Genomic DNA, 115,432 nt, shown 5'->3' with positions numbered 1-115,432 from the left:
CTCTCTATTTGAAAGGAAGTCTGAGGTGTAGACCTTTCCTGACATTGTTCCAGTCTGTTATACGCAATCAGGACAGACCTTGTACTGACGTTACATCATTGAAAAGAACCATCACATCCAGACTGAAAAATGAAAGAATTGTATAAACATTAGGCCACACCAGTAAAATGATATATTACATGAAATCTCCAATTGAAAAAAGTTTATATATCCTCTGTGTGGTTCAAATTTATAGCCATAGTCTATCTGCAGACTTTAACATACAATTAGTATTGACATTTTTTAGATCATTACACACACACACACAAGCTGAAACGTGTCCCATACGGGGTCGCGGGGAGCCGGAACCTAACCCGGCAACACAGGGCGAAGGGCTGGAGGGGGAGGGGACACACCCAGGACATTTTAGTTCATGCTTGCAGAACCTTTCAAGCTTAGAAATAAATGTTCTTAGTTCTTTATGCATGTTATGCATGTTTGAGATCTACCCACAGATTTTCAATAACATTGAAACCTGGTGATTGTGAAGTCCATTCCAAAACCTATTTTTTGAAAATCTTTAATTACTTCAGTGTTGATTCTGATATATATTTTGTTTTGTTGAAACCTGAAGGCACTTTTAACTTTCAGTTTCTTCACAGCCTTCATACACACTGTAGGATTTGTTATTACATGAAATTTTTCACTACAGCCACAAAATATTTCCTATCACAACTTGCAAAGTAGCCACAAAGCATAACAGAGCCATTCCCATAATTAATGGTTGGCAAGGTGTTCTATCTCCAAATGCTTCACCTGTTTTTCTCCAAACATGCCTTTTCTGGTTGTTCTCTGAAAATTTTCCTCCCTAAAATATCTTTGGATGAGCACTCCAAAAAAATTTTCTCCAGCAAGAATCTAGCAGAGTGTCACATTTGCCATGAAGAGTAATGAAAATCAACACCAGAGGTCTGGGTCCAGATCACCTGGCAGAATGTGGCACAGCTGTTCCCAAAGATACAACTGGAGATGCTATAAAAGGCAAACAAGAAACCTGTGGAGTTGTAAATCCTTGATAAGCAATCTACTGTTTTTGCCTGCGAGTCTGTAATGGGCCTTGCTTCCTGTTTACTTGTGCGTTTCCAAAGTTAACAGCATGTTTCTGTTCCAATCCAGTTTCTGTCCTGTCTGTGTATGACTACTGTACCCCTGTCATAGTCCGGTGTCTCAGCCTTGTTTAAGCCATGTTTTAGTGTGCTTGTCTTGTTCCACTTATGGTCCTTGTTTAAAATGCCTTGTTTCAGTTTGCTCTATTTTTCCTGTCACACCTGCACTTTGGCTTCTAATTTACTTTTTACACATATTTTCACTCTGCATGTGAGGTTCACACCCCTATGTCCATTATAGGGATGTTACAGTAATACAGGTCCATGTCTGTGTGACCTTGACATAATGGCTTTCTTTAATGCATTAAACATTGTTTTACATTTATTTAGCAGTTTCATGATGAGGTCATGAGAAAGGTTTGAATTAAACCACTACATTGTGAACAGGTCCTTTGCTGGTCCTTTGCTGTGGATGATGTCCAACTGCCATGATGAACGAGACGTTCCATGCTGAGCTGGGGATCCAAGATGCCATTTACCAACAATATCATTATTACTTGTTACACACTGGTTTACAGATTCTTAATTTCTAGAATGCCCAGGAGGGGTGGGCAACCACTGACCTGTGGACCCCCAGAGGTTTTTTCTCCCTCAACCTTCAGTTGGGAGTTTTTGTTCCTTCCCCTGGTGCCCAGTAGGCATACTTATAGCTCTATAAAAGTACTTTATTATGATAGCCATTAGTCGACTGTCTCCTTTGTTTGTATCTGTTTTTCTTGCCTTATGCCTGTGTTAAAGCACTCTGTGTCTGCCATGTTCCTAGCCAGAAGTAGAGGGTCGGACACAATTGCAGAGCACCGGACTTTACTGGGGGGAATCCAAGAATCATGGTCTCAAGACTGGCAAGGTCGTCAATGTGCAAACGTGGCTATGAGGATAATCCAAAGTCCTCATCGAAAAACAGGTACTGGTCAGAACACACTTAAGCAAGAAGGGGAGGTCAGGAGTTAGGCGAAGGAACAGGGGCAAGGACGGGAGAACAAGGACGGTAAGCAACAGAGCACACAGTAGCGAGTAGTATGGCTGAATGAGGTTCCGCAGTTGCTACTCCTCTTCTGTAGCCTTTTATGCGTCTCCCCTTGCTGTGCCCCCAGGTGTTCTTCGTTGTGTCGATGGCGTGGGCGTGGCAGTGTCACTGCGTGAGAAGAGCGCTCTATAAAAAATAGATGATTAGATGATTTTTGCATGATTCGTGTGGAACAGATGAGATTATTGCATTGTTTATGAAGTGTTATTGATTATAATTAATGAGGGCAGATTGTGATCACTCTATCATTCTGAGAAACTCAGCCACTTGCACTGTCGTATAGTGCTACTACTAATGGTAAAACATGTCACTCAAAGCATCTGTATTATAATTGATTACAGTAATGTACCAGTACAATGAAACCACTGAGTGACAAACAGAGGTCTTCAACACAAAGTGACAAAGTAATTCTGATCTCTTTTTCATTGGTCCAATGGAAGTTGATGAGGTTTCTGAAGTATACAAAAGGAAGGTGTTCTCTGTGATTTGACCTTCGGATTAGACATCTGTGCTACTGTATTTCTAAGTAAAGGACACAAAAAAAAAATAGGTGCAAACAGAAGAAAACACCTAGGTTTAAGAGTTAGAGACACAACTTTATCCACTCCATATGTGGATAAAATCCTATGGACCTTGTTCACAGCCATATAAACTGAAAAGAGAAAAAAATATATTATTCAAGTCTTTTTACAACATTAAGCTTCACAGGGAGTTGAGGTAAGGCAGACCAGAAATGTTGGAACAAAAGGAAAGAACTGTTTTGAGATGATGACCCTCTTCACTGGGTCGAAGGATGGAGCTATTTGGTGAGCTGAAGGATGGAGCATTTCTCTAGGCACATAGATTATTAAACACAACTGGGATAGAAGCATCAAATTCCAGATCCACCAAATGCACCATCTTCACTAGTATTCATCAGGTTATTGGTGTCTTTCCAGAAGTTAAGGTATAGATGACAATATTCATATTCTAGTTGGCTTTCCTGCATCTCTGAGAACATTAGTCCTGAAATCCTGTTATATGAATTGAATTCTGGATTATCTTTTTGTCCAAAGCTGACTGCATTTTATCCTTTTCATTGTTCATATATCTCTAATTTATGATGCTGTTCAATTTTATTTCATTTTCTCTACTGAATGAATAGTTAATGAGTGACAACCTCTACAAGATGTGGTCACACCCTGACAATGCTTCCAGCAAGAGAAGTGAAACGCTGGAACCAATGTCCCATACACGGTTTAATCCACAAGAACAAAACCTCCAGTCACTTGACTGTAACGGCGGAAGCCTACGGATTTTGATAACAACTGTGTGTTTTATTTCAATTCTGAAATGAGTAAGTCCTTAATTACGGAAGCTCATCTAAGTAGTTTTGTCATATAGCAGTGATATAGTTGCCACGCCCACACCGCCGAGACAATGCGGAACACCTGGGGCACGGTGCAGACTGATGCATAAAAGGCAGCGTCAGACCAGGAGCTGACGTGGAACTTTGTTCAACCTTGTTGCTTGTGACCGCCTTACTAGTGCTCTACTCCTTCCTGCTCCCTGAGTCCTTTCCCTTTCCCTTTCCCTTTCCCTTTCCCTTTCCCTTTCCCTTTCCCTGTCCCTGTCCCGTAACCCTACTCCTTAGTTCTAGTGCCTCCTTATGATCATTGACCTTTTGCCTGCGTACCGACCTTGCCTCTTGGATTGCCCCTTTAATGACGTTTGCACCTTGAAGACCTTTTACCTGTCTCGTGACGAAGTCTTTCGGGTTTCCCTGAGTAAAGCACGAATTCCACTCCGCACTTGGATCCGCCACTCCCTTCAGGGACCAGCCATGACAATAGTGATTTAACCAAGGGTGAGATAAATGGGGTTTCTGGAATGACTGAAGACTGCCTCTCAAAACCAAACACATGGAGTGCTAGGAAACTGCCAGAGGTGTTTATATGAACCAAATCCAAAATTTGAATCTAGGTTCTTTTCTGAAAATGTTTGATCTCTTGAAAATAAGTGAATGACTAAGCACTTCTGTATATTTGCCTTGCATCTCTTTACTCAATCAGACAGTAATTAATATTGTCTAATAAACCAATTGTTCATAATCACCATCATAAAATGTTAAACTGTCATAACATTTAACTGCAATTCGCAGTTTTTCCACTGATGCTGAAAATTATGTACAGGCCTTTTTTGTTATGTAAACCTGTTTTAAGTTTTATATGTATTATGTTTTGACAGTTGAAATATTTGTCACTTGAGATACAAATTATACTTTTAAATATCTTTTGTAAAAGAAGCCTTCATTTAGGGGAATTGTTATGCATCAGGTAACTTTTTCTCCTCTGGCAATACAGTCCAGTGAGCTTCAGGGGCATCTTGATCTGGAAAAGGGCCAGACCACCTTCATGGAAGATTTACATTTTGCCATGGGCAAAAATATAATTGACTGAGAATAAAAACACACACATTTTCTGAACCACTTGTCCCATACAGGGTCACAGGGAACCAGAGCCTACCCGGCAACACAGGGCATAAGGCCGGAGGGGGAGAGAACACACCCAGGACGGGACGCCAGTCCGTCACAAGGCACCCTAAGCAGGACTCAAACCCCAGACCCACTAGAGAGCAGGACCCGGTCCAACCCACTGCGCCCCCTAGAATAAAAACACTTAAAGTAATTATAAAAAGTGATTCAGAAATTGAGCGCTTTTTCCTAATTTCCCAGTGTTTGTATCTAGAACCTAATTTTCCATGTTGGTTCTCAATAAATTACCATCATCAACAAAATGGTTAATTTAGATGTGCACCCTCAGACAAACATAGGGTGGGATTCTTCAGCAAGTAAGTGGCATCTAGCCAAAACAATCTGTGACGATTAAATACCATTTTACCACTGTTTACTGGAACAACCCTCTAGCATGCCAAAGCATACCAGTTCCATGGAATTATGAGGTGGAGAACGAGTGTGGGTAATACAATACAACCAACAGGGGTCACCAAAAACTACACAGTCAGTATATCCAAAACACAAGGAATCAGCAACTCAGCCAAACTAAACATGCCCAAGCAGACCTTCAGACCCATCATCAAAACTTTCTTTTGTCTTCTCTCTTCCCCCTTCTCAGTCCATGCTTCTACACAGTTGGCTGTACTTGGGCATGGGCTCGTTATTCTATCGCAAAGCTGTTCCCAGATGCAGCTGTCAGTCTTATGGGTAGGGAATGCACAGGCCTTCTCTTACCACAAGCCTGTATTGAGTGTTTTTGGTTTACTTACTGCTGTAACATTGGGAACTCAATAAACTGTCCCATGGACAAATTATAGAATAAATAGGTCAGGTTTTCAGGATTAGAACTATGTTAGCAGTTATCCTAAAAACAAACGTATACAAGATTGTTGTCTAAACTGTTAATATAAAAAGCACAAGTTTTTAATGGCAAAACAATAACCTACATTGTATGTACATGTATCTACTGTAATTTCAATGAATGATTTTTTTTTTTTTTTTTTTAGTTGCTGGGTGTGTAAGTTCAGGCAAGAAATCTAAAAAGTTGACTGATAATGCATCCTGTACATGTGTTTAATAGTCACCAGTCATGGTTGCTATAGTTTTGCTGTAATTTTCATTTTAATGCTGCACTCCTGGCCTTGAGCAGAGTACACACACACACATTTTCAGAACCGCTTGTCCCTTACGGGGTCACGGGGAACCGGAGCCTACCCGGCAACACAGGGTGTAAGGCCAGAGGGGGAGGGGACACACCCAGGATGGGACGCCAGTCCGCCACAAGGCACCCCAAACGGGACTTGAACCCCAGACCCACCGGAGAGCAGGACTGCAGTCCAACCCACTGCACCCCCATAATTATTTACCCATTTATACAGCTGGGTAATTTTAATAAGTACCTTGCTCAAAGGTACTACAGGTAGAGGTGGGATTCAAACCTGTAGCCTTTGGGCCCAAGGGCATCAGCTCTAACCACTATGCTACAAGCTGCCCCTTGAGCAAAGTAATTACTGTTTATTTTATCTCTCTATGATGTACTGAAAAAAGATTTTACTTGATAGTCTGAGTTTTTAATGCATTTTTTTTAGTACTACTGCAATAAAAATAGTCTTGTGGTGCTGAGTCCATACACTATGTAAAAAATAAGAATAAGCAAAGTTTTTTTGTTTGAATTTATTATATGCTTTTTCAAAGCACAGATCTTTTATAAAAATCATATTTAAATAGAATTACATACTTCGCGTATGTACGTATGTGTCATGAACTTGTGTTGTTTGTATCACAACAGTCTTCCATGATCAATATAAACATACAGTTCTGCAAAAATCCAATAGGTGGCTCCTTGGTCCTTTTTATGTGCAAACTTTCATCATCATTGTTCATTGAGATTCAAACTCTGAACCATGATGGTTATGTGTATTTAACATTTATATATGCTTATCTGTTATCGTATACTTGTTAGAAAGATTAACAGTGGAAGGCCATATTATCGTAATATTACCTTATTTGCCTTATTTCAGTGTTTTCAAGATAAAAAAAAAAACGTTTTTTAATTTTTAAAGATTTTTATAGAAAAATTAAGTCACAGTGCTTTTTATGTGGTACATTAAAATGCAGTTTAAGCCAGATGATGTACAATCAGGTAAAGATGTGACCATGACATCCTAGATGTCAAATAATCACATAACCTTCCACACACACTTTCTGAACCGCTTGTCCCATATGGGGTTGCGGGGAACCGGAGCCTACCCGGCAACACAGTGCATAAGGCCAGAGGGGGAGGGGACACACCCAGGAGAGGACACCAGTCCGCCGCAAGGCACCCCAAACAGGACTCGAACCCCAGACCCACCAGAGAGGAGGACCCGGTCCAACCCACTGCACCACTGCAACCTTCCGTTTCATTTTTTTTATATTTATGACTGTTAGTACTGAATAATGAATACTGAAAATATTCCACATAAAATATTACCTAAGAATAATTAGCACAAAGGGTCACTACATTTTTTTAATTTCCTAATTAATAAGTTAATAAGTTAATTTCCTAATTAATAAGTTAATTAATAAGTTCCTAATCACCTAATCAGGTGTCATGTATCACAATGAAGAATCAGACAACTTTATTTAAACTTTAATTGAAACTTGTGAATTATACAACCTCTTTTCCAGTTAAATTAAATATCTTTATATTTTATTTTTTTCTTGCATTTTCTATTAATTTTTTAAAATATTCTGAAATAACAGCTTATGTATAATTTTTCTTTTCAGTGTAAGTATTCCTTATTTCTACCCCTGGAGCCAGGCTTGGGGGTAGTGTTCTTAGGCGAGCGCCTGGTGGCCAGGCAACCCACGTAGCCTGGCTGGGCTCAGCCCGAAAAGGCAATGTGGGGGGGCATGTGGGCCCACCACCCACAAGGTACAACATGGGGGTCAGGTATGATGCTTTTCAGGCGGCAGGAGCGTGCAGGGTGGCGCATGGCGTCGCGGCCCCTTGCAACAGAAACTGGCTCTTGGCACATGGAATGTAACCTCAATGGGGGGAAGAAGCCAGAACTGATGCAGGAGGTTGAGAGATACCAACTAGAAATAGTTGGGCTCACCTCCACTCAGAGTGTTGGCTCTGCAACCAAACTTTGCAATAAGGGGTGTTCTCTCTCCTACTCAGGAGTTGCACAGGGTGAGAGGCGCTGGGCAGGTGCGGGGATACTCACAAGCCCCCGGCTGGCTGCCAGTTGGAGTTTATCCCGGTGGACGAGAGGGTCACCTCAATACGACTTAAGGTCACAGAGAGGAAGACTTTGACTGTTGTGTGTGCTTATGCACCAAACAGCAGTTCAGAGTATTCAACCTTCTTGGAGAAGGTGGGTGGGGTTCTGGACAGGGCCCCACCTACAGACTCCATTGTCCTGCTGGGGGACATTCAACGCTCACGTTGGCAATGACTGGGAAATCTGGCGGGGGGGTGATTGGGAAGAATGCCCTGCCCAATCTGAATCCGAATGGTGAAATGTTATTGGACTTCTATGCTAGTTATGGTTTGTCCATAACAAACACCATGTTTGAACACAAGGATGCTCATAAGTGTATTTGGTACGAGAGCTCCTTGGGCCAAAGGTCAATGATCGACTTTGTGGTTGTTTCATCTGACTTGAGGCCACATGTTCTGGACACTAGGGTGAAGAGAGGTGCTGAGCTGTCAACCGATCACCATCTGGTGGTGAGTTGGATCGGATGGCGGGGAAAACTTATGGGCAGACTCAATAGACCCAAGCGTTTAGTGAGGGTATGCTGGGAACGACTGCTGAAGGACCCTGTCCGGAATGATTTTTAACTCACATCTCCGGGAAAGTTTCTCCCATGTCCTGGAGGAGGCAGGGGACATGGAGTCTGAATGGACCCTGTTCAAAACCTCCATTGTGGAAGCAGCCAGGCACAGCTCTAGCCAAAAGCTTGTTGGTGCAACCTAAGAACCCGCTGGTGGACACCGGTGGTGAGGGAAGCCGTCAACCTGAAGAAGGAGGCCTTTAGGGCCTAGTTAGCTCTGAGGACTCCTGACTCAGCAGACAGGTACCGGCAGGCAAAAAAGCAGCAGCAGCTACAGTTGCAGAAGCAAAATGCAGAGCATGGGAGGTGTTTGGAGAGGCTATGGAAAATGACTATCGGTTGGCCTTAAAGAGGTTCTGGAGAACCATCTGATGGCTTGGGAGGGGTCGGAGGAGCTTTGCTCAACAAGAGTGGAGAAACTCTAACCTCTAATGAGGACATTGTTGGGAGGTGGAACGAGTATTTTGAGGAACTCTTAAACCCGAGAGATATGCCTCCCTTACAGGAGTCAGGGCCAGAGGCTTTCGGGTTATCAGAGTCTATTTCCCTGGTGGAAGTCACTGAGGTAGTTGGTAAGCTCCACAGTGGCAAAGCACCAGGGGTGGATGAGATTTGCCTGGAACTACTTAAGGCCCTGGATGTTGTGGGGCTGTCATAGCTGAGACGCCTCTGTAATGTTGCATGGACCTCGGAGACAGTGCCTTTGGATTGGCAAAATGAGGTGGTGGTCCCTATCTTTAAGAAAGGGGACTGGTGAATGTATGCCAACTATCGGGGTATCACACTTCTCAGCCTTGATGGGAAAGTCTATGCCAAGGTGCTAGAAAGGAGGCTCCGGCCAGTAGTTGAACCTCGGATTGAAGAGGAATAATACGAATTCCGTCCTGGCCATGGAACAGCGGACTAGCTTTTTACCCTCTCACAGATAATTGAGTGGGCATGTGAGTTCGCTAATCCAGTCTACATGTGTTTTGTGGACTTGGAGAAGGCTTATGACTATGTTCCCCAAGAAATTCTGTGGGAGGTGCTTAGGGAGTATGGGGTGCCGGGGCCACTACTGCGATCCATTCGATCTCTGTACACATGAGGCAAGAGCTGTGTCCGCATACTTGGCATTAAGTCAAGCCCGTTCAATGTGGTTCTTGGACTCCGCCAAGGTTTGCCTTGTCTCCATTCCTGTTTGTGCTTTTCATTGACAGGATATCAAGGTGCAGTCAAGGTCAGGAGGGCATTCTATGTTGGAGTCGGAAGGTGATGTCTCTGCTTTTTGTGGATGATGTTGTCCTTTTGGCACCATCACATGGTCGCCTCCAACATGTACTGGAACAGTTTGCAGTCAAGTGTGAAGCTGTTGGGATGAGGATCAGCACTTCCAAGTCTGAGTTCATGGTTCTCTCACGGAAAAGGTTGGCATGCCCCCTCCAGATAAGGGGAGAGAATTTACCCCGGGTGGAGGAGTTTAAGTATCTTGAGGTCTTGTTCACGAGTGAGGGGAGAAGGGAGCGTGAGATCGGCTGCAGACTGGGAGCAGCGGCAGCAGTAATGCAGTCACTGTACCAGACTTTAGTGGTGAAGGGGCAGCTGAGCCATAAGGCAAAGTTCTCTATTTACTAGTCAATCTACAACCCTCACCTATGGTCATGAACTCTGGGTAATGACCGAAAGAATAAGATTGCAGACACAAGCTGCTGAAATTAGTTTTCTCCGCAGGGTTTTGGGATTCACTCTCCATGATAGGGTGAGGAGCTCGGACATCCGGGAGGAACTCAGAGTAGAGCCTTACTCCTCCACATTGAGAAAGGCTAGTTGAGGTGGTTCGGGCATCTGATAAGAAAGCCCCCTGGGTGCCTCCCTTTGGAGGTATACCAGGCACAGCCAACTGGGACGAGGCCCCGAGGTCAGCCCAGGACCTCCTGGAGGGATTATGTCTCACAGTTGGCCTGGGAATGACTGGGATCCCCAGGGTTGAGCTGGAGGAAGTTGTAGGGGACAGGGGCAGCTGGGCCTCTCCGCTCTCCCTGTTGCCACCGCAACCTTAGTAGGACAAGCGGGAAAGAAAATGAATGGATGGAAGGATATTCTGTATTAGGTTAGATTTCAATGTTTTGTACCCGTACTGCATTTGAAAGTCATAATTAAGAGTACAGGATAAATCACTGATGAGTTCTTAACCTCCACTGTAATGTTGAAACAGTATGTCCCTTGCTATCACTATCAAGGGCTGTTAACTAGCTCGGATGCAAACAGTTACAACTAACTGCAAGCCATTAAAATGATAAAATGTTTCCAGGAAATATCTGGCACAGTGCATGTTTCAGAGTTTTTTTATGGTATTAAATTGCCATTTATGAAAAACTGTGTGAGTGTCACTGAGTAAATATTTATTGTACTCGAAAGGACCCATAAAAACAGTGTGTAGAATCACACTGAGGTTTGCAGAGAAACTGGGTTTTTCATTATATTCAGTCTTGGTCATTTCTGATTTTAGGGGAAATAACAGAAGCCTGTAAGAACCTCAGGCTAAATTCAGTTTTATGATTCTCATTTACTCATTAGGAACAAACATCATCTTGAAAATATTTAAATGTTCAGGGGATGTCATTTTAAACAGAGCAAAGAGAAAAATAAGTTTGTCTTTGTACATACTAATATATAACACAGTTGCTGTTGACACAATGTCTTATTGTAATAGAAAACAAAGGAAAGTCTGTCAGAGGTTTCTGCAAAGAGGAACTTGTTTTCTTCTTTTGCATTGTTTAAAATGTTTTACTCCAGAAAAAGTGTCACCACAAACAGAAAAAGTTGCCTGTCCAGAAAAACTGGTCATTCCTTTACATATTGCTATATCCAAATTGTATATCTCATTTACTTAACTCAATTGACTGTTATAATCAACAATGAAAAGAACCTTTATATCTTGTTTGTATACTTTCGGAAATATTCTAAAAAATAAAGGCAACTGTAAGGATACTCTTTTAGATGGAGTTCCAGACTGTTATCTCTTTTAATACGGCCAAAGACATAGCAGGAAAAGACATGATGTGGAGACTCCAACAAGTCTACACATATACACGTACATCGCTCACAAATACATGTGTTTAATGGGTGGACGTTAATTAAGTTTGGCAGTTGGGTGAAAAACTTCTGCAAGAGAGTGAATGAACTCTCACTAAAAAGAACAAATAAAGTAAATTAAAGTGAAAATTATCTGCTGTCCGAGATTAATTTGAGAACAATAGATGTTTCGACGGGGGCGCGGTGGCACAGCAGGTTCGGCCAGGGCCTGCTCTCTGATGGGTCTGGCATTTGAGTCTTGCTTGGAGTTCCCTGCGATGGACTGGCATCCCGTCCTGGGTGTGTCCCCTCCCCTTCCAGCCTTCTGCCCTGTGTTGCTGGGTTGGGCTCTGGTTTGCCGTGACCCCGTTCGGGACAAGCAGCTTTAAACAGTCTGTGTTTGTGTGTGTAGGTGTTTCTGAAATGTCAAAATTAAGAGTACAAGATGATTCATTGTTTTTGCTAAACATACAGGTATTTATTTTCCTATTGTCCTGCCTTTTTGAGAAGCATGGTACCAAAATGTATGGTAAGGTCTGTGCAGTTTTACCTACATTTAAAGAGATTCAATAAACAGAGCAGCAGGTAGTATAGTAGTTGAAGCTGCTGCCTTTGGACCCAAAGGTCCCAACTTCAAATCCTACTTTTTGCTGTAGTACCATTGAACAAGATACTTATCCCTGAATTACTTTAGTAAAATTACCTGAAAAGCATCAGTGAGAAAGAAAGCATTATGAAGGTAGGTTTTTCAATTACAAAATAAATTTAACAATAGGTTGCAGCACACACTGCAATTCACTTTAATATAACAGAACAGTAACAATGCAGCAGTGTCATTCAGTGGTTGGACATTTTAATTTTTAAGCGTGATCAAGCTAAAAGAAAAAAAAAAAAGATTTTTCCACATATTTAAGTGAAATTGTTGTCAGATAGAATGATTTTGTTTCGCTGTTCCATTTATTCAAAGTATCAAATAATTTCACAGGTGTATAGTTTTGCATGTGTAGTTTAGGTTAAGCACCTTGCTTAAACCCTTTATATCAAGGTCATGTAGGGCTTTGAACTACCATCTTAAATTTTCAGTCATTAACCAGATTAATATCATCTGGCTGGGCTGATTTTTTTTTTTTGTGGAAAGAACACAGCAAAACAAGTACTGTTCCAGTGGAATTTACTTTTCCTAGCTTTCCAAAGAGCAGAGCAACTCATGTGGATCTCATTAATTCAGTCCACATATGGTAAATTCCCAAACTGTCACACTGAGAGAAAGCTGTGGTTGGATTCTTTATATACTAAACTCCACTGTTAAAATAAAGTTGTAGCTCAGCTGCAAATGGTGTGTGGAGACAGTGGTTGTTTAAAAAAGCTTGAAACAAAGACATAATTAAGTTGAATTTTATTAAGTTTTTTTTATTCTTTATTTCTCTCAGCTATGAAAGATTTTCCAAAATATATTTAATTTACAAACACCAGATGTCTGGCATCAGTATTAGGGTTCTGATAGTAATATATTTTTTCAAAACTCCATAAGAGAATTGGCAAGTAATGCTTTCAGACATCACGCATTGCAGCTATTTTCCTTTCTCTTAATACAAAAAAGACTCAAAAGAAAGCTGATCATGTAGTGGAGGAATTGCTGTGAATTCAAAGATTCCCATGTTCTTTGCACGTGATTGCTACCCCTCTTAATAAAAACAAACTGAAGATGGTTACGGTATTAAATATCTCCATTAAAAAGCCATGTCAAAGGTTCTTCCTGGATATCTTAAAACAACTGCCCTGCAGGAAATATTCCACATTTAAGGGTTATGTTTGAACTGTAAGCCACATGTGTTCAACATTTGCTGTGAGAAATTACAGCCTAATGTGTAGCACATGAGTTCCAGGGTTTCAGAGCAGCTCTATGGATTTCAGCATGATTACAGAATAAAATTAATTTAGCCTCCAAGTCTTACAAAGCTGATGTAATGTTCTTGTGATTTGTAATAAAGAGGTCTTGCTAGGATAAGGTGTTTATGTGTATAATGTGTGTATATGTGTATGTGGAAATTTATCTTCTTAGTTATATTTTATCAATGCAAAGGAAATGGACCAACTTTTCATGGTATTTCTTCAGGCTTTAAGTATTTTGTTCGAGTCTTTATCACTTTGGCTGTGCCTGAAACAATGATGAAAAAGTGCTGTGCTGTGCTAATAGAAGGACAAAGCAGGAAACACACAGAGATACTGTACTCTTGTCATGTTCTATTGTACTACATTCAATCTTTGTGACAATCAGTCCCCTGTGAAAACTTATTGTCTGAATATTAGTTGAACAAAACGCATACTTGAACATAAATGCATCATATCACTATTTTTGTTTACTCATTCACCATTCTGTACATTCCATTTGATTAAAAAAGTAACAATTCCAAGTATATAGTACAACTGTAACGTGACATTTCAGTTTCTTTCAGTAACGATGGTGCAGACGTATCTCATGAATTAAAGCTGGCTATGGAGATATTGTGTTTCCCTTTTATATTATTTGTAGGTTTCATTCCAGGGCTCTGGTTTCTTCCCAGTCTTCAAAGACATGCTGTTCCCCTGAAGTGCCTGTGGTGTCTGATACTGTGAGGTTATGAATGTTGTGCAGTGTCTCATGTGCCACCCTTTCATATTCCTGAGTCTGAATAACCCACTGAAAACAACTGGGTGGATATATTGTGGCTGTGAACAGAGTCACTATTGTAAATGAATGTAGTTTGCTTCATTAAATGCTATTAATATATCACAAATGCTGCATTTATGAATAATTCATCCTTGCTATATATGTAATCTTGAAGCAACACAGGACAATCAGTGAACCAAAATCCTATTAAATTTGTTTACCACTTTCAGGGAAAATTTCTCACAAGACATCAACTGCCTTAAAATTCTCCAGCACCACATCAGCCCCATGCAGCTCACAGAATAAGCAAGTGAAGCATGGTAAAAAGCAATGCAATATTAATTAATAGTTTATTTTAAGCTTTGTGTTTACTAACTTACTGTTTCATGTTATTCCATTCCTTTTGCTGTAACTGCTTTCTTTTATTGGCTTGGTAACTAACGTTTTTACAACAGCTGCAAATAATGTTGGCAATATCCTTTGAAAAATAACAGGGTAAAATGCGAAGTGAACAAGCATCTTCTTCTGTCTGAATTGATCACACATTTCTCTGCTCTGCCAGATGCTGCTCGCTCCTATTGTTCTTCAGCGTAGATGCAGCGCCAGGGCAGGAGGCCGTTTTGTTGGTAGACAGCGCCCTCTGCTGGCCAGGACTCCGCAATGGTAATTCAGTAATTAATTACTCCAAGGTGTTCACGGCAGAATTAAGATCTAAAAACCTAGTGATTCGTGGATTCCCTTTTTGGTCCCTTTTCAGCATCTTATGGAAACAGATGGAAGAAGCCGTTCACTTGGTGTTGTCGGGAAATTTTATAAACAGTTCTATGAACACTTAACCGGCAGCATAAACTATTTTCACATAGTCTCATCGGTAACTTACTCTGAGAAAAAAACGCATTAATACTAATACACACACACACACACACACATTTTCAGAACCGCTTGTCCCATACGGGGTCACGGGGAACCGGAGCCTAACCCGGCAACTCAGGGCGTAAGGCTGGAGGGGGAGGGGACACACCCAGGACGGGACGCCAGTCCATCGCAAGGCACCCCAAGCGGGACTCGAACCCCAGACCCACCGGAGAGCAGGACTGCGGTCCAACCCACTGCGCCACCGCACCCCCCTCGCATTAATACTAATATTACGTGATAATATATTCCTCTGAGAAACTTTACCTTTTTACCATATTCATCAACTAACCACTTGCTTAATATAGAGTCACAGTGGTCTGGAGCTGATCTCAGAAGCACAGGGCATAAGTCAGGGTAGACCCTTTACAATACACCAGTCCATAGTACAACAATCACACTCACTCCTCAACTCACACATATACACCCACTACAGGCAATTCAGAGTCATAAATTAACCTGAAGCACATGTCTATTGACTGTGAGAGGAAACCTGAGCACATGTAAGACATCAATGTGAACACAAGGAGAAAATGCTCAGTACACACAGATAGAGCCAGTTTCAACCCCACATCTGACTCCAGAGCCCATGAGTTTTGAGGCACCAGCACTACCTGCTGTGTATCATGTCACCCTACCATTTTATTTAGCTTGATTATTCGTTCTAAACAACAGAATGACTACTATGAGCATCAGGACTTTGTGAAGACAATCTGAACTAAATTCAGTGACAAGATTTTTGTTAGTCATATTTGTGGCATAATTATAGAAGTAACAGAGAATTTATGTACAATTTTAGAAGTGTGGACAAGAGCTGAGTACAAGGAACTGCATGTGTGTTAACAGCAAACCCTGTTTACAAATAAAATGTTTTCAGAGCGTTAGTCAGGTTTAATATAATCAAGGTGTTTTTTGTATTCTGTTGTTGCTTGTGCAAGAAGTAACTTACAGCTGTAACAGACTCTTGGCTTACTACATATTTTGCAATGTGCATTCCATTAAACATCATTTTCTCATTGCCTCATCTTAAAAGGCCAATCTTAATTCTGGCTAGTTGAAACTACTCAGTAACCCACAAAAAGGCCAATTATATATGACATAATAAGTACTGTGAAGAAACATTTTTTATTGCTCAATAAACTCTGGGATGACATTTTTATAAATAAATTAAAAACATGGTATTTATACTGTTTCATGTATTTATTATTTTATTAAATGAATGTTTTAGTTTACATCATGCTAATCTCAGCAATAATGTAAATAGTGGCCCTGTTAAAACAGAACATGATATGATCAAGTACAAACACATAAAATGTGGGCCTAGACTGTACCCATTAGAAGACTTATTCAGTGGTTTACATTAATCTGAAATTCTACAAGGAAACACAAATATTGGTTAAATAATGAAATTCACTGAGTCAGAATGGCTTGTTATAAATTATTAATTTCTCTTTCTGTACAAGTGGTAGTAAATCAGGGTCACTGTGTGCCTCTTCTGTACTGGTAGAATTTTTCCACTGTTCATATATGTTTTCTATGCAATCCTAAATTTTCTATTTCCTTTAAACGCAGATTTTGGTAACTAGATATTCCATAATGATCTGACCTCTGCCACATCTGTGAAAAACAAGAAAGATCCAGATTTGATGACTGCACTTCGCAGCTGATGTTAGTTCTGGGAACAATGAAAAATAATTAATGCATTTAACACATGGCAATCTGTTCAAAGTTGCATAGTTACTTCCTTGTGTTAATTTATACATTAGGAGAGTTTTATGGAAGAATATATTTTTGTGGGGTTTTTTTCTGTTTTGATTGTCTTACTCATTGTAACTATACATTTCTGTATTGCGCTGTTATTTTCTTTGTGTAAACAGGTTTTATAAAGAGTGTGAGTGTGAACTGATTCATTAATCTACACATTTCAGGATTGATAATGAATTAATCGTTTCACTGGTGCCAATGTGAGATAACAATTTGGCTTTCCATGACTAAAAAGGTGAGTACAGTTCTTATTTACTCATCCTTCCATCAACAGCCATTTATTGACAGCTCAACTTGAACAAAAACAGCACACACAGAAGTGTGCCATTTCAGTAGGTGACATAGTTTATTATTTATTTTGCATCTAAGGTCAAGAAATATGTAGAGAAATTTTCCAAATCCAACATATTGTAAAAGAGAAGTATTTCAGAACACTTCAGCTGAACCATCAATGGGCATCAAGTGCTTTATGTTCTGCAGCTTGGAGCTACAGATCACCTACAGCAAGGTATACACCTCCAGTGACTACTAGTTAAGTTTGCCCTGTAAACTCTGATTGCAAAGCAAGCAATGACAGTTGATATAATGAGAAAGGCATTCAAATATCAGTTGGTTTCTGTACTTTGTATCATAACTGTTATGGGTCACAGTCTTCAAGCTCACAACCTTCAGACAATTAATTACTTGAGACCTTCCACATAGCCATAAAACAAGTTTGAATAATTAAAATAAATGGTTATTTATCGCATTTAGTCTGCTGTGTTCAATATAAAATTATGTCCAAACTTTGCAAGCATATTATGTAAATTAGGCAGATCTATAAAGAAGCAAATTTAATTATTTAGCTATGGACAAGAAAAACACTGCATGAGTCATAAAAACCTTATCCACAGCACCTATTACAGTTCATGGGTGAAAATGAGACACTGCTCTCCTAATTGTACTTTAATGCTTCATCTGGACTGCTGCACTTTGTAATTCTTTTTCTCTCTCCAGTGAGTGTTGGGCAGTCGGTATGAGTCTGTGTGTTTCACTGTGTGAGCATGTATAAAACACATACTGACTAATATCTTATATAAAATACAAAACAGTATATGCATTAATAAGAGTAGCATGCTACATGTCAAGATGCTACCATTTAATAAAGGTAATGATTGGAAAAGTACCTGGCTTCCACAAACTAATTCATTCAGAAAGGTTAGACTATCTTGAGAAGATCTAAAAAGCTAAACTTAGAGACTGCGCCAATAGTCTCTTTATTCTGCTCCATGTACTGCTGCTAACAGCTCGATGTTTTTGATAATGTCAACATTTACATAATTTAAAAAGCTGATATGTTTCTAGGTGACTGCCGAAATGCATGTTGTGTAATAAAATTGAATGATGCATTTTTAATCACTGTTGCAGGCTTCTAGTGTAATAAATTGCATTTTTACAAGCAGTGGTTTTAATAATGCAATGGCTGTGGCATTAGGAGCATTGTTAGGGATTAATTTATCTGATGGACTCAGCTGTGCATTTCTTACGGTAAATACAGTATTTTAGTTGAGTATTATTTACTCATGATCTTAAATACATGGTGCCAAACCAATTAATGTAATTAGGTCCTCATTTGTGAATTTTTCAGCATCAGGCCTTTAGGTCAATATGCACTGCATAAGTATAATCTGGTAGGGGTTTGATGTAAATTCACATGTGTCATAAATCAAAATACCATCTACTTTATTGTTGATAATATTTCATACTGTATTAACAATTACCATTATAAACATCCTGCCAGGGCTTGGCACAAATGAAACATCTTGCTGCTATAGTCATTTTTTTATATTGCAATATTTTTGGCAAAATATGCTTTATGGTGTTGTACTTAAAGGTGCATAGAAGGGCTGAATGTTCAAAGCCTCAGTAGACCTTGGAAGTAAATAGGAGTAGTCTTAACCATTGAAAACCTGGACAACTGGAGGATGCACAACAGATTGAGGTGTCCAAACTGCTGCCTGCTTAGCAGAGCAACATTTGTGGCCTGTTGATTAGCAATTTATGGAGAGCAACTTATCACTGAATTATTCCCAGGGCACTGAAATCACCCACACTGAACAATGAATGCTTTGGTGAGCAGTGGCTAGAGCAGACAGAGACTGGTTAACATATGCCAGTATGAAATGAAAAGTTCATTCATTCATTCATTAACTGCTGGTCCAAACGCCGAGTTGAGTGGAGCAGAGTCTATGCCAGAAGCATAGGGTGTGACGCAGTGTACACAATGGGACATAACACTATCACAGGGCAGTCACAAATACAGCCATTCACACACACAAACATACATACTAACAGCAATCTAGAGTCAATAATGCTCCTGAAACATAGCTTTGGACTATGGGAGGAAACCAGAAGACTTGGACAAAACCCATGGAAACACAGAGAGAACATGCAAATCCTCACAAGCTGAACCCCATTAAATCCCCCATTCAAATCCACAGCCCAGGAGCTGGGAGATACCAGAGATACCCACTGTGTCACTGAGCAGCTTTGAAAAGCATGAAACTGAATAAAATACATACATACACCTACACGGTCTGAAACCGCTTATACCAAGCAGGGTTGCGGTGAACCAGAGCCTAATCTGGCAACATGAGCAAGGCTGGAGGGGGAGAGAACACACCCCAGATGGGACGCCAGTCCGCCACAAGGCACCCCTAGTAGGACTCAAACCCCAGACCTGCCACACAGCGGGACCCGACCAAGCCCGCTGCACCACCACACCCTCCGCTTTGAATAAAAGACATGTTGATGCAATAAAACAAGTTAATTATATCTGACAATTAATATTATTATCAATAACATTAAAATGAACATGAATAAATTCTTACTTTAATATCAATGTTAATATTAAATTTTAATAACTTTGTGAGCAATACTTAACATACACAAGGAAAAGTTTACATAAGTAATGTCCCTTGACAGACCCGTCATTTGGTAGCATGCCCAGGTCCTTAACTATTGTTCTACCAGTAGGCCAGATGTACAAGCAGAGATGTTTCCTGCAGACTGGCAACAGTAGCATCAAAAAAAAGAACATGTTGCTCTTTTCCCCTCGAACCCAGTAGAGGGTTCCTATCTAAAGTTGTGTTGATTGCCTGCAGTCAGTGGTGAGCAGTGTGCTTCCTGTCAAGTAGCAAAATGTAGATTCCACTGCACTTCAATAATGAAATAAATAAAGGCAGTTAAACCAGCAAATGTACTTCAATGTAAAATTAGTATCTAGGTCACTCAGTATGGAAAGTCTGGCCTTCTTATTGTGGTTTTATTTCTTTCTGTCTTTGACAATTCGACTTTTACCAGTGAAGTGATTCAAGACTGTATGAAACTTATGAATACTGAAACCCCAACAACATGATGAGCAGATGAGAAACTCTTCTACAGGTAAATGTGAATGCTTTCACCGCAGTCAAATGATGAGAACTACTATGGCAGCTAGAGAAGGTCATCTGCTGAAAAACAGCCAAAAGTCTTATGTTCTGAGTACTTGACCTTACCATTTTTATTTGGCAAACGGAAAAACGACCTTCTGGTCTCATGCACGTTGACTGAGGAAGGTCCTTTTGAAAATGTAGTGGTATCGCATTACTGACTACAGCACCTCTGGCTTAAAATGGAAGGTTGAGACCAGTACGTCATTGTGATCTTATCAAACCTCTCTAACCACTCAGAAAAAATGAGACACGGTCACGGTCGATTCTTAACACAGCCTCAACAGAGCTGTGACATCCTGCAGTGTCTACTGATAATTTTGCAATACCATTCAGTTATCTATTTATGCATCACAGAAGCACAGAAAAAAAAAAACACAGTGGAATTTTTTTAACACCCTCTTAGCCTTTGGACAAAAAAAAATTAGAGCAAGTCTTGGGTCTTTGGTTAGTGCCCCTTCTCTAAAACAAAACATTAACACAGATTACAGCAGAAAAATGTTTTGGAATGCAAAAATTATATGAAAATTTTTTTTTTAAATATTGCACATGATTTTTTATGTAAATTATCTCCTATAACCTTAGTCATTCTGGGGATCATTCATATTTTGACTAATTAAAATTTGTGGGATATAAATTATGTTTTTGAACATCAAGTTAGCTTTTAAGTAGAAGCAAATAGTGATTTAATCATCTTGCCTTCTGTATTAATTAACAGTTGAATTTTAACATCTGCTTTTATTTTATTTATTGTTGGTTTAAGCCTTGGAGTAGAATAGGAATTTTAATCTAGTTTATAATTAACAGAAGCACATTAAGCAAAAAGGTCTCAATTGCAGTTGTTCTGTAGGGATTTATTATCATTTAAACACAGGGTATTAATAATAAAATCATGTTCAGTTTCAGCCTGATAATTTGACTTATGAGCAACGTTGCTGTTAAATAAACAACTTTATATAAACGACTTGTACATTTTATACATAGTCAATGAACGTTGATCTAGGCAGTAGTTTTACATAACATGGAAACATATGTTATTTTTGCTCTGTTTACTTTTAGTCCAACTTGTGTTTTCATAAGCTTTAAAAGGGTCAAAAGCCATTTGTGTGAACTGTTCTTAATTTAATTTTCAGCAGCACATACTAAGAATTTGCAGAGTGATCTTACAGTTCAATAGTATTGTGCATGTGACCATCGTGTGAGTGTCTGTGGCCACCCTCTGATGGACTGGTGTCGCATCCAGGGTATAATTCCAGCCAGCCTCGATCAAAATGATTCTGAGATAGGTTCCGTAGCACCGGGACACTGACAAGGAAAACCCATTAACTAAAGTCAATAGGTGAGTTATATTGTGCATTGCCATATACACACAAACACACACACACACACACTTTCTGAACCGCTTGTCCCATACGGGGTCACGCGGAACCGGAGCCAACCCGGTAACACAGGGTGTAAGGCCGGAGGGGGAGGGGACACACCCAGGACGGGACACCAGTCCGTCTCAAGGCACCCCAAGCAGGACTCAAACCCCAGACCCACTGGAGAGCAGGACCCGGTCCAACCCACTGCACCACCGCGCCCCCACCATCATTGCCATATATCTTTTCACCATTTGCTGCAAATGAAAATTGCAGTGCTAAACCTTTTATGTATTTGAATTTTTTTGTTACACATTTCTCCTTCTTCCTTATACATCTACAACAGTATATGGAAAGTTTGGGAACAAGGCAACTAAGCAGAGCACTGGTATTTCAGTGTTTGTGTTTTGGATTAAGTTGTTACATAAAGCATATACAATGAATGAATTAAATTTGTTTGAATTGTCCACAGTAAAGTTAATTTGATGAGTTGAAACAAAACTGTTTTGTACCTTTACTATTACTTTTTTGTAGTGTGCATTGTATCTTCTGCTGGTTATACACACACACATTTTCAGAACCGCTTGTCTCATACGGGGTCATGGGGAACCGGAGCCTACCCAGTAACACAGGGCGTAAGGCCGGAGGGGGAGGGGACACACCCAGGACGGGACACCAGTCCGTCGCAAGGCACCCCAAGCAGGACTCGAACCCCAGACCCACTGAAGAGCAGGACCCGGTCCAGCCCACTGCACCACCGCGCCCCCTCTGCTGGTTATATTGCTTTAATAATACATAGAAGAGAGAATTCAAACATTTCTTCTCAGACAAATACACAGTAAAATTGCTTTTAATTTTATAAGTCATACAAATTTTAACTACTGGCATTGCTGAAAAAGAAAAATATTCTTAATCACAATGCATATACAAAACAATATGCCGTAGTTTTTTAATATCTAAAGCATTACTTAAATTTCAATTATGTCCGTCTCTCTCATGCAAACACTAAAGGTTTATATTCACACGTCTATGCAGAGTTGTGGACTTGCCTCCCCTGGAATATTATTGCCCACTGAATCAGGAGTAGCCATAGTAATGTCAAGTGCTGAGAGCTGCTTTTAATAATAGCTTTGGTTACCTGTCGTTTGCCAGTGATGGTATGATTGCTGCAGAGGACCCTTCAATGATCTTGTGGTTAAAACGTGTGGCTTTAGGCCCCTTGTGCTCCACTTCTGTTTGGACTCTCATTTCTGAGCTTGCCAAATTGCATTTAGTTATTGCTTATTCATTATAACTACTATTTTAACTGAGTCTGACTGTAGCAAGCTGGTTACACTCTTCAGTAATTGTCAGTCTTTTTTTTACAGTGGAAACTTCTTATGTGTTTGTTCTGCCTGGACACACAGGTGGAAGTATATTGAAATTTATTCTTTTAGCAGACATTGTTCTCTAAAAGTGCCACACCGTGATCACTATGTACTCTTTAGCTGACACCTTTATCCAAGAGCACTTACAATGCTAGATAAACTGCACTAAACCTCCTACAATTATTCACCCATCTATACAGTAAAGATAGTATGTGACACACACCCACACTATGGGCAATCCAGAGTCACTGTTTCACATGGAACACATGTCCTTGGACTATGAGAGGAAACCAGAGCCCCCAGACAAAACTCATTCAAACATGCAAACTTCACATGGACCTAGCAGGGATCAAACTTACATCCAATCGCACAGCCCAGGTGCTGTGAGGTGCTAGCACTACAAGCTGTGCCACCATGCTGCCCAGTACCTATAATATTAATGTCCTCTTGACTTGAGATGAAGCATAAGCTCTGTACTTTTTTGTATCTTCACACCATACATAATGTAACCTTTCAGGGTCACAAAACTACCCTTATGCAGAACTCAGGGGGTGTCAATTTGGTACCAGTCAAAAGTTTAAGTACATCTGAGCAACACATGTATGGGTAGAACTGGTCAGTAGTGTTAAAGCACAGCAAACCAAAAGTGCCCCACATCTTGGATAACTGCTGTAGAAGAGCTGAGAACACATCAGCTGAGTTCCTCCTCAAACTTATTAACAGAATCCCTGAATCGTTTTCAGTATGTTTCCTTAAACTGGTACTATATGTTGGTCTGGATCACTTACAGCCAGAATTAACTTGTTGTTATGATGCTGCCAATCTGGTGGCAACTGAAACTGTTCCCAGGCCAGGCTTAGCTGGATCAGCCTTCAGTCCTCAGATCTTGCTTGGTTACTTGTCTGACTTAGTGCTATAGCTTAGAGTTTAATATCTTGTCAGTGCACGTTCATCACCTGGTTCTTTTGCTTTGTGTTTGGGAAAGATACTATTGTGTGGAAAAATGTAGGCTTTCTTTTATTAATACATGCAAAGGGAACACTCTGGAACCACTATTTAAGTAATAAGATTTTTGTTTTGCTGTATTGTACTTGCAGCAACCTGTGTTCTACAATATGGGAGAGATTCTTCCACTAGAAATGCTGAGCTGTCTGTTTGGTCCAAAGATTACTTGTCTGATCAGAGCTGATTCCATTTCTACCAGGTCTTCCAGCAGTATTGTTTTTAATAAATTTGTTGCGTACCTGACATTTCAAAGTGGCTTGCATATTGTTCCATTTAATATACAGTTCTGTGCAAAAGTTTTAGGAACTTAAATGTTTCACAAAAATATTTGTTTTAAACAGTTATTTAATGTCTTCAGCATTACTGTCAATGGGAAAATGCATATTTTAGATTTCCAAGCATTCCTTTTGCAAAAAGTTACAGTACTACAGAAGGTGCTTTCTGTGCTGTTAAAGAAAGAAAGTATACACACACACACACACACACACACACACACAAACTTTCTGAAACCGCTTATCCCAAGCGGGGTCACGGCAAATCGGAGTCTAACCAAGCAACACAGGGCGCAAGGCTGGAGGGGGAGGGAACACACCGAGGATGGGATGTCTGTCCATCGCAAGGCAGGCCAAGCTGGACTCCAACTCCAGACCCGCCAGAAGAGTGGGACCTGGCCAAGCGCACCACGCCAAGCGGTTGTTGATGATGGATGATTACTAAGCTTTGTAGGAAGTTTATTAATGAAGAGCATTATTTTTGGAAGCATTCTCACTTTACAGCTTTTCCCCAAGTGCCTAAAACTTTTGCGCAGTACTATAGAGGTGTATTTTTTATTTGTGCAACCCCCAGTGAATACCTCGCTCAAACGTACTTCGTTACATACATCCATCCATTCATCCATCATCAACAACTGCTTCTCCCGAGCAGAAACGCGGGAGACCAGAGCCTTATCCAGCAACTATTAGTATATTTTGCTAACACCAAAGCAGAATCATATATATGTTATAAAATGGACAAAGTCACATCAATCCTGATTTTCTCATTCTTATTAAAACAGACTGCAAACATTTTCTGCCTTAAAAGAAACTATTGAGATGTACATCACTTTGGAGAAAAGCGTCTGCTAAGTAAATAAACGTAAATGTATTATGTAAAATATTGTAGCAGTATCTGACAATAAATATGCTACATTGTGGTATAATGCACAACGTATTGTGTGTCTTCTCTTTTGAAAACAAGGAATAAAACACCAAAAAGTAAAACATCACTGTGACAATATCCAGAGAGCCAAAGTTTATTTGCTTAAATTTTAAATTATGTTTGGACTATTTCAGTAACATAATTTCTGTAGGTACATGATGCATATTTTCCATCTGTATATACACTGTTGAATTTATAATAGCTTGTGTATATTTATCCCTTATGCTACTCCCATTGGAAGAAAAATGCTGATGCTGGATTTTATCATTAATTTCTCAGTGCTAGAACGCCCACAGGCGATCATTTTAAACAGCACCACTTTAAATTCCAAACACAACCAGAATACAAATAGAACAGGAAAAAAATGAACTACTGAATAATAAAAATAAATGGAATTTCCTATACTATGTTATTTAAATTATTTCATACAAGGATCAACACATTCTCATTAAAAAATAACATCCGGATAATAACTTTAACAACTGCACAAAGAAGAGAAACCATTTACCATTCAAGCATGTACATAGCATTCATAGGCCTAGGAACTAACCACATACACACATGGATCATTCAACTGGGCTGGACACCTTCAGACTGCAAATTGTCCAAGCTGTAGAAAGAGAGAGAGAAGAAAGACGTCAGAGAAAGAGGAGAGAATGTGAGAGGGAGATGGAAAGAAAAACAGATATAGAAGCATGGACACAGTGGCAAAGAGAGCTACAGAGACAGTGTGGGACATGCTGAAATACAACGGGGGACACAAACTGGCAGGAGAGAGACAGGGAGACACAGATGGACAAAGGAGGCAGGCAGGACAGACAGACAGATGGAGACTCAGGGAGAGAGGGAGAAAGACAGGAAGAGAGAAAGACAAATAAAGACAGGGACAGAGACATTATGAAAGACAGAGAGACAGACAGACAGACAGGAAGGAAGAATCAGAATGTGGAGAGAAAGAGAGGAGGATAACACCATCAATCTGCTGTACTTATGCTGTCAGCCTCGAAGAAAGATCCATGCCGAGGCACAAAGTGAAACATACACGTGTAACACGGCAGCGTGAACACCATATTCCCTGCAATTATGTAATCACTATTACATTCATGTCTCAAACCATTAACCTGGAAAAGGTACATTTTCAGCGATACAGCACGGCGCCTTGTCACATTCCATCCATCTTGGCAATGATTTAGCCATGATTTTATTTTCGGTGTCATGTGTCCATGCATGAGTAAGTAGCCTGTGAATTTCATTTTTCCACATCGCATTCCATGACCATCATGATCATGTCCTGTCTGTGACCACGAAGCGCGCGCTTGACAGTGTGTTCCACTGCATTTTATTAAGCTCATAAACACACAATCTCTCCAGTAACCTCCATCCTCAGATGTGTTTCGCTGCCGCGTTATCTAGGTGAGTGGTTGGTTCTCGTGTTGTTCTACTATTTATTTTCAGGACTGCGGCAGTGCAGGATATGTCCTCTCCTCTCACGTCTGTATGCGACCCTGCGCGTGTGCGTGTGTATGCGCACGCGTGTGTAGATTGATGACGTCCTCAACACATATATTATTAGAGCAACTTCATCCTTTGATCGCCTCAGTAAACATATTATCCCCGATTCGAAGAAAACTACCTGCATTACCGAAGCTCCCGGTGAATTATTTAATGTTCCTAATATAGATCATGCGAAATACAGCATAATGAAATACACCATAATGTTTGGTGAAACTTTGACCGCGCTTTTCACAACAATACATACAGCCAGCCGGCGTTTCACAGAATATTTAAATTCGTGTTGGGCTGTAAGGATTTGCGTTTACGTCAAAAAATTACAGATATTGAATACATCTTAATCTACATTTTCACTTAACAGAGGAAAAAGTCGCATCAATAATTACACAGTACATAACATGCATTTTTAATCACGGTCGCCTCATTAGTGATACTATGTGTACAGAAAGTGTAAATAACATTTACCGCAATATGTAATCTGACGTTTTGGGTAACGGCATCCGAATGTTAAAGAATGAAAGCGTTAATATTATTCTCCGCCCATTTTTATTTGCCCCACCGCGCCAGTCCGCTTAGTTGTTACTGCTTCCTTTCTTCTCCGAGCTTTGCCTCGTGCGGACAAAATACCTACCTAGCGGGTGAAAATCCCCGTTACATAAAGATATCTTAACAACATCCCCGACATTTAAACACGCCGTGATTGTCACACGCCATCAAATATATAACCAATCGAATCATTCAACTTGACGGTGAATGGGGGTACTGACGCTTTGTGCTCGGCCGGCGACACGACACGCACGCGCTTCAAATTGAGCTCATAGTACACTAAACCGGCCCTCGTGACTTCACATTGCATAAGGCATAAAAATAGCCTGCAAGATCACTGCAGAGCTTCCTCTTAACATTAACATGGCAACTTTCGCAACAGAAGTAGTGCGTTTAACACTCCACTATAATAGTTCATACGATGTAGAAATCAATTTCATCGCGAAACTTACCATGATAAGCGTCTTATTTTGCTTATTGGACAAAGATTTATGATTATATGTATATATAATTTTGTGTATACACACAAATGTATGCTTAAGCAGGCGAGATCTGTGTACATATAAATCATAATACACACACTCATTACTTCATAAATCATATACAGGTTTTCTCATATCCAGTAATGCGAAGAAAGGCAAAAGAGTACATTTCAAGTACTACTGCACTCGTCGCTGGTTTCACAAGCACAAGCTGAGCACTTAATTTGTCTTATCTGTACGGCAGGCGAGTTCCCTTCTGTTGCTTGCGCTCGCTTCCTTAACGCGTTCATTCACTTTCATGTAGTCAAAAAGCGCTGAGAAAGTCCACGCATTCTATTAAAATTACGCAATGTTAATTCCACACTGAAGTTTTTTTCTTTCGTTTTAGCGCAAGAAGCAGCGAACGCACAGGGATCTATATATAGCTCGCTATGTATGTTATGCACGGAGATCGGAGATATGCAGCCACATTTCACACTGAACCAACTGTAATTATTGGTTTGAATACTATTGCAATAACGTTAAGCCGCAGTCTGTCTGAACTGTAACATTTTCTGTACTTACATGTGTAACTTTCACCGGCGGTTACACATTTATGTACAGATGCTTATATGACTCACAATGTCTGTTGTTTCCACATGATCATCATCTCGTGATGCTCGGAAGTGGATTTATTGCCTTCTTCCTTATGAGCCAGCAGTAAAAATTAAGATATTTTCCACGTATATTTAAATACGGCAAAAGGTATGCTGAAACAAACTAACGTGAGGATTGCGCATTATCAGTCATCGTTATATTTCTCATTACATTAAATGTTTTAATGCAAACTCAAAAACAGTTGCGATACAAGCACCGGGGACAAAAAGCAAAGAGCGCCCCCACGCCGCTGCACGAGACGCTCTTCCTATTATACATACAGACGTCCTGGACGCAGGTCTTGGAAGATATGTATACAGCAAACTATGTACTTTAGAATATCGTCGTGATATTTCAACATATTTGAATTGCCCACATGTAAATGCGCCTTAACATTTGTTATCATTAGTATTTTTTTGTCGAAAGCCAAAAATTTAGCATAAAAATACTTTTAATTTATACACGGAAAAACCACTTCAAACGCTGGTACAAACGGCACTTATTTTTAGAAGGCAACATGGTGGGAAATGTTTGAGTAAATGTAATGTGAATTGACGTTTAAGTGTTAGTTCGTGCTTCTCCTGCTAAAAAGTGTAGGACGTTTGTATGATTTTTTTTTGTGACTATTACTGTAAAGGGGTCTTGCACAGACGGCGCGTTCACGGCTGTGGTAGGCACGGAGCGATACGTATTTGTTTTTTGCTGCTCTTACAGGACCCTTGACAATCCATTGAAGCCAACAAGTTTGGAGAGAATGTTGAGTTTAATCAATTCAGAGCGTCGAGATGGAGCCCAACTCACTGAAGGTATGATCAGCCACTCTCGTCATGTTTTAACTCACCATCATTCGCTTCACCTGTAATGTTAACCTTAACTCCACAAATTCACTTTTGTGCACGCTGACGCTTTAAACCATTACAATTAACTTCCTTCAAAACTTAATGTGAGGAGAAAAATAAAATATATTGTTTAAAAATATTTCAGTAGGATTTGTCTTATGTCTTGATTTTATTTTCGTTTTTAATGTACTGGGTCAGTTTATTACGTGAATGTTTTAGCTGTTAAGGAAAAATGTGATTCGTTTGATTGTTTTATTTTATTATCGTTGTTGTTGTTTCCACAGTGGGTAGGCTCACCCTGCGGCTTGCACGGATCTTACATTTTCTACAAGGCGTTTAAATTGCACCTGGACGGCAAGCCGAGGATCCTGTCCCTCGGCGACTTCTTCTTGGTGCGGTGTAAACCGGAGGATCCTATTTGCATAGCGGAGCTCCAGCTGTTGTGGGAGGACAAGGCGTCCAAGCAACTTTTATCGAGCTCCAAACTTTATTTTCTCCCAGAAGACACTCCCCAGGGAAGGACTGTCAGTCACGGCGAGGTAATTACTAGTGTTGTGTATTGTATCTCCTTTAAGTCGGCTTTCAATGAGGCTTCTTTGCTGCTTGTTCCTAAGTGTTTTAGCGGAGGTTTTTTGGGTGAAAGATGACCCATATTATTTCTGTTCTTCTGGTAATGACGCAAATCCTGATAGAGAGAGAGAGCGCGCGCACACACACGCTATCCTTCATCTGAAACCTTATCGCTCCATTTGCACCGTACCTCCTCAGTGCTGAGTGCAGGTGTGGTGGATTGTCAGATTTTCACTTTTACACGCGTTTTCACTGCATTACGCACCGGCTCCCTTATGGTTCATTTTCGAGCAGAGGTTGTGTGTTTTTGAGAGGTTTTTAACCGTTAAAGCTGGGGGAAATAATGCGTTGTTTTGTGACTCACCTGTCCGAACTTACCCCCCTTCGCCTGTGCAGTGAAGTTCTTGCATTGTATTTAACAATAAAAACATCTGCTGAGCGAAAACACGGGCGGAAATTACGAAACCTCTCTTTTATTTATTACTAGAGAGCTGAGATCAAAAGGTATCGATCTGGTAATAAAATGACAGGTACAACAATATGTATTCATATCACCAGCTATTTTCAGTCTTGTCTGGGCGTAATGTATTTATATTTCAGCAGACGTGTCGTGTAACTACTAGCACCAACACGTTAAAAATGCATCAGTTGCTCCAAAAAAATGTGTCAATTTTTAATGTGCAGCCCCGAGTGTTTGACACAGAAATGACCGGCCGGACCGAGACGCATGGTGAGCCGTCTGTTTTTTTTCTTCTTTTTTTGGGGGGGGGGGCGCTTTTGTCGGGCCGGTAACAGTTGATTAATAATGATTAATAATGGCATGCGGGCGAAGCAGCCAGACACTGCTCCTTAAAGGGGCCGGCTGACATTTATGAAGGTTATTGTGGCGGAGCGCTGCAGTTTCGTTTTATTGCCGACGTGCACGCTCGTGTAATTAAAGAAAGATGTGTTGTTCTTTAACTGAGCCTTTAACCCCGTGAGCGCCGTCTGCGATGCTCGCTTCCAAGTGACGGGATCTGCCGGAGCATTCTAGCCCTGAGATCTGATATGCAAATGACGCTGAAACTCTTGCCCGAAGTTGAGTTGCGAAACTGAAAATCCATTGAGTTATGAAGGTACTTTCAAGATAACCTTGATTTTTAAAAAAAAAAAAAAAAAAAAAAAAAAAAAAAACACACACTTCTCCTTACGTCTCATAATATCTCTAGCGGGGTTACGTGTTCGCAACAGGTAGTTATTCTGGTGTTGTGTGTGTGTGTGTGTGTGTGTGTGTGTGTGTTTCTTTTTTTTTTTTTTTGTTTCTCCTCCTGGGGGTAGTCGTAGTGCAATCATTTGAATTAAGCAGGACTCTACCGACTTCACTGTGTGTTATAATTGCTGCTCTTGTAAATGAAGTTGGAGGTGAATTAATGATTCATCTATGAGCCCAGATGTATTGGTGTGATTTATTGGTCAGACCCTCTTTTGTGTCTCATCATGTGTAAGTGCGACTTATCTGCTTTTGCAAATGTATTAGTCATTTAGTGGGACGTGATCAGTTATCTGGAAAAGGAATAGGATTACTGTAAAGATAATAGCTTGCTTCTTATTGTCTACACTTACAAGTAGATGGATTACATTTGGATTTATGCTGCTGAGCTACAGTTTTTTTTTTTTTTTTTTAATTTTGAGTGTTGATTCAGAGAAAATTATGAATTTATAGCATACTTTAATATTCAGCAATATCATGTGTTCATGAGTATATTTTTTTTGGTCTATTAAGTGTGAATAGTTAATGTTTATACTGTTTGAGAAACTGTTGTTTAGGTCATCTAAACAGAAAGCCAGTGTAGCTGTAACTTGTGACTTTTAGTAATATATTTTGTTCCCCCAAATGGTACTCAACACATTATCCTGTCAATTACATTTCCATTTGTTTTGAATAGACCCAAGTTGCTATTAATAAGAAAGAGACGAGGGATTTTGGAAAAGACCAGTGTAATATCCTATGAATCTCTCACTGAGACCTTATTTGGGCAATATAGCAACACCCTTTATTTAGAACTCAACATCAGTGCCAGAATCAAAAGTCCTGTGCTTTGATTGGAAGTACTTCCTTGCTTGGGGGGGGGACTTTCCGTTCTAATTAATGGTTATGATACAATACTAGATAAACAGTCACATTTTAAAGTATAAACCCTAAAGAAACAATCTGTATTGTTTATGTTGACTGAGTGTATGTGAAAAATAAAAAGCAGCGTAAAATCAGGTGGATTTTCAGATTCTTTTTACCATGTGGTGTCATTTCCCCTTTGGTCTCTGTGTGTGTGTGTGTGTGTGTGTGTGTGATTCATTTGCAAAATAGCAGTGGCGGAAACTGCAACAAGCTTGCAGTGATCTTGTTCTGGCAGGCAGCCTGTACACTGGCTTGAACCTAGAGAGGGCAACATTACACTCCCATTAAGACATCTGCTGTTTTACTCCATTGAAACCACTGCATCTTCTTTTCAAAGAGCTGCATTTGCCAAAAATATACCAGGCACTGGACAACTTAGTGACTAAGGAAGCTGACTTGAATTCCCTCCAGCTCAATAAGTGTTGACAAAAAAAATTGGTACATATAATCTGAATTTTTTTTGTGTATGTGGCTTTACTGTTGTATGTTTGTTTCTTGAAGAAAAATATATGTATTGCAGCTGTGCAATATGTACGAATAATGCTTTTTGTTGAACATATCAGTATTCGGATTTGCTGTTTGTGTGTGAAAGCTTTATTAATGAGTTTTGATATTTCAGATATTTGAATCTTGGTGTTGAAGGAACTCAGATGTATAATTTTGATACTGCTGCAGGTTTTAAACCCCTTTTAACAAATTTCTCTGACATGATAAAATACATGGGTATTCATGTTGACATGTATACTTTCATTTTTTCAAATTACTATAGTCTGAGTTTTCATTGGATGAGTTATAGTCTGGGGGGGTGCGGTGGCGCAGTGGGTTGGCCCACAGTCCTGCTATCCAGTGGGTCTGGGGTTCGAGTCCCGCTTGGGGTACCTTGCGACGGACTGGCGTCCCGTCCTGGGTGTGTCCCCTCCCCCTCCGGCCTTACGCCCTGTGTTGCCGGGTAGGCTCCGGTTCCCCGTGACCCCATATGGGACAAGCGGCTCTGAAGGTGTGTGTGTGTGTGTGTGTGTGTGTGTGTGTGTGTGTGTGTGTGTGTGTGTGTGTGTGTGTGTGCGCGTGTGTGAGTTATAGTCTCTTTAGAGAAAAGATCTTCCAGTTGCATGGATATAAATGTTTTTTTTTTTTCCCTTAATATTGATTTAGTCTGCCTAATTATATATATATATATATATATATATATATATATATATATATATATCACACACATACCTGATTCCATCTGGAACCCAGGATTTCTAAATTTTTCATTTTAAAATGTATACATTTTAAAATTAAGACTTCAAAAATCGTGGGTTCCAGATGGAATCGGGTATCAGGTTGGAACCCTTTTTTTTACTTTTGTTTTTGAAATTAACCTTTCATCTCTTACAAGGATATGACCCATGCTTAGGTTCTAATGTGGGCAATAAGTGAACTGCAAGCCAGTGTACATTTTTATCTGAGTTTGAGTATTGCTGCCCTGACCTTCAGTCAGCAGAGTGAAACATCCCTGCATGATGCGGGTTGCCAACCTGCTCCTTTTCAGAGTTTCAAAGCTTTAGCCAGCAGTTCTTCAGTCTCCTCTGGTATTCACAGGGTGCTGTGGTGTTCCCTTACAGTTATTCATTTCGCAGATGCTTTTCTCCAAATCGACTTCCAATGAACTCTATGTAGTGTTATCAGCCCACACAACTTAGTCACCGAGGTGACTTACACTGCTAGATACACTACTTACAATGGGTCATTCATCCATATGTCAGTGGAACACACTCTCTCTATCACTCACACACTATGGGTGAACCTGAACCACATATCTTTGGACTGTGGGAGGAAACCAGAGCACCCAGATGAAACCCAAGCAGACACAGGGAGAACATGTAAGCTCCACACAGACTGAGCAGGGATCAAACTCATGCCCTCCTGCACCACCCAGGTGTTGTGGCACAGCAGCACTACTTACTGTGCCGCCCTTCCAACTCCAAATTTCAAGTGTGGAATGTTTCAGTTTTGAAATGTCATTAGTTTTGATTTCAACTGTTTAAAGTGTTTTAATATTTTCAATAAGTAACAATACTTGCTGTATTCAAGAATTTTAAAATTAACTACAGCACATCCCATACTTGCCAGTTGGATGTTGTCCTTCTACCATATTATGTCTGTGTTTTAATGTTTTTGGTGACAAATTCAGTGATCTCAGTGCTGGCCCAGTCTGTCATTTTTTTCAGCCAGAATAGTGTTTTTGTTTGTTTCACAGCTGGACCTGGATTTTTCTGGTGAAGTGTCTGCAAATTGCAGTCAACCGTACAGCAGGGGTCTGGGTTTTAATCTCTGCTGTTCCATACAAGCTATCTGTAGTGCCTTGAGTTGGTATGAACCTACATCTTGGTGCTTACAGGTGGTATTTATGCTTGTCTAGTAGGGCTCTTGACTTGAGGAAGCATGCTGCCTTCACATGGGACATTTGAGGAGGTGTGTGCCTATGATCAGCTCTCCTAAATGGGCACCAGGTTTGTTCAACTGTTACAGGTCAGTAATTGGCTCTGGAGAAAGCAGGTGAAGAAATCGGCAAAGCACATAAAATACGGACAATTGTTTCTACAAGAGCAACCCTAACAGTTTCAATACGCTATCACCACAGGTGAAAATTCTATTGTTAGAAATGCCATTTTCACTTTCCAAAATAAAGAATTCTTTTGAGAACAGTTCTTTGTGCACTAGCCAAGAGTAGGTTGAGTCATCAGGCAGCTTGTGGTTCTAATACACGTGCTAGGCTGTACTTTTTCTCTGAACTTGAACTCATACTAGTCTCTGAAGATATGGTTGCCGGTGTTATTCAAATCATTACAGAAAAGTTGGTCAAAAACAACGCTAACATGGTATAGATTTTGAAGTAAAGGGATTGTTGTGTTAAATATAGTTATGCACGGTGCTCAGAAAGTAAACTGTGGAATAAGGGGAGAATATATGTACTGTAACTCAGCCTTTAGTATGTTGTATGGGGGGTTGTGGAAACGTATTTCTCTTTATTCCGTTTCCAGCCTAATTGTTACTTTCTTAACAATTGTGGTGAAGAAGCCTTAACAGCAGACCGTTTACCACTTGATCTCTCCAAAAATGTGTCTTGCTGCTTCTCATGTATGATACTGCTCCATACACAACATGTTATTGTGATGTAGCAACATCATTAGGTTGGGAATTTCTTCCTTCACTATACTGTGTCGTATATTTTGTGTTTAAATAGTTGTTTGGAATTTCCATGGTCAGGCAATTTGCAGTTGGGTGAACCTCTTACTTTGATCTGGCTTCAATTCATACTGATTATAACTCGGAGGTCAACAATTTTAGGAGGAATTGGGTTGTTCCTCTATGCTACAGAACAAAGAACAGTTTTAAAGTAGCTTAAGACCTCTGACTCATGAAGATATCAGAGATTACATAAATAATCAGATTTTTGGAAGCCAAATATATCCAACATTATGTTCTTAGGCACAACATGTGATACCCTTGGTGTCAGTTTCAATGAACAACATAAACATCTCTGTAATATCTTAAGATACATTTATGTTGTCAGTTATTTTCCATTTATTGACAAAGTGAGTTTATCTGTATTATCTTATGTATTTAGCTCTTGACATTGAATTTAAAAAACTGCATTGTCATGTGGGAATTCGTTTTGGTGAGATACCATGAGAAGTGGGTTTTTATTTTAATAAATTCATAATATTTGTAAAAACTAAAGACTGTACACGATAGTGTAAGCTTGCTGCATTTTGAGAGCCTGAGGAGAAAGTTGAAAATGACATGGTTTTCCAGTGAAAGAGCTACTTAGTATGTGTATGAAATCATTGCACTTTTAAAGGCAGTTGCATTAAAGCATAACAGTAATTTTAATGAGTCCCCCCCCCCCCCCTCTTGAGTGGCTATTGGCACAGCCATTTCACAGCTGGGCTTGTAGTTCAGATGTTGATTATTGCAGAAATATAAATATACATTATTCAGGAGTCGGTTTAAAAGTAAACAACTTCTAAATTTATGGCCAGTGCAGCAACCATTTCAAGCACTTTAAGTTAAAATGGAAGAATGCTTATTTCTACTTTCTAAGACAGAGAGCCAGCTTTTACATGTCTTTTCTGTATGTCAGCCTTTCACATAGATATATTTGTCAGTATTGCTTCATGTGAAGCTATGCTGTAAAAAAAATGGTACCCCCCCTACACAAAATATTGTATTGACAGCTTCTGCATAGTCCACAGTGATATTACATCACAAGTGCCAGAAGTGTTTTAGCAGCTCATGGTGAAGAGTCTTTATCAGCATTGACATGTCTGCTCTGCTGAGATCTAAACGGGCTCATCCTACTCGATCAGTGCAGTGAGCAAAACTTATTGTTGAAAAGAAAATAGAAACACTCTAAGTTACTACTCTCTCACGCTCACACGCACGCGCATACACACCCACGTCTACAACTGCTTGTCTTGAGTGGGGTCGCGGCATGCCGGAGCCTAACCCGGCGACACAGGGTGCAAGGCTGTAGGGGGAGGGGTCACACCCTGGACAGGACGCCAACACCCCCCTAAGTTACTACTGTACTTCTCTAACAATGTGAGAAGTGTTTCTCCCCCCCCCAGCCAGTGAAGTCAGTCTTTATTTAGCTGTTTACTTGTTAAATTATATATATAATATATATATTTTTTTTGGGGGGGCGCGGTGGCGCAGTGGGTTGGACCAGGTCCTGCTCTCCAGTGGGTCTGGGGTTTGAGTCCTGCTTGGGGTGCCTTGTGGCGGACTGGCGTCCCGTCCTGGGTGTGTCCCCTCCCCCTCCGGCCTTACGCCCTGTGTTGCCAGGTAGGCTCTGGTTCCCCGTGACCCTGTCTGGGACAAGCGGCTCTGAATGTGAATATTTTTTTTTTTTTTTTTTTTAAAACTGAGTTGACAAAGTAGGTATTTTGATTAAGAGTTTGTTCTACTGAGGGAGCGCGGTGGCAGGGCGGGCTTGGCTGGGTCTCACCCTCTGGCAGGTGTGGGGTTCGAGTCCCACTTGGGGTGCTTTGCAATGGACTAGCGTCCCATCCTGGCTGGATCCTCTCCCCCTCCAGCCTTGTGCCCTGTGTTGCCAGATTAGGCTACACTTATCTGCAATCCTGCTTGGGACAAGTGGTTTCAGCTAGTGTATTTGTGAGTTTGTTCTACAAGTTTTGCACACCATGCCAGCTACATTGTTATTGCAATACCATCAGGCAGGAATTTAAAAGGATTACGATTGCCACAATTATTTGGATTTTTGGGGTTTTTGGTATGTCACTCCATCAGTCACTTGTTGCTTATCTGACAACCCTCCCCCATCCCCCTCTTCTGCAGCATGAGATCATCGCTGCATCCGAGAAGGTCATCGTGAAGCTGGAGGACCTGGTGAAATGGGCGGTCTCAGACTTCACCAGGTGGGAGTGTGGTCTCCGGGCTGTGCCTCTGAAACTCTCTGTGGTCAAGGAGCTGGGGCAGAATGGCCAGAGGGAGGCCTTGCACAAGTACAGAGAGTCGATGCTCAACAGTGGCCTCAACTTTAAGGATGTCTTGAAGGAAAAAGCAGAACTTGGTAACCAATCTTCACTTTTTTTTTTTTTTTAAATTTGATTTTTTTTATTGGAGCTTATAAATGCATGCTGTCATGTTAGCTTTTGAGACAAGGCACATATCTGTGCCCTTTGTATTGCATGAATCTTAATATCTTATTAAAATCTCAGGTTAACATTTTATACTGTTATAATTAAGTACTACAGTAAACAATAAACCACTAGACATTTTCACTCAATAACATTTCTTTTTAAGTATCATTGTTCTGCTGAAATTGTATATACAGCTGCTCCTCTACTTACGATGGTTTGACTTAAGATTTTTCAAAGTTACGATGGTACGATAGTGATACGCATTTGGTAGAATCTGTATTTTGAATTTTGATCTGTTCCCACACTTGCAATATACGGTATGATACTTGCTCCCGATGCTGGGCAATGGCAGTGAGCAGTAGCATCCACTGAACCATGCTCGCAACCTGTAGTGATCACACCACCGATTGTAAACAACCGATACTGTGTTGAAAGTAGTGTGTGTGTGTGTGTGTGTGTGTGTGTTTTCACCTTCCATCATGTCTGCTAAATGCCCATGTGTGTCTCCTGCTTAAATTTGCCCAGCTGTAGGCTATGGTAAGTGTTCTGAGCACATTTAAGGTAGACTTGTCTATGATGTTCGGTAGGTGCGGTACTGTATTCTTTTTTCATCTTACAACTTTTCCCACTTACGATGGGTTTCTTGGAATTTAACCCCATCGTTAGTCAAGGAGCATCTGTATGTAATTCTGTATTGTTTTTCTTTAGACTTGGAACAAAAACGCTTGCTGCCAGATAATGTTATAGTTGCACTTGTTTCACAGTTTATTATGGTATTTAAGATAATATAACATATACTTATACAAGTCTTTAACATACCACATTCCTGTCATGGTACCCCTTACTTTGGCATGAAAGCTGCAGTGTAATGTTTATTGGCTTATAAATGTGTCATGTTTTGGACAACATCAGTGTGTAGCTGATACCTGATGGGAGTCAAGAATGTAGTTCCCTCATACGAGTATACGAAGAGTCCTCTTTCATTGGCACAGCACAAGCTGGGCTTTGTGATCAAGTCCGCATGCAGCTATAGTTTGTATTACAGGCATTATGACTTCTTATGCTAGAATTCTTAGGCATAGAGTGTGATGTAAAGAGGGATCACTGTAAGTCTGTGTATAACGTTCCATTCAGTGCAGTTCTTCTGGTGGAGTAATGTATGTATTCAGATGTGACGCCACTCCTTCTTTGCCTGGAATTTGCATATCTCTACTACATTCAGAGGCTTTCAAATGTTGTATTGCCCTTGAATTGCTTTCTATATTAGATTCACATATGGAGATTAGATAGTACAATCCATAATGGATGCTTTGTCACTTACATTGGGCTACAGCTGCATGAAGAATCAATAGTGGAATCAATAGGTGGGGGGAAAAAAAGAAAAAGTGTGTTAATGGATTTATTTACTCTCAGACTTGTAACCCTATTATTTGTGTGTGTAGGTTTTGTAATGCTAATGAGGTTGCTCTTTAATGACTATATCAGCCTGTTTGTGTTGTCAGGACACTAAATGCAGTAACTCAGAATTCCCCCTGAATTTGCTGGGTAAGCTAAATATCCTGGCAGAGTGCCAAAGGCCATCTATAGTTTAAATTTGCTCCTCTTTGTTCAGCGGAGAAAGAAAGGGATCAGTCAGCCGGGTAGTATGCTTTCAATTGTAGAAGGCGGACTTTTAAAAAGCAGCATTGCTGATGGAAATAAATCATTAATTGAATGACCACATGAAATAGCCATCCTTTCCTTGCTCAGAAACCAGTCTGGTAGTGTTTCTGTGAAATACAATTCATTATATATGGGCAGATTCTATTATTGCCGTTGCAGCATTCTGCTCATTAAAAATAAACAAATTTGCCTGTCTAGGAAATTGTGGGAAAAATAAAATTTAAAAAAAAAACACTTGTGAGTTAGGGAAATGTTTAAGGTTAGTCATACTTTCGATTTTTTTTTTTTAATGACACAAGTGTAATGTTGTTAATCTTTTTCTGTGTGGGAGCTGTAATGAAAGTGTTGGTATTTTTGTGGGGATTTAATTAACATCTGCATGTTTAGCACAGCTGAGTGAAAAGCAATTGTTAATGTAATGAAAACCAGTAGCTGTGATAATTGCGGAATCCATGCTCAATAAACTGAAAGGAAGCAATATTTTGCAGGCAAGTTTGACAGTTGGCATAAACAGTTACGATAATTGGTTCAGTGGTAAACAAATTGTTCTCTGTCCCTAAAAAGTCTTTGTTTGACCCACAATAATTTCCTAGGTCAAAAAACACTGATTCTGAGGCATAGACAGTCAGAATAAATGTACATAATGGCAACAACAGAGTAGCAGAAACAGCTATTTAATGGCGCATGTTATCTTATCTTGGAACATCTCTCTGCTGATCCTATTGTTCCAAGTGCTTTTCCACTATTGTTATAATTAGCCCATCTAGTCCTGTACCCTGGCACTTTTTACATGGAAGCACAGAAATTGTTATAAATTAATCTCCAACTCAGGGGAGACAGTGCACGTGTAATGACTCTCCTAAAGTAGACATGGGTCAACTATAGAGAGCCTAGTAGTGTAGATGCTTATCAAGAAGACTGGTTAAAATGTCAGCAGTTCAACATGGTGATATTGTTTGTCCATTTTAGCTCTTAAATTCATAGCAATGGTTTAATGTTACCCTCAATGTGAGAAGAAACAATAAAAATAAAGTGTGGAGTTTTCTTTAACAACTTTTGTGACTTTAGAATTGCCACATGAGATGCACAGCAGATTCTTGTAATATGCACAGTTCCTTGGAGAGACATATGAAGCACTCCAACAGCTCTGTCTTCGGTATGTTGTACAGCCTAATCTGCCTTTTGTTCTGATGCCAAGTCTGTGGGGACCAAGCAAGCTTATGGTGGCAAGCAGGTGATCTAAAGCAATACACTAAAGGGAGCTGTGAACATCAGAGCTCTGAACTTCAGAGACATTCAATAGTCCATTAGAAAATTAATACTCTGCTCAGTTTTCTGAAGTGTGTATGAGAGTATTGCAGAATCTATGTGTATGATGTGAAGACTAAGGGGAGATGGCATGCACAAGAAACAAAAGAAATACCTTTGCCACACTGTCAAAAAAAGTGTGTTTTTTTTTTTTTTTTTTTTTTTGGAAACACCACAGGAAAATTGTTAAATATTTAATATGTATTTTGGTAAGTCCTAGTGTATTGTGTAGCCTCTAGAGCAGATGTGTCAAAATCAGTTTACATCTATAAGGTGGGTATTGCAATAGTTTCTAAAATTGAGATTTTGGCACTCATATCATCAGTCTTGTCAAATAATTAGAAATTTATGTCACAGTAAAAAAAAAAAAATTTTTTTTTTTAAAAAAATGTACAAAAGTAGTCTAAAGTATTGTGGCCCAATAATAGACTAAAGGAGTGAGTTTGACACCCTTTAAGCAGAATACTGATGTAGGGATGAGTAACCTATTGTAAGTAGTGTATCTAGCAGTGTAAATCACCTTGGTGAATAAGGTGTGTGGGCTGGTAACACTACATAGTATCCATTTGAAGTCACTTTGGAGAAGAGTGTCTGCTAAATAAATAAATGTAATAATACAGATCTATTTTCAGATTTCCTTTAATTTCCATTACTTTACACTTTCATTCCTTCAGATATCATTTGCAGCGAAGATGCAACTGTGTTTTAACACAATAGATATTTGGAATTGCTCTCTGCCTGTTGCAGTGACAAAGTTTGTTTGGAGGAGTACCTTTTTACACAGTGTAGTCTATCTCTACTGAAGAAGGATTACATTATTCTCTAAGTGCAAGAAAGTAGTAAGACCTGGAGTGGAGCTTGACAAGGAAATGAGGAATCAAGTCTATGGGTCTTGCACATAAGACAGGATTTTCTATATAATCTCAGACAAAGTTAAGTCAAAGTTTGGTGAGATGTGAATGCACAAGTTATGAATCATGGCAGCCTTATGACCACAGCAACCCGGCTATGAGACAACAGCAGCATTCGTGCAGAGTTGTTTGCATTTCCTTGCTGCAGGATGGTGATGCTACCATGGCGAGCTCTTTATTCAGGTGGGGTCTTACATCGTGTGCCTCAATGTGTGCGCTATACACCCGAGACCAGCAGGCCTTGCTTCAGCATGTGTACTTTGTAAATAAAGCTCTTCTCTAGCACATCTTGTGGAACAACAGTAAAACTCTCTAACAAGAAAACAGACATGCCCCAAAAGGAGCTAGGAGGCCAGTCAACATGTAACACTTTCAGAAATATAATAAAAATTATGGTTCAGGACATCCTTTGAACACAATGAAAGTGCAGTTGATGGGCAATTCCCAGTATAGAGTTTGTATTGATGTAATAAAATAAGTTCAATCTATCAGAAGGCAAAACCCAGAGAGAGAGGAAGTACATTTTTGTTTGAATGCCATTACAAAACTAATTTGTTTCTGTTGCCTGGATTGTAGTCGCTGATTTCTTTTCAGGCTAAATCTCTTCCAATGTGCTTACTTTCAGCCGTTCTATTTACTGAACAATATGTCAATGGGATAAACACTGTAAATGTATTTTAAAGATATTTTTTTTTTTTTTTTTTGAGTTCTTCACTCCACAGCATGTTCCATATAAAGAGAGGTCTGGTTTCGAAGCAATTGGGGTGTGTGCTTTAGCAGGACATAACAACCTTAATAAACAAAGCGCTTCTTTTAATTTGGTCCATGTGCCTTGGGGCTTGCCAAGGGAAGGCCTTGATTCTGGGCTGCCAGAGTGACAGAGGAGCGCTACCAAACAGTTGACACAACTGAAAGGAGGCTGTATTACCACCTCTTTGAACCAGGAGCTTACATTTCAGACCATAATAGACCTGCAGCTTTATTCCAAAACAAGCTTTTCTCCTCTCACAGAATCTCCACTCCACTTAAAGTGCATAAATTTAATTCATGCTTGAAATAAAGGCCTCTTATATTTTCTCTTATATATTTTGAATAGGTATTTGTGTCCTCTGTACTACAGTGTTCACTGACCTTTGCACTTTAGTTATATAATGTGTGAGAATGGTGTAGATGCTGCTAATTTATGGCTAAGATGAAAAAGAAGAACGTGACCTGGATTGTTTATTTTTAATCCCTCCTTACATAGTGCTTCCACCAAGGCTATGACAGACAGGCAGAGAAATGGGAAATTAGAAACAGATGACAAGTTGGCACTCGCAGTGCAGGTAATTTATTTTGCTCAGAGTACAAATTATTTCATGTCGTAGAACTGTGGCGACATGTCAGTAATTGTGTTCCTTATTTAATGACAATATATTGTTTCTTATGTAGATTACATTATTTATTCATTTAGCAGATGCTTTTCTCCAAAGAAACGTACATCTCATAGAAAATACAATTTGTGCATTACCTTAGGAGAAAGAGACATAGCTGCAGATGTGACTCTTAAGTACAGTTAGGTTCATTCAACTGTATGCACCGACATTCATTACACAAGGGTATAAACTTAACCAGAATATCACCGATTCCTGACTACCTTCCTAGTAGTGTGTGTTTATTTTTTTTTTTTTTTTTTTTGGAGATGCATGTAAACATTTGGCGCAGCAGGTTTGCCCAGGTCCTGTTCTCTGGCGGGTCTGGGGTTTGAGTCCTGCTTGGAGTGCCTTGCAGTGAACTGGCGTCCCATCTGGGGTGTGTCTCCTCGCCCTCCAGGCTTGCGCCCTGTGTTATAGGGTTAGGCTCCAGTTCGCCACGACCCCGCTGTGTGTGTGCTTGCGTGCTACATTTCAGGAGTGGCTCTGTAAAGGACTGATCTGAACATGATTGTGAACATTTATACCTTGTATGAACTTAAGAGATCATGGGCAAAGTGAGTCCGGAAGAGATGAGTTTTAAGACCCTTTTTAAAGGTGGACAAAGATTCAGCAGTTCTGAGAGAGAGGATTAGGTCGTTCCACCACAACGGAGCCAGAACCGAGAATCTCCGTGCTTTGCCTTTGGTACATGGGACCACCAAGTAGGCAGATGTGGAAGAGCATAGTAGTCTAGTTGGCATGTAGCAAATGATTAAGTCTCGTAGATAGCTGGGAGCAGTTCTATTGATGCATTTTGTAGGCCATAACCAAGGATGGCCTAGATGTTACTCATATGTTGTAAACCTGTTTAAAAAAGGGTAGTCTTTCCTCTTTTTTTTTTTTTTTTTTTTTTTGTTTTCTTTGTACAGAAAAATGTTCCTTCAAAGGCATTAATATGATATTTCATTTAATATTAAAATTTTCAGTCTGGGGTTGGCAGTTCTCTTAAGTTAGAGCTATTTTCTCTGGCTCTTTTATAGTTACATCTTGATTATTTACAGACCCATTGGAAGTTTACATGTGTTGTGTGTTTTTTTTTTTTTTAAATCATAACACACTGATCCACTCATCATTTGTTCCCTTATGACTAAAGACTGGCTCCCTGCCAACAATTCTAAATCTGTATGCGGTAAATTGTGAGCTGGGGTGGAAAAATCTTAGTTGCTGGGAATGTCTAGGGATTCAATTGTGGAAAAGCAGTATATACAGTATGTTGCAGTCATCTTTATATTCCAGGTTCAAACTTTGTTTTTGCAGTATCCTCATGTAATTTTGAGCGTCTTTTACCCCCTTTCTTTGGGGCTTAGTACTATTTCTACCAGGCTGTAAAACAAAGTGCACATCTCCAAAGGGTGACCTTTGAGGAAATGAATAGTTTTATTGTCTGCCCATTAGTGCGTCTGAAACAACAGAGATGTTATTAATGTGGTGTCCCCTGTAACGTAAAAGACCCCCTAACAGCCAGCAGCTGTGCGAATAAAGACTCACTGCAGTCCTGCTGATGTATTTCCATTTTCTTCTTTGTACGTTTTACTGGAATTGTTTTTTTTAAATGGTGAAATCCACCTTTGTGTTAATATTGAGGATGTGCTGTCGGCCTCCTTGTAGCGCATTGCTCACCTCTAGGCTTTTGTGATAGTGACATAGCATGCACAAATTTTGCTAAAACACAATGTGGCTTTTCATGATGAGGGAGATGGCAGGCCTTATAAAGGCTGATGTTATAAGCAACCTGACCATTGCTCATTCCTTAAATATTTATTAGGCTGGAACGTATTTAAATACAGCTCTGAGACTAATTAATGCCTTATTTGGCACACGCCATTACCTTTATGACATAGTGTACTGCTGTAACCTTATATTCAGTTGCTCAGAACTGTGGCAGGGAATATTTTTCACTCTTGTTTTCTTGTTCTCCATTTCATGATATTGGTTTTCAAAAACTCTGCAAGTTCAATATTTGGTTGACTTCTTGGAGAGGAAGCTTTCTGGTGTTTTTAGTTATTTTCCACACTGAAAATAAGACTGAAAAGACTTGAACTGGCAATAGAACTAGCTGGTAATTGGACATATCACAGGGTAAATGAGCAAACTGTATCAGAAGTACTTTAAAAAATGTTTGTGTTTACCATAGTTTAGAGAAATTTTCAGTTTCTAGAACACACGGCACATCCAATTGTGCTGCTGGCTTTGTTTTAACATTTTAACTGTTATGTTGTATTGTGAAGCTGCCTAGATTGAGTATTGTTCAGTTGCTAGGCATTGTTCTGTGCCTTGCAATAAGGCAGAGTGGAATGTGTCTGTTTCTGATCAGTTCCCTTTTATGTCACATCAGTTGGACCCAAAGCCCTAATAGGCAGCTTCTCTTTTTGCTTGTTACTGCCACTTTGTGCAGATGCCTTGTGATCCGTGACCTTCTATAGGACCAACAACAGTAAAAGGCAATATTAACTGATGGGCATCAGGAACACGGCAAGTTGTGTGCATTAGCTCAAGGCAATTAAAGCTTCTCTTTCAGTAGTGCTGCAGTTGAACATTGCAAACATTTAGGAGCTTGTTTACAACCAGAGTCTGTTCTTCAGAACTGTCACTCACTCCAATCCATGTAACTTTTGATGACTCTTTCTTTTGGACATTTTTCTTCTTGTCTGGCCAAGGTATTCCAGGCGCTCTGCCCTTTTGGGCAGTAATTTCAGAAGCTTGTGCTGAAGTGACTTCCAATAAAGAAAAAAACCCCACAATAGCACATTGATTATGTACCATCTTGTTATCCCAGCCGTCATCTAATCCCCTCTTTGTGCGAGACCCTAAATTCTCTTTAATTGGTTTTGTTGAGTAACGCCATTATTCGGTGCCACTCTGCTTGTTCTCTGGATAATTGTAATCATTTCACCCACTCATCATCTAAAACAAGAGAGCAGCCATTGTTTCGTGTGGCCTCTTAGTCCTTTTTGTTTTCATCTCACAATGTAAGTTGTTAAGCCCTTTGCTAAGCCCTTTATTTGACATACTTGCCATGCTTGACTCCAGGATCAGCCGTAATACTGCTTGAATTGTTATTAAAAATAATAGAGTACAATTTTTGAAGGGTTTGATACATTTTCTATTGTCTGTTAGACCAAGTTGCTGGGGTAGTATTTCCGTTTGGATGTACATTGTAAATGCATAATTTACATAGAAACTCTACCACATGTTATGTGTGGAGCAAAGAGGTATGATGATGTGTATCTGGGGTAGAACACAAGTCCCTTTGAACAGACTCTGTCTTTTTGGCATTGCTATAGCTGCTGTACTGTGCTTGAAAGTACATGTTTTAGGTTTCCTGTACGTGTGTGTAGCCTAAACATCTTCTTTTTAGATCTGAAGTATTAAAATAGCTGCAGTAGTCATTCTCTGTTTATTTTAAACATTCTCAAAGATCTGCTGATAGGTGAAATGCATCTATAAAGGCGAGCAGTCACAATGGAATGTGCTTAATGATAACTCCACCCTTTTTATTTTAGTACTTGAAATGGGCAATGTGCATGCCTCAAAAAGCCTTCCTTTTCGCAAAGAACATTTATTAATTCCACCCCCACCCCACAGTATGTCTTTTGCAGTGTATCACAGTTTGTATTAGATTTATCTGAGCAAGTATGCAAGTTTCATCAAAAATGACACGTAATTCCCCTGACCCACTTCTGCATTCTCTGAACTGAAACATTTTCAGCCCCCCCTTCTCCCCATCCCCGGCCTCTCCTGTGGAATGCTCCACTCAACTGTGAATTCTGTGTTCCATAAAAATACATATTTAAGGAAACGAGACATCCATTTCTTGCAGTGCTTGTAAAAGACTTTAAAGCCCAACAGCCCCGTGATCAAAGCAAGTCACTTGAGCTCATGTTAAACAGGACTCTCGGCAACATGGTACACTGTAGGGCCACGGCAACTTGGATGTGTCAACCTTCAAGGTTTACTTTTAGTCACAATGTTAATAAATGTTAGGAAAGTAATCTTCCTAAAGCTTAATCCTGCCTTTAGTCAAGAATGAACCTGGCATTCTTGCAGAGATACTTCCAGGCAGTCCTTTGCTTCTGCACAAATGGTTAGTGATTACTAAGTGGTACTTTGTTTGTTTCATAGGAGAAGATAAACAATGTATGTTTCAGCTTGGAGATGTTGCACAGAAGGACTGTATGCAACTGTGCTTTACAGAGATGACTCTTTTTACATGACTCTGTGTCAGCTCATCATCAGCTATTTTTCCTGCTTTTATTCACCGTTTCATGTTCTTAAAACAACAAAGGATTTGTGGTTAAGACTTGGCTCGGTCATATTTGAGGGTGAAAGGAGGATGACTCAATGTATTTTCGCAAAAAATGTCATCGAAGAGCTGCCTGATATATTGGCGCTTTTTTTTTTTTAAAGAGCAGGATCTTTGTTAAGCAAAGGAATACTTTAGGGGGAGGATTTTTTGAATAATTCTATCATGTATCACTGAGGCCATTAAATGCAAACCTTGCAATTGAGCAATCAATAACACAGACAGTTAAAACTGGATTGGTGCCAGCTATATAAAAAAAAAAAAAAATCTCCGCTGTTCTCTGCCTGGTTGCTATGGAGCTGTTCTGAAAGCAGAAAGCTTAGAGAATGGAATGTCTAATGTAATATAATAACACTAGGTAACATAAATCATCAAGAAAATGTTTTGCATCGACATCAGTGTGTTTTGGAAAATGTGGTTTAAGGCTATTTGGATTTCAGGAAAAAAGTGGAATGAAATAAAGATCAATGTTATTGTGACATGGGAAAATGAGGCACACAGATCTGCCCCCGTCTGTTTTCGGTAAATTGGAATAAATTAAGGCTTAAGCCTTTAAATGTTTCTTTTGGCACCAGAAATGCGATCACACAAAGCCAGCTGAGCAGAGGCAAATTTTCGCTGTTTGGGTAATTAAGAGCAGGAACAAACTTGTATGGCTTTTTTTTTTTTTTTTTTTTTTTTTTTTTTCTCCTGGGTACGTAGTTTCAATAGAAAGTTTCCTCTGGGTTTCTGTGACCTTTGTGAAAATATGATATGCTTTGAAGGGCTTTAAACATGTTGCTTATGGAAAAGCAGACTCCTAATGGCTCCTAACTAAGAGCAGTGCATTGAAGAGACACATTCCTGCACTCTCAATATAGGACATGTGCAACTTGCACACTGTTCGCACAGGAAGGCAGTTAAGTAGTGGTGGGAGCTTATTAAAGGAATTTAAATATGAAAAGGTTTTAAAAAAAAATAAATAAGGCACAGAAACGTGACACTGTTGCTGCAGATTCTATATCTTTACATTCTTTTCACATATTTTGCTGGCAGCTCCCATTTTGGAAATAAAGACAAACGGCTTGGGAAGCGGCCTGCCTGCTGCTAACTATGTCATGCCTTTTGTTAAAAACTGTAGATGGTGCAGAAAAAACCCTGAGCAAATCAGAGCTGCGTTATATATATGAAAGGGATATGGTTAAATGGAAACAGTACTCTCCTGAAATCAATACTAGTACAAGAGCAAATGGCACTGCACAATGAATATAAAATATGTCTTCAGCCCACGGTTATTTTTTTAACCTTTCATATGTGTGTGTTCAGCATTCAGCTCTATTAAAATGGTATTGAGAGGAGCTGAGTTGTGTGCTAATTCTTGCCGGTGCATGTAGTGAGGCTTTTATTCATTTCCTGGTGTGTTAAATAATCTAAAAATGTTGACAGGAAGCATTCATTTTGATGAGCTATTCAAGATTTAGCCACAAGTAGTCTTTGAATTGTTTTTCCTCCCTTATTACCCTGTGAAAACAAACATAGTACTGTACTTCCTTATGTGGATTATCACTGCTATTCTTTTCCTCTGTACTTAAACATCACCTCTTGTTCTGCTGTGTAAAATGAGAAAATGTTAATATTGGTTTTTTTCCTCTATCTCTTCATCACAGTTCCGCTAGCTAATTTAATAGTGTAATAAATATTTTAGCTGAAATACAGGAACATGACACGAGTATGGGAGAAACAACAACAAAGCTACCCTAAATAATATTTAATCTGTCCTAAAGCTATTGAGTGCATAACGGAATGGTATTTTCTAAATTACCATGTTTGGATGCCCCAATATATGAGATCTTGTGTGGGATATTAGCTAAGAAAATGGCTAAATATGCAAAATGCATTTTTGTAAATCCCTCATAAGAGCTGCAGTACACTTTAATTACAGCATGTAATTGTAAACAGGTTGCACAGGGTTCACTTTCCTAGCTAAAAAATTCAATAAACACTGTTGCTGTGGGACAGGTAAAGAAATGGCAGTAATATGGATATTTTGAGGTGCTGATAAATTTGCTGCCTTGCTAACTTTAGATTTGCAAATGATTTGAAAAGCTGCCTTATTGTTGTTATTATTATTATTAACTGATGTTATCACAGAGAGTAGTTTTAAATGTTGTGCTGTTACTACTTCCCAAATGTAGCACTTTGTTTCTCAGAGTGAATGTTTCGCAGAACCGGTACAACCACAAGAGGTATTAGTGTAGTGAAGGAGGGAGTGATTTCACACAAAAGAGTGCAGGATGAACAACACTTTTATGAACAGCGGGTAGCGTAGTGCTGTTGCCTTCTACTCAAAGGACCCAGGTTCGTCTTTCACATTCAGATGTAAGTACCTCTCTGCAAGGTACTTACCTTGAATTGCTCCAGTAAAATGTTCCCAGCTGTATTAAAGGGTAAATCTCTGTAAGTAGCTTTGCCCCGTGAGTTGCTTTGGGGAGACAAGCTTCAGACAAATGAATGAATAATACCAGTGGTCTTTCATATTTCTTGTGATCACATTTTAATTGTTGACAGAGTAGAGTTTACATGTTCTTTGGAAACTGGATGGGGTTGTAGGGTGTTGCTCTTACTATATTTTTGAAATATACTGACTTACTAAGCTGGTAAAGTTGCAAATTGAATTGGGTAGTATTCGGTGTGTTTGCCACTGAATGGGAATCAGTGTTTGCCTTTCAAAGAACGAATGCATGATTTTGGTGAGACTTTGAAGGTTATGCTAAATTAACATCTGAGGCCTTGCTGCCAGTCGCTTTCTGCAGCAGCTTGAAAAGCTGATGGGCCGATATGGAACAATGCCCTTTGAAATACCCTGGTTTCTCTGGAAGATGGTCCAAAGAGCCTTTTGATGTTCTTGTCGAATGTGTTAGCTCTATAATCTAATGGATTATTCTAAGAATATTCAAGGTGTGGTTTTATTGTATAGCACAATATTTGAGTCATACCGATAACATTTAAATAAAAATGGAAATATTATGGCACACTATGTACCAGAACGTGAATATGTTACTGGAAAAAATACAGTGACTTTCCTGGAAATGAGAGTTGTGTCAGAATTTTACTCGTAGTATTTTTTTTAAAATATTTTTTTTTAAAAACATTTTCTACATTTGTTGACAGCAAGTATGAAGCCTGTGATGCTTTGAATCCTTTTTAAAATGTCTGCAGCCATTTAATGAGCAGTGGCTCTGAAGTGGCAAATCTGTTTGTGGGTGTACTGTTTTTACTTTGCCGTTAGCTAAAAACGTATATCTGTAGGTTGCAGTTTTACTTCGGAAGGCTTTAAGTGTTCTCTTAGTTCTGTCCATCTTTGCTGCCATGTTAGCCATACATCGTCCTTCATGCAAAATTAATATTGCATTTAAAGTGGTCAGTTTCTTTTGCTTTGTTTCTTTAGTTTTATTTTTTGCCCCCACTCTTTTATAACAAGTCTAATGTGCTCCCCCCACATGCAATATTTGTGCATAACTCCATGGATTAATTCTGCTGGTGTTTTGTGGTTACCTCAACACATGACCAGTTGTTACGTCTTGGTCTCGATGTAAATAATTAGGTAGTCAGTCAAATGCATTTTAAAATCTGTTTTGATTGTTTGTTTATTTAACTTAGCAACCATTATGTGTATGGCTAATTTCATTCTTTAAATATGTTCATATAATATCAGTTCAGTGCAGGGTTGCTTATTTCTGGAGCCTGTTACGGAAGAATAAGGTGTGAGACGGTTACACCCTGGGCAGGGCATCAGTCCATTACAGGGTGATCAAACACACTCATTCACTCACATCACACTAGGCAATTTAGTCTTTGCTTCATCTGAAGCACATCTCTTTGAACTGTGGGAAAATGCCTTAGCTCCCATAAGAAACCCAAGGAAACACAGGGAGAATGTGCAAACAGATTGAGGTGGATTCAAACCCATGTCCAAAGCCCTGGAGAGGCAGTTACTGTAACTGACCAGTGGTTCCTCCTGCGCTCCTCTGCCAAATTTGTCCCCAAATATTTGTGTGTTTTGTTAGGGGGGGCTTGGCCTGTGTCTGTTCTTTGGTGGGTCTGGGGTTCAAGTCCTGCTAGGGGTGCCTTGCAATGGACTGCCGTCCTGTCATGGGTGTGTCCCCTCCCCCTCCAGCCCTGCACCCTGTGTTGCCAGGTTGGGCTCTGGCTTGCCGTGACCCTGCTCAGAACAAGCGATTTCAGTCTGTGTGTATGTGTGTTTTGTTAGTGCTACTTTTTGTCTTCCCTTGTCTGATATGTAGTTTCTCTGCTGTCAGTACTGTATAAATACTTGCACATTTTTAAAATGTATTTTAGGGGAGATCCTTTGTGAGATTGAAGTTCCTGAAGTGCAACGTACCAGCGTGAGTTTTCAGAATGCTCTGGACATTAACTTGAAATTTAGACTACACTTATGATCAATATAACAGTGTGAATAAGGACCCAGGTACAAATGTAGATGAAGCGAATGAGGCAGTCAAGGATACAGATACTGCCTTTGAAATACCCTAATCAGATAATACCCTGTCTTGGAACCGCCACTCGAGGGGGAAAAAAAAATGTTTGGTTAATGATTTTTCTGCTGCCTCATTTTTTTTCCCCTTTAAATATTCCAGTTTTATTCATACTACTCTTGAATAGAATTGCCAGTCAAATATACAGTTTATGGTTTGTGTGGGCAGAGGTTTTCTGAAATTGCTTTATACAATATACTGTAATGGTAGTAAGACATTGTAGTAAGCATGTTTTCAATATCAAGATTATTAAAGGAATATACTGAAAGAAGGGGGTGCAGTGGCGCAGTGGGTTGGACCACAGTCCTGCTGTCCGGTGGGTCTGGGGTTCGAGTCCCGCTTGGGGTGCCTTGCGACGGACTGGCGTCCCGTCCTGGGTGTGTCCCCTCCCCCTCCGGCCTTCCGCCCTGTGTTGCCGGGTAGGCTCCGGTTCCCCGTGACCCCATATGGGACAAGCGGTTCTGAAGATGTGTGTGTGTGTGTGTGTGTGTGTGTGTGTGTGTGTGTATACTGAAAGATAGGATATAGATATTTCCGCAGTTGGAACACTGATATTTAATTTGTAAGTCCAAAGCTTGAGCCTTTTCTCCTTGATCTGACAAGGCACTTGAAGCCTAGTCAAGCAAATTTTAGGGCTGGTTTTGCAGCCAATCTCTGCTTACTAGAGTCCTTCACAAAGGCAGCTTGTCAAGAGCATTAATGGAAAATTACACAATGCAATATTTAATGATAGTGCACCACCAACCAATTATAGTGCGTATGTAATGGTAAGAACATCTTTATTTAGAAAAGGGCAGGTTTTATTAACAGTATTAGGCACTTTAGATTTTCTGTCGTCATCTGCTTAGATCATTTGTAACTGGAAAACATTAGGAAGATGCTGGCAATGTTTGGAACCCTTGTATGGTGCATCAAAATCTTAATATTTTAAAACTGCAGTCATTGCTGTGTGTTTGTGGATATTGTCTATTAAGTAATACTGCTTCCTAGGCTGTCTGAGAAATGTGTGTATACAGATACAATTAAAGACACAAGCATAAAAATAATATTGAATCAACATGGGGCAGCATTAGTAATGACAACTGAATTATCGTATTTATGCATTTAATTATGGCTTATAATACATGCATGGACACAGTGTATTTACAGTATACAATATCAATTCCAGCTATGTTTCATGTGAAACTTGATATGTTTGCAGACAGATTTTCAGGTTGAAACCTTCAATATGACGTTCAAAAGAAAATAAACCAGATCCATATGCAGAAAATAGTTAGTCAGGTAAAAATGTTGTGTTCCCCCCCCCCCCCCCCCCTTTCATTTATTTGTACATTAGTGCATTTCTGAGAAAGATTGACAGTGTTTTCTTTTATTCAGGAACAATTTTAAAAATCTGATTCAATATCCGGATACTGGAGCAGTATGTTGAAAGACATAACTTGTCCTGTTTAGTTAAATGTTTTTTTTATTTTTTTGTCATTAGAAGTTGTAATAATGCTGTATAGTATAGCAGTGTATAAAAATATTTGTATTGGCTTCTGTTTTCTGTGTAGCCTCCTCCCCACAGTAGAGTGGCTGTAAACCACTAAAGATATGTGTATAAATGCCCATTCTCCGAGACATTGTTTCTCATTTCCCTAATTTAGAATTTTTAATAATCTTAAGAAATCTGGGATTACAAAACTGTAATTCTCAGATTTCTCTGTCTTCAATGGGATGACTGTTTTTCTCTGTTTTTAAATTCTCTGTCTTCACAAGGAACCACAAAAAACTCCATAGTCACAACTAATGGACTAAGTCTAGCAAGTTGGCGTTGAGAATGTTAGTGCACTGTGGTTCTAATATTCAGAACCAAAAGGTTCCTGATTCAATGCCACAAAAAGTCTGCTCTTGTACGCTAACCTACATTTTTCCAGTACATTTCCAGTCTTGTTTTTTGTTACATTTATTTATTTAGCTGACGCTTTTCTCCGAAGCAACATACAATGTTAAGGTTACAATTATTACAGTTACAAGCTTGTGATTATTTACCCATTCATACAGCTGGGTAATTTATTTTTTTTCTTTAAACCGCAGCAATTTAGGGTAAGTACCTTGCTCAAGGGTACTACAGCCAGAGTTGGGGATCGAACCAGCACCTTTTGGATCCAAAGGCAGCAACTGTAACCTCTATGCTACTAGTTGCCCAGCAGTCTTTTAAGAACTATAATAAAAATGCTGATTCAATACCCTTCAAGCATCTTTGGTTCTACTGTATAATGAATCATGGTTTTAGAAAAATCTAATACGGTGTCTTTTTTTTCTTTGTCAGGCGATGATGATGACAGGAGGAGAGTTCTGGTGCTTAGCTACCCCCAGTACTGTCGGTACCGGTCCATTATTGCCCGCCTGAGAGAGAGACCCTCATCCCTGCTCACAGACCAGGTGGTTCTGGCCCTGGGGGGCATCGCCACCCTTGATAGCAAAACTCAGATCCTATACTGCAGGGAGACCTTTGAACATGCCACACTTATTGAGAACGAGAGCGTCTGTGACAAACTGGGTAAGTGTACAGTACCACCCATTGGTGCTGCTGCTCACATCCGCTGCTTATTCCAGTTTCTCTTATTTAATTTGCATTATGTTTTACCGCTTTGTAACATTTTTGGTAATTCTGGTGTTTGGTATGGGTTTGATGCAGTTTTTTTGCTAAATCGACATCACTACAGAAACAACTAGTGCAAATGTGTAACATGGGACTGGATTGGAATGAAGAACAGCTTGCAAATTGACTTCCAGGAATTCAGTTAGATGCCTTTAGGCTAAAATGTGCAGGACAGTTGCTAAAATAAAAGCTGCCCTATATTCAGAAAGTCCCATGAGAAAACTTGAATAGTTTCATGCTTTTGTGATTTATGAAGGATTTTGGAGGAGAGATGAATAAATGATACCAATCACAATGTCATTAGGATACAGTTTAAGGAGATGTTTCACATCACAGTTATATGTTAAAATACTGGTGTCGGTAATAGATTGATAATTGTAAGAAATACAGATTCTCCCTCTTTTTCCGAGGGCAACGGTAAGCATCGCAGAGCAAAGTTAGTTGCAACATTTTGAATTGTCGAAAATCAGGATAGGTTTCCGGGTGAGAAATGATATAAGCTTTTTCAAACAAGGTTTATATGTTACTCATATTGTTTGCACAACTCGGAGATGTTGAAAATGGAAAATCAGTCGTGATCTTAAGAACCAATCATTTTGGCTTTGTCCTGAACAAATTGGTACCACTATCTAAAAACGATAAGGAATGCCCTGAAAATTATCTGTTTTTGGTAAAAACTTCTCAATAAAGCACAAGTTTGATAATGTTGGGAAAGTACAAGAAACCAAATAAAAATATGCTGTTAGTAACTATAAAGTGACCAAAGACAATCATGCACTCCTCTTGCATTGAATTGCGTGTCTAGAACTTTATCCCTCAATGTGATCCACTTCCTGCTTTAAGGTCACCTGACCATTGAGGAGTGTCGTGGTCGAGTGACTCAATTCTTTGGCATTCTGAAGGGTGACCCTTTTCCCCAACATCTCCATTCATCACTTATTGTGCGAATACCAAAAGGGAGAAGCCACTGGAAAACTGTGATAGTTTCACATAGTAAAGTTTAAAAAACTTACATCATCCTTTCACAAGTATAATGGCTTAACAGTCTAATGCTTTTTGATCACCCCAATACTTAAGATGTCAACACATCTCATTTCATCTTCTTCCTGCTTCTCTTGGTGATGGTTGCAGTATATCAACACACAAATTTTAAAAGCAAAGTGTTTTACCACAAGTCAGCATGTTGCTTGTTATTCCATTATATGCTTGATATCTTTGTCTGATGTAAACGGTAAATTGCCAGACCCACTTTTACCAAAAGTTTTCTCCATTCAGCATTTAGTTCCAGTTTCTTTAAGAGAATTAACCCAAACATTGTGCTGAAGGAAAATGAAACCAGAAGTAGTGTCTGCTCACTGCAGCATAGTTTCTCCCACGTGTGTCGGGTCTGGGGTTCGAGCCCTGCCTGGGGTGCCTTGCGTCGGACTCGTGTCCCGTCCAGGGTGTGTCCCCCTCCCCCTTCGGCCTTGCTCACTGTGTTGCCGGGTAGACTCCATCTTGCCACAACCCCACTTGGGACAAGCGGTTGTAGCAATTGCCAGTTGCTTACCATTAAAAAACTGTGTCATGTAAATACTGAACTTTGGCACACATAATGTACTGATTCCCACCCCATTCTCAGCTTAAGTGTTTTATGGGGCTGTCTGGTTTACCTTTTAATCGAGTTTCAAAAGCACTTTTTATTCTTCTTTATAAAGCCGAATGGATGTCGAGAACAGTGCAATAACTGCTTTTACTGGACAGCGTTATTTATTGCAGAGTGATATCAGGTATGGTTCATGTGAGGAATAAAAACTGGGAAATTTATACAGCGGGCTGTGTTTTACTGTTGATGTGAAATTTAAAATATAAAACCTTATTGCTACTTATATGCTGAGACTGACATCTCCTTGCCTGAATATGAGCTTGTTTTAATAAGTTTCTGAAACTTTGGGATTCTCATGTTGAAGCATTGGTTGAAAACGCACATCAGTGGATAAATGAACAAAGCTCTTTCGACAGAAGGACACAGAGATCACTGAATTTTAAGAGGCTGAACAACAGTTAACATTATTTTTTCCTTAAGTGTAAAGTTCTGATTAACAGTTTACATTAGAGCAGAAAATATGGTATGTTAAATGTCAATGTGTCAAGTACTTGACCGGCTCCCAGCTGTCAAACATATTTCTATTTTTTTTTCTGACAGAAGTGCTGTTTTGTGCTCTTTCTGTTGCACATAATGAAGTTTTCTATTTTAAGGGAATTCTGGAGTCCAATCCTTGGATCTGAGTTCCAGGCGGTGAAGACTTAACAGCCGTCATTAGGCAGAATTTTGTGTGTAATGTTGGGACCAACTTCTCCAGACCTTCCGAGACTGCAGATCAGTTTCTTTGTGAGGTCTTCAAAATTAACCAGTTCTATAGCGTCTGCACAGTTTCCATGGGGCCACACAGCACACCCACATCAGAAAATTAAACGAGACCTCCAAATACAGCAGCTGCTGATAGAGTATGTGGAATGAAATTATGGGTGCATAATTTAACTGGCTTTGTGTGTCGATTCTTTTTTCTGCCCTTTGTGTTTTTTTTTTTTTTTTTCTTTTTCCTTCCTTTTGATTTGAGTATGAAATACAGTATACGCAGTGTCTCTTTAGGCTGTTCATATCTCTACATTCATATTTATTCAGTAGTGGTTCACATATTTCTGCCTGAAGCATGCGATTTTAATTTGTGAGTCCAGTTCATGTAATCAAGCTGTGTACTAATGAAAGTGAGAAAGGTTCATTGTTAAGGTCTTTTGCCAATATTTACATCCTGTGTGACATGCATTGTCACATTGTGTGGCATGAACCAACACCTGTTTTCAACACAGGACTGGACAGAATATAAAATGTAGTTGATCCTATGAGATCTTTAAAAATTATGCAAGTGGTTGTAGCATTAGTGCTTGCTGTTCACCTATAGTATACACTTTTTTTTTAAAACCAAAATGGCAGTATGAATTTCGCCCACTCACTTGATATCCGGGTGTGCTGTCAGAGCTTCCGCTCTAAAATTCTGTTAACTGCCAGCTGTACTGGCAGTCATTTGTGCAAACATACTGGGTTTACAAATGCAGTTTAAAAACAGACTGTTGTGTTAAATAATGATATCTGTTAATGAAGATGTCAAACTTTACCCTTCATACTCTTTTCCTTCAAGATTCAAGATTGCTTTGATTCAGGGCTGCATTTGCCACAATGCAGTTGTTTATACAGAAGCCATGATCAGCCACAACATTAAAACCATGTGCCTAATATTGTGTCGGTCCCCTTCGTGCCACCAAAACAGCTCTGTTGAGGCATGGACTCCACAAGACCTTTAAAGGTATCCTAGGGTATCTGGCACCAAGACATTAGCAGCAGATCCTTTAAGTCCTGTAAGTTGCGAGGTGCGGCCTCTGTGGATCAAACTTGTTTTTCCAGGACATCACACAAATGCACGATCGGATTGAGATCTGGGAAATTTGGAGTGCAAGTCAATACCTTGAACTTTTCAGCAATTTTTGTAGTGTGGCAGGGAATGTTATCCTGCTGAAAGAGGCCACTGCCATCACGGAATACTGTTGCCATGAAGGGGAGTACGTGGTCTGCAACAATCTTTAGGTAGGTGGGGCGTATCAAAGTAACATCCTCATGAATGCCAGGTCCCAAGGCTTCCCAGCAGAACATTGCCCAGAGCATCACACTGCCTTTGCCAGCTTGCCTTTTTCCCATAGTGCATCCTGCTGCCACCTCTTCCCCAGGTGAACGACGCACATGCACCCGACTGTCCACATGATCTGAAAGGAAACGTGATTCATCAGACCAGACCAACTTCTTCCATTGCTCCATGGTCCAGTTCTGATGCTCACGTACCCATTGTAGGCACTTTCAGCAGTGGACAGCATGGGCACTCTGACCGGTCTGTGGCTATGCAACCCCATACTCAGCAAGCTGCGATGTACTCCGTGTTCTGACACCTTTCTATCATGGCCAGCATTAAGGCTTTCAGCAATTTGTGCTACAATAGCTCTTCTGTGGGATCAGACTAGACAGGCTAGCCTTCACTCCCCACGAGCATCAATGAGCCTTGGGCACCTTTGACCCTGATGCCAGTTCACCGGTTGTCCTTTTTTGGACCACTTTTGGTAGGTACTAACCATTGCATACTGGGAACACCCCACAAGACCTGCCATTTTGGAGATGCTCTGACCCGGGCATCTAGTCATCACAATTTGGCCCTTGTCAAAGTCACTCAGATCCTTACACTTGCCCAGTTTTCTGCTTCCAACACATCAAATTCAAGAATTGACTGTTCACTTGCTGCCAAATATATCCCACCCCTTGACTTGACAGGTACCACTGTAACGAGATAATCAATGTTATTCACTTGACCTCTCAGTGGTTTTAATGTTGTGGCTGATTTTTTTTTTTTAATATATATATATATAATATTATATAGAATATTTTATGTGTAATATTACATATTGTAATATATAATTTATATATATAATCTCAATACACCCATTATCAGTGCGGGGTTATGATAGTACAGAGTCTATCCTGAAAGCATAGAGTACAGGTTACACCATGGACAGGATCCCAGTCCATCACAGAACAATCATGCACACTCTCACACAGTCAGATACCTGGTGCAAGTTGGTCACAAATTCAGCTAAAATAAAATGTCTTTGCAATGTGGGAGGAAACCAGAGCACCTAGAGGTAACTCACGCTAACAAGGGGAGAACATGCAAACTCCACACAGACTGAGTCACACAGAACATACAACCCAGAGGCTGCACTACCTGCTGCACCACTTTGCCTACCTATGTATGTATGTATGTATGTATGTATGTATGTATGTATGTATACACACACACACGGATATTAAAAATATATCTCTATAATGTATGTTTCTGTGAGCTGCAATGCATTGTTGTCCAATCCAGGGTTTTTACCCATTTTTCCCTCTATTCTGCCTCTGACCGGTTGTCTGTCACCATGACTTCAACTGGATTAGCAATGTGTGGGAGGGGCAGTGGCGCAGCGCGCTTGGCTGGGTCCTGCTTTCTGGTGGGTCTGGGGTTCGAGTCCCGCTTGGGGTGCTTTGCGATGGACTGCTGTCTCATCCAGGGTGTGTGCCCTCTCTCTCCAGCCTTCTGCCCTGTGTTGCTGGGTTAGGCTCCGGTTCGCTGCGACCCCCCCGGCTCAGAACAAGCAGCCTCAGCGCGCGCGCTAGGGTGGATTTGTGTATATATATTTTCCACATAATGCATTTATTGTCATCACTTGTTTCTTCAGTTGTGCAGTATGAATGCCTTGTGCTTCTGTAATGGCAAGATTGACCTTTCTAGGTATTTTATGTATGTGGCAATATGGTTTTAAAATTGAGGTTGCCTAGATAAATGAAATGAGCCTGGTTTTCACACTTTCAAACTGTATGACAGTAACAATCAAGTATACACTTGATTATGCCTTTAGAAGGCCACCAGCCCCCTGTAGTGTTACCTAGCTTCAGCGGAAATTTGGAAATCCGTTACAAGAGTGGCCACTTGTCACAGAGCTGAGTAGTAAAAGAATGCAAATGGAAGAGAGAGAGGGGTGTTTCTGCTTCAAACGCATGCCTGCATACGGGTGCCCCAAGCCACACAAATAACTCTGGCAATAATTAAAAATTGCGCGGTGTAGCTTTCCCATTCTGTTTAGGCCATTTTAATAACCTAACGCTAGCCAGTGGGTGTCAAGGGGGAGAGGGGGAATTGCTGTTATTAGTTTTAACAGATTTTACGTGGAGTTTGTAGAAGTCACAAAGGAAAGATTTATTTAATCAACCTTTATTTCATCAACATGAGGTTTACTTCAAAATCAGCCTGACGCTTGTTGCCCAGTTATACAGCTGTGTATTATAAAGGGGCAGCTCAGATGGAGATGTTTGCTTAAGTAGAGCCCCTCAGAACATGATCTGTTAATCTTTAGGATATTGGTCTTTGTCCTTTGCCACTTTGGTACAGTACAGAGTCTTGGTAACAGAAGGTACACCAGCCTCTTAGTGTGAGAGAGTGTGTAAAATATGAATCCATAGATGCTTAAATTGTAACTGGGTCCAACCGCTCCTGTTTTTTGGGACTGAAGAGTATGGAGCGATGCTGACTTTTTACAGCAAACTCGGCACTGTTTGCAAGACTATACATGTACTGCTTGCCATATTTCTTGATTTACAACACAGCCATTGGAGCATGCCATGAAATATGCCCTGAAATAATTATGGTTTCCTTCCCTTTAGCAATTACTAAGACACCATTATTTGATTTCCTAAATTAAAAAGGAATAAGTGTATTAAAAATGGGGGAGAAATAAACGTGAAGGCATTGGACTTTGTTAATGACTTGCAGGTGAAAGTTGTAGAAACTTACAATCCTTAGTGTTTGTGGGAAATTTGTACCTTTGACTGCGTTGAACTTGTGTAAATCTTGCCATTATCTTTCGGTTCACATCTGTGACCATGAGAAGTATGTGCAGCAATATAGGGAGGGAGATAAAGAAAGTAAAAACTATTATTACTGGCATTGAGGGGTGAATTAATGACATTCTGTTAGCTTAGGAAGAGGAACGCTTTGGAAAATGCAGTTTATTATTACAAGATCGTCTGCCTAAGCATACATGTGCTTTTGCATCTGATTTATATACTGTGTGTGTGTGTGTGTGTGTGTGTGTGTGTGTGTGTGTTAGAATGTTACATTTATTATAAGTTCCTCTAGGCTTCTTATTGGTATTTGTTTCTTAAGCTGGGTTTTTGATTAGTAGTATGATTACGCACACAAATACACACACACACGGGCTAAAACCACATGTCCTGAGTAGGGTTGCTGCAAGCTGGAGCCTAACCCAGCAACACAGGGCACAGGGCTGGAGGGGAAGGGGACAAATCCAGGATGGGACGCCAGTCCGTCGCAAGGCACCCCAAGTAGGGCTCGAACTCCAGTCCCACCAGACAGCAGGATCCGGCCAAGCCCACTGCTCCCCTCTGTAGTATGATTAGTAGAAGTATTTTGCTTTAAACACACATTGTGTTGATATATATATATATTTAAGTACTGTAATGAAAGTAGGTCATTCTGATTTCCTTGTTTTGCCTACATAAATATATATCCCATATCTTTGCTTCTGTGTAACTGAAAACCTGCATAAGAGGGTTAAAAGAAACCATATACAGATGATAAAATAGTCACAAGGGAACTATTGAGTATAATATTAATATTTCCAGTCTACATGTAAACACTGCAATGCTTTTAAAAGAGGGCCAGTGTGAGTATTAGTACTGTTATGAAAAGCACAAGGAAATGCACGAGTCCTTTTGGTGAGAATGTTGTTAGTGGAACATTTTTGTAACCAACTTTGACCAAAGATAGGAAGGTCTTTTTACAGTATTGTGAAACATCAGCCACTTTCAGCTAGATGGTTCTTCCTTCTCTGTTAGTAAAAATAATGCAAAAATACCTTTTTATCCATTTGTTCCTGCAATCTGATACGCTGTGAAAGTATTGCACTTAAATGCATTTTTCAACATCTGATATAGTATTCAGCATATGAGTTAGTTCTTTGGTTTTTCTCAGGCCACTTTTGGTTGCAGTATACATTTCTGTAAATCATGAAACATATGGGACTGGAAAGTACCCTACATATTAGTGGTTTGTTGCTTTGAAACATTTTTCATTTTAGAAAAAGAAAATGCATCAGAGACCATTCTTGTTTTTGTACTGATACTTTTTTTTTTTTTTTTGTTCAGGTATTCCAAGCAAATCTTTTATAAAGAATTCTGTGAATTTAATTGTGTGGAACATACAGTACCTATCCCATTGCCATGTATGTGTTTAATCTTTGCCCATGTAAGACATGACCATCAAAACTGCAGAAAGAAGTAGTCACGATACATTGAAGTTGCTTGCAACTGTATTTAATTAAATATGCATGAATAGTCCCCCTTTTCATTTCCGTATTTCAAGTAAATACTCAAATATATGTACTGTATAAATAAAACATAAACAAACCAGGCAGTGCTATTTTGCAGACAATTTTTTTTCCCCTCTCTCCCTTCCAGTTTGCAGTCTTGCAGGTTACAGTAGAAAAATATTCCTGTAATGTTTCATGTGCACATACCAGGGGTTTGTATCCATTACCTTCCTATTATCCTAAGTAATCAGAATATAAAATAGGGGCCATTCTTTTTTGTGTCATCGCAGCTGTAAGGAATTTTATGGGCTGATTCTCGTCATTGTAAAGAACAGATGGAATGAATCCTGGCTCTCACCGCAGCCCTTTGTGAGCCATTGCCCAAAGCTGAGCTCATGCTGTATCTTTTTCATATATTGTTTCATACTATGTTTGACAATTTGTGATGTTTCGCTTTTCCATTCCTTTTACAATCTGGACTGCGTTATCGTCAGGACATGCATTTTTTAATAGTCATATGGCCTTTTCTTGTTTCACATTAAAAATTCTGCTCTGATTCTTTTTTTTTTTCTTGCCATTGGAAAAAAAAGAAAAGTTATTTCTCATTAAGAGGGGTTTGCTGTTGGGTGGAATTTGCATAATTTTCTGGTGAAGAACTGCATTTTTTCCGTTGTTGACGAAAGGCTTTCAGATGTGAAGTTATTACATCTTTTGTCCGTCACTTGACATTGAGTCTTCCTACCTTCTATACACATCCATGTGGAAATATTGTCAGACTTAACTGCTCAATGTGCACTCTAGTAGCTTAACATGTTTTCTTGCAAAGCTATTGTATAGAAATTTGGAAAGCTTTTGTCCCTCTAAAGTCCTGCATTCCCCCCCTTTTCCTCTTCATGTGCCCGCTTTGAATACTGTACACGCGTCCGTTCCCACAGTCCGACAGTGCACTTTACTGAAGTCCCCTAATAATTCTGTGTGGGAAATAATTCACAAACATGCCAACATTCCGAAGTGTAATACAATGGAAAAAGGAATTGGTATGAATTACACTGCTGGACACCATCACTATGTAAAGTCAATGTGGCGTTTAAGCGAAGAGAATAAGAGGGCTGTGGAATATTTTCTAGTTACTGTTTATCACGAATTGCATCAACCTTGGACCAGATTACTGTTATTTGCTCTAATGCTGCCCTGGTTGGGGGAGCTCACCAGTCCTGTGCTACGAGAGCTGTAAGTTAAATGAAACGCTTTATTAAAGTGCTGTGAAACGGCTATGTGGGAGGACCAGCTTTGTTCAGCACACAATCTGAAACAATTTCATCAGCATAACCTTGACCGTTGTCCATAATTAACCAGCGAGGAGATTAATATATCTCAGAGTTGCCAACTTTCTCTCTTTCAACATCTGCATGAATGTTGTCGCCATTCCCCTGTGTCGAGTCTTTCAAATGAAACAATGCCAATGTTTTATGGGAAACCAAGCCAGTCCTTCATGTGTGCCTTATGAAATAATAACGTATTGGCTTATGGGAATGGATTATCTATTAAAGCTGACATTTGAGGTTGTGCTGTTATTTTTAGTGCTCTCCTCTGTGATTTGGACTAATTACACTCCTGACTCACTCTTTTCAGTCAAAAAGCTCATACTTAGCCATAAATCTTTCAGAATTAAAAGTCAGAACTTTATTACTTTATTAAATAACCACTCTCTTCTTAAACTTACCATGTGATAAATTTTGTGGTCTTTGAGACTTCAATTTTAGGAAACTTATCCAGAATATACTGTGTCCATTGATTTTAAGTCTTACAGTGTTCAGAGTAAGAATACTCTGTTTTATTGTAGATATTGTAGTGTGTTTTATTTTTTTTCCAATCCCCAGCAAATTACTTATATGAAAATAATTATAATTCATGTTGAAAAAGTGGAACCTTCTCTTAAAGGCTTGCTGTTTCATGGCACCAATAAAAAGGTCTGCTTTATAAACAAGAGCAAAATGTCACTTAAAAGCCTGATACAGTATTTTATACCTCAGTCTCATCTCATTCTTTGTAATGTCGCTTGCTGACTGATTTGCTGGGAACCCTCCCCGTCTGAGAAGCTTTGTAGCTCTGGTGATTTACCGCCCAGCTGACATTCATGCACCTCCCCCTCTCATAAACATTTAATGAGTTTGAATATGTGGAACTGAAAGAACGCAGAAATATCTGATGATAGCTTAAAGGCGATTTATGTTTCAACAACTTCTTTGTGTTCATTTGCAAAAACATTTTTTTTTTTTTTTTAAAAAAAAAAAAAAAAAAAAAAAACCTTTTACAGGCATTTTTTTCCCCTTCTCATGAAATATTTTTTTCCTCGTTCAACGCATGGTTAGTCATCATTGCCTTCAGCGAGACTTTGGGGAATGAGTAGGAATAGGGCTGTTGGCACTGCCCCCAAAACAGGGCTGCCGGCAGAGAGCATGATGGACATTGTCACATTTTAAAATGCTCTTGTACTAATTTGATACCAGGCATGTGATGTCATTTGAAATAATAATTCAGCCTTTTGGAAAAGTGGATCACTTTGCCAAAGCTGCTATTAAGCTTCTTTTACTGCATATATGCTCAGATAGGCAGGATTTTTTTTTTTTTTTTTGGTCTGTGCATCTGCAGTTCTCTTTCAGATAGTTTTGTAGAAAATGTTAGAATGTTTGTTTCACACAAAAGAGAATCAAAAAGCTAAATTTTAAAGTAGTGGCTAGCAGAGGTCAGTAATATGCAATCTTCATCTTCCCACACAAACTGCTGTGAAATACAAGGGCCCTTCTTATAGCTGAAGAAATTGCTTACAAAAATAAACCGGATGAAACGGAGAACAGATTATAACTATGAAAAGATTGTGGAAAACACTGAAGTAGATAACTGGTATGATTATGATCAACTACAAATAAACATGTGATGAAATAGTCAAACATTAACTTGTAACAAGCAAATGTAAAAATTACTACATTTTCTTAATGTGTTGGCTTCTTTAAAAGAAGACATTTTCCCTTTAATGAGGAACATGTGGATATCTTCTAGAGCTCGGTTCTTATGTGAAGCCAGTTGTTTGAATTTGAACAGCCAGGCAATTTACTTCTATCTATATAATTAATTCTGAATGTTTGAAGGTCAGTGTGTTATGATTCTCATGTTATGCAATATTTTTTGTGGCACACAGTGTTCTGTATTTAGTGCAGCCATGTGCTTTCAGCTTCAAATTCCTCCTTAAAAGGGGATTATTCTTTCTAAACAATGGCCAATAAGCGCTGCAGTTACAGTGGGGCTGCTTCGAGAGGAACTCGATAGCATGTGAACGGCTCAGATGTGTATTTTTAGAGCGGGAGACAGATGAATCTGTTCTGTACAGCGTTTAAGACAAGGAGTGGGGGTGCTGCTAAGGGGGGTTGTAAAAATCACAATGGGATTCTGGATTTCACTGAAGGTTGGAGTTATTAGTTTAGAGGTCAGAGTTCTAATAGCAAAACTTCCTAGTTCTAGTGGTTCAAAGCAGCCAGTGTTGATTCAGCCACTGTGATGTGCGTTAATGAGTAGCGGTGACACCTAACGAAAGACCACGAGGCCCTCACATGACGGCTTTAAGACGAGACAGGCCGTCTTGCGGAACAGAATCACAAAATCTTTCCGTCGTTAAAGTTAACGGCGGAACCTTTGTTTTTGCCATGGATTGCAATGAAATATTTTCTGATGTCTAGAACAGATCTTTTCTAATGTTATTTTTAAAACTCTTTCTTTCCTAACATTGTGGGTTGGAATGGTCAAAAATATTACCTATCAAATATTTAGATTTTTTTAATTATAGGCATAATCACATAAAATTTAAATTGTCTAATCCAAAATGCAAAATCACACTTTTATAAAACCACATTTAAAATTCCAGTTCAAATGAAAGCATCACAGCTTTGTTTTTTAGTATAAAAAGTTCTAACCAATACATGCTATTAGCTGTGCTTAGGCAGTAGGCCTGATTTAAAGCATAGGCTCAGTTTTGGCTTTCATAAGATGCATGGGCCTTTTACACACAGCAGAGCTGTATAGAAACCATAGTAGTGTGTTCACACTTTCTTGTAACCATAACCCCACCTTCAGTTTTGACCCCATGTCTATGTGTGTCAACCCGTTGTTTGATGCTATTCCTACTTGTCCTCATTTATTCAAGCAATGTTTTCAGATTCCTTTGATCTTTTTGAATTATCATGAAATCCTCAAAAACAGCTGTAGGTGAGAATGCACAGTGGCTCCTCATGTCACTTGTCATACTGGAACGAAAGTTGGCTTCACGTTAAAGTTGGATCAGCTAAGTAGCGCACCAGCCACTGCAGTTGAAGCCCTTTTCAGTGGCTTCTGTGTGTAATGATTGTCATCCTCCTTTTGCTGCTTATTTGGGTGTTAAATATTACCTTCTATTGTGTGTTTATATCTAAAGCTCTATATGTGTTGGAGAAGACACTTCTGTATGCCCTGAATTGTGCATCACTTTGGAAAAAAGCATCTGCCAAATGCGTAAGTGTAAAATGTATCAATATTGGTGTTTCCTAATAACCAGAAGTAGCACTGCCAAAAGAATAAATCATACTTTTATTGGGTCCTTGGCTTGTTTAAGAACTATAGCTGTAGTGTAATTCCCCCCCCCCCGGCATTTAGGAGGATGGGGTTTGTGTACGTGTACTGATCACTGCCTTTGTGTGTAAATGGAATGTCATCATCTCATACTACCAACCAGTGTTTCATTGAGTAATTACGGTAAGGTAATGATGTGAGGGTCCCACAGTCTTTTAGTGTTGTCATAAATAACAATAACAACACTTAAAATTAATCAGTCAAGCAACAGATGTAATGTTGGCAGTCAGGCAAAGTTATTTTCTTATATTTATTTTTGTTTTACTGCTGAAAAAGTATGTCTATTTTATTGTTATTTTTTTAAATGGCTTGTTTCAACGATGTTGTGTAGGAAGGGTCAGCTATGACATCCCAGGATGTACAGAAGCTCCAGTTGTCCACTTTGCAACCATTAAATTCTTAATACAGGATGCAGCATAATCGTGCCTGCAGGCTATAAATATGAACAATGCCCACACAATTATGTAACAAATCATCCCTGGAGAGTTTCACAAGTGACTTCAATTTGTTATCAAGGCTTTAACAATTTTAGCTATCATTTTTTTAAAATGTTTTGTTGTGAATGGGCTGATAATGCTGCAATTCGTAAGCCACCTGAGATTTGCTCTGAGTTATCTTTATGCGTCAGGAGTGTGGAATAAAAACCCCTGCCTGCTCTATTGCTTTGACCCCAAATTTAATTTCCAGCAAGTAGTACCTGTGCCATCTGTCATGCTGATAGATGGCTAAACTAAGAATCCTTTATCTATTCCTACATTTGCTCTTTTCCTGAGCTGTGTAATACTCTAAATATGCATTAGTAGACACTGACAGACATATTAGGGTTTATATATAAGGATATATAGCTTTGTTTTTGGTTGTAATTAATCATCTATTGAGACAAAAATTTGCTATGTCTCAAAATAGTATACATTGTGTAATCTCTGATAAGGAGCTTGTATATTGTTTTGCAAAGACAAAAATGTAATGGCTTTCCTTGCCTTTGCTGGGTGAACATGTATCTATTAGGAGTTTGCATAGCGCTGTGCCATTCATGCAGAAATAATTGACAGCCATTTTGAGTATCTGTACAATTGCTGCTTTAATAGCCCTCCAGTACAGTTAGACAGTTAATTGGAGCATTGTGTAGTTCTGTCGTCATTGTAAGCACAAGTACACTCAGACAAATCACATCTTTTTATGAGGAAAAGAAATTTCTCATACAATGCCTATATAGTATATAGAGTACTGTGTACGAAGCCCTCTGTACATCCACAAGGGCATTCCACTGGAATATAACAGCCCAAAATATGCAGCGGTTTGGACAGAACAGTGTGGCTGTATGGACAGAAATAGTCTTTTCAGTATTTATTTCAAGATTCTGCATGAATTAGTATCTGTTTGTGGCTACTGGCAGGTCCATTGTATTATGTCCATTTCTCTTTCTGTGCAAAGTAACATTAATCCATCTTATGGGTCACAGTAAGATTCTGAGGTTGATTTTTAATATGCGTACTGTTTTTGCTTGTCTGTTGCTGCATTACAGTAACACAGTGTAATCTATTTAACTTAAACCTTGTACTTTTATTAAAGAACAGTTATTGTTATAAAAATATTCATGGAGTGGGTGAACATGGTTATTTGACATCAGAGCATCTTAACTGGCCAATTTCTATGTTTTAACACAGTATGACAGCAACACACATTCTGTTTCTCTGGTTTACATGGAACTGGTAAAAATGGTCTCCTGCACATTTTATAGCATCACTAATGTTTTTGATGGCAATAAGATCAACCTAAATTGCCCTGGAATTCTTATGAAAGCATAATTGAATCATTTTAAAAGGTCAGAGCATGTGACCATTCTCACTGGACAAATCGCAGTTCCGCATTGACCCATTTTAGTGGAATGAGGAAGGCATTAAGATCTATTACAGTAAATTGCCGCAGTGCAAGGGCATTGCAATGAATCGCTTTAAAAGCGAGCTATTTTACCCAGTGGGTAATCCATTGAGACCATCAATATAGAAGTTTAAAGAAAGCCTAAGCTTCACAAGTCCTCAGTTGTCAGAGAAACACCAACACTGCTTTCAGCCAAGTTGCGCACGGCTGTGCTCTGAGCCCTAAACGCGCTCAGTGATGCTGAAATGCAAGCAAATGGTGTTTAAACCATAAGAAATGGAAAATTTGATGCCTGCTATTTTTCCTCATTTCCAGTGTTATGGCAGCGATTCAAGTGCATGTCTGCATAAATGTTTTTAATGTCGCTGGTTTAATAGCAACGCAGTTGGAGAACGCTCATTGAGACCTACTTTTGTGGAAGTTAAAAGCTTTTTTCCCCCCCCGGTATGAATGAATTCATAAAGCTAACAATAAAGTTCTTTGAACAGTTTAATTGCCTCTTCCTGGAATCGCCTGGAATCCCTTCATTTGATCAAATAATTGTATAACGTGTTTTCTCAAGTGTGTGCACCTCATAAATAAAATTGCAATTGTATGTTATGAAATTTTTTTTCTCCCCAAAATATTTATGCTGCTTTATTTTTTACATCGCTTGTTGTATGAAAGTTCTGTGCAATGTTATCTATGGTATTAATTCTGTACATTTCTACTAAATGGACAAGTGCAATAGGTACCGCTGAATTATGAAGCACTTACAAGCTGGCAAACTTACTAAAAAAGTAGTTTGTTTGTTATATAAATGATTCTGACTGACTGCAGCTCGCTGTCCTTATTTTAAATAAAACAAATGGAACAGAACAAGTCTTCACAGGTTCTCTGTGATCTTTCCCGCACCGCTGTGCTCACTTTGCTGGTCCAGCCTTGTTGCCCAGCCATTTCCACCAAAGCTCTTTATTGTAGCAGTGATATGCTGGCTGGGGGCTCCCTGGCTCCACGTTTGAGATGGAAGAAGAAGGTGCTGTGGCTTCTTGGACCATAAGCCTTTGACACAACAAAATGGAAGAATGACAACATGCAGAAAGTATCTCAGGTGGTTCGTACAGTCCTCGTTGAAGCGAGGGAGCTGGCAGCCAGCTCTTTGAGAATACATGCTCTGCCATGCAGTGTCAACAGATACTGTCATATGTAACCTGAATTTATTACTTTTAAGGTGGCTGTTTCAAGTTTTGGGAAAGGTCCCTCCTGATGTACCCTTGTGGAATATTCTTTGCCTGATTTGCTTGCACATAAAATATAGTTGTATAGGAGGATAGAATTTTACAGAATTTTGGATAGAACAAGACAGCTCACCAAAATAAGTAAATAAAATGTAAATAATAATAACAATACAATAATAATATTACCTTAAGGGTGTTGATAGAAATGTAACACAACAGAAATTAAAGTAGGCCAAAAAAGTAGTATTCTGCTTTGGGCCTCTCATTTTCCAGCTCATAATGTTCACTTGGGTGAACTGCTGACGTTGATGTGTTACTTTATCTCTGCCGGTTGGACTCTGGATTTATCTGTCATTTTAACACCCCAAGGTAAAAAAAAAAGCTTCCTGGATGTCAGTATTTGAACTAGTGAGGGATGGCATTTATACAACGAGTAAATGTCATCAGTCGAACACACAGGGCATCCCTTATTTCAAAGCTATGTGAGTTCCCTCCCCGCGACCATATTTACGTGATGTAATTATGGCCCGTTGTCAAGGAGACTGAAGTTGGACAGGGTGCTTTTTGGTGACATGGTGATGATTGATGATTTGACGATTACCATCTAGCTCAGGGCTTCTTTTAAAAATCGTATATGAACAAGAGCTGGATCCTGTCAAAGTTTTTGTACAGCGACTCTCTAAGGTCTGTGAAGTAATAACAGGTTTCAGTGATCATGTTCTCTGTACTTCCCTTGTATTGCAGGCAAGCACACAGCCTTCCTGAAAATAAACTCGTTTTAAGGTGTAGCGTGAGTATAGTATGTAGGCTCTTAACCAATGTAAGTGCATTAACTGTATTAAGTAAAATCATTACTGGGGAAATCATCATGAAATGGGGTTTATGATGTAGGAATGAATCTCTCAGAAAAGAATGTGGCCTAAATGGGGGGAAAAAAAAAAGGTGTTTGTTGTTCTGTCTAATTATACTCACTACAAATCAGTGCTTGGACTGCAGCTGGAACATCTCTTTGACCAGAACTCTTATTGCTCCAAATGTGGAATTTGCATTATATTATGACAACCTGAAAGGCATGAGCATGGTGGCCAGCTGCCACATTTTTCCGAAAGTGAGATACAAGGAGAGATGGATGTATGTATTTTGAAATTGTGGCCCACAATTTGGAACAGAGTGAGGAGAATTTGAATACTTTCTAATGGGCTGTCTGTTCTTTCCCACAAAAATTGTGTTCATCTGAATAAAAGTCAATTATGTGCAGGTAGCAGAAGCTGACTAATTCGAAGAGGAACTTATCTCTGACACATTCTTTATCTGCTTAAACTGCTTACTGCTTGTTGAACATATGTCAGATTATCGTTCTTGTATTTATAGAGGGCTTTGTCAGACTCTTTTTATCCCGAGGGCCACGCAGTCGGGGGTGGACTGAATATGTACCATCTGTATTATGAATAACTTTTAAAGTAGGATCAAATCACATGTGGTCCAACAATAAGCCCTTGAAATATCAATGAAATACATAAACAAAAGATGTTAGCATCAGTGAGTTGTTCTATAGCGGCCTCAAGTCCACGCTCTATTTATTTATGTTTGCTGTCATCATCATAATCACCTTGCCACACATCCCCATGCCGTCTTACTGCATGAAAGCTAGAAACGAAGGCGAGGAACACTGGACTTATAACATGGCATAGCATGATATGAAATCCATTGCATGGATCATCAGTAGCCTCTTGTCCATTACAAAGTCATCCTGATTTGGTGCCTACCCTGAAAACAAAATGTGTGAGACAGGGTACACCCAGGATAGGTCACCATTCGTTAAGAGGGAAATTACACTCTCTCTCTCTCACACACACACAAACATTCAAATGGAAATTTTTATAGTCACCTGTCCATCCAAAAAACATTTATTGACTTTGGGAGGAAACCAGAGCATCTGGAGGAAGCCTATATGAACAAGCAGAGAACACGCAAACTCCATGCAGACTGAGCCGGACTCAACCCCATGGCTCAGTAGCTGTGAGGCACGAGCACTGCACATTGTGCCACCCTGCCACCCTTATAGTAACTAATATGAGGGTTAATAATTTCATACTCGGTACAGAATAACTTAATGCATTATGATTACTAAGTACGTAGAGAATGAAACCTTGCATCTGAATCGGAGCACATCACGTTAATGTGTGTGTATAGCACATGTTCGCCTCTTCGCACAATTGCATCTCTCTGCCTAATTACTCACACCAGGTTGGCAGCAATGTTGTTTGCATCAGCTGTTCTGATGCAGAATTACACTATGCATGACACTCGTTTCTCAATGGACATTACACAGTTTGTTTTGAAGACCATGCAATATTCCTATGGTTATTCACAGATTATTTCAAAATAAGGCTACTTTTGTCCTTAAATGTGTTGTAGCATGTGTTGCTTCCACACATCATAAGTCTTGCATGGAGGGGGGGTTATTTCTTTACCAGTTTGTATTGGAAGTGTTTAAATGTAGATGAACAGGAGTTAATGTGGCTTCACGCATCCCATCTCAACACAGATGGCAGCTTCTTAGTTAATCCTCAGCGCACATTAGTGTTTTCATTTGCTAAAATAGTGGAGTAGCTGTGGATTAAAATAGGATGTTTGAGAGGAGGGATGGTGTGTTGGACACAGCAGGGGTCCAAACGGACAGATTTATAGTGTGGACTTCTGTGCCCAGCCCCAATTTGGAATATAGTGATATTTCCAAACAGAAATGTGGGAAATGGAGGACAAGATGCAGTAAATGTTGAATGTTGGAATTCTATTACCCTCTATCTGTTACCTGCCAGTGCCCCTTCACTCGCTCCTCTGCCAGTCCTGCTTGAGGTGGTGCTTCTAGGTTTCTTAGATGTACTTCTAGTGCAGACCAACCTTGTGCGCCAGCCTTTTCACAACCCCACATGTTTAGTATGCAAACACCTGTGCTGTGAACTGTTTCCATGGGATTAATAGACTTTAAAGGAAGTTTGCGCTCATTAAACCATTGTTTTGCTGCACTGTTAAAATCAGGTGGCGAAACCACTCTGGATTGGTGTATGTGTGATCTTTTATACTTTTGTGCCTCCTGTTTTGGGGGGAATGGACTTTGCGCTAAAATACAATGTAAGTAAAAGAGGAGGAGTGAGAGGCCATTAAATTGGAATGGAGTGTGCCTGAAGCGTTTCTGCTTGCTCTACATTCTGTGTGTGTGTGTGCATGTGTGCGTGCATTCAAAAAACCATGTTTAAACCAAGTTGCTTTTGTACATTTATAAAAGAACACCAACAGTAATTAAATTAAAAGCAGTGCACATTAAGACACCACAGCAATCACTGTAATTACTTTGTTTATTGATTGTCAAGTGTATATTGTAAATATGCTGTAATTAAAAATGTTTTTTGTAGCCATTTTTCTGCGATTTAAGTGAGAGATGCAATTTTCAAGTGTGTAAACGTATACATATACAGTATATAATGGGTGGGGGGTGGTGGTGTGGCGGAGGCATGGCGGATTTGGCTAGTGCCTGCTGCGTAGTAGGTCTGGCGTTCGAACCCTGCTTGGGGTGCCCTGCGGCAGACTGGCGTCCTGCCCAGGGTGTGTCCCCTCAGCCTATACCCTGCGCTGCCAGGTGGATTCCGGCTTGTTGTGACCCCCGCTCAACACAAGAGGTTGCAGACGTTGGTTGGTTGGTTTTATATTATATTATATATATATATATATATATATATATATATATATATATATATATATATAAAAAAACTGTATATAGAATATTTTCATTCACACTAGTGTGTATGTGTACAGATATATTTTTGATGTGACTTTCAGAATAACTTTTGCATAAACCACTGAGTTCAGTGGTTCAGTTGAAACGCTTCAAGGCAAATTAAGCACTGCAAAAACATGACATTTCCCTCTGTATGACGTCATTTTGCTGAATTGCAAGTAATACCTCCGGCGAACACTAGAGGGCAACTGATTGCTAACGTTCACAACTTTCCAACAAGAGGACAACAAAGTATATGTGGCATGTCTGTTTTCATGGGTTTCAGTCACATTGGTTGTGCAGTGTGAAAAGAGTAACATTTCCCATAAATAATATTTCCACTATATATTATATTTACAGTATATAGTTGTGTAGATATAATAGTGCTGTCTTCAAATGAAATGGAAATGTGTGTTTGTGTTGAAGAAAGAGGAAGTAATTTCATTTCATGGGAGATAATGATCAAATGACAGTTTAAAATGACAGCTGCTCAGCCGAAAATGGTTGTCAATGAAAAAGTGCTGCTTTCAGGGAGCGTACAGCATTGTCGCAGAATGCTGCAGGATGACACACTGCCTCTTCCCCGGGACTCTGCATTGCACTTGATCATCTTAACATTTTGTCTTGATCATTAACATTCCTGTCCTGCAGAAGGGCCGCCCAGCCTCCCGTGGTTGCTGGAGTCGTATTTATGAAGGAATGCGGCAGCGGAACACCGATCAACAATTCAAAAAGAAAATGGAGAACAGATCTGTTGAAATAGAGAAGTATGCTGCGTCGCTGCATAATCCATAAATTAGATTTGTGAGTTGCCGCTGATGAAGCATCTGCTGAGTAGTGACGGGAATGTGCAAAGCTGTGCAAGCCTTTAGGTGATGCGCGGCATTGCTGGCAACATGGGTACTTTGCCCTTTGACCTCTTTGACATTTCTTTACTTCCTTTTACATGGTGAAACAGAGCAGCATCCAATGGATGGCCTTGGGCAATGAACAATGAGAGGCCAAAGACATTAAGACCTTAAAATTACAGATATAACTAGGGTTTCAGATTCTGAACAAGCTGCGCATATTATATTCAGTGAGGCGATCGGCATGATCATTGGTGCTCCTGGGAGCACATTGAGGGGCCAGTACTTTATTTTAGCAAGAAAGATATCATTTATTCATTGCGTGGCATTCCCTCTGCTCGCTCTTGGCTGCTGTCCTCTGCTGAGTGTGTGCTGGGAGGGGAGAGGAGAAAGAGCATTTCTCTCCTTACCTGTGTATTCCAGGGAGACGCATGTGAGAAAATAGTCTGGGTTCTTCTGATAGAAGGATTTCACTTTATTATTTTCATCTGCTTTCCATTTGCCATATGTGTTCTAAAGGGGAATCATGATGTTAGTTGAATGAAATGCAATAATAGTGATATCTTCAGATCCATATTTGTAAAGGATAAAAGAATGAAATATTTCAGTCAGAATTTATTTATATATGCTAGTGTTTCATCTATATATACATTTATGGTCTGTTGGTGTTGACCTGAAAATGTTATAGATTCAATGGATATCTTGCAGAATCCATCTCCCTGTTGTATGTTACAGTAAGCCTAGAATGATTTATTTGAGCAACAAATGTGATGTGATATATGGTCACTGAAATAATCCACATCTTAGAAATGTTAAGCAATATTTCTCCTGTAGAATTGCACAAAGGCTCAGGTTGATAGCATACAGAAATTCGAATCTTACAGGCATGCCATCTAAAATATATGGGATATTCTCCTTAAATTAGAAAATTAAACATCTTCGGGTGTTCAGGTCCTGATACACTCGAGAATAGTCATAAGCTGATTATATCTTTTGAAACATTTAAATTTGCTTTTAATAACAGAAGCAGTCTATGCAAAAGAGATGCCTGCATTGCACAGTGAACTAAATTAATGCATGAATTCATAATTATGAAAATGTGTGCTGAGGACATGTACTGAAAGTAACTGTGAGATGCTTGTCATTCCATGTACATTATTAACATTTAATCTATGCGATATTACTGCGGTACTGAAGATATGACATTCCTCATGTATGGGCATTGACCCGAGTTCATCAACTTTGATTTCCTGCAAGACTTATCTCCAACTTCAGAGATTTCAGTGTCTAAACTCTGGCTTTGTCCGAGATCCATTTTAAACTCCAGATATTCCCCCACAGGGAACAACAGAAGGTCAGGAAGATAATTTACATTCAAGGAATCACAGTGATGCACTTATTCTGTCTATGAAGTCTGTGGGCATTGATGTGTACCAGAAGGTGCTGTGTCATACCAAATGAAGTCATTCTGCTGCCAGTGGAAAGTACAGGAACGCTCATTCCTCTGGTTTACTTTAGGATGCAAGGAAAGTAAACGTGTCTTGTTACACTCCTTTATATATAACCTTCAAAAAGGGCGAGGCAGCCAGTGCACCATACTATTTAAAGTGCAAACCATGTACACTGCACTTCACATTTAGTTTGTACTCTTCTTTTCATTACATGTATTCATTTAGTTGATGCTTTTCTCCAAAGCAATTTACAATGTTAATCTATTTACAGTTATTTACACAGGGGGGTATTTTTACTGTAACAATTTAGGGTAAGTACCATGCTCAAAGGTACTAGAGCCAGAGGTGAGATTCAAACCTGTGACCTTTGGGTCCAAAGGCAGCATCTCTAATCACTACACTACCAGCTGCAATTGTTAGTAGTAGCAGCAGCAGCATTAGTATTATTACTGCGACTACAAGGTTAAGTCAAAAGTATCTGCAATAATATTCTCACTTTTTTTCTAAAACTCTATTGAGGATAGTTTTTGCCTCATCCTCATATTTTTACATAGTTGCTTAGTTTATTTTGCAACTTTGAAGAGCTGAACATTCTGCTGCAGCATCTCAAGGTAAGTGATTCACTTAGGAGGGTTACAGCAGAGCCCCTTGAGATTTGAGTCAGTCATCTTCAGGTCACCATACACTTTGTCACTTTTCAGTTCACAAGTTTGTGCAGGGTGGTGACACACAAGTTGCTGTAAATTGTGACTTTAATGCTCTTACTTGTACTATATCAAGCACTTTAATACCATGTTCCAGGGTACAAGAGCGGAGACCCTCCTGGGACTAGAACCTACAACTATCAATTTAGGGTGGCATGGTGGCACAGCTTGTAGGACTGCTCTCTTACAGTGCCTGGGTGGCATGAGAGGCTGTGGGTTTGATCCCCACTCAATCTGTGTGGAGTTCTTATGTTCTCCTCATGTATGTGTGGGTTTCCTCCAAGTGCTCTGGTTTCCTCCCACAGTCCAGAGACATGCTGTTTGGGTTCACCTGTAGTGTGTGAGTGACAGAGAGAGTGTGTTCCACTGATGTATGAATCAGTGACCTATTGTAAGTAGTGTATCTAGCAGTTTAAGTCACCTTGGTGAATAAGGTGTGTGTGGTCTGATAGCACTACATAGAGTTCACTGGAAGTCACTTTGGGCAAAAGTGTTAAATAAATAATTGTAAACTCCTACTAATTGATGCAGTAGCACAGCAATGCTGTATCACTCACCAGCCCAAGCAGCAGGCTGGCTGGAAAGGGGGCAAAGCAGCAGTGGCTCTGGCAGCCTCCTGTCCCGGGGCCTAGCTTGGGAGTCTCTAATGTGTTTATGTGCTAGCAATCGAATGATGGGGAGGGCTGCCGGATGTTGCAACTGCAGCCATGAGGGGACAGCTGGTGGTATAGTGGTTAGAACTGCTGCCTTTGGCCTGAAAGGTTGCAGGTTCAATTCCCACCTCTGGCTGCAGTACCCTTGAGCAAGGTACTTACCCTAAATTGCTCCAGTAAAAATTACCCAGTTGTATAAATGGGTAAGTAACTGTAAATACATCAACATTGTAACTTTTTTTGGAGAAAGGCATGAGCTAAATTAATAAATGCAATGTAAATGCAGATATGAAAACATCCACACAACCCATGGGGTACAGCTCCTTGTTGCTCACATGCAGTTCCCTTCCAGCAAAGAAGCTCCATCTCGGTTTCAAGAAAGGAAGGAATAAAATACTCACTTGGTCCAATAAACTATGTTTTTATGTTTCTTTCTTCCTTCTTTCTGCAAAAATAATTTCACAGGTAGACCAATGTTTATGACAGACCCTGTTTGTGTCTGTCTTCTGCCCTTCTACTGGAGCAGCATTGTTTCTTCGCAGATTTATCATAAACATTAAACTTCCCGCATATTTTATTACTTTTATGGTTGTTTTGAATAGCAGATGCATGTATTTAAACTGGCGTCACAGTTACCAAAACAATAATTTTGAATGGAGGCTAATGTATTTCAGCAATGGTGAGTAATTTATTGCTCAGAGCTTTGGAATTCAAGTCACTGTGAGACTTAAGGGATGGGGGGGGAAAGCTGGGAATGAATGAATATTAACTTTCTGGATGACAACCGATATTGGAAAAGAAGCATTATATTTCCCAGAATGTCCCAGTTACCCCATGCAAGGTCATTGATTTTATTTTGCTGCCTGAACAAATGTGTTTGTTACAGTGCTGTGTGGGGGAAAAATAACCTTGCAGTTGCCAAGGTGATAACATGTAGTAAATGTTTTCTTGTTTAAACAGTTTAATTTTGTTTTGCCATTTCGTACTGCCTGATGAAAGATGAAAAATGAAAATGTCATGCTGTCACAACAGATTTCACCTCTGGTAATTGCTTCATCTTTGATTTTAAAACAAGTTGTTGTTTCCCTTCAAACAACAGAGTTATGATTTTGAAAAAAGGAATTGGCCTTGGGCTTCCGCTAACCTTGGATATGATTTAATTATCGTTGTACGTGAAATGTTGCTTTGGATCACCTCACTGAACATTGTATTGAATTGTACCATTTTACACTTATCTGGCATTAGGTCAAGAGTAAGTAGTGACTGAAGTCTTCCTTATGTTACTAAAGGGTGTAACAAAATAACACATCAGTTAAAACACCTTCTGACTTAGCTCCAAACACACACTGCATATAGTATGTTCACTTGTCTGGTAAATGTTTTCTTACTGACAGGTTAACATTTTTTCTCTGAAGGAAGTTTAAGGCCAAATCAGTGCAGAAGGAGGAAACGTTTGAAGGCCGACTTTGGTAACGTCCTTCGTTTGGGACTGGGCATCACGCTGCTCTGGTCTTAGCATCAGACATCCGTCTCTACCGACCGAAGGAAGGGAATGCTGTGTGCACCATTAGAGTGTGCCTCAGTGATTTTCATGAAACCCACCCAGAGCTCCAGTGCATTTCTCTGAAGACGTGATTGTGAAATTGAAACGGGATGTAAAAATACCGTTGGACTTAACCGATAAACGGGTTTAGTGGGAAACTGTGGTCCATTGCTAATTATTAGTCATTGCTTCTTTTATTTCCCAGAAGAGTTTTTTAAAATTCACTGCATCTTTTTTCAATTCCTTGTTAGGGGAGTGCAGGTAGGGGATATTGGGATGGTGTGGTTCAACCAGATACGTGAGCTCTGCCCTCTTTCCACAGCCCCCAATCTGAAGGGCCGGCCCCGGAAGAAGAAACCATCCGTATCCCAGCGCAGAGATTCCCAGGGTCAGTGTGCAGGCAAGGAGACGGTCAAGGAAGCGTCAAAGGAGGCCAGCGGCACTGAGGGCAAGGCCTCTGTCAAGGTAGACCACCCACATCCCTCTTACAGCCCTGACCTGAGGTTGCCGGCAGTCTGACCGTTGCTCTTAATTCAGCCTGCATGCAAATCCTTTTTTTTGCTTTTTGAGGATTGTACAATTTAATCCAGTTGGATTTTTCAGTGATACAGTTCTGTTTGGCCAGCTTGCTGAGGAGGAGTCCCTTAACTACAACATCACCCTACTGCATAAACCTGCAGATACACCTGAAGCAGTTCAAACATTTCTGTGGTGACTTTCCTAAGTTATGCCTCCCTTAATCCAAAGTAGCCTTATTATGGTAGGAGTCTGACTGCAGTTAAAAAAGAACAACCTTAGGATTGCTTGCTTGGTAATAGAAAACTCACTGGAGCAGTTTCTGACTATATAACTCTAATGTGAAGTCAGTGCTGCTTTATGGTGCCAAGACATGGAGGATAACAAATAACGACCATCAACAAAGTGCAGACTTTCATTAGAAAATGTCTGAGAAGAATCCTGAAGATCCATTGGTCAGACAAGATTAGCAATGTTCATCTGTAGCAGAAGACACCGCAATTACCAGCAAGAACCGAAACTGGAAAAAAAAGATGGAGGTGGATTGGGCGCATGCTAAGAAAACCAGTGTCCAGCAACAACAGACAGACCCTAATATGGAACCCCCAAGGGAAGAGAAAAAGAGGTCATCTGATTAACACCTGGCGATGGACCTCCAGGCAGACATGAAGGAGATGGGCCTTACCTGGAGCCAGCTAGAAGCAAAGCCACAGGATAGAGGATTTTTGATGTTTCTTGTTGATGACCTATACCCCAGGAAAGGTGATAACTAAACTAACTGGCACTTGTACTTCCCCAGGTTTATTTTTCTCCCATTTCTTCCACCTAGCAGTTTTGTTTTCCTTTTTTCAGTTGCCAGATGGATCACCTCAGGCCAGTACATTTGGAAACTGGCTTCAGTGTTCATTTTGTGTTTGCTTACTTTTCATTGTCGCATGCGTTTCAACCATATGTGCTCCATTGTTCAGCTCTCTGTGTCTCCTTGTTGAGGAAGGTGCTATATAAAAATGAATTGTAATGATTTATAATGTATTTTTTTGTATATCCTAATACACTCCATAAAGTACTTCTAGTGAATAAATTTATGGAACAGTAACTAAAAAATAGGTTTTGGGACAACAGAAGAATATTTTTTTTTTTAAATAAATGAACATAAGATTGTCCTCTGGTTTGTCCTGTTTATTGGATACTTTGGTCAACCTTGCAGGTGTCACTGAAATGGTCAACATCAGGCATTTCAGGCCAAATTTTTCTCTTTGTATCTCTGGTTCCAGGTAAAAACAGAGCTGAAAACAGCTGTGGCCAAGCCCAAAAGTAGCAGTGGTAAGAAGGCATCAACTGACGAAAGGTCCGATGACACGGCGCCAGGTGAGGAGTGCCGGGCCGATGAGCAGGCCTTCCTAGTATCTCTGTACAAGTACATGAAAGAGAGGAAAACACCCATTGAGAGGATTCCTTACCTGGGCTTCAAGCAGAGTAAGTGGACTGCTGCCTCCACGCAAATACACACCACATCCTCACATACCCAGCACACTGCTGCAGTCAGAGGAGGAGGGTGGAAGGGTGTGTCTGCTATCCACAGGAAAGGCCTGGTTCCTCCTGTGAATTTTGACAGAGGAATTGTCTTTATTGTACTTTTATATAAGCTGTGACACTGCATTAGCCTGTTAGGGTTTTGTGTTATTTGACGTCATTACCTCTGCAACACTTGTACTTTTAAGTAGGTTACTGTCGCTCACTGAACGAAAGAAATTATTATGCACTGTCAAGCCTTTAGTGGTGGTAATCTAACTGCTTTATGTGCAAAACATGTCTTGAATAATAAAATAGACCACATCACAAGATTCTCTTCATAGAGGCAACTTCAGAAATGCCTTTTAAATTCCCTTTTTTTCCTGCTAAGTGAAAACAGGAACATGTGATCAAACAGAACCATTTCAGTTCCATTTTTATTTTAGCAGAGCAGCAGTGCTTGTGGTTCGAGAAATAAAAATAACAGAAGTGAAGCTGTAAAAGTAATATGCTCATCGGTCCTCTTTTGCATACTTGCACAGGTAATAGGAAATTAAGGTTTTTGCTGCTGTAATGTTAGTGTTCTCAGTGCTGGCTGAGTTTGAGCGCCTTTCTTCAGTGTTGTTGCCGGCGCAGGATTCATTCAATTATATTTGCCTTCCTGCTGAGAGCTTTCAGAAAACCGCAGGAAAATTGCGGTCCCTCGGAAGCCCAAACAAACTGTAAGCAGAAGGCCGAAGTGAACGTGCATATTAACGCTTGTTAGGCGAACCTGGAACGCCTCCTTCCCCAGTGCCAATGACGCGGCCTCGGCCTAATGAGCTGAGAATACCGTTACGAGCCATTACACGAGAGTGGTATTCATTACCTCTCATTCCATTGGGTAGATGGTTATTCCCAAAGTCTGTGGCACTTTTTATTTATTTATTTATTTTTTTTATTCCAACACTTGCAGTAAAAGCAGAAGCAATGATAGACGTTGCTGCCTCTCCGTCGGCCGCCTCCTTGGAGGTGCACATCAAGAAAGCTTTTAATTGGTCTCGTCGGACGTCAGGGATCAGACGCGTGCGTCTCTGTGATAATGCCTCGGCTGAGCGGCAGTTTAAAAAAAAAAAAAGGAAAAAAAGCAGTGCAAAGGATATAAAAGCAAAGGAGATGTGTTCTATAATGTCATCAGGCTCCTACAGTAATTATTGCTGATGCACAACAGCCATACAAATGGAGTGGAGCGCTTTAAGCTGAAAACCTCCTGTCAGTCACAGGGGTGGGAGAAAGTTGTCTTTTGTTATCCCTGATGTGTATTTGTAACAGCAAGGGGGGAAAAAAAAAATCAATACTGCCAGATCTGCGGATAGGGAAATGCCATTTTGATGAAAGCAAGGCTTTGTGTGTGTTGTGATTAAATTTTGATGGATTTCTCAAAGCCCCCACATGAATTTATTAGTTGTCTTTTGAAAATGTAAAACAATTACACTTCATTAAAAAGACACTAACACAATTTAGATTTTAATGACTTTCTTTTGACACGATTTCAGACCTTTAAAAAAAAAATGAATTGCAGTAAAAGAATTTTGTATGTGCAAGTTTTACAGTGTGTTATTTATCTTGCTTGTTGTCGTTCTAACAGTAAACCTTTGGACTATGTTTCAAGCTGCTCAAAAACTCGGAGGCTATGAACTGGTAAGTATTTAATGCCCCACTTTGAGCTCCACATTGTTTTCTCTATAATGCCCCACTTTGAGTTCCAGATTTGTTTTCTCAGCGATTTAAAAAAAGAAGAAAAAACACAAGGAATCATTTTTCAAATTTTAGACTTCCTGTGTACTGTGTGTTTACTAGGCTGCTTTGAGACAAAACCTCAGTTTATTCCACATTTGGCAAAATGACACAGTTATAAAATGTACAAGTGGAAAACATATGTAATTTTATGGGCAAAATTGGTTGGGCCTGCAAGTTTTTTTTTTTTTTTCTTTTCTTCCCCCCCCTTCCCTAAAGAGACTCTGAAGGAACTATTATGCAATAAGCCAAAAGCAAAACAAAGAGATTTAAGTTGGCAGTTTCTCTGACATGTGTTCAGCTCTAATATGCACAAACAATTTACTTCTGTTAATTTAAATTTGTTTATTAGTCATTTTAAAATATTGTTTGATACATTGTCAACGGGAAATGTCAGGGATTTTGTAAGGCTTCCCAAAACTCTCTCCCTCCCTAAGATAAGTGTGGTGCTGTGTGCAGAAGAGGCATTGTGGTTTGTCTTGAGATGTGCTCTAACAAAATTATATGCATAGCAATGAGTTGAGTGCAACTGTTTGCATTATTTTTGGCCTGCTTTCACATATCGTATTCATTTAGAGACTGCTGACATCTGTAATGAATGTTAATTTGTCCAGGAAAATGATGTCACTGGAGGCACTTACACAGCTTGCGGTGATGGGGATATGTCCTGTAGGCAGTGCAGCTCTTGGTCTGGAGAAATTGTATTTGCAGCCTTGAAGCTGACTTACATTTACATTACATTTATTTACATTTATTCATTTAGCAGACGCTTTTCTCCAAAGCGACATACATCTCATAGAAAATACAATTTGTGCATTACATTAGGAGAAAGAGAGACATAGTTGTAGACGTGTGATTCTTAAGTACAGTTTGTTTCTTTCCACCATATGCACCAATGTTCATCACACAAGTAGCTGCATAAAACTCAGACTTACTTATTAATGTCAGTGTGGGGAAAAAGTTGTTGAAAAAATGATCATGTTTCATATTTTAAATGTGTAATCAAAAGAAATTCATTCAAGTTTACCTGGTGACAGAAATAAATGGAGTGTCATTAAATTTTGCAGTCAAGTGCCAGGTCTTCTGTAACCCCAAGATGTGAAGTGATTTCAGCCGCAAGCGGTAGAACCTCTTTAACTCTTCTTTGGCTTTAAGTATTTGGAAGGGCTATATTTGTACCATAGTCGCCATAGTGCAATTCACCCCATGCAGCGGTAGAATCATGTGGTAAGGTCTGTCTGCTCACACAAATCTCACACCCAAAAATACCAAGGTTTGGACTTTGACAGTTTACCATCTGAGGTAACTTAGTGCTGATGGCCACTGATTGTGTTTTAAGTTTTTGTATTTATGCTTAGCATTAATTTTGGAGCGTATGGCAAGTGATAATCTCCTGCTCTCTCTGCAGATCACGGCCCGCCGCCAGTGGAAAAACGTGTATGATGAGCTCGGGGGTAATCCGGGAAGTACGAGTGCTGCCACTTGCACACGTAGGCATTATGAGAGGTACGTTGTTTCTGCTTTAGCTGCCTGCAAGGGTGCAGAATTCACACAGATCTCCTTACATCTATCCAGAAATAAACAATGTTCATTTTAATGTGTCTTAAATATTGCATCCGGTTTTCAGTACACTTCTGTTTTTCACTTTTGATATAATGTCTTCTAATGTTTATAGCTGAGGATCCTCGGAGTTGGAATGCTGTGTTTCCTGTCTAAAATATTTATTAAACACTGCCTCGAGAGTCTGGGCTAGAAAAGAGTGCTGTTGAATTCACAATATTGCAGTTCGACAGTAGAATATTCCTGTCCAGCAACTGCTGAGACGGTTTTTCAATTAAGCAAACGTAAGCAAGTGTGTCTTGTTTTGTCACCTATGCGCTAATACAAAGATGAGCACTTGTTAAAAACAAGCCACTTAATTGCATTATTCATCATTACGCTGCGTGGTAGTGTGATTTAATCCATTATTTGGGTTAAAAGAAAACCATAGTACTAACCTTTACTAGAAATTGTGAATAAGACTGAAGGAAATTGGGCAGATGAATCAGAGGGATCTGTCTGCTGTTGGCAGCTTTGATTGGCTTCATGATGATAGTAGCAGCAACTTCATATTTCCTCCTCAATTGAGACAAGACGACTGTATTTGTGTGCAGTGAAGGAGAGCTTTCCAGCAGACAGAGTGAAATTCTCAGCCAAAACACAAATTTTCCTGGTGTTTTCACTTACACAGATGGAAGTAATTACCAAATTAATTTGCTTGGTAAATGAAGCTGTTCTTCGCTGTTGTCGTAGATGAAAGATGGAACTGGCTGTGTTGAGGGGCTCTCAGGACCCCGTTCGCATTGCCGCTTTTAGACTGTGGAATCGGACCAAGCTCTACTTCATGGTTGTTAACACAAGTCTCTCTTCCTTAAACGGTATTGCTGAAAGTACATATATAGTGATGGTAGTGTCTGCCTTACTGCCAAACAAGCATAGTGCCAGAATTTCTTTTTTTTTTCCTTCATTTTTAGACAAATTTTTTGTTGTTGCTATTATTATTTTTCTTGGAAAAGCAGTGCCTTGAGCTTACAATCCCTGACTCAGTGAAGTACATTATTGCTCTTTGAGAGCTCCCATTGAAGTAACTCATTTCTGTTTGTGTATTATTTATAAAAAGAAGTCCTCTGTAGCCTTTTTTTGTCCATGCATGGGCCATTTGTAAATGGCATGCCTGGGAGCTCATTGATATTTCAGCATTATAAACACCACCATAGATGAGAAGTTAGACTGTGGGCACTGAAAAAGCACGTTTCCCCCAACGTTTATTTTTCTTGTAGACAACAAAATGCTTTGCTGTTCCTGACTAATGTAAACGCTTGTTTTTACTGTAGGGTGCTTAAAGCAATTTTGCCACAGTTTTGTCTAATGAAGAGGATCGATATTTAACATTGACCGAATCCCCACTTCACGCCTCAAGTGTGTTTAATGACACTTACTTAACTGGTTCCTTAGATTATTTGACAGTGTTGCAAGACTTGGAATAACCATGAGACAATAAAAATGACATTAATAACCTGAAAATAGACTGCAGCATTCTTTCCTTTTCATTTCAGGCTGCTGTTTTGCTTATTTAGGCTGTTGTTATTGATTACCCATGACCTTGTTATTTATTTAATCATCTGGACTGCTCACAGCAATTTATTGCACATAAATTCACTCATGAATGCTCTTTTGCAGACAGCAGGAGCAGTCATTATGGACTTAGTTATTCTTAAGAAATTTGTTTTGGTTTCATTAAGTGGAGTCAGTGGCAGTTAAATGTTGACATTCATAGCAGTTTATTATTTTGAAGGCCGCCTGTATGAGTATCATCATTAGCCCTACTACTGAACCCTTAGGAAAAATACATAAAGTGCATGAGTAAGATATCCAGTTGTATAACTTGCCAGCAAAAAAAAAAATAAAAAAAGGTAGCAAATTGTATAATGCCGTAACGTAAAATGAATTAGGAACATCCATCAAAAGAAATGAGGTGACATACTGAAAGGTAAAACTATATTGAGAGTTATTTTGTGGAAGTATTGCAGTATTTTTGAGGAAGTGGAAAGTGATTGTAACAGTACTATTTCTTTAAGGGAGAAACACAGTCTCCTCGGAGCACCGCATTGATTTTTGTGTTCCTCTCGCAATGAATGTTTGCTTTAAAGTCAGACTCCCAAGATTTCACAGAATGAATTCATGAACCAGTTGTGAATGACAGATTTTAATTCAGTGCTTGTAAGTGTGTTTTACCTCCAAACCATCCGTCTTCCACTGAGAATTACGTCATTTGTTTTCCTTCTGCTGAGATTAAGGCTTTATTTTAGATTACATTCTGTATCAAACACAAGGGGGAACTGTTGTTTGCTTAGTAAATATGATGGGTTAACCATGGATTATTCAGGTCAAAGTAATTTCAGGTATTTAACTTCCTTGCAGATGTTACATGAAAATGCTTTAAAATATGGTTATATAAATATCTGAAATAATGACTTTAATTTCACTTATTTATCAAATGTACAGAATTTATCTTTTAACACTTATGTTGGTAGTGAGCAGAGTAATCCAAGTATTTTATTTAACTTTTGTTTTAATTGACTCGTAAAATTGGCATTGGTTTTGTTCATTGACTTGATGGGGCCAGCATGTATTATAGTTTCTCCTAGTGTCTTGTCATTGCATCCTTCTTGGAAGAACCAGGGTGTGAATCCTTCCAGCTCCTATAGTTCTACTTCAGTAAGGTGGTACTTGTATTGCTCCAGTAAAAATTTCTCAACTGAATAAATGCTTACATCACTGTAAATTAATACTGTATGTGAACCTAGTATTGTACATTGCTTTGGAAGAAAACATTAAATGATGTATTAGTACTTTTACTTTTAATAATAAATAATAATAGTAATAATAGTAATAGACCTTTCCTGGGATTAACAGTTGCTATAAATATTTGTCCCATGCTACCTATGGTTTCGCCAGGTATTTACTTTATATATCAGCCCTAGTCTTTCATCAGGTCCACATGATGAACCCTTCATCCACAGCCAACTGTATGTAACTGACCTGTGTTTTATATTCACAGAAGTTATATTTTGTTTTCCTTGGTAAGGTGTCCCGTATCTACCTATGTGCTGTGATTTCCTGCCTTGTAGCAAATGCAAATTTTCGAGATTTGTAGATTAACAGCTGTTTTTTAAACTGTTTCTATTTTAGGGCTGAGATTCTTGCTGTCAGCAACCGCAGCACTGATGTACTTTCGTAAAAGACAGAATGCTTATTTAGCAGCAGGGCTTTGGAGTTTCTTGAGGAAAGACATGCCTGTCAGTTTATTGCAGTGTACAAAATTATTCTGAGACAAGAATGTTTCCTTCTTAACGCTTTTATAGTTACAACTGAAAGGAACCCTAGTCCTCCTTATGGAGATATGACTATGAATAAACCCTTTTTTTAAAATGTTAAACCCAAATTTAATGCTAAATTTTGGACACAGGTGAGCACATTTAAATTCTCGAAGTTTTACATTTTAGAAGCAGCCTACACTACTGAAAGAAAGCAAAATCCTGATAGATTTCATATTTTATAAACATGACATGAACAAATTAAAGCATACAATTTGTACTGTATGAGCGGAAAGTCAAAAATCTTTGTTAGAAATGTTTATCAAAAAAAGTGATGATAATAGCATGTTTCATAATAAATTTAACAAAATATTATTTCTAGCTTTTCTTTTAAAGATTATATTTTCACTCATTTACTTATTAATAAGTGCTTGTCCAGTGTAGTATTGGGGTGGTTGAGTGTCTCTGTGAGGAACAGAACAGGGAACACTCTGCACAGCAGAATTTTGCTAAATTTCTTCACAGATGTTTATGATATTAAAAATCTAGTTTATTTCCCAACATCTCTGCTGTTTCATTCTGCAAAGCACATGGACACTATGCTGCGAGGGGCACTGCACAGCATAAGAAACAAATGTTTTCAAGATGGCATTCATTTGATCACAGGATTACAGCTTTATTTATTCTAGTGTAAGGTTATTCATGTTACTAAAGCTGTTTTTATGACTGTGGCTTGTGCGTATGGCTGTACACACATGGCAGCACAGAGGGAGAAAGGAGGAGGAAGAATATCCTCATCACCTTTTATAAAAATCTTCCCAGGCAGTAGAAGGGCATGTGACCCTCCCAGAGAGAATCCAGATGTTCTTCATGTTAAAACCCATCACTGTTATCCCTTACCTCTCACCATTCCTATAAAATTAAAAGCAAAAGTTTTTCTGATCTTTAAAAGAACACCCATTTTCACAATGATTCAATGATTAAGCAGATTTCATGATTACATGCTTGTAGTTTATATTCATAAAAACTCCAAGGGCCTTGGTTTGTATCCTGCATCTTTCTCTGATACTCATGATCAATGTACTTAGCCTGAATTAACCTATTAAAAATTACTCAGCATAAGTAAATGGGTAAATCACTATATGTAGCTTAACACTATAAGTTGCTTTAAGGAAAACAATCATCAAAATAATAATAATCATGGAATTTCAGTTGTAATATTAGACTGACACTGATGAGACAAGTGTGTGACATGTTGTTTACATAGTTAGATGAATTTGTGTTATGTCATTTTCTTCAGTGTTCCCATCAACGTTTGTTTAATTTTTACTGTGTGGCTGTAGTGTTGACAGACTGAACCAATAACCAGGACAGAGTTGTATTGTGAGGAAGCACCTGTGTAAGGTTCACTGCATACATGTCTGTGTTGGTCTGTTACATGTTTGCCAGGTTCACAAGATGAAGTAAAATGATGGAATGAAGGGTATAAATGCCACTCTACTGTTATAAGAAGAAAAGAGTATGCATTATCGTGAGCCGTTATTGTGAGTTTTCATTACGCGGGATACTGTTATGCAAGGTATGGGTATACCTTAAAAATCCTGTCTCTTCTGTTTGTGTAACACTGAATTAAAATTAGTCTGAGCTCTAACTTCATGAAGAAACCTTTCAAGGAGCAGCTATAATGTCAGCTTTCCCTGTCATTCCTGCCCCCAAATATATATCTATTTTTAACCAGCGTTCCTTTTTTTCTGCTGACAAAGTCATAATTTTACACAATTCAGTGTGTTTCTGCAAATTATCATGTGATTTGAATTTCACTATGGATGTGGGTTTTATTAATTAATTGCATCAGCAGGATCATACATTGGGTGAAATATAAAATAGTTAGCTCTTGGTTTTGTATTCACTTGGCTTCAGAAGCACTACAGACCTAAAAAAAAAAAAAAAAAAAAAAAAGTGTGTCAAATTAAATAGACTTATAGAGATGGAGGAGTTGCAGATTTTTAGCTTCGGGGACCAGAATGCTTATTTCTTGGATATACTTTTTTCCACAGTAGTTAGTGTACAGTGTGACATCTTGTGATGAACAATGAAATTACATCTTCTATGATGATGATGATGATAATTAATTAGCTGATATTTTTTATCTTAAGTGACTTACAATTTTACATTTCTGTACTGAGCTACTCATTATACAGTTATAAGTTATTTACCTATTTATACTACTGAATAATTTTTACTGAAGAAATCCTGAGTAACTGAGTGCTGTAGTAGTAATAGGGGTTGAAACCCCAGCCTTTGACTACATGATGAAAACCAGAAGAATAAGAACACCAAGAAAAAGCAGTATTAATAGTATTTGAAGTAGTTATGCTTAGAAGAAGCACATACATAAGCTTTGTGATTATTTTTAATGTAATATATTTGCAATATATATCTGTATATAGACTGATATGAAAAGGTCCGCTCACTTCTGTATCGCAATCTGTATTAGGCCAGGGGCGTAATACACTGAAAAAATGTGCTAGTGTGTTCTTTTTCCTTCTTGCACTGGTGCTCCTCATTTAGTGACAAACCTCTGTCGGCCATCCAGCGTTTAGACAGCCCATGAGGTGCCTTCATCCGATGTGCCTCTCTTCCTCTACCGCAGTGGCCAGGGTAAAACGGCGACTGCAGCAACTTGCAAACCTGTTTCCCTTCGGCTCACCCCCCCACGCCAAGCAGGCCTGACTTCTAACTCAGCTGGTTTCTTGTACTTAAACACAGGGCTGATGATAACTTTTCATTGAATTGCACAATTTCAGTTTTGTCATCACATTTCCCAAACATAGCTCTCACAGCTGCTTCGAGCTACCTTCTCTCCTTTCATAGGAAACAGCTGTTTATAAAACTTGTTTTGTCTTTCCTAGCAGTATTACATCATCAGCTATGGTTAATATCTGACCCAGTATTTATTTTCCACACCAAAGCCGTCAGTCCGTTGCTGTGATGGCTTCACTTGGAGTATTATATATCCCCCAGCAAGTTTGCTCCACATAAACAGCAGCCGTGCTTAGAATAAATGCAGCACTTTGTATAATTATTATGTTCCGCAAGTAAGATTATATAAAGGGCCAGTCTTCTGAATGCTTATTATGGAAATGAAGGTTACATAAGATGTGGATTAGAAAGTAAGGAAGTAGACACTGCAAAGGAATCTTATTACCCACTAAACAGGGCTCCTGCTGGAGATGTAAGGATGGGCCTTTGTGCTGATCAAGGCTGTGTACATCTGCTGCCTATTTACCTTCATTTCTTCTTCCAGTAACAGTTCCCTCCATTAAACAGAGTTCATTAGTCATGGCTTCAATGAGCAGTTCAAACGCTGGTGTGAATTCATGATTAATTTCATGTAAGGTTTTATAAAGGCTTTATTGTCTGTTTTCCCTTTTTCACATATTTTCAGTTATCAACAATTTCCGTGTACAAATTACTGTCTAAATCTTGAAATGTAATAACAGGTGACTGACAGATTCTGTGTTTTAGATAATGGTTTGTGAACATGAGTCACACAACAGTAGGACATAACTGTCATTCCGTTAGTTTGTGTGTATGTTTTATGGGTGTGGGCTGAGGGTGTGTTAGCTTACTAAGAACTGGTGAAGATAAGTCGTAAACACCACATACATGTTTGTAATGAGTCACTGGTGGAGAAAAGATGCTCCTCCCACATGGTGCTGTGTAACCTTCATTGTTGCAGAAAGAACACAATGAGCTCATTTATGGAACACACACTGGCTAGTGTTGCAAAGCAAAGTCTCATGCATGACTATAAATAAACTGGGATGAAATGGGCAAAACATTTGAATCCTATAGTGTTGAAATATTGGTGATAATATGTACAATGTATGTGAGTGAGCTGCACATAACATTTGTGCAGCTTACCTAAATTAGCATAGCAAAGTCATATGACCACTGACATGTCATCTTTAATTTTTTTAAAAACAAAAAGCTTAAATGCTGCCCCCTTCTGAGTCTTTTTAGTTATTTATAATCAACTTTTTTCTTTTTTTTCTTAATTTCCCCAGTAATTTTTGTTTGTCTGTTTTCAGTCTGTGTGTGTGTGTGTGTGTGTGTGTGTGTGTGTGTGTGTTTTAAATGTTGCTTTGAACCAGTAAATCTCTAATATACTTTTAGTGTGTGTTGAAATAAACACAAAGGCCAAGTCAAGATTCAGCTCTTGCCCTCTAGTTTCAGACACACACATTGTCTGAACCGCTTGTCTCATGCGGGGTTGCAGGGAGCCAGAGCCTAACCTGGCAACACAGGGCATAAGGCTGGACAGGGAGGGGACACACCCAGGATGGGACACCAGTCCACCACAAGGCACCCCAAGCGGGACTCAAACCCCAGACCCACCAGAGAGCAGGACCCAGTTCAACCCACTGCGCCACTGCACCACTGCACCCCCATCCCTCTAGTTTTTTTTTTTTTGTTAAAAATCGAGCTATGGACAGCTATCTGAAAGCATTCCTAAACCCACATTGATCTCTTAAGTTCATGTAAGATGTAAATGTTCATGCGTTATAACTTTAAGATCATACCCGTATAATCCTTTATGCAGCTACTCTTGTAATGTAACATAAATGTTTATATGTATCTAAAAAAAAAAAAAATAAATAAATAACCAATAGGAGGGTGTTCAGGAATTGTCGATATTCTGAAGTTTTATGCGGCTACTCGTGTGATAAAGATTCTTTCATAGAAAAGAAAAGGAAACAAATGAAAAGAAAGAATGTGGAGGTGGAAAGAAATAAATTATCTGCACGTACTAATCACACGTCTGCATCTAAGTGTCTTTCTGCTAATGTAATGAACATGTTGAATTTTCTATGAGATGTATGTCACTCTGGAGAAAAGTGTCTTCTAAATGGATAAATGTAAATATAAAATAATAATATTTGGAATGAACTGAAAAAGCCATATAGGTGTTTGTGCTCTTTGTGTTATTAGCTTCCTTGCTTTTTTTCTTCCTTGTAAGTGTTTGAGTACGGATACTCTAAGGCAGTTCAACTTAAGCAGCTTGTATCCATGCCAAAATGTAGTGATTTAAAAATTGTTTTAACTACTGATGAGAGGAAATGACCAGAACTGACTAGTGATGTTTCCTTCTTGTTAAAAGACCAGGTCTTTTTTGTTGTTACTGCTGAAGTTTTCACACATTAGTTTTGGAGGAACTGCTCATTACAGATGGTATGTATGGCCTTGCTAAAAACCAGGAATTTAATATTAAGAGGTGTGTTTACCCACAACTGTTCAGCAACATTCTCAGGCTCATAGTTTTGTCCGTTCAGAGTTTAAAAACAAAAATCCATTCTTTGAAACATGAAATACAACTTTTCCTTCACCCAGTGTTTTGAAAAAACTTCTGTAATGTAATGTAAATGTTTATATTTTCTGGTAAAGTTTTACACAGCTACTGGTCTAGTCTAGTGAACATTGGTTCATATGGTGGAAAGAAACTAACTTCACTTAAGAATCACACATCTGCATCTAAGTGTCTCTCCTAATGTAATGCACAAGTTGTATTCTCTATGAGATGTTTGTCGCTTTGGAGAAAAGCATCTGCTAAATAAATACATGTAAATGTAAAAAAAAAAAAAAATCAGAAGGAGCTTTTATTTTTTAAATTTATTTTTACAGTATGGTGTTATGGTGTGGTTAATGCGAGTGTATGGTCTGTGTGTATTTAAAATAGATAGTATTAGTTCCTTTAGATGTGCAGTGAAAAAAGAAAAAAGTTACATCCTGTGAGTGACATGCAGTTTTACCAAAACCCCCTCTCGCCAGTGAAAATGTCTGAATATACAAATTTATCCCAGATATATAACTTTCTTTCCCTCAGTCAAATGTGTTCTAATGTCAGGTCTTATTTAGTCAAAGATGGAGTATGCCAGACAATTCAGTTCAGAACTGTTTGTGTTTCTTGAAATTGAAGAGTACAGCTAACATATTTTCAACCCCCCCCCCCCCCCCCCCCCCCCTGCATACGCATGTGCATGAAGGAAAATTTAATTGCAGATTTCCTGCTTTTGGCACTGGGCCTTTGACCATCTGTATGAAATGTAGTTTTTACTGCTCTCTCTGCCAGCTGCTGAGTTCAGTGAAAAATAACAAAAATTTAAATCTAGCAGACCATCTTGAAATCTTGAAAGCATTTTTCCTCTGAAAGGAAACCCTAATTTGCAGAGAGATTAATTCTTTTTGCCACTTTTTTCCTCCTTTTATGTCATAGAGGAGGGTGTAACAAGCTCTTGTTATGTCCATACATGGGAATGTAGAGAGAATAATGTTGTGTTTCTCATAAGGTCAAAGAGTCACTCTCTTGTGGTTTCATATTTCTTATTGCTATTTCATATTCATAAAATTTTGGTAGACCAATCGGAGGGCTCTCCAAACACACCCCCAAGCCTCAGATTTTAGGATTTCCAAGCATTAGCTGTACACAGGTTTTGTACAATGGTGTTCTTTCATTGTATAAACAGTTACACTGAGAACCAGGTATATTTTGCAGCTGTGTGGTATTTTGATATTATTGTATGGAGCAGCCCTCCCCTCTCAATCGCTCTCTCTCCATTTTAGCAGCTGTAACATGTTTAAATCCTTTAGGTAATGGGATATGAAGATGAGCGCCAACCCCCCCCCAACCCTGGCCCCTAGGGCCCCACTTCGCTCCTGGCACCCTGCCAAGCCCCAGGCTCCCTGCAGTGGTTCACTGTGCAGTTCTGAGGGCAACATCACCTAGTGCCTGAGTAAATGAATTTCCAGACAGCTGCAGAAAAAAAAATCTCTCCAATAGCCTGCTTTAAAAAGAAAAGGCCAGATAATTAAATGCATGCATGTCTGTTTTGTCCAGAGCCTAATAGAAGCTCCCGCGGATGGTTATCTGTATTCTGCCTGCCTTCGCGTATTGCTGTGTTCTCTGAAATGCATTTTGACCCAGTCTTCTGTAGCTGAGTTAATATTTATAATTTTACAAGCCTCCAATAATTCCCTCAGTGACCCATTAATCACACAAAGCACATTATGGAAGACAACCTGCTAGAGCAGAAAGTGTGATTACGCTGCAATGCATTTCTTCCAATTACCATCGCTGTGTCAGCGGGCTGCACCAGGGACATGGCGCAAAACAGATTAGGACAGAAATATCTCCACACTGTGTTTAATCGGGCTGGATCCGCAGGACAGGGATACAATGAGCTCTGCTATGCAATGTTTAAAATGTGACCTGAAGAGTCTCACTGAGTCTGTGAGCTGAGGGAACCTGGACTGACCAAAGGGCTATTCCACAAGAGACCTAATGAGGGCGCAGTCATTGTGAGCCCTATAAAAGGAGCCCTGTCTTATTGGCAGCATGCAGCATTCTAAATAATTAGGATTAAGTTTTCTGTGACTCATATGTGCTTAATTAATATAGAGGCGGGTGCAAGTGTCTGGTTGTTATAAGATACAATTAATGTTCTTGTCACTTTTTTTGTCTTCCACTACCCTACTTAATAAAAGTGTAGCAACATGTTTTTGTAATTAATTTTATTGCTACACACCCTGCTTCTGAGTACATAAGTATTAATGAATGTCCTTCTTGAAATAAATTTGATGGTATCTCTGCATGGGAATGTGGTGCCTGGAGCCCGAGTAAACAGAGAGAGGTCAGTATCTGAACAGATTTATGGAATTACAAGCAAAGGAGATCCACAATAGATGGAGGAAAGGGGCACAGAAGTCTGGCTCGACTCATCCTCCATTATTCTCTACTTCTCCACCAGGCTCATCCTCCCTTACGAAAGGCACATCAAAGGGGAGGAGGACAAGCCCCTTCCCCAGGTGAAACCTCGGAAGCAGGAGAGCAGTGTGCAGCAGGGTGGCAGTGGTGGCAAGGCCAAGGCCATAACACCAAAGCGCACCAAAGGCGAACAGCAGCCAAAGCCCAAGAATGACTTGGACGCATCAGTGAAAAGCCAGGACCCTCTGCAGGTCAGTGGCTGCTCCTCAGTTCCCCTGAAGGCCACCGCACAGCACCCCATGCATTTAAGGGAAAAAAAAATATAGAAATTCCTCTTCAAGTAATGTGCCGTTCTTTAAGCACATAAACTTTGAAGAACAGGTGGTTAAATAATACATAAAATCACATATGATTGGTAATAATATATAGTTAGATTCTGTAATAAGGCCCTAGTAATGTACCAAAAGCCAGGAGGATTTTTTAATTCTGGCTCACTGACCTTGAGCTATTTTTATTGTTGTCATGTTGTAGCTTCAATTAATGTAATATTAGTTTTAAAGCTTAGAAACAGGAGTTAGCCCTTCTAATCTCATACTGCACAGAAATGAAGCGATGTAAACTCTTGACAATAATAGTTTGTATTCCTTGGAAAAACAGGACAGGCTTGGCCTTTCCGTGGAAATGCTTTATATCAACATCTGATTGACTGTTATACAGAGAGCTGAGAGCTAAGTGCTACCATATGCTTCTCTTACATAAACCACACATTATTTTTATCTAAGCATGGCGTTAAATCTGTGGTGATTTTCAAATATTCCTCTGCTTAATCACAGAAAAAAAAAACAATGCATTTTGAGCTATTCTTTTCCCATAGGTAACAAAATAATTACAATAGAGAGGGGTTCTCTGCATTTTCCACCAATGTGTTAAATTTCAACACATTCTGAGAATGGCTACCAGGGCATATTTATTTACGTGGTGCACAACATGAATGATGGGCTGTGATGCAGAAACAGAAGAAAGCTGGCGTTACACTCATCGTTTTGTCTTTGCGTCCCCCAAAGACTGGTACATTCTGGTACATTTAACAGCCCCCTGAGATTACTGACTGTTTACTGAGAAGGAAAAAGGGATACGAGCACATCGTTAAGCAGGAGGGAAAATAATTGGCAGAAAAAGCCAGAACATATAAATGAAAAATAAAAAGGATTGTATCAACCATTTTCTGACATTGAAGTTTCAGGGCTGTAAAATTTTTCTGAGAAGGGGACGGCAACATCTGAGAAAATAAGTGTGGACACTGAAGGAAAGGAGTGTTGTTTTTCTATGAGAAATGATGAATTGGACAGATGGAGGGAAGAATTAATGTGCACAATAGGTAAACACTGTACAACGTTGTTATGAGGTTGGTGCACATTTCAAGAGAGCCATTCAACTTGGATCTCTTTAACCTTCACAGCTGGCTCTTTGTCTCTGTGTGTTTCTGTTACATGTACAGGTAAGAGTAGTATTTGAAAAGCCCCCAAAATCACTATCACCAGCTTCACTTTCATCTTAGAGGTCAAGAGGTCACCACCAATGCAAATAGTCTGCAAGTCCACACATATAATATACATGCAATGGAGTATAATTCTAATTCTGTTCCACACATCCTCTTTTGTCAGTGTTGCATAGACGTGTGCTGTACAAAGTCAGACTTTTGCACGCCTTTCATGAAACATTTGTGGAAAGATTTTTAAATTAAGTCCTTTCTAGATGAGGTAATGAGAAGACACTGGCCAATAATGCGTAATAAAACCACTTCTTTGCTAGTGAACACTTTCAATGAGGATTATTCCATGTGTGATACAAAATGTCTTTAATTATCTTCTTTGATAAATGAGACTTTAAGTAGTTTCAGATCAACATGCCAATGTCAGAGTTACTTACAGTATGTGCTGAATAATGGCTGTTGTGTTTGTTTGCTGTGAAAAATGAGTGGGGATTTCTGGACTGCTGTCACAAAGCTGTTTTTGTAGATGGTTTCCCGGTTTCTTCTGTTACCCATTTCCTGTGGTGCTGAATCTGACCTCCAACTATAAATGGTCTTTTGATAAATTAAAAGATCCTCACATCCTGCCACTTGATAATTTGAAAAAATATTACCTTTTTCTTTGTTCCATGCCATTCTCTCACCCCTTCCTTTACCCCTAGAGTGTTGTTTCTATAACTATATGATAATTCAGAGCTCCAAATGGAGAAAATATAATAATGACCACGTTGGATGTTTCACCTATGTCTGTGCAATTGTTCCTGTCCCTGGTTGCATTACACTTGGATTGGTGGTGCAGTGGGCATGAATAGGTTATGTGCCATAGGACTATACTCAGATGGGAAACCTTTCCACTGACTGACAGTACAATCTCTTGTAACAGGTGTCTGCCAACAAGGAGCAGAGTCCAGAGGTCCAGAAACCCCAGCAGCATTCCTTGCTCCATGATGAGAAGAGTGGAGATGATGAAGAGGAGCTACAACTTATGGTCAAAGAGGAGACCTTCAGTAGTGATGTTCCAAACGGGAAACCATTGTTTCACACCCTCCCTTCTGAGAATGGCCCATCTAAGTATGTGCTCAGGGAGGATTTGCCGAAGCACCCTGATGAGCCCAAGCATGAGCTCCTGGAGAAACTTAGCCCCAAGTTACAGGAAAAATCAAACAAGCTTTGCCAAGCTAGTGTGCACTCCCTGCATCAGTCCCATGTGCAGGAACAATGGCACACCAGCCTAACTGTGTATAATTCCCACCCGGGCTCATCTGTAAATAAAGAGACTTCAAACCATGTGGGAATGGTGTTGCCTACATTAAAACAGAAGCCATTCCAGAGTGCTCCAGCTTCAGAGATGGTTGCCAACAAGGGAGAACTCCCAAGCAAGGAAGAGTCATGTTTTAGTTATGCACCATTGTTGTACCCAAGGAGCAACCCTGGGATCATGTCTCCATTAGCTAAGAAGAAGCTCCTGTCCCAAGTTAGTGGGACAGCCTTACCCAGCAACTACTCCTTGGGTCCACCTCCTCCTTTAGTTAGTAAGAAATGTATGAACAAAAGCCCTGAGGATGAGTCTCCAGTGCAGGACTCCCAAATACCCACCACACCAGAGACTGGATTGATCAACCGTCCATCAGTAATACAACACGCTCACAGCTTTAAATCCCGCGGCGCAGAGGAAAGGAGGTCCTCAACTGAGTCCTTGAAGGCAGATCTGTGTGGAACATCAGAGCCTTTTAAATACAGCCCTTCCCAGCCCCATCCACAGCCTAGCCCCACTAGGGAACCCTACCTGCTTAATACAGATGGTCACCACTGCATGGAAAATACTGGGGAGAGGAAGACACTATACCCCTCGCAAGGGCCAAACTTCATGGGTGACTTCTACTCCTCTCCTAACCTGAACAGCATATACCGGCAGACAGAACACCATCTGAGCAAGGAGCCATTGACAAAGTACTTGAACAGAGAATTGCTGTTTTCAAGAGATTGTGAGAGTACTCAGAGTTTCCCTGCAAACAAGAACCCTGATAATGTTGTCTTAAGTTATGGTAGTTCAAGTGAAAATGAAAAAATGACATTGGAAGACCAACCAACGGATTTGAGTCTTCCCAAGTCCACTCCTCACAAACCAGCATCCTCCAAGGGTTACAGCATTATGCATCAGGACATGAAGAGTCCCCCTCTTTTTCAGGTGGGCAGCAGCCAGGCGTCGAACCTAGAGTACCACCCCAAGGCCTGCAGGGTGCCCCCGATGACCATAGCCACTCAGAATAAAGTGATGGACACTCCACTGAGAGCCCCGGGGAAATTGCAGAACAGCCAAGGGGAAGACATTGTGGGCCCCAAGATGGAGGATGTGGCAAGACCCATCCTGAGCTCAAAATGCAGCCCACAGAATGTTGGTGCTGCCAGACCCTTGAAGAGAAAATTGGAAGAACTGGAGAACGGGATCACAGAGAAGAAGATTCGAGCTGTGACGCCCATGCACTCCAACAAGGACACTACGGCAGGGAAGTCAAAGACACCTGACCCAGAATGCGGGGGACTAAAACCATCTGATTCGGTCCATGCTGTACATGTCAATAGTTATGTGGAAAGCCACAAGTTCCCCCTTCATTCCCCCATCTTTCCAGGATTGTACCCTGGGACATTCCTCTCTCAGGTCCAGGACATGTGTGACAGCCTGGGGTCTCGCCTCCCATCAGGGTACTCGCACCCCCTGCAGTACTTGAAGAACCAGGCCGTTGTCTCCCCACTGGTGCCCCCATTCACCATCCACTCCTTAATGATGCAGAGGCAGCTCTTGGCTTCTGCAGGAAGCCCACCCCATCTATATCGCCATCCCGTAGGGGCTTCCTATGGGGAAATCCTCCATCACAGCTTGTACCCGCTGTCAGCTCTGAGTTCCCAGCCAGCCTTTAGCCCCCCACAGCTCTCCTCTGTGCACCCCAGCACCAAACTTTCATAGGCAGGTTAGATTGAGGTATCCTGTCCTGTTGGATGTGCTTACCCAGCACAAGAGGTTAATGCTGTCAGACATAGCAGATTAACTGAAGGTGCTTAATACCGGGGAGCAGTCCCCGTTTGTGCAAGTATTGGCCACTTAATTTTATAATTTGCACATTTGGGTTTCTTTAAAGTGAAGAGGTGACTTAAACAATGAGGTTCTGCAGCTGTTATTGGAATGACAGCAAGTTTCTAAAGGCCAAATGTTGAGATCAATGCAATGTATAGAGCAGGAATAAGAAATGATAGGTTGCCATTTTGGAAACACTAAAAGACATTTCACTACACTGTCAAAGCAACTGTATGGGAGGCTTACTGAGAAATTAGGAATGTCTTTCATTTTATCAACTATTTAATGTGCATTGCCTGTTTGAGTGTAACCGACCGGTTCAGTGTGGTAGTGGGCATCTACTTTCAACCAACAGGGAATATGAGTGACAAATGCAGCTGAATGCAACAACGTAGACCTGAGTATTGCAGTGTACAGCAGATCCATGTATATAGAAGAAATATGGTTTCCTTGAAGAAATTTTCAGTCCTGAACTGTGAAAAGTTCACATGCTGTTGGCCTCAGATGCACCACTGACTTTTTTTTTTTTCTAAAAAAAAAAAAAACACACACCACAGTGCTGTAGAACATGTTTGCTAAAGGTTTAACAGTGGTTTTGTACATAGTAAAACTTACTCCATAATTTTATACACCATTCCCTGCCTACTGTATTTTCTGAATGCTCTGAGCTACCAGCTGGTGTTTGGGATGTGTGGAAGAAGGGAGTGTAGTTTTGAAGTCCCAGTAAAACCTGCAGGTTACATTTTTGTTCTTCAGCAGGATTGAAAGCCTTTATTGTGCAGCATTGTTTCAGTTGGGCCACAGAGCATTTCACTTGCACATTTGAAAGGTAATGCTGGGCTTTTGTATCTACTCTTAGTAAACCACAGGCTCTACCTGTTTTATGGACCTTCACCTCAAGGAGGTGAAGAGGCGTTGTAAAGCAGGCTGTTAAGAAGTGTGTGTGTGTGTGTGTGTGTGTGTGTGTGTGTGTGTGTGTGTGTATTTTTTTTTTTTAAATCTGATGACCTTCAAATGAAAAGGGTTTCAACTCTAATCATACAATATGCAATCTACAGAATGAATTAAGCACATCCCAGCTAACATAATACATTATCACAACATTGCGTATAATGGAAAACAATATTACTAGCATATCTTAGCACAGATTTAGAGAATGTTGCATAAAACACTACATCTTCAAAATAGTTTAAAACCATTAAAACAGTGTTCTTACAACTTTTTTCTCCCACAACCTTAAAAAATGTTGTGGCAGTGTAATTTGGCTAGTTGGGATGCGATTCAGGAGACTACAGGGAAAAAAGTAGCTGATGGCAGCATGGTGATAAATCTTGGGTCAGTGATTTTAGCCAAAATGTATTTAATCAAAATGTATTTGCTCCAGTACTGTTTCGCATGACCTTCAAGGTAGGTAACAGTTTTTATATAAATAGTAAAAATGCATAAAACCCGATTTGCACAGTTTTTGTTTTTAGGTGCATATGACTCAAAAAGCACTGTCATCTCTGAGGTCATGTAAATCACAAATGTTAAATATGAGGACAATGATTAGTATGTTTCCGCTTCGCAAGTATTTGTGCCTTTTATATCGGGTAATGAAAATATATTTAATAAGTTTAATAAGTTAAATAACTTCTGTTTAAACAAACAAATGTCTTAATTTTGTTAAAATAGGAAATATTGCAATTTCCACACATTTGCTGTATATATTCACAATATGTGTTACACTGGGATTGATGAAAAGTGTTACCCCCAATCCCCCCCCACAACTTCACGCACACATAAAGCAACTCCTTATTATATGGAAACTGTACCAGGTAACATTTAGAAAATGCAGGGCTTGACCCTTCAGGTTTCATTTTACAGGGACGCTTGCTATTAGTGTTTGAGGTTAGTATTTTGAATGTTTGTCAGGAGTTCCAGAAACCACTTTCAGTTCAAGACTGTCACATCCATCTCTTCTGGGTCTTTGAAGTTTGGCATCTGTTCTTTTGGCTTGAAAAAAAAAACTGTTTTAAATACTTTTATGTTGCTGTTTTTGCTGTAAATAATGTATACTTTTGACAGTTATTTTTTTTTCATTTTGTGTGTAATTATTTGTATATAGTAAAAGTAGAGTTGGTAACACAGTACAGTCTGTCAATGTTTTTCAGGTTGTGAGTGACCTTATTAGTTTGAAGCAACACTACATTTAGGAACACTGAGTTGACTATACCCCCCGTCAGTTTTTGTTTTGTATTTTTTTTCCAATTTGTACTTATTGAAATGCTTTTGATACAATGTGCCATCAGTTTCCCAATCACATAGCTGGCAACAATATTTTGTACTTTATGATCCTCTGTATATTTAATTAAAAATATTTTACTACCTACTGCAGTGTTTCCAGTCAGAATGGTTTTCCACTCCATGAATCCTGACTGTTACAGAATTCTATTTTTTCAGTGATGATTCAGACTCATATTTTAGCTCTAATAACTGCACATGCATTATAAAGTGCCACTTCAGATAATGAGAAATGGGTTACAGCATAAAGTAATGAGGTTCACATACACATAAACCCTGCAAATAAGGGCTATGGTGATATACTGAAAAAAACAGCATCTTGAAATCCAGTAAATCCAGGTACATTTGTGTTTCTAAAGGAATCGAGTGGAGCTTTCATTCCTGCAATTAGATGTAAACCGCTCAGCCCCTAGTGCTGAAGCTAACAGTTCCTGCTAGCAGTCTCGGGTGATGTACACAAACTTTCAGGTAGCTCCCTTTTACCTCGTTTCACATGCAGAGGTGAATATTTTCAAGTTCTTATTCACTAGACTGCCAAATGGATAAAAGACTGGTCACTGAACCAAGTTTGAATCTTTTAAAGAAAGCTGCAAGTTATGATCTCCAACTAAACCGGAGTGTTTTAATCCATTTTAATCAGTTTATGTCTAATGCTTGCACTATGGTGTTTCGCAGTAGTTTCTCAGGCTGTTGCTCAGCTGCTGGTTAGAACACATCATCCTGTTGTCTACTGTGGGACAGCAGGAAAGAGGTAGCAAATGCTCCCCTCGCATGTCACCCATGGCATTGTTCTGAAATGGTGGATTCCCATACATCTCTGAAGAAAATGGAATACTTGGGTATTCATACAATCCTGGGGGCCACTGAAAGAGAGAATGACTTGGAGCAGCAGAAGACCAGCTGAAGAATGCTCTTGCCAGCTGTGATCCCAAGGCAGTCCTGTGGCTGGTGACCACTTTGCTGCCTTGACACACCAGCTTCAGCATATGAAGACCCTGAGGACAGCATAACACATCAATCTGGCAGCAGTTTTCCTCATCAGGGGCCCAAGGCTGCATTAGCATCCTAATGTATCCTTCCAAGGCCCCTTCATTTGAATAGAATGCAGAGTCTTTGGTGAAGTCCCCAGGTTTGCTATAGAAATGCTGAGATCTGTCACCAAAAAGGCCTCCTTCCTCCTTTCTGTGAAGTTCATACCTCTAAAATAAGCTGCAACACATCTGAATTACTAAATACAATGTTTATATTCAAGGTCCCTACAATGAATACAGAATACCATACTTCTGATTTGTTGCATCCTGGAACACCAAGTGTTGCCCAGAATTCCAAATTGTCAGTAATGCTTAAAGTGTACTTCGGAGAGCATTCAAAGTTGTAACCATATTTATTTGTAAATAACTTTAATGAAACATGGACAGAAGGAATATACTGCATCATGTGACTTCCAGTTCGACGTGGAATGTCATCGGGCAAAAATGGAATACATTGACATGCCATTAATGTCTTCATGCTGATGAAGCCCTGTGGCCAAAAAGTATTCGTAGTTAAATTTCATGTTTTTAAAAACTTCATATTGTAAGAAATAGTTACGGCAAGTGCTTTTCAAAGTGTACTTTCCTCAATAATTTAGTTCCATTTCCTCAGCAGTTGCGGTGAGTAGGTATTATTTTTCTGATTTCTACAACACAAACTAATGTATCAGCAATGCATTGCTGACACCTTGTTTACATTCCTGCAATTGTTGCAACATATTTGCTCAGTCTTGTTCACTGCAGTAACCTTAAACCACACAGCCATCATAACATTTTAATGCTCTTACATATTTTTTCTTCTGCTTTGAAGACAAAAGCAACGCATACTATCTAAAATGTACCACCTCCTGCCTGAACTTGTTTTTTTTAAAAAAAATACAAGAACAGAATTAGAATTCTAATTATTGCACTTTCTGATTTGTTTCCTTGGCTGCAGGTTTTCAGTCTGACATCAGTGCTGGTTGCAGTGCCCCCTGTTGGCCCCACATATTTATTGCCACTAAAATCCCACCCATGACAGACAGCAAAATTTCAGCTGACCCCAAACAAATAGGCCCTGACTCCAGACACAGGTGTAGTATAAATCATAGCTTTGCTTAGAAATCTGTCAACTAGTGGATCTCTACAGTAGTTCTTACCAAAGTGACAAGGGACTAAATTGTCATATTGTCCAATTTAATGGGCTGCTGAAGGCTGTACTCCACACTGTTCACATTCCCATTTTTAGAAACTATCATCTCCAGCTTATTCCTGGATTTCTCCCTCCATTGAGACCACCCTAGTGTCTCATGGGACACCATTATTGCCAAAAGGTAGACCCAGGCAAAAGTGTTCCCATTAAAGAACATCATCACTACAGAACGCTGGTATTTTTGGAACAGCAAACTCAGCACAGCCCATTCAACACATATTCCAGTTTTAATGTGATTTGAATAATGCATCTGGTGCATGTAACACTGTGCAGTGGATATTTCCAGAGGATAGCAGAGAACGCAAAGCTCCCCTGCCAATCTGAGTGCAAAAGGCTTTGGTATAGTGGTCACTGCCTAATGGCACACAGCCAGCATGACATCAGAACAGGAAGTCAAAACTTAGCACTCTGTCACACACTGCAATAAATACATCTCAAGTCCAATGCTATTGTCATACAGCTAAGTATTTGGCTTCCGCCATTGCTAGGCTACAGTCTCAGCACCCCGATGCTTTTGTGGCCGTTACCGGAGATTTTAATCACGTTAGATTGGACTCAATTCTTCCAACTTTTCATCAGTTCATTGATTGCACTACGAGGGAAAACAAAACATTGGATCTATTGTATGCAAATGTTGAGAATGCATATACCGCCACTGCCCTGCCCCCACTTGGTAGATCAGACCACAATCTTATCCTTTTAACACCTCAGTATGTCCCTGCAGTTCAAAGGCAGCTTATTTCCACAAGGAATGTGAGGAGATGGACTCAGGAGGCCAGTGAGGTCTTGCAGGACTGCTTTGAAACAACAGATTGGGATGTGCTCTGCAGACCACATGGGGATGACATCAATAACATCACTGACTGCATCACGGACTATATTAATTTCTGTGAGGACACTATCATTCCAACCCGGACAGTACGCTGTTTTCCTAATAACAAGCCTTGGATTACCAGTAACCTGAAGGGTTTGCTGAACCAAAAGAAGAGAGCCTTCAGGTCTGGTGACAAGGACGAGATGAGAAGGATACAGCGCCAACTGAAGGTGGCACTGAGGAAGTGTAAAGACTCTTATAGACAAAAGCTGGAGAATAAACTCCAGCTGAACAACATGAGGGATGTGTGGAGGGGCATGAAGCAGATCACAGGATATAACATCAAAGATCGTCAGCAGGACGGCAGCCTGGACAGAGCCAATGAGCTGAATTTGTTCTTTAACAGGTTCAGCACTTGACCCCCTGCTGGCCCTCCCCACACCGGACCAGTCTTCACACCCTCTTTGTCACCCTCTAATGCCTTCCATCGTACCCACTCCCACCTCCTACAGTGTACGTCTGACCACAACCCCCCAACTCCAACCCCATGAATGTGACCATTGGCCAGGTGAGAAGACAGCTGGAGAGACTCCATCAAGGCAAGGCTGCAGGCCCGGATCACATCAGCCCCCGGGTCCTGAGGTCTTGTGCGGCCCAGCTGTCTGGCATCCTGCAACACATCTTTAACCTGAGTCTGTTGCAGGAAAGGATTCCTGTGCTGTGGAAGACATCTTGTTTAGTACCGGTGCCAAAGATAGCCATCCCATCTGGCCCCAGTGACTTCAGACCAGTTGCCCTAACGTCACATGTTATGAAGGTACTGGAGAGACTGGTGCTGATACAACTGAGACCACAGGTTAAATTTTGTCTGGACCCTCTTCAGTTTGCCTATTGGCCTCATGTGGGTGTGGATGATGCCGTTGCTTATCTGCTGCATCGAGCTCATTCACACTTGGATGGTAGTGGCAGCACTGTGAGGATCATGTTTTTTGACTTCTCCAGTGCCTTTAATACCATCCAACCTCTTTTGTTGAGTGAGAAGCTGCTGGGGATGGGTGTCAGTGCATCTACGGTCTCCTGGAGCTCTGACTATCTGTCAGGCAGGCCTCAGTTTGTACGGCTGGGGAGCTTCCTGTCTGATGTTTTGGTTAGCAACACAGGAGCGCCACAGGGAACTGTTCTGTCACCATTCCTGTTCACTCTGTACACCTCTGATTTTCAGTATGATACTGAATCATGCCATTTGCAGAAGTTCTCTGATGACTCTGCAGTGGTGGGGTGTATTAGAGATGGACAGGAGTTGGAGTATAGGCACCTGGTAGATAACTTTGTGGAGTGGTGCAGCAGGAATCATCTGCTCCTAAATGTCAAGAAGACCAAGGAGATGGTCGTCGACTTTAGGAAGACAAGAACTGCAGTCAGACCCATAAAGATCCTGGGGGAGGAGGTTGAGACTGTTCAGAAATACAAGTACTTAGGTGTCCACTTGAACAGCAGTCTGGACTGGAGGGACCACACTGATGCTGTGTACAAGAAGGGAATGAGCAGACTCTATTTTCTGAGGAAGCTCAGATCTTTCAATGTGTGCAGCAAGATGCTGGAGATCTTCTACCAGTCTGTTGTTGCGAGCGCCATCTACTTTGCCGTGGTCTGCTGGGGGAGCAGCATCAATGCAAGAGATGCAGGCAGGGTGAACAAGCTCATCCGTAAGGCCGGCAGCATCATTGGACAGAACATGGAGACGTTTGAGTCGGTGAGGAATAGGAGGTCACTGAACAAACTGCTCTCCATCATGGACACTCCTTCCCACCCACTGCACAGCACGCTGCAGAGACAGCGTAGCTCATTTTCTAAGAGACTCATTCAGCTCCGCTGCCGTAAAGAACGGTTCAGGAAATCATTTCTATTGTTCGCAATAACTTTGTACAACAGCTCACCTCTGTGTGACAGATGAACTATTCAGCACTATTGTTAGTTCATCTTGTTACTGATTGTATTACCGTTTTGTACAACTTGCACTTTACTGTTGCACTACAGACTGTTTTAATTTAATATACTTTTTATTCTTTTATTTTTCCAACAGTATACATAATTGCACATATATTTTTATCTTGCATTTTTAACTTGTATTTTTCCACTTGTTTTATATGTTTTTTAAATATATATTGCAAGTATTTATCTGACTTGTGTTCTGCTGCTGTAACATAATTTCCCATGTGGGATCAATAAAGTATATCTATCTATCTATCTATCTATAGCTACAGGGATGGCCATTTTCTGATTTATGCTATTTACCCAGTATTCTTCACTTACTTTCATATGAAAAGGTACCCTAATGAGTAGTACTTTAGTAGTACAGGTTCTTTCAATGGGGTTCAATTGGCTGGTACTAATGTTTACAATTGAGAGGCATTAATCCTATTTCCTAGGTACTTTTACTCCATTTGTAACCAGAACAATTTACAGTACACACATCAGGAATGCTTTTATATGGTGATTCATGCTCACATTACTGGTCTTAAAAAAAAAAATTAACAGGCACTACACTTACAGCCACAGAAGCAAGCCACCCAAGCATGCACCACACATTTCAAGGCCATCTGAGTCACATTTCGTGCCACCCATTCGGCAGCCGCCATTGCAATCCAGCAGGCCCACAGAAAGCAGACAGTGATTTTTAATGGCTGCTCTCATTTGAGACAAGGGCCACAATTAAGAGAGTTTATTTGGGAGTTGTGTGCGTGTGCGTGTGCATGCGAACCACCAAGCAATGGGGATGCAGAAAAACAGTTCCAAGGGAAGTACTACATTTACTGCCCAGTTTCACATTACAAGAGTTAAGATGATGATGAGCAAGATGGAATTCTCTCTTCTACACTTTGATTTCCCCACGGAAATAATAATCTACGGTCTGTTAGCTTCTAACAGTTATTCAGTTAGTATTAAAACAAACACAGAAGTATCCCAAAACATGATACCAAATAATGTCTTATCTGACACAGCATTATTTAAAGCCAGATTTCTCCTATCATTATTCTGTCTACATGGCCAGTATATCACTTTGTTCACATCTACATTATGGGTCTAAATAGCTGGTCCTTAATTTAAGGTCTATTAATTGGCCATCCATCTCTCAAGTAATTCACCAGCCTTTGGGGTTCATCTTCTCCCTGAAGGACTGGCGCTTCTGCCGTGGGGCAGGAACCGGTCTTTCTGGGGGCTCGGGTGTCCAGTTCTCGCTATCCTGTGACACTACAGCCATGTGGCCGAGGGGGGCCATCTTGCGAGCAGGTTGGTGGTTCTTCTGCAGCTGCTGAATGATGGCTGAGAACTTGGCATCCAGGGATGGCCGGCCAGTTCTCATCCCTGCCCTTTTCCAAGTGTTCTCCTTTTCTTGCTGACGGACACAGCTGGCAGATGGTATAAAAGGCTGCTTGTCAGGAGGAGGGGGTGGGGCACGTCGCTTTTTAGTGGTATTACAGTTGGGGCTGGCCAGTGTCTTTTTGGGGCTAGGCTGGCCACCCTCTTTCCTTGGAGACACTACTGCTTTTTCCACCATCATGGGGCAGGAACCCTCGAAAAGGGCAGCCCAACGAGGTGCCTCCACTTCCTCCTCCTGACCAATGAGAAAACGGCCCCCTGTCTCTTCAATTTTATTGTGGATGATATCAGTCAGGCTTTCAAACTTCCCAGGGGAACTGATACCTACAGATTGAAAAAAGAGATGGAATAATACATATGTAAGAAATAACCGTTTTTCCCAAATAACACATAGGTTCACAGCAGAGGATGGCACCACGCCAACGCCTTCAATTTCCTGCAACTGTCTTTTCATATGTAAGGGAAATGCACTCACTGAGGTCATTGTAGACAGACTCAGCCGGCTTAGTCAAGAATAACGGTGGTTTCCTTGGGGACTCGGCGTCAATCTTCAGGAGCTCATGGCAACAGTGCTGCCACTGATCTAAGAAAAACATCAAAACGAGCAAAAAATGCCAATGACTTTTGAGAGAACTGCGCAGCTCAAAAAACTGAGGTCATCTGTAGACTGAAGTAGTTTTTTTAAAAAAGTACTAAATAAAACTCAAGTGAACAATTTACAACACTTTTTGGACATCAATAGGTCTGGGAAATTTTTTTTAATAATCTCACTATACACTTTACTAACAACCCTTACAAAGTCCTTAAATTTCTCTTAAATTCCATATGCTTTTTATTCCATGGCCATAGATAATTATCGTCTGTTCTTTTGTTATACAGTTCTATTCTCCTGTAATGTTGGAGTAGTTTCGGTTCTTGTTCCAGAAGTTAGAAGTCACGAGGGCTGGAGGTCCTCTAAATAGGTTACAGGGTTGTGATAGAATTGTGGGGGCCTGTATGTCCAAGTAAAATAAAGCCTGCAGCAGGATACAAAAAAATTGATGTGACTAATTTTCTCATGTGGGATTTGCTGATTCAGAAAACGAAGGTAACATGTGGGAAGTAGTACTATGCAATGAATATGTTCTCTATCCAACCCCCTACATTTCGTCATTGTGCCCTCAAGGAAGTAGGATTCTCCTCTATCAACCAATAAATCCAACTCTAGGTCTCTGCCATAGGCAGGTACTACATAAGAGACCGAGGTGCTATGGTCTAACAGGTTTTATCGCTCCTGTTAAACCACTAATAGCTCAGAAAGAGAGTAAACGAGCTCAGTAAATAGTTAATTCAATGGGTGGCTCACTGCCAGCTTGGAACATGTATAATGTGGGCAATTTGTTTGGTCTTCTGAATTGTACAGTCCCTGGTCCAAACTCCATCAGAAGCTCACTAGTGGTTGTTTGGATTCTTACAGTTGTGTAACACACTCACCCTGGTCATGGAAGTGCTGCCAGAAGGCCTTTGTCCACTCATCCAGCTCCTCCCTGTTCTCCAATGTGAAGACGTGCGTGCCGTCCTCTCCAGTTACCGGGTTGATGATCACCAGCTGGCTGGACTTTTTCTGCTCCTTGTCTACCTTGCGTATCCTTGTTTCCTGTGCAGACGGTGGTCAGAAAACCACATCATTTTATTTTCCCGGAGCTGCAACCAGTAGCCATCTCTCCTTTACTGCTGAGCCTTACACTCACGGACACCACAAGATTCTTTGCTTTTCAACGACCAATTCGTAGCCTATTAATTCTCATTTGCCATAAAATCATACCTGATTCTAGCCTTGATGTAAAATACTTGAAATCCTTATTGCTGACAGCAACTCTTATTGCAAAAAAAAAAAAAAAAAAAAAAAAAACATTTTATGAATAACCTAAAAAAAAAGATGGATATGTGAATGCAAGAAAACCATGCAAGGTGCTTTACTTTAATCCTTTAAACAAATAAATTCAAATTTATACACTGCTGGAAAAATGTACCCAAGATCACACAGTAGTATTACGGCACAGCTGAGGCCCTGAGGTTTGGGAAGAGTCACAAAGTTCTTATTCAGAGTAAGGTTCATTGTTACCTTGTTCACAGGAATGACCAGGGCTGGCTCCAGTTTGGCATTGATCTCCTCTGGGGTATAATAGCAGGACAAGCTACCAGCCCTGAGCACACAGTAGAAGCTGCAGCACCGGAGAACTCCATCCAGCTTTTGCTGCACAAACAGAAACGAGCTGCTTTAATCATGTTAATATCATTATTATGTTTCTGCTCTGGGTGATTTTTATCCAAGGCGAGTTATAATTTTATTTGTTTGTACTGGGATTACTTTCAAGAGCAGGATACATTCTTCTGGTTACAACCTCCTTCAAAGGTGTTAATGGAAGGACAGGGTCTACCTGGTGGCTCAGGAAGCCTTGCATCTGTAGCTGCGTCATACAGTCTGGCTGTGCCACCAAGCAACAGCACAGGTTCCCGTACAGGGGCAGCCAGGAGGAGGACTCCGCTGGAGCAAGGCACAGTCATTCAGCACAGTCCCTGGAGGGCACTGGTGTAGAACCACTGAGCAAGACTCCAGTAAAACATCTAGTCATGCTAAACACGTAAAACTAAACTATACAAACAAAAACAGTTTTTATACATCGCTCCTATACACCCCATTAATCATTGTAATTACAGATGCTTTTCCATGGCTTAGAAAACACTAAAGGTCTGTCTGTCTGTCTGCGTAATTCATAATTACGCAAATCCAGGGACTCATCTGTACACTGGTTCTCACAGTTCTGCACGACAGTCAACGAGTGAGACTGGAAGCTTCCATCGGCCTGAGCCAAGCCCAGAGTTGTGTATGCCAGCAGGTTGTACCTGGTGCCACTGGAAGGCAAATAGAACAGTAACATTTCAGCATTTATGGGGCTCGCACCAGAGACTCTGATGTAGGGGAGTGCAGGCTCAAGCTCAACACACTACAACAGTAATACTGGCAATTAACTATTATAATTAGATTGCCAAAAACAGCTTATTTACTTTTGTTAAACCGGGTGAACTGTTGGTTGATTAGGGGCTAAACTGATGCTTATAACTCAGTTTTTTGCTAGGAAGGACCCTGTCATTGTACCCTTAAGATATAACTTTTTATATACTTATATACAACAGGATACTTAACTGTATAAAAGCATAAAAATTATTGGCTAATGATAATAATGATGTGATAATATGTATAATAAAAATATGATATCAGTAAAAAACAGAAATATGCATCAGACTTTAGAATATAAATAGTATAAACAAAGGTCTTCTTACAGGGGTATTGGGTTATACTGCAGGAATGAGACTGGGTCAGCACTGTCCGACAGGGGGCACAATTTTTTTCCCGAAGCCCTGCCAAAGGATGAGCGAAGCTTTCTGGCCAGTTTCTTGGGTGTGTTCACCAAAGTTGTCTCCTCCTCCATGGCGCAGCTGTACAGCTCCAGCGTCAACTCAAACTGCGGCCCAGCCTCGCCGCTACAGAGGAAATGCCAACAAACCCATGAAACACTATACTCCGACGTCCACTCGTGGCCGAGTGTGAAACCTGCTCCCAGGTGCTGGGGGGTGAAGATAGCAACCAAAGTCTAATTTGAAGAACTAGCCAGAAGGGTTGGGCAGGACCCTTTGCTCCTGAGAGAAAACTGAAAGATAGCTTTGTTTGAATGATATCCTCCAAAACTGATTTTACAATGTTCCTTGTAATAAAACCTTCCTCTAGAAATAAAAGAGAGGAAAAAGACTGTTTTAGAATAAATGGGAAGTTTATTGGCCAAGTCTGTTAGCACCTACAAGTAATTTAATGTAGTGGATGCTCGTTCAGACACGTTTAACATATTAAAAAAAAAAACAAATTGAAGCAATAAAGTACTGTGTAAAATATACACAAATACACACTGTCTGAAACCGCTTGTCCCAAGCAGGGGATCGTGGCAAACCGGAGCCTAACTCAGCAACATAGGGCGTAAGGCTGGAGGGGGAGGGATCAAACCCAGGATGGGACGCCAGTCCGCTGCAGAGCACCCCAAGCAGGACTTGAACCCCAGACCCGCCAGAGAGCAGGACTCGGCCAAGCCCGCCGCGCCACCACACACCCCTAGCTGTGTAAAATAACTAATGGAAAAAAAAAGTGTGTGTGTACTTACCAATAATGCAGTGATTTACAAAGATGTGTTAATGCATAGCTATGTAAAATGAACATAGAAGCTGTACTCATTACAAATAGGTACAACAGGTGACAGTTTAATAAATACGTTACGAGATATACTATGTTACCAGTGCACAGTCTTAACTGCATTCTAGGTTCACTCATATCATCTCTAACAAAAGCCTGACACGGAAAGTGCAAATTACTGTTAACAGGCAAAACTTACAAAACTATTGTGCCTTCAAAACAAACGTCGGTTACAGATCTGTCCACAACCACCATCTCGGTGTCAAAGACTTCTGCTCCAATTTTCATCAGACAGAACACAGCGACTCTCCGAGAGCCTAAAAACAGTTAAAAAACGGAGTACTGAGGGGAAAAAAAAAAAAAACTTTATAGCAATGTATGAAGTTTGTGAAATATGTAAGATCTGTAGTCTGAAACAGATCCTGTGTAAATAAACAACAATAAAGGTCAAGGTGTGTTGTGTGAACACACTGAGCAGTATAAAGTAATATCCACACAGCTAAACAGTGTATCAGGGATGACATGTCCCGTTAAGAATGAAATGTACAGTATGTCAATAGACTTAATGCAAAAAATAACCACTCCTCAGGGGCAACTTACTTCCTTTGTTATTGAAGTGATCTGAATCTTTCCACATGAGTGGAATACGCAAGCCTAGAAAAGGAGGCAGAAACATCTGACATTCAGAGAAATGCTGTCGAGTGCCTTGTTCCAACTCAAGCAGGATGCAAATCAAGCCATGAATAAAAACACATCTTTCAGAATGTGCGTGATATTAATAGAGTTGTCCGTCCAATTAAGTCCTCTTTACAAAACAGCATTTCCTTTAGGTGTTTACTATGGATTCCAGTAAATAGAGCCATATTCATTTCACTTGGTTCAAGCCAAGGGGCGATAATAATCTTAAAAAAATAACCACATGTAAAATAATACACCAAACAGACTTACTGGACCTAATAAAAACAATAGGAACCACCTGTTTTTATTTAAAAAAAAGAATACTGAAATAAACAGATGCAAGAGCAAGTTATATTCGAATAAAACTAATATTATCTGACCAATAAAAAAGATGGCTTTTATTCCGCTTCAAAGACTAGACCATGCTGATCTTACCCGATAAGGCAACTTTCCCCTTGCAAGCAACACAATCCCTAGAAGCTGTATCTGATGGTCTGTGAAACAAAATGTTCATCTTGTGATTAATTTCTGCATGCTTCTTTAATGCATTGCTGTATCTAAGCATAATCTAGGCTTTAATGAAAAGAAAGCAGCTCAATTTATACTGAACAAACATCGCTAATAGTGGCAATATGATCTCTCCCTCACCTCCTTCTGGAAATGATTTTCAGATCTTGATCTTTCATCTTCTGCAGCTCAGTCATGCAGGCCTTGATGCGGGTGTTACTTGTCAGGAGGTTCTTCGATGCATTTAAGACCTGCTCTCTCTTTGTACTGGCAACGACTAACTTGTACGCCCCCTCTCGCATGCGGATTTCAAAGTCTAATTTCTCTTGCACTTTGCTATCCTGTGTAGGCAGAAAAACAACAGTCACAGCTTCAGTAAGTCTAAGGCAGAGCACCTAGTTTGTGTTCATGAATGACAGCAGCTCATCTGGATGCCTCAGCATGGGACTGCAGATACAGGCAGCAGACAGCTTTAGGGGGGGAAAAACATCTAGATGGATGTACGGCTTGCAATGTAGTTTTAAATTTCATGATAGAAAAAAGTGCACATTGAAAGTGGGGGCAGATAGTGGTAAAACATACAGCACTGCAAGCACTTCCCTGCAAAAATCTTTGGTACAATGAAAGCTTGATTGGTATAAACAAACAAATTAATCCACGAAGGAAAATCTTAATTTAATAATTTTGTTCTCTGTTTCTTTAATCTTTTATTTCTCAGAGTCAAATATTCCATATCTTCAGCAGGAGAAAAGTGGGCTCTACAAAATACAGTAGGATCCAGTAACCTAGATTTGGTGGTGCAGTAGGTAATGTTTGTGCCCCGTAGGTCCTGGGCTGTGGGTTTGGAGGTACGTTCAAATCTGTGTGCAATTTGCATGTTCTTCTTGTTTGCATGGATTTCCTCCCACTGTACAAAGACAAGTTTCAGGGGCATTAGTGAATACAAGTGGTCCCTGATTTACCATGGTTCAACTTCCGATGGGTTTTGTGGAACATAACCCCATCATAAATAGGGGACCACCTGTAATTTGCTGTTTTTGTAACTGAATGACAGTGTGTAACTGCCCTGCAGCAGGGTGGCATTCCATCCAGGGTGTACCATGCTTTGCATCCTATGCTTACAGAATACACT

At 39.9% G+C, this 115,432-nt stretch overlaps 2 protein-coding genes across 2 annotated transcripts in view; one reads left to right on the top strand and one right to left on the bottom strand.

Annotated features, from left to right (window-relative positions):
• The first annotated feature begins 29,219 nt into the window (after window positions 1–29,219).
• Window positions 29,220–102,523, top strand: LOC108932783 (AT-rich interactive domain-containing protein 5B-like). The gene is made up of 10 exons (XM_018749358.2): window positions 29,220–29,253; window positions 29,571–29,825; window positions 37,358–37,592; window positions 54,147–54,377; window positions 79,486–79,628; window positions 80,954–81,155; window positions 82,819–82,871; window positions 84,376–84,473; window positions 95,632–95,839; window positions 98,003–102,523. The coding sequence occupies exons 1-10, from the start codon at window positions 29,233–29,235 to the stop codon at window positions 100,082–100,084; spliced, it is 3,528 nt and encodes a 1,175-aa protein (XP_018604874.1). The 5' UTR covers window positions 29,220–29,232; the 3' UTR covers window positions 100,085–102,523.
• Window positions 102,524–107,781: 5,258 nt separating this feature from the next.
• rtkn2 (rhotekin 2) overlaps window positions 107,782–115,432 on the bottom strand; it is a 10,540-nt gene continuing 2,889 nt past the window's right edge. The window contains exons 2-12 of the mRNA XM_018749360.2: window positions 114,442–114,641; window positions 114,229–114,287; window positions 113,716–113,769; window positions 113,315–113,432; window positions 112,218–112,418; window positions 111,694–111,788; window positions 111,314–111,420; window positions 110,998–111,129; window positions 110,367–110,529; window positions 109,369–109,476; window positions 107,782–109,217 (exon numbers count right to left, since the gene is read on the bottom strand). Of these exons, the coding sequence (XP_018604876.2) occupies window positions 108,655–109,217; window positions 109,369–109,476; window positions 110,367–110,529; window positions 110,998–111,129; window positions 111,314–111,420; window positions 111,694–111,788; window positions 112,218–112,418; window positions 113,315–113,432; window positions 113,716–113,769; window positions 114,229–114,287; window positions 114,442–114,641 (1,800 nt within the window). The 3' untranslated portion in view covers window positions 107,782–108,654. The remainder of the gene's footprint in view (window positions 109,218–109,368; window positions 109,477–110,366; window positions 110,530–110,997; window positions 111,130–111,313; window positions 111,421–111,693; window positions 111,789–112,217; window positions 112,419–113,314; window positions 113,433–113,715; window positions 113,770–114,228; window positions 114,288–114,441; window positions 114,642–115,432) is intronic.

This window comes from Scleropages formosus, chromosome 4 (assembly GCF_900964775.1).
Source record: "Scleropages formosus chromosome 4, fSclFor1.1, whole genome shotgun sequence".
In the NCBI taxonomy this organism is placed as follows: domain Eukaryota; kingdom Metazoa; phylum Chordata; class Actinopteri; order Osteoglossiformes; family Osteoglossidae; genus Scleropages; species Scleropages formosus.
The sequence above is the reverse complement of the archived record's forward strand: the minus strand, read 5'-3'. Positions and strand labels throughout refer to the sequence as shown.

Excerpts from the sequence above, each read along its gene's own strand:
- LOC108932783 (XM_018749358.2), top strand. The coding sequence starts at position 29,233 with ATGGAGCCCAACTCACTGAAG. Across the intron at positions 29,254-29,570 it reads TGGAGCCCAACTCACTGAAG|TGGGTAGGCTCACCCTGCGG; the intron begins GTATGATCAGCC and ends TTGTTTCCACAG. Across the intron at positions 37,593-54,146 it reads GAAGGAAAAAGCAGAACTTG|GCGATGATGATGACAGGAGG; the intron begins GTAACCAATCTT and ends TTTCTTTGTCAG.